Source organism: Ptychodera flava, chromosome 16 (genome assembly GCF_041260155.1).
Source record: "Ptychodera flava strain L36383 chromosome 16, AS_Pfla_20210202, whole genome shotgun sequence".
Taxonomy (NCBI): Eukaryota; Metazoa; Hemichordata; class Enteropneusta; family Ptychoderidae; genus Ptychodera; species Ptychodera flava.
Genome location: NC_091943.1, coordinates 22,681,822 through 22,795,819, shown reverse-complemented (window position 1 = coordinate 22,795,819; position 113,998 = coordinate 22,681,822). Strand labels below are relative to the sequence as shown.

Sequence of the window (113,998 nt, the reverse complement as noted above, 5' to 3'; positions counted from 1 at the left end):
GGCGTGTAGAACAACAAGCAGTTTTGGATTATTATTTGAAAGTTCGCCGTCACTTCTGAATCAACGACAATATTCACCTTGAACCGTGACATCATTTGCATAATGACGAGATCACCATTGACTGGTTAAAATCAAGTAATCGACAAGAGGGACTTACTTATCCAGTACAATCCTCATCAATAGGACGAAATTTTGGACTCCACGACGGTTGACCATACAATCATGAACCTCTAAGCTCAAAGTGTTGCCTTTTTTCTGGAATTTCTAGCGCCCTTTGTTACATATAGTTTTTGATTTAACTCACTTAGTGAGTTCAAGTTCTAACTGTGCTGTCTAAGAATGGAAAGACTAAAGATACAGGCGCCTTTTCTGCGATATTAACTGGTAGTTTGATGGCGTGAACTCTAGGATATTTATCTGAAACAGGTTCTACTCATAATTCAACTATATTTTTCATTCTTGCGAGGACGAAAATAGCAACATTTTGCAGGTTGAAGGTTGACAAAACACATAAACACTGTTTTAAGGTGTGAAAGTCGTAAGTATCAGTTTATTTCATGACGCTCCATGACGAATTAATACAGTACGTTATCAAAAGTGACATCCAAAAAAATATACAACATCTACCATCGCTCTAGATCTGCAAACATAGATCACGTGTCTCGTCAATGCTTTCGTTACGTTTCTTAGAATTTAGCCGGGATTTTCTCTCTTAATTGTCAGTTTCTGCTCAGCAGAATGATTTTAGGTGACAAGGCCAGTATGGATCGGGCACGGAGTCATCAAACCGGAAGCCGGAAGCCACTTCCGTTGTTCGTCATCCATAGTACCGTCATAGTTCACGTCACTGCGTATTCCGAGTTCAAGAGGATGTTTCTGAAAATGGAGACTTCTATCTCTAATTTTTGTGCATATTAAGGTGCCAAAACGCTACAGGGAGATGTGCAAACATATTACAATACAAGGAAAACCGAAAACAAATTTATTCATGGGAAAAATAAACATCGATTATTCAAGTCCTGTGGAAAAGGTGGCATTCTTCGGAAAAAAGCGCCTGGAACAAATCAAAACAATAGTATCAGATCGGTGAAGTGCTAAATTTACAACATTTGCCAGCATATACCTATCTCTACATGTAAAAAATCCTTGTACTCTTTGTGGTAGAATTCACGACAGCTATTGTTCAAAAATTGCGTCCGAAAACTGATACATGAACAAAAAAGGAGATTCACTAACCATGACGAAGTGCGAACACTCACCTCTAAATGTCTGACATGTCTTCTACTGGAGTGCACGATAGATAGCGAGCAATGCACTTGTCAGGAGGGTGCTGACGGCATAGATACCACTAGCGCCGGCTACGTTGAGAGAGTGAATAAGAAATATGAATGCATCACAATTGGACGTTCAGCAGCTTTGTCTATCATTGCAAAAAGTCTACTAAAACAAAGTGATAATTTTGAAAAAAAAGATTAAACATGCAACCGAAAAGTTGTAAGTTTAAAACAGTCAAATTTTAGCACGCGAAACATATTGCATATCGGGGTTCTGACCATGCCCATAAAGATATAGTGGTACAGCCTTTACAATATGCAGTCGGATAAGAAGCCAGTATAGAGATATTAGGTCAATATTTGCGTAAAAATGACTATCAATTGTCGTTTCATCAACACTTGTGTTAAGCCGTCACATAATCACACACACTAGAAAATGAACGTGGGGCATTTTGGGCTGTGTGGTCTCTCTATTGATAAAATACGCAAAATGAAAAAAAACCCAAAACAAATCAATGGATGATTGCGTCACTTACCCGTTGTGGCTGTATAGAGAAGAGAGAATGAAAAAGAAATACAATTTTACTTGACATGTTCACATGGTAAAATGATTTTCTCTTATACACGTCGCGAAGTTTTGAAACTCTAATGTTCACTGGCAGAAAAACGAAAATGACAAGGATACATATAATCAGTGGACTGAACTACAGTGTGGGCCCCCTGTCTTTCTTCTAACATTATGACTTCTTCACTTACAGAACCTACAACATCGAGATCTTGCCCGATATGACTATTAATGTGTGTGAAGCGCAGTCACATTATCAAGAGAAGTGAGTATCGTTTTTGAGACCGACTTGATCTTGATCTTTCTGCAAATAGCTCTCTCAATGATGAATCAATCGTTACTATCTATCATCCATCACGGAGCATTATAATAATTCGCCCTTCAGGATAAATACAAACAATTTCTAAAATATTTTCCAGCGCAAAAGTTGAAGAAACCAAGATGATAAATGTCAAGTGCCTTACCTTCCATGGTTGTAGCTGATGTAATTCGTATAGAAAAAGTAAAAAATAATGCATCGTTTAGATAAAAAGATGACTATTTAAAGAAAAATAATTGAAAGGTTTCCAAATTGACTAATGGTCACATCAATATAATTTAACAAACAAACAAACAAACAAACAAACAAACAAACAAACAAACAAACAAAATGTAAACACAGTGTTGGGGAAACATTGTCAAAGAATCGTGATTGTTAAGCAAGATATCTAAGAGAGATTTAACCTCTGATCAGACTTTACAACAGAATTGTGGCTTCGCTTTTCTACGAAACTTTGTAAATTTACCATTATCTAAAATATCGTTTGAAAGAGAATGCAACTTTGAAAATGACAATGTTTCCAAAACTCAAATTCTATAGTAATTCAATGTTTTAAAGATTAATATTCACATTTTGGAACTCAACGTCATGCATATACTTTGTTGTGGAGATTGTGAACAATCAATCAAACAAACAAACAAACAAACAAACAAACAAATAAATAAATAAATAAATAAATAAATAAATAAATAAATAAATACCAAGACTTACCGGGAGCTGCTGTTGTGTCTGAAATAAAATGGAAGTTAAACAGAATTCAACAATAGTTCTATATCAAAGAGCTCGTTTGTCAAAATTTTAAAAACATCTCTGTATGTGAAAGTTTTACGTGTGATTTCTGTTTCCATTTGTGTTTATCAAAGTGTTAGCTGTTCACTCTGTAAGGTACCGGGAAACAGTACCAGCAGAGGGACAGAAGTGATGGAATTAGATAAAAATATTTTGGCCATATAGCAATGAGAGTATTAATCTTACCTGGGTCAGCTGTCGTATTAGCTATGGAATAAAATAATATAGGAATACTATTAAATTGTTGTATTTATAGAACAAAACCATGGAAGTTCAAGACCATGGAAATTCGCAGTTCGCAGTTCAAATATTTGAAATAGATATGGCGTGATAACAACAGTCAGCATTACTCTCACATGGATGAGACTTTTGCGACTTTTTATGACGTCATTCTTGATACGGAAAGAAAATTTTTAGTTTGAAACTATAGGCGAATACTTCGTGGGAAAAACCGCAAGAGAATTATTAACTCTCAAATCTTACGAATGTGAAGTAAAATAAACTTGAATAATGTTTGATAGTTTTACGTTGATATGAAGACGATATGATGTGGTGATCGTTGACAGACAAAGAAAGACAAACAAAGATTCGACGGTAATGCTGAGTTTATGCTGAGACACTGGCCAAGTAAAAATCCTAATTTTGACATTATCATAGAGAAAATAAAAATCTTACCGTATGCGCAGGAAACGAAGAAGGCGACAATAGCCAGGAAAAAGACTTGTTTCATCATTTTTAGATCTGTAAAAGATAAAACAAAAAAGGAATCGTTTGTGACAGTGATTCCTTACAGTTTCGTGAAGGGCGATATCAAGATTTGAAAATCATACTATCTACCTAAATTGGGGAATAGCTACATGACTTTATTACATTATTCAATTTTAATACAATTCAGTCTTATAGTATTTCATCTATCAAAACCTTGGCCATTAGAATGGCGACCCAAACCACATATAGTCAACAACAACGACAACAACAACAACAAAACGACAAGAAACTATAGCGCAACACATTAAAATTGTTCATAAAAACGATTTAGAAACCGTACTGCGGTGGGAATAAAATGTAACGTGCCGGTTTGACATCTGAGTCGGAGACTTAAAACCCTAATAGGAAGACAGTGAAGTAAAGTCCAAAAAAGGCTTTCACATGGCACAATTGAGAGAAAACCTGTCGACGTTAAAATGTAAGAAATCTCTTTGTATTCCGCCAGTTAATTTGGAGCTTATTGAAGCGAATATATATTTATCAAGGAATTTCGCCTTTTAAACAGAGAAGTTTTGCATACAAATGGATCAAAAACTTGTAGCGAGTTAACAGAAAAGACTGTACATGCGATTGTTTTTCTAATAATGCCACATTAATCAATTTTCTTTAATAAGGAGTTAACAAGCGAATAAATGCAACACGATTAATTAATGTAATGTACAAATGTATACAGTGCAATCATTACCATGACAACTGTTTGCCTTCACTATCACTAAACCACTTGAGTGACCCCTATCAATCAGCTGTCCGGGGTAAAACGTCAAGGTCATAAGCCTCGAGTCAATGGTACTGTTTACTAAAACCTATTCAGCGATCTGAATCATAATGTCTACTTCATCAAAGGTTTGTAACAAGTTATCGCAAGAACTGTGTGTGACTAACATGCCATTTGTTGGGAACTGGTTGACACAGTTGCCATAGCAATAACCAAAACAATTAGGACTACAACAAATAACCCCGACCGTTTGCTTCTCTGCTTGCCCATTTAAAGAGTGCGCGCAGGTGGTTTTTAAAATGCTCCCTGAGGGCGATGCGTGGCGCCAATGTCCGAGTGCATCCTTATTATTAACCGTAATAATACATCATACATTCGTGACTGGGGCATCAAATGGACCGAGTATTTTGTCCAATGGCAACTTTTCTTCCGATTTATAGCGCAAGTGTTGAACGCTAGCTTGGACGCGCTGTTGTACATACCCCGTGGACTAAACGTACAGGGCGCGAGGCACACTCTGGTACTTGTCCAACGGGTCCCTTGAAACCGTTCGATCGTGAACGCCCGGATGTTAGGGATCGGGGTCGGCTGGAAACGATAAACGTTACTGAACGGGCTTTCCGTACGCTGCGTACGGCTGTTTAGCGCAAGCAAACTTGTGTCGTTCTCGATGGTAGTTGTATAGCAATCAACAATTTTCTTCTGCTGGGTAATTCAGCAACTCAAATAATTATTTACTTATAGCAAATAGACCATACAGGACGTAATCTTTGGCCAGCAAGCACAACAAAGCGCCAATTCAACAATTTCCTCCGGTTATACAAACTTTCACGGCATAGAGTAATCGGAAAAAAACCCCAAAAACGCTAGATTTCCTTAAATTTCTCTTCAGGCACTGATAACTTTAACACCCTTGATTTTACTTTAAAATCTTGCTACTGTTTCCAGAGATGATCACAGTAGCTACGCGTTCCAATAAACACACGCCGTAACTCGAATGAAAGGATAAACGCGTATATCAAATTCTCAGGCGCCAGGCTCTGCGCCAAGCGATGCGTAAAGACAGGTGCAATGTGACAACCTATTGGACCTGAACAGTTTGCTATTGAAATAGTGTGTCTCTCAACTTCTTTAGTCACATGACTTATCGCAACCACCCTAAAAAGAGTCATCGTTGGACATAAGAACGCACCCCACCCCCTACAAACGTCGTTGATTGTTCGCAATATCTGATTATACCATATAAGGTTTCATTGAGGGAGTACACATGTCAACTCACGACAGTGAGTGTTTGTCGTTTTGCCATGGACGTCCCTCTTGACATCGACAGCTCAGAACCCGATGAAGGCCGATTTGCTTCGTTTACTCACAAAGTTTGACAGTGTGTGACGTATGTCTCTCTTTTGTGAAGTTAGCGACACCGATTTTTATGGTTCGCTTGTCCGCAGACTGGTTGCGGGGTACGAATGGAATGTCAAGTTTTTGCAAATTCAAAACTTTCGCAACATAGCAAGGATGTTTATCATCAAGTTCAGACTAGAAAATGGCCGTCAATGGTTTGGAGGAAGGTAGGAGGCTTGTGTTTCGACCCAGCAAGACCACGAACGTCTAATGGGTAGAGTTTGAACCACTTCTAACTCATTATCAGCTGGCTACCTATAGTAAGTAGGTAGATATTGCTCTCATTTTCAAAAATCGTCCACAGACAGAGAGAACTTTGTGCGACATCAAAGGCGTATCGCGGTTGCCTGATAGAGGAAATTTTTCCCGGCGGCGTGTTTCCGGGTCCCTATGATCAAGATAGCCCTGTGAATGACTTATTAAGAAACACCTTCATCAAATTTTCATCTCCCTCTACTTTAAGCAGACTAAACATTGAACATCATGAACAGGTGAATCTCTTTAATGGCACCAGTTGATCAGACTAGCAAGATTAAGAGTGCACAAATCAGACAATTTCGGCCGAAATTTCAGGAACGACCCCGCCAACAGTTTCAAAAGGCTTGCTACCTGAAAGAGGGCCGCTCCCTTATGTACACTTCTGCTTTCTCCCTAGGTCGTCATAAATCTAACCTCAAAAAAGTGCACAACTTGACGTGTCCACTTCCCCGCCAAGATACGAGAAACTTCTTTTCAATCGTCATGGATATCATTTATACTTACATATGTCGACTGGCGGACACTGGCAGGTGAAAAAAAGCAGTCAGCTCAAAGTTGGAGTCTTGCAGTAAAATGTCGGGCTGGTAATGGGCGTTTTCGTCCACTCAGCCACGTTTTATACTCTCATTTTTTTGACAAATACTCTTCCAATCCCATTGGGTGACGGCCATGTCACGTGACGAGCAGGCAAGCCAGGTTCACACGACCTGATGTGGCAGGCAAAGAGAAGAACACACCTTTTTGGAACACAGTGTGTTCTCGGTGAAAACAGGGAACCGAAACATACGATTAACTGAAATGAATGTACATTTCTATGTATATTGAGTACATTACTCCTTTAGCTTTCAGAAGTTTCTCCAACGCTTTTCTTGAGGTCAATGTACAACGCATGTCGTTTCAAATGCGACAGTTTTGAACCGTTACTACGGGTAACATGATAAAAATGATTGCAACCCGAAACTCGAAGCCATCGCTCCTCCCTTTGCCCACTTAACATTTGTAACAAATACATGCATTGTTTTCTGTGTCATCTGATTCGGTCACAAGCCTTCGTTAGAATTTGTAGATTAACTTCAAGGAACGTACATGTAACTGTAGGCTGTAACTGTACGCTGTGACTGTTTTCACTGTTGTTTCTCGATCAACACAGCTGTGTGTGCACGATGCCTGACGTGTATGTCTTCATCTGAACTTCAGTCAGGACTGTCATTGCTAGCCAACAATGACATTGCTCATTGCTCGCTGTGCGTCGTAAGTGCAAGGTCGATGTCCTGTATTTGAACAAAAAGTTCAAGTTGGGAAGAAAAATCGACTTGCTTTACAGACAGTGATGCTAACATGATACCGAAAGTTACGACTGTTGTCCCTTTCAGCTTTGTTTGTGGAATGGGGAAGTTTAAAATTATGAAAAAAGGAATTTTCCATGTCAAGACTTCTTTCCAAACTGGAATTTAATAACGTTCAGATTTTTAAATATTATGTTGTATAAAATTATGACAACAAGGGATTTTCTATGTCAAGACTTCTTTCCAAACTGGAATTTAATAACGTTCAGATTTTTAAATATCATGTTGTATAAAATTATGACAACAAGGGATTTTCTATGTCAAGACTTCTTTCCAAACTGGATTTTAATAACGTTCAGATTTTTAATATTATGTTGTTTAAAATTATGACAACAAAGGATTTTCTATGTCAAGACTTCTTTCCAAGCTGGAATTTAATAACGTTCAGGTCTTAAATATTATGTTGTTTAAAATTATGAAAAAAGGGATTTTCCATGTCAAGACTTCTTTCAAAACTGGGGCGATCACACGTATTGTTTGACTTTTCATTTCCGCGTTCTTTTGTTACTGTCTTTCAGTTTGCTTTTCAAACTTTACAGTGAATTTTCAGTAATCTTTCTGTAATCTTGTTAAATTAACGTTTGGGTATTTTTCCATATATGAAGCACACTATCTTGTGACTTTCTTCTAATACTTCATTTTCTTCATCGTCGATGTCAGCTCCCTAGAAACAGAAAAAAAAGTTGACGCAAACGCTTTCAAGTGACGCGCGCGCTGACCAGAACATATCTTGTTTTTAAAGGTGGCATACATACGATAAATTTTGATATGAAGGTCAAAGCGTTCAAAGTTAATCACGGACCGGCATTCTTTGAATGACGACAGAGTTTTTTAAAGGCTTGTCCAGGCCTGTGCGTAAATAATGGTGTAGTGTACCCATGATCCGTGTTGTCTTCTGGAAAGCGGTAAATTGATATGCGTTCTTTGAAGTGCTATCGAACCGTGCGTAAATCAGGGCCAATGAAGCATGACGGCGCTAAACACCGTTGGTATGGTGACTCACTGATACAACGTCATCTCCCAAACACGAAAATTTTGGACAGCTTGTCTCGTCGTCCAAAGTGTCAATTTTCTGGTTGTACATGCGACTCGGATAGGTTCATAGAACTTTTACCTGCAAACAAAATTAATAATTCGAAATGAAATCACGATATTGTAAGATAACTCACAAAAAAACCGATAAAATTTCACATTATCATTGTGTAGTTTTCACAAATACAACACAATATAAGCTTCCCTATTTGGTGATATATCTTTCACCAACACCACGACGACTAATTTATGTTTTGTTCCAAATATGGATCCATCTGCTCAGAAAGAGCAAATTTAATAACGTTCAAGTTTAAATATTATGTTGTTTTCAAAGAATGGTTTCTCTCCAAGCCAGGGTCATGGAATCGCGGAAGATACGGGTTGTTAATGCCACGTCTTTCACGAACTCTGCAATTAAACTGTGGCCCTGCAAACTTTCCCCAGGTCTCGCAGAGTAAACTTAACATCCCCAGCAGACAAATAGTTTTATTTCCATTTGTAAGCCACGTGACTAAAAAATTAGGCAGGTTGCAGCAAAAGCATATGCTCAATTGTGCCTTTGCCCACAATACTCTCTCTGTCAATAGATCGAAGTAAAATATTAGAATATGCCACTTTTGCGTCAAATATTTGAAATGAACATGAAACCATATTGCTACAACGTCGGTTTGGTATGCTTATACGTCCATCATCGTATGCAAACTGCAAAGTAGTGTCAGAACGAGGCTTAGTTCTACCTTTTGAGGTATAGGGGCTTTCTCACTACAGGCTCGTCAGTGTTTAAGGACCAGCAGTTGTAACTTTTGATTTTTTTTTCGCAGGTTCTGTTTTAAATGTCGACAGCAAGTTCTTGTCCTACTTTCAAAGTGTCAGCTTGTTAACTTAAAGCCCCATTTAGCAGTTAGTATTCTTTTGTACTTTTTAATTACGATGGTTTTGAAATCAAAGGCACTTATGTAAAAACGCTCGTGTGAGAACAGAATCTTTGTCAAACGTTGCCATTTTGATAGTTTCATATATGATGACCACCGCGAACGAGAATGCGGACACTGGTAACAATCGACTGCATCCACCGCCAAGGCTTGAAATACTGACGTTTTCAAAGACAACATGACTTAATAAGGGGGATCAAGAACACCTCACAACGTTGAATGATATTTTTGTGGAGGCAAAATGCAAAGAGATACATCTAACAGTGCTTCAACACAGCGCGTAAATGTGTAAAGTGCACTGCTATATTTCACATTTTAATTCTACTCCGGACCAGAATTCAATAACAATAACAATGTAGTCCAAGGTGAGTTGACAAACTAAACACTGAGTAGGATAAGGAAGTGTACATGTCACACAAAACTCAAACAATAAAAAAACCCACCAAAAATGAAAGCTACTTGGTTTAGTTTAGCTACACACAGTTTAACCACAGTTCCAATGGTAATGGATAACTTCTGGTAATAACTTACTGGTATTACTTGATTTGATGGGTGGCGTTTTGCGCAACTTGCAAGTAGACTATTGTACTAAATCATGTGAAGTGTTTTGACAACGACGATATCGCCATGGGTAACTGCAGGATGTTCACTTGGGCTCACTTTGGGTTCCGGGTCTAAGCCCACTTCATGCAATTATTGATGTAATCTGTCTCGTTGAGATCAAGAGAAAGAGTAGCGGGTAGAGGCTGTCATAGAACCTTCTCGTTTGGGCGCCAAATCTGACCTATCTGTCGTCTGCGTGTTCAGACAACAGATTCCGCCCGACTCTTTTGGTCAGCAAGCTTTACTGAGACAGTCGTTTGCGACGGATAGCAAGGACCAGTCTCTTGCAAATGGGGTACAAATAATTAGAGCTATATTTGATGCGTTCTTCAACCGGTGTTTAATCTTCTGAGACATGTAATGATAAGAATATAAAAAATTCGTAAAAGGGACTTAAACTCTCTTCCCTTGAAGAGCTGCTTTATTGTTTGTAACAAATCCCCCGTTGTAGTTACATGTAAAAGCGGGTAAACACTCTCACCTGGCGCTTTTTTTTTCTGTTCACATCAAAAAGACTTTTAACCACATAAGCACAACTGAGAGTTTAGTTTATAAAGAAAGCGGAAACCATGAAGGGGTGTACTCATAATAGAATATCTCCCTTTCACGTCTTGCGACGTCAAAGTGGAAGCGGGCTTGTAGTTCCATTGGAGACATGCCAAACTTCAAAGTCGAATAAGTGTACAGTAAAGAATCATGGACAGTTGAGAATTTCCCCCTTGCGTTTTCAGCATCATTGAATAGCTTGTAAAAATCGATGGCTCAGAAATGTGAGAACAGTACGGAACAGACGTCATTGGTGTTTTACCATAGCACATGTATATGCACGTCAAGGTGACTTTCGGTAATGGATTCCATTGACGTATCTCATACACGACAGCAAAGCCCCCTAGATGCTTTGTTTTGTCAAAACAATCGGTAAGTACGGTTGCCAAGACACTTGGGGAGAGCGATTTTTTTACGGTGACCCGATCTCTCACCAGATATCAACTGAACGGTCGTCGTATCCATGTCAGGATGGTAATATTTCAGCCTGCTCGTATTCACAACTGAGGAACCTCAATGGAGTATAGAAACCGTTCAACCATCCAGCGCTTTACTCCCTGGTCGAAAATAAGCCTGGCAAATAAATGTGCGCGTCACGCAGCCAATGTCTGGTCATTTTTCAAGTGGCCCTCTAGCATCATCTCTACCACAAAAGACTATCGGTTTTATCACGCAACGTAATGGGAAAACCTGAACCCAAGTTCATCCTAGGCAACCGTTGCTATGTTTTTGAGTGCGACGGGGCAACGGACAGTACCTACCCAAGCTGAGAGGCACCTAGTTTAATACGTGTACGTATGCATCAAAAGCAATATCTTGATGCGGCTCACTGATTTAACAGGTTAGAACGCCTGAGAAAGAAAGTTCTGGTTTTACGAGAGAGACTGCCAATGTATCCTCACTGGTGCTCCGTGTCGACCTAAATGCATGTAAATAAATCGAACAGTTGAGGGAATAACGGGCGACCCAAACATGCATACCGGCTCCAGTGTCAAAATTACACTGAGGGACATGTCAGTTTCTTCGGTCCGGTGGTGGTGGTACCGCTGGTTCGGGGGGGGGGGGGGGGTGTAACCTTGTGTTTGATTTTAGTCGGGTTGTTACATTGCTTTGGAAATGCTACAAAGGGGTGTCGGTGTTTTTTTTTTGCTTGTCAAAATATCGGTCCGTAGTGTGTTCACATGCATCATACCAGCGATGAATTGCATCAGCCACCTTCTGATGTATGCAGACTAATAATCCGCCGAACCCTTGACTGTGGGCAGTGCTTCCTTTGTCAGAAATACCGACGGAGCCGCTTGTCCCCACAACCGACAATCGAAGGCGAAATATTCGTACTGCAGGCTACAACGACTGAAACTACTGTCGACACTCTATAAAACGGACCCCAAGTCCCTAAATAAAACCCAGCTTCAAGCCAGAACATTGTGACTCGACTCCTGCTCAGCGGGTGAATCAAAATGTTCCCGTGTGACTATACTTCATCAATTCGACAATGGTACCGTGGGCGGTTGAAAAGTTAAGTGAACTGAAAGTTTGTCAAATGATATATTGTCATGGCTTCGTTGAACTTGCATAGTTTGCAGGTTGAGTTTGTCAGAAAATGTCCAATCAAAGAGCCTTGCATTTCGCTGTAAAAGTTGACTTGTTAAAAATAACAAAAGTATTTGTGTATGTCTCAGTCAACAGATCATGCGAACACAGACAACAAACTGACACCATTGACAGCACTGTCACCTAGATACCGGCTGTTTGCAAATTGCCTCAAATACATTTAAAACTGCCTGTAACACGATTGGTAATTTGGAATAATAGGATCTTCATATTTTCAAATTGTTTCAAAAAAAGTTAGATGCCCGATCGATAGCTAAATGTTGCAATATTACGAATTACTCATAAAAACAAGAGTGTAACTTACAAAGAAAAGTAAATGACCTTACATTTGAAGATTATAGCGACATTACCTCACCATCCAATTATCCCAAATTAGTTCCAATCGTGTTCTGTGTAGACTCTATGAGTAAATATTAAATTTTCGATTAAAAGAGAAGACTGACACTAAAAACTTTATTCAATGCAAGAGCTTCAAAATGCGCCTCTACAAGCGATCGACAAGAAAAGTAATGTGAAAGTCCGCATATCTGTCATCGAGGCAACTGCCACCTTAAAGGTAGCGTGATGACCCGACAAGTCATCAAGCAAATGCCTGCATACTTTGTCGTGTATGTCACGCGTACTGAAAAAAACCTTCCTCGTAAACTGGTCACTCTCTGAGTAAAACGTAAGATGGGGTATCCTTGTCTTGGTATAGTTCTATCGGTTGACTTTGTTTGTAAAGTCAGAAAAACACGATGCGTTCTCCGCATCACGGTTGATAGATAATGGAGGATGGTTCAAGGTTGTACGCGCCATGAAATCGAAATACTTAAGGTAGAATGCACCTCGGGGACAAATATTTGGACTCTCAAACTTTTACAATTCTTTTCTGATATACCACTCGTTGGTGTTGAAATTAAAGCTCTAGGTTTTTTCGTAAGGACACTTAAAACCAATGCATCCTTTTCCGAATGACAGTGCAAAATTTGGTACTAGAGAATTACCCAAGATTTACTGACATTTGAAATTCAAGGTACCGTCATCTCTGTATTAATTCTATGGGGAAATATAAAATTGTCGATTTTCAAAAAAGTATGCCGTTGAAAACTCTACTTGCTACACATGAGCTGTAAGATGAATCCACGCATGGTATAGACCAGAAAAGTAGTGTAAAAATTTGAAAGTCCGCATATCTGCCTCCGAAGCGATTTCTACCTTAAAGGTGGCGTGGTTGCTAGATGACTCATCACACATACACCCACCTACATACTTTGTCGTTTCTTTCACGCACACAAAGCGTACTTCCTCGTAAACTGGTCGCTCTCTCAGTAGAGCGTGAGACGAGATGCCCTTGTCCCGGTGAAGGTTGCGCCGTCTGAAAAGTCAAAACAACACCATGCGTTCTCCGCATAGAAAATCGAGAACGGTTTAAAGTAGTGTGTTATGTCCTTGACCTAACATGTCCCAGTTCTAAAAGTTCAATAAGATAGGCGTCATATCCTGTGATAATTCTGTGGGAATAAATAAGACGGTGAAAATTTTCTGTACTCCATACGCTTAAAAACGAGCCGTCGCAAGTGGTAGACCAAACAAAGTGGTGTAAAACTTTGAATGTCCGAAATTCTGCTCCGGAGGCGCTGCACTGTTTGAGCACTACCCCAGGGGGTGGCACAATTTCCATGATTTGAGTAATTATCAAATTTTGTCTTCTACTACTGCACATTCGTAGTGGATAAGTCGCTGTAACCAACATTACACACGGTAACTTATTTTCAGAACATTTTTCTATTTTTACATAAACATCTATTCATGAATATACTGAAAATGAACTAAAAAGACGGGAAAAAATAATAAGACAGATCTAGACTGCGTGGCCGCAACTGATAGTTGCCTGTATGCAGCTGTGCACGCAGGCGGACTCACTTTTAAAGACAGTTTTCTACTAGAACTCGACACAAATTCCTAAATTAACGAGAGAGGGGTGGATAGGTATAAAAGTGTTTTACGTCCATTGACGCATTCTCTTCAATCAAACACGCAAAAGTCTTTGAAATTCGGAAACGATTTTTGATTACGAGATCAATACTTTGAGTCTCTATGATTTTACATGTGCTGATTTGACATGGGACAACTGTTAGTGATTGCCTGAGGCACACGTCGAGCGATCAACAACACCCTCGTGCAACTGTAGAACGCAGAAACTATCTGCGCAACAACAACATTTTTAGATAGCCTCTGGGTATATTCACATCTATGAGTCATGAGTTTACAATTTGACTTGGTGTTTTAGGTGCTCAACATAAAGAAGAACACCATTGCATGAAACACACGTTGTGTTGTGTGGTAACTGGCAAAAAACAAATCTCTTTTTGACATTCAATTGCAATCGCTGCCAATAATTTCGTCCAAAAGGAGGCTTCAAAAGCTAAGGCCAAAAAAGTGAATTGTGCTGCTCCGATAACATGGTTTTCAAAAAATTTTATTTTAAATATGCACTTTCAGGGGTTCATGGCAATACACTGACCACAACATTTTCAGAAAGACGTATCATATATACAAAAAAAAACAAAAAAACAAAAAAAACAAAAACAAAACTACATCTCCTTGTTCGAGGAAAAACAAAATGCCAAGTAACGAACGCGTGATTTTACGTGTTTTCCCTTTTTTACATCCGTGTTTACGTAGCTCTAAAAAGTTGAGGGTCGGTAGGTAAAAAATCTATTATAGGGTAGGTCGGGTTATCGGAACAGCACAACTTTTTTTTGTTCGGCCTGAGGGGAAGTTTCTGCGAAGACGCTGGTCCACAATGGCACTTATAGTTGTCAACACGAGACCAGATTGACGTCACCTCATAATGCTGCCTTTCCACCTTCCGCAACGTGTGGATCACGTCTCGCTTCACTAATTTTCAACGTCCATCACGATAAATCAATGTCAAGGTCAACGGTTGCTACTTCGCTGTGCATGTCATCTCCGTTGGGACACCCCTCTACTGAATAGGGGAAAAACGTGAAAATAGAGAAGTTGCTCAAAACCGAATAATGCCATTGAAAATTGCCGATTGTTGATTTCAATGGGTTACTGTCGTTTTGCGGAAGCTGTTCTTTATTTTATTAACTAGCTTTCATGACGGCCTTAAGTGACCCTTTTCAACATACCTGACGACTTTGTTCAGGTGAAACACCAGAAAGCTCTTCAGTCTGGTACCATATCGGATTCACTAGCCTCGACTAAATCTCTTCTTTGGAAAGGTTTGAATACATTTATTAAACGAACCGCTGACAACACTGGATAACAGACAGGTCCCAATACTCCTCCGATCGGCGGCTGGAGTGCGCCCTCTAGGAACAGTGGTAGAGGGAATATAACATGATCACCGTCAAACGTGGAAGACGAGTAGCTCAGTGACACAACTTGCATGTCCGACAAAAACAAACAAAAAACAAACAAAAAACAAAACAAAAATATCATGTTCTGGTAGCCTAGGGAGTTCCTTTGCCAAATTGCCGTAGATCAAGGAAATGTATTATTACATTTCGTTTGTTTTCCGGCGAGATTTTCCTCCTGGCCTAGGTTTTCCTCGACTAACTTTGCACTCAGTACCATCGTTCTCAGCTTTACTATACTGAAACAGTAAATATGGTGAAGCATTCTCCCTTCACAGACTATATATACCATGAATACATGAAAATCAATTTGATTTTTCAGGATGAAGTAATCTCAGCTCATCAATATTACACTGTGATAATTTGTGTGGCCATGATTTTGAATCTTTTCTGTCGTTTATTTTCTTCATTATTTACAAATGTAGTATTACTCACATCTTGGATGTTATGTTTTTATTACTCATCTAACAGGCAAACCCAATTGCAGGATGAGGTACCAATAACCCAGTACCCACTGGAGCAATGAGGATTGAAGTGCCTTACTCAAAGGGTACAACACCGTGCTGGAGTCTCGAAGTCACCGCCCTTTGACAGTGACTCAAATACTCTGGACCTAAAGGGTCTCGAACTCGCCATCTGTAGTGAGTACGGTACCCCACAGAGAAACATGGACAGAGTCGCAACGCTTGCATGCCGCTTCAAAGGTGTTAAACTTTTTGGAGGCTTTGTTTGTGGTTGATAATTACACGAGATTATGCGACAAATACGACGAGATGGCATCGTACTGCCACTCGCGTAGCAACCATAGTTACTTTGTGAGCTCTCAGGCCAGAAACACTGCTTCACGCCAATCAAAACATAACACGCCAGCAGTTTCATAAACATGTCCTTCCTTGACGCACGTGTAAAAGACGGTATGACTGACCGTAAACCATTGAGTAAAACCAGACAGTATCGATAAAAGACTTTCAAATTTGGTTCAAACACACTCATTATATATTCATAAAAATATGAGAGGAATTTTTAAAACGGTAAAACTCACTTTCCTGAAGCTCAAAACACTCCCGTTTTCGCCAGCACGTCAATTCCGCTCAGCACCACACGACAACAACAACACAAACTTTGCCGAACATACTTTCGCTTAACAATTGGCGAAAATCCGAAAATTACCGAAGGATGTATGGTCGGCACTCTTCGGAAAAGAGAGGCGAGAGCAACCTGAGGCGAGGCGAACATGGATGGGTTACGTAACCGCTTCACGCCTTAAACAATACCCGTTGCGACTCATTCTATGTTTCTCTGTGGGTACCCTAACACTGTCTCACAGTGTCTCCTTATGTTATATGTTTTTGCAATTATGTTTACTTATTAGCGATTAAAATGTGTTACATTTTCCGTTATAAATACATTTTGAACAAAATAGCATGAATCATAATCATAGATAAAAATCATAAGTTAACATAAGGCCAAAGTAAGTAATTACCTTGTTTTGCGTCAGCGCTCGCGCAGCCTTTTAAAGATTTTCGGGGAAAACAAAAACATTTTTGCAGAATTTCCAACGTGATCTGCTGCACAACCAGGAAATTATTTTGAAAAGATTTCTTTACCACAGTTGTATTACAACCATTGAACTTTGCGGTGGCGTAATACAGTAGCCTCCAGTAGCACATCGTTACTCGAATGTGCATGCATGGTTGTGAGAAAACAGACAAAGGCAAACTGTTTTTGTGTCAGTTTTTATGTGTGTGTTTTTTTCTAACTGTATTACCTTAACCTTTAGGAATGTTGAGTTGACGCAAAACAAAGAATTTAATTACTTTGGCCTAATAAGGTAACACCAATCTACCGCGTGAACGACGTGGATTTCAATCGTAAATTCTGGTTTAGACCGGCATGACATGATTCTCATGTTCGACATTCAGCATGCAACAAGTCAGGGAGCGTCCACTGTAATCTTTCATCCTCACAAACAGCAGAATAATAAGTCTAACTCCAGAATGTGCATAAGTTATAATGTTTCATGACACAGATCCATCTTTTTTATGAGAAGCCGGATTGGCAGATAAAAAATTTAATCGATGACTTGAATTATGAATTTGAAGTACTAACAACTCGCTACTTGTTGAAAAGGCAGCGTCCATGCATGGAAGGAGAGTATACGGAGGAATCAGTTCTTATTAAAGTACAATATTATAAAATTAAATTAAATAAAATCAAATCAACTACACATCTTAACATTAAATTCGAAAGCATTTGTATATTATCAAACGATATAAAGACTGAATACATTCATTAATTTACATTATATTGTTTAAAGTAAACATAACATGATAAGGAAATACAAACAGTAAATATTGCATAACTAGTACTTTTAATCACAAGAAATTCACTTTTCTACACTTTTGTTCATTAAAGATCTGTGGCTGTCAATTTGAAATATCATTGCGAATCATTATGTATACCAAATTTCATTTAATGAAACCAGTGTACAGAAGACACCACAGCGGCAACTTCACATAGAAAACACACCCGGGAAAATGACCACAGGAAGTCTTAGAGTGTTCTTCATTGTTAACGAGAACAATTACCGCCATCACAGACAGAGCAGGCGATGTAACTCATTTGCCCCAGATCAGACTACTATGTAACCAGAATCCCCGGGGCGGTTTACGAAGAGGCGCTCATCTCCGACCCGTTATGATGGCGGTCAGTGTCTATTTGCGGCAAACAGTGAATGAGTTCAAGGGACAGAGTCGGTCATTTTTCACGAATTTTGTTTGATACAAGATACTACTTATATTGTTTGACATGTCGAAAGATACTGAATGAATGGGTGACCATGCATATATTTGACCCCGGTTTTAGACACGATACATGAAACCATTGTGAAAATGAATTAATGGTCATGACCATTAATTCATTTTCGCCATGGTTTCATTTAATTTGTCTGAAACCGGGGTCGAATATATGCATGGTCACCCATTCATTCAGTATCTTTCAACATGTCAAACAATATAAGTAGTATCTCGTATCAAACAAAATTCATGAAAAATGGTCGACTTTGTCCCTTTAAGGGGATAAGTGATTTTCCGCTATCACTTCCATTTATTGCTTTTTTTTTTACAATTATTTTGCAATTTTGTGAAACTTGTTGAACTTAAGAATGCCTTACTTTAGAGCCATGAATTCGTATTCTCGCGTGAACTGTTATATTTAGGGATTACTTTCTACCAAAGAGTGTAGGACTAAAGCGAAATGGTGTGATTTGGTCAGAAAAGCACGTTTGGTCAGATACACACGTGACTGATGATAGCAGGTCTCTCCAAGCTGCATGCTGATACTGATGACAAAGGTTTAGGTGTCTCGGCAGAGGCACTATTAACCTGCTCACCCAAAATTCTTTATAAATAAGTCCACATTCACCACTGATAACAATAAGTTTGTGGCAAACCATGGTAACGTTCTTTAAAAAATTGGCGCCTATCTGACATAGCGGGCTTGTACCCTCAGAGTGGCAGTTCTCAATCCCCTTGGTTCTAGCATTAATGGTGGTTGGCATTGACTGTTTATGTAGTTTTCGTCCTTTGTCTCCTTTGAAAGTTGTGCGCATATTGTCATCTTTTTTAGAGGTAAAAACCAGCTCCTTTTAACCCTTTCACCCATCAGTTACATATGACGATAACGGCGTATTTCTTTTACTAATGCCTGTAGAGGGCGCACTCGTCTTCGGCCAAGATCCGAGAAATGTTTGAAACTGGTAGAGGGTCTGTAGGGTGAGTTCAGTTTTTAGGTGTCATTATTTCTTATTTATTACGTAGCTGTGTGTCCATCAAACCAGTGCACAATTTTACTGTGGTTTGAATTACATAACATAGAAAGTATGGTAAGTTTACATAACATAGATAAAATGGTAAGTTTATTCATTCTGATTTAATCAAGTTTTTTAGATGTGAATAAAATTTTGCATTAAGTTTCGTTCAGATATTTTATGTTGTTTCGATTATAATCCAACGCGTTTCACACGTTTTCTTTAAGATTTTTTACCTTCATGAGTTGCCATTTCAAAATGAATCAAGTTTTCAGTCTGATAATTTTCAGTTGTACTATGATGTTCGTTTTAATATCAGAATAAAACACAATGTCATTTCACCGCTACTCTTCATTTAATTTTTAATGGCAAAATAGAATATGGTTTCCATTGAGCGTTTAATTTGATTTTTGCTTTCAGGATATGTATAATGTAAGTATAGTAATACTTGCAATTTCAGCATTAACTTGATGTATAAATATCACATAAATTGACTAATTTAGTAGGTTGTATACTCTGTTCCCTAAAGTCTTAAAGTCGCATTAAAATGGCCGAGAGAAAAGTAAGGAATGCTTGATCCAAATGGTTTGAAACTAAATAATCACTTTCCTCCATGAATGCTGGCTTAGATGTCTTACCAACTGTATCGCCCAATCCTTGCATTCTTACATGGGGTAGATGCAGTGGCAGACGGATCATACTATACGCACCACACTGTATCTCCTCTTCGCGTAAATGATTCCATTCCTCACAAAATCTATTTCTGTTTCCGTAAAGCTTGTGTGAAAATTTATTAAAAATACAACGACTGTAAACACATAGCATTATAATTATGATTCGAATTGAACATAAATGACATATTTGGTCTGTAAATTGGAATTCTATGGTCGCAGCTTTCCATTACATTAATTATCAATTTATTGCATGCTGATCACTTATGGGCGTATGTTTGTAGATGGTCATGTTTACGAAAAAAAATCGTGGTGAATCATGGGAATTGTTCCGTCTCAGGCTAGATTGAAGGTAACATCAAGGTTAACCCGGAAAATAAAACCCTTTATATAGAAATCTGTGTTTCAATAAAATCAGGGGTATAATATCCCACATAGTGGATATGCGGTTTTCCTTTTGAAAGGATTGGACAAGGATAAATAAGAAATATTTGTATTCCGGGAAATTCGACGATATTGGTACTTTCTAAATTAAAACTCGTGAGAAGAATAAAAAGAAAAGTTATTTTTCTAGTCGACCTACCCTCATTTAGAGGAGTATTTCAGGAAAAAGTTATTGTGTTTTGAAATTACAAATACAATTTGATAATTTGTGTAATGTTATGCAGTTGCACATGAATTGAAATGTTCGAGTGTAGTGAGCGACGTCAACGATGGGCTTCATAACTGATTTGAAAAAAGGCGGCAACACTTTCCGATTAAGTTAAATATGACAAAGTTTAGGACCATTGAAACACAATAAATTGGATTTTAGCTTCTAAATCGTTGCATATAGCTGCCAAAATACTAAGTTGACATCACAAAGTTTCGTCTTGTGGGAGCTGATTGGGCTCTCGCAAACATCATCATATTTTGACGCTCGCTTTTTAAGTGGGTGTCCAACAGTCGCCTCATCATTTTCTCGTGTATTTGGTCGTAGTTGATAGCTGTCTGTGGTCGACGCTTCGCAGTTCTCTTTGCTTTGGAGACGTCCGGGCAGGAGGTACTCCGTTGCCGCTGCATGTGTCCGCCAGCGTGGCCCTTGAATCCGTTTAAAGACCGGGAGAGGTGGGACGGCGATGGGGCTGACGGAACCGGTGACGTGACCCGGTCTCGGCGTTCAAACTTACTGTAGACGTCCGCTGACTTGCCACTCGAAGAAACGCCGGACTTTGGTCTGTACGGTGATTCTCGTGTCGTCGTCGGCTTCAAGCCGTCCTCAGACTTCTTGAACGAGGGCATAGCGGTCTTGGGACGGCACTTTTTCGCAGGTTGAAGTTCCACAATTGTTTGTAAGTTCGGTTTGTAGTCACCCAATTTGACCACTGATGCTGAATGTGGGCGTTTCTCCTCAGGTTTATATTCAAAGTGGGTAGCTTTGGGCGGCGCGGTCTTTTTCTGAAAGATTTTTACTTTCTCGTGCGACTGCGTTGCACATGTTGAGAAGGGAGTCGTCGGCGAACCGTTCACTTGTACATCATTGGCAATTCCATTTTGATGGACAGAGCGCCTGCTCTCCACACCAGAACTCTCGTTCCGTTTTCGTGATATTTCTTGACTCACGGCGCCATTTGCACCGGCCTGTTGCGAATTATCGTTGTCATTTGGCAAAGAAAATGATTTCGTCCGAGTTTCTGCGAGAGAATCAACTCCTCCGCTAACCACCACCACGCGGACCGGCTGAGCTCGAGGAGATGTTGGTGTATCAATCCCTTCGATCATACCGTTTTGCAGACTCTGCTCTTCTTCCAGGTCACTTTCATTAAGGCCTGCTGTTTTTACCTGCGGTGGCGGAACTCTGTTCGCCATACCATCAACGTTTTGAAAAATATCGTCAATCCACGCTACATTCGGCTTAGGCGTGGGAGTGACTGTTGCAGGCCGAGGGGCTGCTATGACGGTATCGTCGTCACTCAACGATGGGGGCGCCGTTCGCGGTCGATTCATCCTCAAGTCCCTGATAGCTTGGCGTTGTTCCTCTTGTTTAACTTTCTCGCTGAGCCCCGCACGAAGTCTGGCAAACGATGGATCGTGATCGCCTCCCTCGCCCCTCTGCATTGATATCTCGCACTGTTTTTTAAACAAGAGAATGAGTTTGTCCAGATACCTCGTTTCCTCTTGCACCAGTTCCCTCGTTCGGATCACCCTGCCGCGTTCGATGCTAGTGAGTTCTCGCTTGAGCGCGTCGCCATGGCGCTTATTCCAGCGATACTGGAGTTGCTCGTTGCGCACATGTTGTCGGCGGTAGTACGCTTCGACGTCCTTTCGCACGATGTTGGTACCACCCGACATTTTTTTATTCTAGTGCGGCCATGAAGGGAGGGAAAGCTATACCAGGCAACAGAGACGATGAGGTTGGGACGGTTAACCGGTTGCACTCGCGTCGTTAACCCGCAGGACTCATATCGTCTTATCTCTCTCTCATCTGATGGTTGGCAAAAGTGGATGTTGAACTTTGAAGAATGATTCGAGAGATTCTGAAATAGACAAAGAGAAAAATAAAAAAATAAGAGATTGTGTGTTCATAAACGTACAAATATAGAGAGAACAGCTACTCGAAAGACATTCGGTGACAATCGTTCACTCTTACCCAAACTTGATGCTGACCTATATTTTGACATCGGCATTCAAATACGTTCGTTAGGATCTGTCTTCGCAGAAGGGGAGATATTTGCCGCTCTGCACACTTCAAAATCGCAACCAGCCCAACTACTGTGCAAAACAAAAACGTCTGCGCAAGCGTCAATAATTGTTCATATTCCCTTCAGGAAATGACGTGCCCCAAGTGTAGACCATATTGTTTTTAGGTTTCTTTTTTATCAGAATTGCGAGCATTCATGTGTGAAGCAGCAGTTGTTTCAATTAAGCAGGGAACACCTACATAGCAGTGTTTCCTGAGAATGACGTGGTGGGATTTTTCACTGCTTGGTACCGCAATTGCTTCGACTTTTGATGTAGGGACATCCTTTCAATCCCGCCCTTCCCAAGAAGACAGAAATCCCCTCCTGTACTCTTACCGAAATCAACCGTCAAATTCTTCGACAAAGCCAAATCAACTGAGTTGATGTATTTTATCGACATGCAGGCAGTGTTATAATCACTTATCAACTCAAGTCGGAAAATTCATCACGGAAAACAAAGAGCAAAGACAGTAACTGTTATTCAAAGCCACGAACGGTAGTCATTTTTCATAGTTTTGCCGCCAAAATACTCATGAACGTCTGATTTATATCGTCTGTCTTTGATATCACAATAATAACCAGATTAATTGATTCTTAATGGACCTCAATCAGGCAACGATACACGATTTATTTGGCATTTGCGGATATTTTTTTTGTAAAATATGTCTTTGCCGTCAAAGCTATTATGAAATTACTCCGACCAGGTATATGTATTTGAATTACGGCTTCCTATACGTTTAAAATTTTAATGATGTACATTTGTATCCTGGTACCTCTAACCTTTGGTTATCGAAGCGTTTTGTGAAAGTCTATATCGATTTGGTTTACCCATGATTTAGTGCAGAGAAATTACTTCAGGTTTGCTTTTCAAGTATATGGGAAAACAACGTGAAATATAAACTTATCTTCGTCACAATCGTTGAGAATTATTTCTCCAGATAAGAGACATGAGAAATGAATGTGACGGTATGACGGTCACTAGGCTCTATCGTCCCGGGATAAGTGTTCACTGAATTTTAGGACTGGAGCCCTCCGATTATTGACGACTTTACGACGGTTAACCCTTTCACCATAATGGTTTCTCCCAAGCTCATAGTTATCAATGGTGAGCATGTTCCTGTTTACAAGGAATTGGGGGTGAACAGGTTATTGCAAACGGTTGCTTTCTTTAGGAAAGAGGTAACCCCAGCAAGCAATCGAAGTAGAAAATAGTATCAGCCTGTCTATCAATCGATCTGTACATCCAATCATTAGCTCGTACTCTTCCCGACTTTATCCGTATTTGCATTAACATGAAGTTATCTGCCATGGCGACATTCAATCAGAAAGTATGAAGTTCCTAATGTTGTATACGCTGTACGTTCGTGAAACCATCAACCCTTCTGTCTGTGCGTCGTGCGCGCGCTCAGGAGAACGACCTTCTAAATGCCCGATGAACGAACTGAGAATTAGCATGCGACTCCATAAATTCTTCATTAAATACTTAGCCGTCGAGTAGTACCGCACTGCACCGTAATGAAACATAATTTTCGTAAAGTTAAACGACTCTTCTACATGACATGTTTGAAGGACTAAAACGTACAGCGATAAGATCGACCAATTCTCTGAGGGCCACTGAAAACGGGTTGCGTTGAAATCCCAAAATTATTAGGTGTAGAATACTGAACTTGAGTAGACAAAACGCCCTCATTGACATGCAGTGTTATGCATTGGCAGCTGATTTATGGGGACAAGACTTTGTCTCCTCTTAAGTGAACAAATAATGCCGATAGATATCTCAACATAAAGCAAACACTTGGCCGCGAGGCATCAAAGAAATAACAAAGTGCAACTCCATATTTTCTGTTTGTGATGAAAATTTATCCTATACACATAATTCTTTCCATAAATAATTCAAAATGTCAGACAGCTTGTAAAAACACAATTAGTAATTTAATTAGTTTGTCTTGCACAGCTCGCCTTTTTTGAAAGCTGTTGCTGTATGATTATTAATATTTTATGATCGCGCCGGAAAGCGTATCATCTGTCAGCTGCATGGTTTACGCATGCGCGGGAAACCGTGACATTTGAGAGGATATGAATGTCTTTTTATGTTTAAAACAAAAGAACCTTAGTTGACAATGTGGCAACCTATGATAAATTTTCAGAATTTTCGGTCTCAAGATAAGTACACCCCCTTTTCTTCGCCATTAAATGCAAAGCAATACAACCTCGCCAACACAACGCATTATGAATAATGTGTAATTTTATTCATTATTTAAGCAATAATGTCGCCGATCTCGACACATAATGGACAATAGCGCAAATTTGACATAATGTACGAGGCGTAGTACGTCATTGATTGCAAAATTTGTTTGAGTCCATTACGGGCCGGGAGAGGGTAGATTATAGCTCTTATTTTATATATTCAGCAATTAGTGAGATCTAGAAAACATCTGGAGCCACAGTAGTACAATGCTTGATAATCGGACATATTATCAGTAATAATCCGTAGGGATGACGTCACAAACTTCACTGGCTTCAGCTGTAATGTAATGTTAAATAAATTCTAGTCTGGACAAGCATTATATACTGTTCATCAGTAACAATGGAATTTCACACGCTCAAGTTAAATTGGAAAGTTGTGCAAAAAGAATTTGACACGATTTTAAAAGTTCATAAACATAACAAAAACATTAAAAGCATTTTTGATTTTATAACAAAAGCTCAGACCTTAAAGACCGACACTGTGCCGGCTTCAATTTCACTATATAACGATTAACGTTTAAAGGTCTGTTGAAACGGAGATGATCCTTCAAAACTATGTCTGGGCAGCAGTCATTGCATTCGCCTGAGTGGAAAACTATCACACTGATGTCAAAGGACAGATTATCATCATGGAAGACGTTTTACGATCTGTCTCATAAACGTCTCGGTAGGCATAACTTGTTATTAGGAGTAAAGAGTCAAGCGTGTAAACGAGTAGACACTTGTGTTGTCGAGTAGCTATGGTAACTAAGGCTGTCCCAAGTCTTTTCCGAGATTTTATTTAATTGAAGAAACATCTTATGGTAGTTCGCGCCTGGAAATTGAAAGACTCATACAATGCCATTTCGAAATCACGAATAACAATCATTTGGTACCAGAGAAACAAACAACCCAATATTTACCGGCACTTAAAATTCAAAATGGCCGCCATCCCTTGGTTACTTACTCAACGGGGAAAAAAGAATTTCTGATTTTTATAAAAATAAGCCATTGAAAGTTTCATTTACTACGCATGAGCTTCAAAATGAGTCTCCAGAAGTGGTAGACCAAAACAGAATTGTGAAAATTGAGAATCTGAATATCTATCCCCGAGGCGCCTTCAGTCTGAATAAGTATTCCAAAATGCTGTTTTATTTAAGAGTCCCCAAACACGCTAACTGTCCTCGTAGCAAACACAGTGAGAGAGATTATATTCAAAATGATATGTAGGGTTTACCCAAATGAAGTAAACGCCCAGGACAGTTGTAAATATCCGCAATTTTTTGCAAATTTTAAATTTTTGCTGTCATACAAGATTCTTGATATTTAAATATCAGTTCGGGATTTGTCTTCATAAACTATTCCGAGTAAGATCGCCATTGTCCATTAAACGTCAAGATTTCTGCGAGGCTTTCAACGCTGCACGCAATCAATGTCGATCATTTTTAGAATGATGATTGCTATATCCAAGCAATTGTTCCGTTCTCTGAAACCGCTTTGATGGAAAGAACTCTATGCAATATTATTGACTCCACCAACGCATGAAAACCCCGCTCTAGATTTTCCATATATTCAAAAACAGCGGTTATCAATCAATCTATTCCATGTAGGAAATGAGAAAATAGCGATTGGAGCGCGGAGGAAAATGATGAACGGTCGTTCAGAAATCAGGGAATTCGCCCGATGGCGTTTGGAAATAAAAACTCCGGTAATCATGTACGCGTACATGCCGTATGACGTACATGCCGTGGGAATGGGCCGTTCACTTCACATAAGGTAAGCTTTAATAGGGCAACCACGAACACCCAGGGATGCGTTTTAGAATAAGCTCGATGAACGGTTGTCATGGTTACTGGTGACAGTAATCGAGAGTCGATGAAAAATGCAAAGGGACGCTCTGCCGATTATCAGATATATGCAAGATGAATTCGTATAGCTGTGTCACGGTGGAGTGAAAAATTAAAATAAAACAGGGGTCGTGAAATGTTCGAAGTTTCGGGTTTGTTCGTGTTTGTTCGTATTTTTATCATGAATACGGTGAAGAAAGGGTTTAGGGGAAAATGCTCATTCTTTACATGAAAACAAACAAACATACTGTGCGTTTTGTTTTTTTTATTTTTGTAAGCTATTTTTGGATCGGGTCTGTCTTCCTTCACAGCCAAACATCTTACATTAAATTCTGCAAAGTAGAGTTTTTATTGTCTGAAACATCTTTGTGTACACGAAGGTACCGAATTTATTTGCCAAGCTATCATCACGATTGGAACTAATTTGGGATAATTGGATGGTGATGTCATGTCGATTTAATCTACAAACGTAATCTTATCTAATTTTCTTTTTAAGTTACACACTTGCATTTATGATTAATTTGTAATATTGCAACATTCAACTACAGGGCATCTAACCCGTTTGAGAAATTTGAAAAATGAGAAGATCCAATTATCCCAAATTAGTTCCAATCGTGTTTATCATAAACATCAAAATTAAAAATATTTTAATTCAATTGTCTCTGACCTGTCGAACACAAAAACACGTTGATGTGAATTGTTGTAACCATACTGGACTTCAAAAAGCACTTGTACGGTGAACTTGAAATTCCAATATAAATTATCACTTGCATTTTTATATGTATATTTCATTCTCATCGAAACGGCCTGATGTGCTCTCTCTCTCTCTCTCTCTCTCTCTCTCTCTCTCTCTCTCTCTCTCTCTCTCCCCCCCGACAAATTTAGCGTGGCATACAATTATGATGATTAAGTATTGTTGATCGAATGTGATATTTTGCAGCGACAGTGGGTGATATGAAATTAATCAAAATGAGACTAACTACTAAAAATGCACTGTAACTGACACGCGACCTCTTCAATACGCGATAGCGGTAATTATCTTTTGATATTTTAGCTTTGAAGTACATCGTCACAATGCAATTTGAAAGTTGATTGGTGTGAGTGTAATCCATGGTGTACAAAACATAAATTATGATTTCTTTGCTGTTTAACCTCATTTGTGAAAGGGGAAAATTTAATTTTATGGACAAAACAAAACAAAACAAAATGATAAAGGGTACACTGTGTTTGGTTCTTATCATTTTGAATTATTCGTGGACCGGACTTGTCATACTCTATCGTCGAACCACTGAGATTCTGTTGAGCATAAGTCTTGTCAAACACGTCTTGATTTACACAAAGACACTTAATATAAAATATTTCTTTGCTAAGCCCACATTCAACACATAAAGAACAAGTATATTTCGATTAGATCAACTTCTTAATTCTTTGAGTGATATAGAGAGCACTTGTGTGGTGAACTTGACATTCCTATGTACTTCATGTACATTTCAGAGTCATCCAAATGGCTTTATGTGCTCTCAATCTATACAAAAACAGAGAGAGTGACACGCAGTATGGGATGATGGATCAAATGTAATATTTTGCAGTGATAATATCAATATATAATTCATAGAAATTAAATCATGTAATTAAAATTAACGGAAATTAAACTGACTCAAGTTAAAAAAAAAAAAAACAAAAACAGAAAAAGCCAACGCATAACCCCTTCAATATGTGATTGTTGTAATTATCCGTTAGTGTTTGGCTTGCACGAACAGTGTCACGATATAATTTAAAATTCGGTTTGTGTGTTTTATGATCCAGTGTAAACAATATATCATGTTTGCACCGTTTAGTTTGCGATGTATGTAACGATCATGCACTCGAATTGTCATGTTTGCTCCGTCAGAATATTGCAGGCTTATCTACGGAAAGCGATGTATCGACACGCTCCTGTGATGACATCTTCATCTCAAGATGAACCCGTCATGTCATTTTATGTAAAAGATTGTATCACTTACACGTAACGTCTGAGCACATCCTAACAGCCATCTCGACCGCTCGCCATACCGTCGTTGTCGAGGCGCAGCCAGTTAATACCTCCTGTAAATAAAACCGGAGCTAACACACGCCTGTTGGTAAGCATGGCTTTTCGGTATTACAGTAATAGTCTGTGCTGCGTCGGCGCCGTCAAAAGTACGCCGGTCTCTGCTAACGGAGGGTGTGTGCGTGTCCTCAATAACCTCGACGTTGTGTGCATACAGATGTACAGCAGTGTTGACAATACGCTGAAACGCGTCTGTGGAATAGCAATTGGCGGGAACGCTCTACCGTGAATTGCTACAGTCTCAGATCATTGATGACTTTCCAAATCGCCTTCTCTAATTTAACAGCGATCGTTCATTTTCATTCGGAAAAGCTCTCCTCCGCTCTTCACTGAAAACAGACCCTCTGAAAACTAAAGCGTGTAAACATCTATCTTATAACTGGCGCGGCATTCGTCGATATGCGCTCGAACTTAAGGTCAGCCGTTACCAAGGAGATATAGCTACAGTTGGCAACAGTCGAAACGATACGTTTTCCGAGACGGACATGCTCCGTTTATGCCAATCAATGCGTCATGGATGGGATTCCTTTAGGCGTCGACTTACTTAAACACTCACAAAAAATACCATCAATGATTCTTTGTAGAGTAAACTGCACGTGTTTCAGGCAGCTTTCAAACGCTGAGGATGCAATTACAAAGGAAACGGTCTCAAGTTTATCAGAAAAAGGATCGTTTCTGAAATCGCGCTTTACATTGGATTGACGACGCCACGCGAATCGTTCGAATTCATGACGTTCACCGACAAACAAGGTTATTGCTGCTGTTGTTTTGATTGCTAATGTTGTTGGAGAAATCTCGCTAAAGTCAAAGCGTGAAGGTGAGTTCTTTATCTTCCTTCTCAGCCATACCGTGTAGAGAAAATCTAAGATTACAGGAACCATGAATGCTTTACACGAAGACTCGCATCGGCAGTAACACGAACACAATGACAGTACACCTTTATAAAGTTTTGCAAAAGTGTTTTTACACATACGATTGAACTCATTCAAAGCTTTGTAAAAATCGATTGCTCTTACAGATAATCGAATTAAATTGATCTGTAAGAATCATCATTGTGTCAGCATGATAAGAAAACTCCTGTGTATGGTCATGATAAATGTCATCGTTTGAACGAGTACTGACCTTGGATGCGTTTTCGAACTCTCAAAAGCTAGAAACTGTTACTTTTGTCTAGAGTAAGGCAAAAATCCTCAACATATTTCAATGGAGTTTTCACTGGAGACAGTGGCCATAATCACAAATAATAAATCTGATCGACATGAAAGTTGCATCTCAATACAAAAATTTTCACCCCCCACGGTGACCCTAGCATTTCATTCTTGACAGTTAAAGTTCCATTAGCTGTATCTTCTGGCGATTTTTCCGTTAGTTTTGATTGAAATGAGCACTGGCTCATGTTGAATAGCCTGTCAAATAACAGAGAATCGCATATTATTTGGAAATCTTACGTGCCCTACAACTGAATAACATGTGATTTTACAACGAAAATTTCAATTTTTGTCCGGACAGAAATACAAACTCTGTTGACACGCGGATTGCAACGTAGGCATTCTTTTGCACCTGCGCGAGCCATTTACAGCAATTTCAAAATAAATATTCATTACTTGTGCCCGGTACTTACGTCGTAGTCCATTGTCCGAGCACGTTGCGTAGCCAGATGTCTGGCAATCCACGACGCAATGTTGTTTTGATCCCGCAATAAACGTGAACTTGTACATCTCGCGTGATCGCGGCGTCACCATATCTGCGTTCTCCCCAGCACGCTGAGCATGCCAGACGTCAACAAACGAGCTCGGAAGGGCAACACGTTTGAACAAAAATTAGCAGTTTTATGTGGCTATAACATCACTTCGTAAAACAAAATTTTGCAACAAATATGAGCCTCCAATATGGAATTTCTCGAGGTAAAAAATGGTCAAAAGTTACAAATAATGGCCCTTTAACGCGAGAAATTCACAGTTTTCTCGGGCAGAGGTTTAGCAAACGTGCGAAGATTTGAAAGTAAAATTCATTAGGGTTTTTAATTAGTCGTCCTTCATAAAAAATTGGGTCAAAGGTTATCTGTCAGCTATTGACCATCACAGTTACATGCATCGGGATTGAACCAAGTAAACAAGAGGACCACGACAAGGAGAACAACAACGACTGCTTATGGTCACAGGTGTCAAACAGATTCATTCAATGTGGCTGGGTACATTTAGAAGCAGGTTCTAAAATGTGCGATGAGGAAGTTACGATGCTAAGAGTGCGAACGACACTGTCTCTCCTTTGATGTGTAACAACGAACTAACTTTATTGCGTGAAAAGAGGCGCGAAAGTCACCTCAACTTGTCAATCAACTATGACCTGAACAACTTGCAACATTTTATGGAATAGATTGCTCCACTTTTTCCGGTGTCACACAAAAAGAAACGGCCCTTAAAAGGGTTATGGAGTATAATTTTCTAGATCTTGCTATATTCTTGAAGAACACTGATTTGTGCTGACCCTCCAGTAGCCTTCCCACTGTTAAACAGTTTGCTTATTGTACAACTTGGATACTTTGTGTCCTCTTGAAAGTGTTCAGTTTTGTACTTTGTCCAATTTTGGAATGTACCATACCACACTCTCTGCTAGTGTGAGTTGAGTATAATAAAGATTGATTGATTGAACATTTTGTCTCAACTTAGTCTGAGGCATTTTTGAGTCCCGACATTGTATCCTTGCATTGTATACATTGTATACCGGTACAGTGCCCATGATTTGCAGTAGGTCGTTAAATCGACTTCATCCATAGTTCACGTTTTACCAACTTATTCTTACGGTTTATCTTACACTGAATTTCAGGGCGTTTGAGCGCTACCGACGTCCTTCAGTGAAACGATGTGTTATTGAAATGAGTAAACTTAGAGAATTAGTCATTGTAGGACCGGCTTACAGGTGTTGACACTTCATAAGTTTTTGTAGCGGAGAATTGGGAAGTTCGATATTAACGAGCCGACCATCGAAGGCATGCGCATATCGCGCATCGTTGTTTCAGCGGATATCTCGGCAAACAACCTTGCAGTGCACTGTCATGATGTTCATTATATCATATTATCCCATGAAAACCTGTGGACTTTCGCTGTATGTATGTGTGTGCGGTCTACCGTCACTGCCGTTCGCAAGCCAACAAAGGTTGACAGGTTGCCTGGCAACGAAAGTACCATAATGCAACGAGCTCTTTCCACACTCATTGAGGGACGGACTGCGTACCGTTGGATCTTCGGAGGGACGGTTATGCGATTTTTTTCGCGGCCCGATTTCTTTTATCATTTTTAACCACCCTTCCAATTAAGATCTCAGGGTCGACCCCTAAACTGAAATAATAACATAAGTTAGTCTTTGCCTGTGAATTTACTCGATTAAGTTACAATTACGTCATTAAACACATGGCGAAATTCCTTCATGCTGATGAAATACGTAAAATTTTCACGGTCAATTTAATTTTCATAATTTTCTCCGCCAATTTACGTGAATGATCATTTCCACTTCACGTTCCAATTACTGAGACGTTTTACAAATGCAGTAAATGTTGCCGCTGGCACGATGGAAACATAATCGGTATTAAAACACTGTTCATGTCATTTTAGAGTTGACACAAGTAGCGCTGAGCTCCAAACGCCAATTATCAAATGCGCCGCGGTCGCTTCTTCTTTCCGCTGACAGAGAAAAGACTATATCAAATTTGTCACGGTCAAAAAATCTCTCAAAATTCGCAAAAAAATCATAAGACATGAAAACCAACGCAAACCCGACACCCAATAACTGAAACGAGACAAAACACGGAGAGCAGGACTTTCCAAATGAAATAATTTCCAAAGTAACTTACATTCACCCTCACCCTTTCAGAACTGCGTTGTATCCTCTTTGATGAAGAACGCGCCTCGGGGCCCAGGAACAGATGTACGCACTCTTATATTTGCCGGCAAACTGCGTGTAGGGGCTCATTTTGAAGCTCTCGCAGTAAATACAGCACCCCCGCTTTGTTTTTGTTTGTTTTTTTTTTTAAATCGAGAATTTAATTCCCCCTAATAGGCCGGGGTTGGCACAGGGATGGTGCCATTTTGATTTTTAAATATCGGTAACAAATCTCAAGAATTACTGTACCGACCCCCGATGTTTGTTTCTTAATTTTGAAAAAGAATGACTGAAAGGTTACTTGAGGAAGTTTTGAGCAAGAGTTAACATATAAGTCATGTAAGTCTTTTAGTTTCGAGGCGCATACTACCTCACGCTCACTAGTGTTGTTCGGCACCAGACTATCTCGATAAAAACAAATTGAACTGCGCGGCAATACTGCATAGGCAAACGTTTTGTTAGCGTACAGATATTATCTGCGCATGCTCGATGAAGTACGTGTTCGAAAAGTACATTACCCGAGACAGAGTACACTGTAACACATTACAATATTTTATACCTTAACAAAAACTCATTAATTATTTTACCTTAACGAAAACTATGTCGTTAAAAGTAAATTATTGGATACCTCATCCACACACGGTGACTGAAGTTAGCATTGCTTTCAAGAGAGAATGGTACAGTAGAAAGATACATGTACCGTATCAAAATTAAATATATTTCTATTTATCAGATCTTGCTCGTTGTATGTGTTCAGCAGCGCAGGAAGAAAATACGCGGTAGTGAACAAAGCTGTTCTTTCAATAAGGTATATCACGAGTCGTAAGCGATTTCTCGGCGGGCGAGCGATGTGTCTCACGTCGGCTGCAAGAAATATCGTGGAATTATTTTGATCATCAGCGGAAAGCGAAATTTTATTCTGTAGCCCAGCTGGCAACTTAAAAATTTCTCACCAAGTTGGCGACGAGTACAATTCAGTTGTTTTCATCCCTTTTGTGACACGTAGGGTAAGACCATGTCGCGGAGAGAGGGCCAGCAATGGGTTTTCGAAGGGTACGTAGGAGAAGCTCAACTGTAGGAGTTGGTCAGAACACCGCCAAATTTTGAATTCCTTAACCCTCTGAGTGCCATATTTATCCCTCCAAAATTTTAGTGCAACATTTTGTACATTTTTGTCTATTTTTCTGTAATTTTTATAATGGATTTGAACTGAATTGACATGATATCCTATTAGCTTCAGTTTTTTATCATAATTTCTTAGAAACTGTGAAAGAAATTGTTTGAGTTTCATTTTACAAAGGTGACAAAAATTGACGTTGGCGCGCAAAGGGCTAGATATTTCTGAGAATATTGTATTCACAAGATACTTGTTACAAATCTGCTTGTTGGCAGTCTCTGGTTTTGATTTCAAGGTAACGCAAACTTAGCCGGCAACGACATGGCAGTGAACGTATCTCTGAAGGTAGAACGCGCCTTGGGGACATATATACATATATATTGCAAAAATTTGGTGACCTACCACCCGTGTGCGCTCATTTTGAAACTCTCGGAGTAAGTAAACTTTATACCGTCTTAGTTTTGAAAATCGGCAATTTAATTTTTTCTCTTCGAGTTCACATAGGAACGGCGGCCATTATGAATTTCAAATGTTAGTAAAACTAAGATAATTTGTTTTCATAGTACCCATATTTGCGCGGTGTATCAAGCTTTTCATTATCAATTTTGAAAAAAGAATGGTTGAACTTTTCCTTGAGGAACGATTGAACACAACTTTATTTTTTTTTGAATTCGAGGCGCATACTACCCTAACTTGATGGAGGATGCTCAAAGCCTATCTCTTGTATTATAATTTACCGCATTAGCTCTACAGCAGCAACAAGAAGAAATGTCGAGACAGAATAACACATTTTGCTAAAGCAGCGACCATTACAAAATTTTTGTAAGAAAATAGGAATTACGAAATTCACAAGCAATAAATTATAGAGAAAAGATTGTCCCTGAGCATCATGACTAATATATAAGCAAACACCTACAGTAGATTCCAGACATATCGTTGTAAGCGTCAAAGGTCAAGACGGTGATTAAGATTTGAAATCGTGTTGTAAACACCGCAAGCGCTTGTCTTGCATGAGAAGTTATGTTCACCGCTATCAAAAAACAAATATTGGAGTTCAAACGCAATTACATTGACCGTCACAGTCGTAAACCTCTTCGATACGAATCCGTTAGAGTTTGCTGATAGCCAGGGAGTGTTTATCATACGTTTTGAACACTGATAGTTTTTGCTGGAACAAGGGACGTTCGAAATCGCTCAGAGTCAAACGTCAGACCTTGTCGATTTACCCCTTATCAAGGGTAATGGAACTTGGGGGTCTGATGTCATTTTTCTTGGTCTTGTCAGCGTGGAAACTTGAGTTGGCAACGCCGACGCTGACGCTTGACAACAATGTGTACAGTGGTTTGGTGGTAGCGGTACATGAAGACGTCACTGAAGACGATCAGGTCATACCGCGCTTAAAGGTCAGTATATTAATGACTAGAAAACCAAGTCGAAATGGTTACATTTCCTAGCAAGCAGCCTTGGTGGGGGGGGGGGGGGGGGTACAGTGCTGTCAGAGCTGTACTGTCCACAGTTGTAGCATATTCGCACATGGAGATACTTCTATACTTGGACAGGTAACAGTTAGCTAATTGAATGGTAAGGCGATCTGGAGAGCGTTACGTTGTCAACCACGCAGCAAGAAATTGGCAAACTATCACAGATAAGACCATACAATTTCGCATATTTTAACTATGAGATTGAATTCTGAGAAGAAGAGAAAATCGACGCTTGGGCTTTTCTAGATTATTTCTAAAACAAGGTATAAAACTATTCTACACACAGTGGGGTGGGGGGGGGGAACCCAGCCAATTTTCGGAGATTGAGTTTCATGTCACAAATGTGGTATCGTATTTTGAACGAAATCAAAATTTTCAAGGCAAAATCAAAGCTTTCATAACTGCCCTTTCGCTACGCTTTGAATAATCACTTCACCTCTCCCCAACATAAAATACTCCCTAATGCTCTCCCTACCACACTAATTCCCACTGTTATCTCTTTGTTACTTGTTTTCACCATCGCCATCTTCAAACGTCATCAAATCCCTGCTCGCTGATTGGGCCCCGGGTTTTTAGAGTTGTTCACCGAGTAGGGGTAAATTTCCTGCCCGTTGACACTGAAGAAATTTCCTGCCTGCCAAGAAATCACGTGTAAACAGCCTTTTGCTCAAACAGCTTTGTATGTCCTCCGTCAATTTCCTCCGTCTATCACGATTTGGGGCGGAGAAGGGGTATATTTTCTGCCAACCAACCAGTGCTTCATACAACTTGCTAAGAATCAAGTTATCAATATGGAGTATTCAGTGTGGTTTTACAGTAAAACATATGGCAAGCTTGAATGACAAGACTATATTTCGAAATTTTCTCAAAAAAAAAAAAAGAACAACTTGACGTAACTTTCACGAACGTTTTCCGGCAAACATGAAGGAACTGTACTGCGCAGATACGGAGCGCAGTACATGAACTTGAAGTCGCTCTTGCAATTTCCTGTTTGTGCTACGATCGAGGTAAAATGTTACGTTATCACTGACTCCATTGAACATAATTTACTCTGATTTGTTCTAGGATGCCCTTACTAAATCGTCCGAGTTTCTTTACAAAGCGACTCGTCAGCGGGCGCACTTCGGCGAAATCGTAATCGTTGTACCGGAATCATGGACATCCAGAGCCGAGTACCAGATACAAACACCATTGAATTATGACGATGCCCACATTATCATTGAGGGTCCGAATCCAGAGTATTCAAACAGACCGTATGTTAATCATGACGGCCAATGCGGCCAGCAAGGCAACTTCATCCATATAACGCCCGCATATCTGTTGGATGATACCTACCAGGACCTTTACGGCGACAGAGGTATAGAGGGCGCTTTCTAAACGAGTTATTTTGCTCAGTTTATTTTCGCTTTCACTTTTTTAATCGTCGTAATAACTTGTATAAACTTTGTAGAGTATTGCGGTATTACGGGGAAAGTGTTGACGGAAAAAAGCTTCACTTCACGATTTAACTCGATTATATCAATTTCCGTTGTAAAAGTATGGACAATCAGTAAGTCATAACATTGAAAAAGGAAATTGTTTAAGCTTTGGGAACGAAATTATCAATGCATTACATTGTACATTTAATTGAATTATCTGTTTCGTATTAGATTATCAAAAGCGTATTACATATGTTTGACTATCTACCGTTATCGACAAGTGTGTTTACTTTTCTGATTCAACTCAAACAAAACCAAAATTGCACGTTGGCGAGATATATTGGTTCAATTATAATATTGCACTGAACTGAATTTCTGTGGCGAAAACGCTGCTCTTTCAGGCTGGAGTTTATTTTGTCGTCTGCAGAGTGGCGCAAAACTCCATAAATTCTGCCGTATTCAAAAAACAAATTAAATTTCGTAAATGCGGGGTTTTCAATAACATATGACACGTGCGCAGGAGTCGTCGTTTTTATTTTAAACGTACAGCCCGGCGAGGAAGAAACGTATGATTTTAAATCTTCTACGAGACTATGATACAAAAAAGAAACAAAACTTACGAACGAAAGAGTAAAAAACAAACAAGCAAACAAGAAAACTCAATGAAAACAGACTTTATTTCGTTTCGTTTATCTGACGTCTAGGAAGATACCTCACCACGCAATGGGCAACTTACCGATGGGGCGTTTTTGAAGAATATCCCACAGCAGGCGTGGTTGACTTTTATTTGTCAAACGTGACGGGAAAGGTTGAAGCTACGAGGTGTAGTTTGTCGATCACCGGCACTACGTTGTACATAGACGACAGCGTGTTCCCGCCAATATTTCGCCCGTGTCTGATCGACCCAAACACTGCCCTCTACGAAGAGGGATGTGTGTTTCTCATCGATGCTTACCAATACGCAACGGCGTCCTTGATGTACATTCAAGACTTGGAAGGGGTGAGTAAGGAGTGGTGTTTTTTTCAGCGAATTACTTATAATCAAAAGATAACATAAATCAAAATATTAATCATAAATCCAACAGTAAGGAATTAAATCCTTTACAGTAAAATCTATCATTTATCCCCGTAGGTCGACTATTTTTGCGACAGTGATGCGTCCAGTCCACACACTCTACACAATAGCGAAGCTCCTAACAGACACAATACGTTATGCAATGGGCGCAGTGTGTGGGATGTCATGGAAGATACAATCGATTTCGTCGGCGGGAGAAACCCTTCTCGCACAGCGCCATCAACGTTACCCGAATTCAAAGTCATAAGAAATAATAGCGACGTAAATGTTGTACTCGTGTTGGATATTTCAGCCAGCACATTGGCAAGTACTTTTCTGTACTTTTGATACAACATATATTATAATCCTATTCAAACTTGAGGTATTTTATACTCTTCCCATAAAGAGTCACAAAATTAACGTTTAAGACGTCATTTTGCAAATATAAATTTGTATTTTCAAAATACTATTCGAAGAAAATTTCTTTCCATAGCATTTAGAGAACAGGATAGACTGTTTTTGAAATCATTTGTTCATTTAATTATAAAGAAAAAGAAAATGGCGTAAGCATTTTGCACTTTTATAATCTTGTTCTAAGTCGAGAGTTTTCTTACACACAAAAATGTTTTAAGGTCATTAATTTGACCACAGTCCTAATTTTGTGGAGGGTTTGTGATTTGACCTACAGGCAGTTTGAAAGTCGTGATTGCTGAACACAGATTCTCAGACAACATGAAATGTTGTACAAATCCTCAACTTATTATAATCAGTAGAACACATAATCATGTACGTATATTGTCAATGTATTGCAGCCTGGAGAGACATCCATGATAGCGAGACAAGTTGCCGCGTACTACATCACCGAGTTTCTCCCAAACGGAACACAGGCCGGAGTGGTGGCATTTTCCGACCTGGCCACTGAAGCAGCGCCTCTAACGACGATCACAGGGAATGAAACACGGGAGCTCCTTTTGGCGAGTCTGCCTGACCAAGTCTATGGCGCAACTAGCATCGGTAGTGGGGTAATGAAAGGAGTACAGGTGACGGTTCATTGTACACTCAGTCTTTCTTAATTTTACCGGAAGCATAGTTTATACTTGATCATGATGAGCAGATAAAACACTTGCTTTCCATCTTGAGCGATTGGTAACTAGACCCTGCAAATTACCAAAAGATGCGACACGACTTCCTTTTGTACCTCGCGAGACACTTTTTTCGTAACGGTGAAGACGATCATAATTTTTGTTTACGCTCCCTCCGACAAACTAGGACGGAGAAGAAAAATTATTGCTCGCCTGATTTTCTTCATAAGCTTAAAACAATATAGCCCGCGAGCATTTTTTAAATTTTGCAATAAATGTTTTCAAGTTTGTCTATTGTATTATCAAATCATCATATACAAGTAACATTTGATGCCTACGCAGTGCCAGCATACATGGTCGAATACAAGACAAACTTAAAACATTTTCACTAAGCATACTCTCCAAATGAGAAGCAGCAATACCCAGGAATGAGATAGAATGAGCCTTGGGACGGATATTCGGATTCTATTTTTTCCAATATTCTTTTCTGGTCTACCGCTTGCGGGGGCTCATTTTAAAGCTCTTAAAGAGAGAAAAAATGTCACCGTCTGAGCATTTTGGAAATCAACAATTTCATTTTCCCTGCAGAGTTAACACACCATGGCGGCCATTTTTAATATCAAATATCAGTAAAGGCTAGATAATTTGTTTCTCTGGTACCAAACTTTGTACGGTTAGCCCCGATCTTTATTCTTGATTTTGTAAGAGAATGGTTGAAATTTTCATTGAAGGAAGTTTGAGCAAAAGTTTAGGCCTTTCACTTTCGAGGCGCATACTACCTTCACGTACTAATATAGGCTCATGATAACTTGAACACGGACTTCACCAAAATGAAACATTTGTGACAATTTTTGTGTGTGCAGATGCTGATGAATTCCTCAGTATCGCAACTGTACAAGGAGAACTCTAGCGGAAGACTAGTCGTCATATCCAACGGTGAAGAAAACCAAGCGCCATACATATCTGACGTCATCGATGACGTCATCAACAATTCTGTGGTGGTCGACATGGTGAAGATACCCGGCGGTCATGATCAAGCACTGGAAGATTTAGTGCAGATATCAGGTGATCAAAATTGGCATCGTAAACGTTTTATCAATTTTATAACGTAAAATGAAAATGTATTTTCAAACTGTTTACTTTATAACCGTGTAGATATTTAAACTTTTGATCGATTCAAATTGTCAGGTGGCAACGTCTTGTCTTATTCTTCCCTCGGAATGTCAACGTTGGAACATATTGCTGATCCATACAAAGCGAACTTGGCTTACAAGGTAAGCGCCGTCACGTGAATACGCCACATAAATTGCCATAAACTTCCATCTCAAGTTCACTAGGTCTAAAATCGATAAAGGTCATTTTATGTATTTAAGATGTCTCAATATATATTTCATGGTGTAATGTGGACTATGTACACGTATATCTACCACTCTTAATCTTAAAGATAAGTTTTTAAAAGCTATCACTAACATATCTTCCTATTATTACAGAGTAGCACAGTCGCCAATTTTACACTGAGTGAAAATAGTACATATTCAGGCGCCCTCACTAGTCATGACAGAATATCGATCTTCGAAGTCAGATGGTCAAAATGCTGTAGACCAGTTTTAGTGCAACTTACCACACCTTCCGGACAGAAAATTACGTCATCCGCTAACAGTTACCATAGCAGCTACTCTGATCGCATTGTCGTCATAGATACGCAAAGTATAGACGAGGTAACATACCTATTCGTGCATTTATTTTTTTAGCCAACAGATGGGTTTCATGATTTTTTACCCCTGGTCATAGGGTACTTTACCTGTCTATATACGTTTGTATAACCCATCCATTAACACTAACTACATCCCTACCCCCAACTGTTGGAAGGGAGATTTCCGGGTGGTAACTGTCAAGGGGTAACTTTCTGATACTACAGGAGGCATAGATGTAATTGTGCACTAAGTTGTTTCACGTTTACGATTAACAAACCAACAAAACATTCAAGTATTTCCCTCATTTAAAACTTTCTCTTTCCAAACAGGAATGACACTACTCTAACTCGCCAGTTTCTACGCATGCTCCGTCTGTGACTACACAAACCTGATTTAAACCTCTCTCTCACCAGACAGGAACGTGGCATTACTCTGTCCACAATTCTCTCGACCAGGAACAAGAGATAAACATGTTGATAAAATCGGGACAGAACCCACAAATATCAAAGTTGGTGGAGTCAAATGCAGATCTTCGGGGCCTTCAGAGTGATGTCACCACACCTGGTCGGATAGTTGATCTCACAGTGGCAAATGTGAGCAATGCCAATGATGACGTAATCGTTACATTGACGTGGTCCGCCACAGGGGATGACATACATAATGGAACAGGTAAAAGTTATTATTTTCATTTCTCAAACGTGGGATCTAACTTTTCTGACTGCTTTCAGTGAAGGTGCCAGAGTTAAGAGAGGTAGCATTAAACAGATATTGGGAGATTACATTTGCATATTCATAGTTTGCCGTGACGAAGGGTAGTGTTAATTTCATGTCCTCTTTCTTCGCGTATTTGCAATATCAGATACATACGACACACGCCAGCCTTGCTTTACAGCTTCCGTCAGTATTTAACTTCAGCTATCTTTCTCGTTCAGTAAAATGTACCATTGAAACCCATATCCTTGTCCAGGCATGATGACTTCGCATACCACATTCCTTCCAATAGCACCCTTGACCCTTTTCACACACACAGTTCAAAGACAGAACAACAACTGAAGAAAATTTACCAGAAAAACCTTTTCCAAGAAATCACTTGTTTAATGGTCAGACAAAAATGAAGTTATCCGGATCATATAAACCTTTTATGTTATCTTCTTTAGCAAAAGAATATGATCTCCGCATCAGCTCGAATTATTCAGAATTATTCTTCAATTTTTCGTCCGGAAAGCGAATCAACGACTCATCACTGCTAGAGGGGACATTACTATCACCCAAACCAAGTGGAACAGAGGAAACCGTGAAATTTCAAGTTCAAGACCATGATTTAATCCATTTAGGTCTCTTTTATGTCGCGCTCGTCGCAGTGGATTACGCTGGTAATCTAGGGGAAAGGTCAAATATTGTCGTCGTTGAAGTTGCAGGTAAATTTATGTATGTCTGTATGTCTGAATATATATATATATATATATATATATATATATATATATATATATATATATATATATATATATATTATATATATATCTTTTTCTCCCTGAATTGTCTCTTTAAATACTCACAGATATTGCCTTCTGGAGGCCACATTGACACCGATCGCTAAAGAAATATTTTAAATCACTGCTCAAAGATACATTAAGGAGTTACATATACAGCTTGTTACAAACGTGTTTGTGTTTTCAGTACATCATACCGTAATTTAGATTAATCAAGACAATTTTGCCATATTACAATTTATCACACACAAATTTAATCTAATTTCACATTGTAAGCATGTTTGTTGGTTTTGAGTATATAAAATGACAGCCTACAACGCTTTCATTTACGGTACCCGTACATTGAGAGACTGTAAATATAAGGAATTCATTTTTCAGCCAGTACGACAGTGGAAATCTCCACTCTACCGAAAACTTCTACGTATAGCACAACACAACACACTACTACATTGTACCCAGGATCCTCGGACGGCACTACTGCAGCGGATGCGAGCTCTTTCTCAATATCCTCGATGTCATTGACGAGTGGTACTTTAAAAACGACCCCAAGCACGACAGGTATAATTATTTATAGTAATAACTATAGGGAGGAAGCCAAGAGCTGTGGTCATTTTGATCTATTACCTTTATCTTCTTGCAATCTGTATATTTACCGTTGATTTCACATAGCTTAATAACAAGGACCGGAGAGGGTGATATGATCTTCACACTGTATACAAAAACATCTGAGGCTTTTTACCATGGATATAATACCTGGGGTTATGCTTTTTCTCAAATCAGAGGTGAATTCACTTCTCATAAAAGGCAGAACTTAATTTGACGTTCCCCAATTCTTGTAAGCCCCAGCACAACATTATGACGGAATGAACCTCCATTCTCCCATTGGATGGGAATGCCAACGTGAAAATTAATCTTTGTTTTGCTATCTGATCCAATGAGGCCGAATGCAATGTAAACTATATCGACATTCCAGTTATATGTGTTATTTATTTCACGCGTTCTAATAACTCTGCCATTTTTTCATTGTGATGAAAATAGTAAATGGCGACTGCATCTTTTTATTATTTTTATGATAAGAAAATACGACATTAGCGACAACCACTCGCGCGAGAACTGTCACAGAACGCACAATCTTATGATATTAGTCCCAACGTATGCAGAAGTAAGCACAGCAGTTGAGCCCACCTCTTCATCGAAAACGTTGGCAGACATAACTACAAACTCTTTCTCAATATTTCCTACAGCAATCACTGATGGAACAACGTCAGCTGAGACATTAACAGGTAATAAACCGATTACATTTACCATAAACACTTCAAATGTCATGGATTAGTCTCACTCGCGCCACAATTATCTCATAAAGTTCACAAAGTCTGCCATAATATTGATTTCCCTCAAGTTTTTCAATACACTTCCAAACTCAAATACATGTATAGGTTTAGCGGTGGTAATAAATCGCTGACGAGCGGGCGCCATTTGACCTCGCGGGATGACCTCATTTCAGCATGGCAACTACATAGGAGTCTTTGACCTTACCGCTGATGACGTCATTAGTTCAGCCGTATTTTCACAACGAGGGGTAACTATCAGGCAGACTATTGACGGCCTACGATCACTAAAACTCGACTTTGACTTTGAACTTCTCGCTCCTTGTGGAACAAGAGTCTGTACCGGTCCCTCCGTAAAACCGTGACTCAACATAGACTTCATTCCTTAACGATAACACCGAAACGACATCTTGTCTCAACTTGCGAGAATGTACCGAGAACTAATTGCAATATTTGCTTGACGTTTTACATTGTCCCCCCCCCCCCCCCGAAGCAACATGAGTAGTCTGTCCGGTGTAACGAAGATAACTCACTCATCCAAGACTTTCTCCATATCTTCCGTAAGAAACATCAATGCGACTTTGACAATTAAAATACTTTACTTTAAGTAAATGTCATTTTATACATAAACGTTAAAAAACAAAAACGAATGTTTGTGTAAATTAGGGGCGTTGACAATCAGCATACGTAAAAATTATCAAAAGTTACATAGTTTGCGTCTCGGAAAGGCAAGATTTAAAATATTGCTCAAACTTTCATTATTAAAGTTACCTTCAGTTTGACGTCAAAAGACATGTACGTCAAAAGATCAAGAACAATTATTATTATACATAGACAGTAAATACTGGGAGCTCACTGCGTACTATGGTCAAATTTACGAGTCAAAGAAATTTGAAGAAAAAATCAACGAAAGTTAGAACTGTTATCTCTCGATATGATACTCTGCAGGTAACATACCCTGTGTATGGACGCGAAAAAGAGATCTCTTTTTATGTCCGTGCTTGCACATAACTGATAAAACACGATGGCTTACCGAAACGAACTGCGAAAATAAAGTGGGTATCCGCATTCAGTTCATTTAAGACAAGACCACCCTATTCAGGTCAGTTTAACTAATCGGAAAACAGGTAGATGAATAGGAATGATATATATAAAATGGTCGCCATGCCTACAAATTTTATTTGAGACTAGACTGCGCATTTACAATGCACGCAATCGGAATACAAGTTCAATAGACTGACTGCAAGTTGAAGTTTCTCCATTGTATTTTAGCGAGGTGAACGTCCGAGTTGAAGCTTTATTTGCTGAAAATTTGATAGATCTGACTGCGCGACAATGGGGAACATGTTTAAAAACGCAGTCCACCAACCACTCTTGACACAGAGCAGTGCATTAGTGATTCTTATCAGATAATATACCCACTCACATGTCACGCCTCTCTTATTTATTAGGCACAACAAACTGTCGTCATAGAATCAGTATCCAGGACAACGACATTCGGGCCTGCGCATTTTTCGCCATGAATTGCGAATAGCTATGGGCGAATTCGTCGTGGTCATTCGGGACCAACGCTAAACCAATCTCATTACTGTTTTTGTTCCGTTCATGGTCAATGTTTAGTTAACAAGGACAGTTAAATCGCAAGCACACGTCTAGGCACGAAAAGCGTGTTATCGAAAACATTGTTAACACCCATATAGGTCGATACCTGGGGACATGTCGATGACCCCGTCGGCAATATATGACAAAATCCCAATGTTTCAGTTCAGTTATACATGTATGATAATTATGAGGTAGATTAAGCAAAGGAAACTGAAGAACGTGCAGCTATTTTTCCACACAAAAGAGTGTTCCGAAACTTACACATCATAAAGTTCGACAACGAAAATCGATGCAGTTGCGCTGGTTTAATCCTCTGGGGCAGAGGATCAGTCGTAACCGACAGATAAATTGATCCAAAGTACAACGGATTAGACAATGGTTTCCCGTCATCAGAATGTGCAGAAATCCTTTTTTCACTTGTTGTCAATTCAAAAACAATCACATGACAAGAAAAGAGAGAACCAAAGATTGTCTAATACAACTTTTGTGGCTAAAACAATCTATAAGTGAACAGACGACACGCAAATTTCAAAATGACAATCTACAAACTGGAGTTAGCAGATTGCGCGCGTATGAGGTCTACAAAACGTAGACACTGAGACTTGAAAACGGCACCAGCTCCAGATTTGTGAGTATAGTTGAACGATATGATGCACACCGTCTTGTCGTACTACGTATCTCAAATACTGCGTGCTCTCCTGGCCCTTTGAACGCCAAAATCAGTTTTTGTCTTCCTTATAAATATACCTATGGCAATTTTGGTCAGATTTTTGCCAAAATTTTGATAAAAAACTGTGGTTAATGAAATGTTGCGTTCATTTGGTCCAAAATTATCAAAAAAAAAAATTACAAAAAAGTTCATAAAATTGGTTGTTGCATTAAAATTTTGTTAGGAAAAATACAACGCTCGCAGGTTTAATTTCCTGCGAGAAGATCCAAAGCTTTCAAAAATACACTTTCAGTGTTGCCATTCTGTTTATAAATTTCACCCCATTGTTCTGCTCTCAACATCATGTCGCAATGACCGATGGCCAACTTATCAACACATCGTGTACGTGTATAATGCCTCATGTTATTGTTGATAACTGAATATTTGTCAGGGTCTGGACTGAAATTCATTTGTCAACAATAACAATTCATGATGTACACAATGAGTTGTGTTGGTAAGGCTTGTATTTACAAATACTTAAGGGAGAATATGAAGACAATGTGATTTTTGAGCGAAAACAATAGTTTAATAACATTGTATTACAAGTTATCGGCCTTAGGTAGTTGTTTCATTCACACGTAAAGCGAAAAACTAAAGTTTTATATCGAAACGTAAAACGCACTTAGCGCGGCCAACTGCTCATATATCACCTATTCGGATCTTGGTGACCGGCGATTAACGAGGAATGCATGAGCTGCTGTTAGAAAATGTGTAAATCATGTATTAACTCTACCAACAGTCGACCGATATATAATGCGTGTTTGCGATTTGATGTGTGAACTCTTATTGTAATCACAAACACGACAACAACGACAACAAACGTGGTAGTTTTACGAGTTCCTTTGGTTTTATGTCTTCGTGAATTTGTCTTAAGTATTAGTTAGGGACTGTCGCATTCTTATTATACATTAACTCTTGTAAACACTATATCATTGTAATATTGTATGCGAAATCTGTTTTACATCTATTCATATGTTAGTCGTCTATGTGATTGCCGCTCAACACATGTGAAGGAGAATTCTCACGAGGTTACTAATACGTAGACAAGTTACGCGGTAGTGGCGCTGTCTACGGCCTACCTTTGTCTCTATCTCCCTACCATTGTGACTGGTACACCAGAGATTATTCTTACAACACTTATTGTAAAAAATGTTTTAAGCGTAATCTATATTTATAAGTTTTTAGGTTCTTTTCTGCTTTCTTATTTAAACCAAGAACTAAATCACATGAAAGCAAACCAAACAAAAAGACACAAAAAAACCAACAACAAACGAAAGAAAAAACAAAACCGGCACCAAAGCAAACAATCAACTTGACGAATGATCTGTCGAAACATAATTGCATTGAATTTTTTCAATGCTTCTTTATTTTATTTTTGTAGTTTCTCTCATTTTTATGTTCCATTTGAACAGTGGTTTCAGTCTGTTTACCAAATCTCCCATGTTCCTCATTATCGCTGCAAAATCAATCGCCACTAGTGACAGACCGTAGCATGGTATCTTTCGATAAGATAGAAGACACCACACACAATTAATCCACTCCTCAGCGCTAACGATAATCTCCTTCCGGCTTTTGTTAGAAGCGCCCCCGTTCATATACCGTCAAGAGCTCGGTCAACATTTCTTCGCCACGTTCATTTTGATCAAACATTTTGTCGTTGTTTCCAATCAAGGTTAACGACCTTTAATTCGCTTGAGAATCGAAAACGGTGCTTAGTCGCGCAGAAAATCTTTCCGAGGAATTTAGACGGTTTCTGTACGACACGAATTACTTCCTCTTATCGATCCACGTCACTGATCTACAGATCCGTCTCGTATATACGAAGACGACATAATTCGATTGTGTTCATGGAACGGCGACAGCTATATTTTGACTCAAATTTTTACAAATCTTTTTTGCTCTACCAATTTTTGGGGCTCATTTTAAAGCCCATAGAGTGACAAAAATTTTCACCAGCTTGTTTTTGTTAAAATTGAAATTTTATATTCTCCCATAGACTTTACACGAGGATAATTGCCTTTTTAAATTTCAAGAGTCGATAAATGTATTGAACACGATTGGAACTAATTTGGGATAATTGGATGGTGCAGTGATGTCGATATAATCTGCAAATGTAACCTCATATGCTTTCCTTTTTAAGTTACACACTTGTTTTTATGAGTAATTTGTAATATCGCAACATTCAGCTATAGAACACCTAAACCTATAGAGCTATAGAACACCTAACACCTAACACTGTTGAGAAACAGTGTTAGGTGTTCAGTTGGTTCGCTGTTGGTGATATAACACTAAAGATCCAAGTATCCAAAATTAGTTCCAATCGTGTTATTGGGTAATTTTTTTCTCTAGCACCAAATGTTGCTCTGCGACACCTGATATTTTAATTCTTGAATTCGGAAGGGAATAGTTTAACATTTTTCTGAATCAAAGTATACAAAGTCACATGTAACACTGACTTGGCATAAGAGTTCTTTCTGCTTGGCAATGCATCACGGGAATTTTGACCCGTAAAGAGAACGAGCAAAGTTGGTCGCAGGATGAAACTTGATGAGACTCTGTCGCTGATTGGTTACTATTGGTAATCCTCGCAATCAACGACATCAGTTGGTGATAATAAACGGACATTGAGATACCCAGAGGGCATAATTAGTGTCATGTGATACATTTGATGGGTTTTGCTGTAAAGTCCCTTCCACGGCCCTAGTTTTCCCCACCGAATCACACGATGCTCTAAAAAATATGCTCAAATTAAAACATTTCCTATCATGGGCGTGATCGACCTCTATCGATTGTAGTACAAAATTTCAACTCCTCTATCAGTATATTTCTCTACAACTTCTGAACTTAGATACTTGAAACCGCGATACCACGGCATTCATCTAGACAGAGACGTCGACGCCCGCCTGAGTGACGGTGTCAGCCAGAAAGAACGGCCGCGACACCGTAGTAGTCAGGCCATAGAGATGATTTTACCGGGCTAACTACTTAATCTATTGTGGCTATCATAATTCAATATTTCATTTGATGTATCTTAATTCGACAACTCTTTGGATCATTTTATATTTGTTTTCCAGCTTTACTGATCTTTAGTTTCTATCCTGTGGATGTCTTGAAACGAGAATACGTCTAATGCCAGTGTTTATTTAATTCCTGCATGGATTTTAGTGTTCTCCGCGTTTAAACAAGGCGATCGTCTATTTCACTCACGGGCAGAAAATTTAATGTGAATCACAAACGCCTTAAAAGTTTGTTCACAATGGCGAGGAACACACAACCCCCTCGCTACCTCGTGCTTGTCACATAAATAACTATATAGCATCATTGTACAACTGCCAAACAATTTCATTCAAAAATGACTGGTACGTGCCTACAAGTCACGCCCAACACATACTTCAATTGTCAAAAGGGCACAAACGAGCCCAAAATACTGACAAAAGCGATGAATTTCAGGAAAAAAAACTTGTGGACAACCGACTTCCAGCAACGCATAGCACGCATAAGTGTTCGGATAGTCGCACATTTTAAAGTCGCTGGAACTGCGGTTCAAGTAATCTTGCTGTAGCTCAACTCCCTTCACGCAGCTAACGATTTATCTTCCTTTATTATATATCAACTGGAACGGTGACAACAGGAGCAGAAACCGACTTACCTGGCGACAATGAAGAACAAGCTAGCTCTCTTTCTTCAGGTAAGCTATGCAAAGTTTCGCTGATACCGCAACCGGGAGGATTTCCAGGGCCCTTCACACGAGAACACAGACCATGTCTTCTGATGCCTGCTGAAACCACAGTCCCTCCACAAAAACCAGACGCGAGACAACAGTTCTCAGTACGGTGTATCGATCTATTTGCGCTCTAGAGTTCATTTAAGGCGACCAAGTTGACTCACAGATAATAATTTCGCTGTCAAAGTTTAACCCCGCAGCGTTCAGTTTATTTATTCAAGATAAGGGACTTGATATCGAGTCCATAAATTCTGACGCAGCACGCCATGCCAGCCAACCCCTCTATATTCAAATATCATCGGTTGGATGGTGTGGCCTCTGTAGTCCGATCGTAACCGAACAACCTCCTCTAACTTTTCTAAAAATAATGGGTTCATTTGGACCGGCAGAGCGCAGTGACATTTGTCGATTCATGTGAGCCAAAATATGAGTTTCAATGATTAAAGTATTAAATTCGTGCATTGAAAAACTTTTAAGTTATTTGACTGCCCGTAACGAGGGTATAATGTACACAGGGCAACGGAAATCCATGGTACTATGTTTAGTCATTGTGTATATGAAGACTTGACATTTCATTTATCACTTTACTATTACCATTGATGGCGGTGTAACGACGCTGGCATGCCTTCTTGAGTAAACAGGTCTTGATTTTTCCCCACAATGAAGTAAACAGTAGTATTTTAGATCTAACCAGAGGATACAACTCAAGTGCGATTTAATCGACCGGTTGCCAAAAATGTCTTTCCTGTGCGAGAACATTCGTGAGCGGTTTTTTCTTTCCCACTCAGAACAAAGAAAGTATACCTGTGTGAACGACAACAGGAGAGTATTGTTCGACCTTGGGTGGTGCTGGAACAATACCTTTGATATAACATTAAAAAATCGAAAAACAAACAAACAAACAAACAAACAAAACAATACAACGAAACCAACATACGAAACCAACAGACTATTCTGTCGGAATGTTGTGTTTTCCAAAATCAATGCCAGGCTGTCGCCAATACACCGTGGCTATCACTCATCCTATGACCACCAAAAAGGCATGCATGATCAAGTGCTATATACTCACCGTAGAGGGGGGGTTTTCTCACTGTGCAAAGTGCACCGTGACGCTTGACGTCGGCGCCAATGTTGAAAGAGCCCCGATGAAAATTACCGTAAAGCAAGTCGGCCTCTCAATAAAAGTGTATAAATAAGTAAAAAATTCACGAACTCTGGAGAGTCGCGAGGGCAGACTCCTCTCATTATCACAAACTACCTACAAACAAATCACAAACAAAAATGCATGAGTCACCGTGCGAAGTTTTTCACTAGTCTAGAAAAACAAATTTACAAATATTTCCAGATATTTGATATTCAAAGTGGCCGCCTTTCCTGTGCGAAGTCTATGGGGGAAAATTTAATTTTCGATTTTCCAAAAACAACTATAATGTTCAAAATGTTTCTCTTTCCGAGAACTTTAAAATGAGCCGAAACAAGCGGTAGCTCAGAAAATTATTGAAACAAATTGAGAGTACGAATATCTATCCATGAGGCGAGTTCTGCCTTATTTAGATGCGGTGTGGATTTGATTTGCACATTGATAACGGCTTCTTTGATGGCCCATGATTTACGTGGTGCAATATTATAAAGTTATTCACAAAATACCGGGATTTATGTCCGAGTACATCGTGCAGCGGAGGTATTGTCCGAGACGCGTAGCGTCGAGGACAATACCTTAGCGTACGATGTACGAGGACATAAATCCCGGTATTTTGTGAATAACCTTATTATTATACACCTTTTTAGTCCAACTTTACTTGAAAAAAGTCGAAATTTAGGCGTTTTTGGATGCTTCTGCACTGAGCGATCGCGAGCAGACTTGGAACGCGTTCAGCGCGTCCGCTAAGCGCACAGAATGAAATTTCAACCCGCGCTGCGCAGTGCGCGTGGTAGAAATTTTACGTCAGCAGCATAATTTCACTCAAATTCACCGGTTTTGGACTGACCATGATTTGCTTTGTGAAGTACTGAATGTTAAGAAGTATTTATTGTTGTAAAAATGTAAAATATTCTCTTCTTTTTCCTCGCGTTGACGTAAAGGTGTTTTGAGGTCAAAGGTCAAATAGCGTCCAATAACACCTAAAGTTATTGTACTCCGCGTCCTCTGATACCGAAACTTACTGTACGACGAAACTCCATAGGTTACAGACGTAGGTGTGCAATATTGGTGGTTATGCACACTTTGTTTGGAAGACTTTTCAGAGGTTAGTCTTTGTAAAAGACTATCCAATCTTTATACTCTTCTCACAAACCACACTTCAAACTCGGCACTATGTTGTGATCTATGCTCAAAATCCATCTTCAAGAACTTATTTCAGCATCTCAATAAATTATTGAAAAAAGTTCCTTTTTAATTTTGAAATCGGTGGTAAGAAACTGTCATAAAAAACAGGCAACAAAAATGAAAAAAGGAAGGAATATGACCGTGTAGAAAAGAGTCATTTAAAAAATGAAAGCAACCGAATGAACTCATATTCTTCTTTGCAGTAATCGTGATTGCCATCGCCGTCTTGTTATCAACTGCCGTTGTTGGCGCTGTGATTGGACTCTCGATATACCTGTTAGTTCGGCACAAGTCAAAGTAAGTAGATAAAGGTAGTGCTGCGATTTCAGGATACATTATTATTCGTGCCAGTTCTGTAAACTTTCGTTAAAATAGAGTGACATCGAGTAACTATTTTTATCCATTGCTACTATGTAGGCTTTGTATTTCAGTTTTCAAGTTCATCATATCACTGATGAGACGGTGGTGGCGCGCTTTCTATTGGTAAACAGGATTCGATATTTTGTATTTTAGTGAAATAATCATTAGTTTATTTCGGTAAAACGCAGCAATAATTGAAATCGCTAATCGAATTCACTTACGGTACTCTCGTACTTTTTAATTGTTATTCATGTGCAGGCCAAATGAAGTCTTTCCGAAAAGCGAAAAATCCAGTACCTGGATTGATGACAATAATGACACCATGCGGACAGTGGAAGACATCGGACATATATAACAATGGGACATGAGGGACTTTATCGGAAAATTAGACAACCAAAGTGTCGAAATACGCCATCAAAACTATAATCTTTGCTGTCACTCTTCTATTGTTGATTTTATGACTTATTTGCATATATCCTTATATGGTGAAAGAGGCGTGTCATCCATACCTTATATTAGAACGTCATTACTTGAGCGCAACATATTTTGGTTGCGCACGTTCTTTGCGTCGACGCCGAGTGAAAAGTCAGTGATTAACTTCAGTAAATACGGGTAAAAGAGGTCCTTTGACTGTATATTTAATAAATGTGGATTTGAAAGCTTTCATTAAAGTAAGAAAGACACATATTTTATCTTAAACGACGTATGGTTCTTCTCACTCGGACTTGGATGTGGATGCTCCTTCAGTTACACTGTCCATAATTTCGTGACGCCCGTAAAAGTTGTTGTTGGTTAGAACATTGCTTTTAGCTGATGCGATACAATTTCACAGATGATTCACAGAGCCTTGAACGCACATTGAATTTGGGCGCATCTTTTAAAGAAGATTATGCTGTTACGTTGACCAGGAGCGCGATGATTTACCCTTCAAAGGAGCCATCCATTAATCATCTACGGATAGAACGTCCGACGCAGTAGAGCAACACAGTTTTGGTGGCGCACATTTTTTTTAATTGGACCACCGAGTGAAAAATTAGTGATTCCAGAAATACAGGTAACAGACCACTGAGTATAAAAAGGTCAATGATACATGGATGAACGAATGGTTGACAGAGCAGTGGGAAGTTTCTGTGGCCTGGCACCGAACAGTATACAGTAAATCTGCATATTTTAGCATGGTGAAAATGTATGATCTCAGCCGATAGCGTTCTTAACAATGGCATTGTCCTGTGCATTGATACAAGAATCGAGGTAACTGTATCGACAAGACAAAATAACGGATAATTGACGCTGGGTCACACTGCGCTCCGCGATGCTTGGGTTTTTCTTCTCTAAACGGATTCAGTTGGGTTAAATTTTTCTTTCTTTCTGCTCTGCAGTGCATAGAAGAGTCACTGAACGCCCGTGGATAACACTTAACACAGGTGTTTGAAGGCGTGCCTGATACATTATATGTATATATTGGTCACGGCTGTGATCCGTACACGTTCAGTGACTTTCCATGTACCGCAGAACCGAAAGAAATCTTAACCCTGCTAAACCTGTGTCGTGATTTTTCAAGCATTGCAAATCAGAAAGGAAGCGTAACATTGATCAAGTATCAATCAGATTTTATTAATAATATTCATATTTCATAACTATTTATATATTTTGCGTTGGTGATAAATGACTCCTTCCGGTGCAAATGTATCATAGATGTGCATTTGATTTGCATATCAATAAATATTTGTTGCCTTTGGACGTCGACTTAGACTGAAAGATCAGTCGCTCGAGGGCGCTCTGTACGCTCCCTGCTCTTACGAGATGAGGAGGGTTGGGAGCGTCCTCGAGCGACGGATCTTTCAGTCTAACGTCGACCATGCTTCCATCAAATACACTCATGTACATCATATTTAAACCGAGTCTGCTGTATAACTGATACTACGTCCTACTTTTTGAAGAAAAAAAGAAATTTGTGAAATGGACCAAAATCCGTTGGTTTGAATCTTCTTTTACATCGTCTCTCAAGAAACTGCAGACAGACTTCATTTCATTAATGTTTATTAAAATCAAAGACTTTGTTTTTGGCCAAAAGAATTAGGAATTAGTTACGGAAAAAATTACTCTTCACACTTTGACTGCCCACAAAAGGTATGTCAGTCGCTTGACTTCACCAGCTTGAATGTCACGCATGCGCATCGTCCTCCTGACAAGAGCAATACGGGAAATTACAACATGGCTGCAACCACGGCCTGAACAGCACAGACCTGAAGAGAGAAAACTGATCGATCACAGGCTCTACAGTATTCTCGTGTCTATCTCGTGCCTCTCTAGCCTTCTCTACCAGTGCTTTTGTTTCTTCGGTGAATTGTAGAGGGCGATGTTCACCAGGGTCGTTGGTGAGATCAAATACCAAAGGTGGGTCGTGGTGGTTGACGAAGCTACCACTACATTGACATAACAATGTGTGGAAACAGCCCTGCGTTCCTGGTGTCCATTTCGGCGTAGTAAATATGATCTTGTATACAATACCGTCTACACAACAGACAGAAATACAACACTTTGTCACGGTCTGCACAACAGACAGCGCCATTTCATTAGTGTTATTGAAGTGCGTTCAGCAGCACGCCCTCACTCTTTGTTATTAGTTTATACTTTCGTCTTTTGCGCATGCTCGGTCCTCTCTCCCCGCTGGACCGCCATTGCTGTATGTACGTTTATATATCGATCGACGCAGTGTATCGATTAAACTGGTTATTGTTCTCAACTTCAAGTGTCTGGTTGTGATTCCGACTACTATTGGTAACTGGGCTTGTATCCCTACTGGCGTGGTGGCAGCGATTTCGAATCTACACGCCTCCTAAAGACAAAATAGTCGTCGCTGGACCATATAACCTGGCCAACTAGTCGTCGGACACACACACATAGTGTACAACCGGTCAGTATACATTAACTGGATAGCACAGAAGTTGTAGTCGTTACCAGAGTACATCATGGCATCATTCCAGCGGGCACCCAAGCAATGGTGTCTCAGTAAATCAGAGACTATTAATTCCTTCGAGAATTGGCGCCAAAACCTCAGATATACGTTATCACTTGATGCTAATTTTGCACCATTCCTCGCTGAGGGCGCACAATGGAGAAAGAAAACGAAGTCCAGTCCACTGAGAGGGTTTACAGACGACGGTGGACACATCAGAGAAAACAAACGCCTTACAGCCCAGCAGAAGGTAAATGCTTTAGAGCTTATGTTGGGCCAAATAGCCAACTACTGCCCTGTTATAGCCCGCAGTACCATTGTCAAGAACTCAACATCCATAGACAGCATTTGGCAGGTCATTCGCTTACATTATGGCTTCCAGTCTACTGGTGCTCACTTCATTGATTTTTGTCAAATCCACCTTGAGCCCGATGAGCGTCCTGAAGACCTTTACCAACGCCTCACTGCGTTCATTGAAGACAACCTACTTCATCGCGATAGTGGTATAACTCACCATGGCGATGCCATTACAGAGGATGAAGAACTTTCTCCGTCGTTGGAAAATTTTGTGGTTCTAACCTGGTTGCAGCTTATACACAAGGATCTCCCAAGACTTGTTAAACAACGGTATGGCACAGAATTACGCACCCGTACCTTAGCTTCCATTAAGCCGGAAATTTCACAGGCGTTATCTTCTCTCCTGGATGAGATACACACTGCAGAAGATGCCACTGTCATGCGCACTGCTGCATCCAGTTACAACACCACCCGTCATAAAGGCAACTTTCCCACTCGCTCTACTGGTCCTCCCAATGCCAGACAGAGAAGCCGTAGAACAAATCGCTCCTGTCCCCTGTGTAAGCAAGCTAGCAGACCAGCTCAGCATTTTCTTAGTGAGTGTGAGTTCTTACCAGACCAAGATCGCAGGTTCATGACTAAGGCAAGACAGGTAGCCAATATATTCGACATTAACAGTGATGAAGATGATTGTCTTTCAAGTGATGAAGCCTCACTACAAGACACGAGCATTACCAACACTGCCCTCCGAATACAGGTCCGCCAGTCACCCTACCTAGACACTTTCTATGGTTACCAAACCGCCCGCGTGATCATTGACAGTGGTGCCACTGGTAACATGATGCGCCTATCTTCAGCCAGACAACTGAATGTGCCGATAAAAGCCAGCTCCCAATCCGCGCATCAGGCTGATGGTTCCTCTCCCTTGAAAGTTGTAGGTGAAACTAGATTCACATTGACACGCGACAGCATCAGCTTCGTATTTGAAGGCCTAGTTGTGGAAAATCTGGATGTCGACATACTAGCAGGGACTCCCTTCATGGAACTAAATGACATCAGTGTTCGTCCAGCCAAGCGCCAAATCATGATTGGTGACGGTATGACATACACGTATGGGTCAACACCTGCAACCAATCACAGCGTCCGCAGGGCCCATGTACTCAGGGCCCCTGCCGTATCATCAACCATTTGGCCAGGTGACTTCATCGAGGTAGAATTACCACCTGATCTCCAGGCTGCTGACACAACCTATGCAGTTGAACCCAGATTAGACACATGTCCTGACAAAATGTCCACGCCTAACAACACATGGCCTGCACCGGACCTGTTGTCAAGTGTAGCTGGAAAACTACGTGTTCCCAACTTATCTGACAGTCCACAAACACTTAAGCGCAACGAACACTTTTGTCAGATACGTGCCACCTTCACCCCAGTCACAGATCACAGCAGTTCCGATATGAAGACACACCCCACCAGGTCTCCAACCACTGTAGGCAACTACTCAGACCATATTAAGCTCGACCCTGACAATCTCCTATCACAAGAACACCGTACAGCTTTCCGCTCCATACACCAAGAGTTTGATGAAGTTTTCAACCCAACCGTCAAAGGCTACAATGGTGCGTCAGGTCCATTTGAAGCAGTTGTCAATATGGGCCCTGTCCAACCACCACAGCGCAAGGGGCGCCTCCCCTTCTATCCACATGACAAGCTGTTGGAACTACAAACCAAATTTGACGAACTTGAAGAAATGGGAGTTTTTGCCCGACCAGAAGATGTGAAGGTTAGCGTCGAATATATAAATACTTCGTTCCTGGTCAAGAAAGCAAACGGTGGCTCTAGGCTAGTCACCGCCTTTGCAGACGTGGGTCGCTATAGCAAACCCCAGCCTTCTGTCTTACCAGATGTGGATGGTACTCTCCGCTACATTGCACAGTGGAAATACATAATCACCACAGACCTCACCAAGGCCTTCTACCAGATACCGCTTTCGAGAGAGTCACTTAAATATTGTGGTGTAGCTACTCCATTTCGCGGCATACGCGTCTACACACGATGTGCTATGGGCATGCCCGGCTCTGAAACTGCACTAGAAGAGCTCATGTGTCGCGTCCTCGGTGACCTACTTGCAGAAGGTGTCGCCGCAAAGCTAGCTGACGACTTATACTGTGGTGGCAATTCTATACAGGAGCTCATGGACAACTGGAAACGCCTGCTACAAGCGTTACATGCCAATGCCTTATGCCTTTCCGCCACCAAAACGGTTATCTGCCCAGCTACTACCATGATCCTGGGATGGATTTGGCACCAAGGATCAATCAGTGCAAGCAAACACCGTATTGCACCCCTTTCTTCATGCTCTGCACCAGTGAATGTACGTGGACTCCGCTCTTTCTTAGGTGCATACAAGGTCTTAGCGAGAGTAATTCCTAACTGTGCAGTTCTCCTTACAGCGTTGGAAGCTGCTGCTGCTGGGAAGCAGTCTAGCGACCGAATTGAGTGGACTGACAGCCTCCGCGAAGCTTTCCGCACTGCCCAGTCTGCGCTTTCCACAAACCGATCCATCACCTTGCCACGCCCATCCGACCAGCTTTGGATCATCACAGATGGCGCCGTGAAGGACTGCGGAATTGGTGCTACATTATATGTCTCCCGAGGCGACAAGCTCCACGTCGCTGGATTCTTCAGTGCAAAACTTCGTAGTCGCCAGGTTACTTGGCTCCCCTGCGAGGTTGAGGCTCTATCTATTGCAGTCGCCACCAAGCATTTCACTCCTTATATAATACAGTCTCACCACAAGCCGTGCATACTCACAGACAGCAAGCCATGCGTACAAGCATATGAAAAGTTGTGTCGCGGTGAATTCTCGGCCAGCCCACGTGTAACAACCTTTCTCTCTACTGTGAGCCGTTACCAGGCCTCTGTGAGACATCTTGCTGGCAGTGAAAACATCCCTTCGGACTTCGCCAGCCGTAATGCCCCAGACTGCGACTCTCCCACTTGCCAAATCTGCACATTCGTCGCACGTACCGAAGAATCGGTTGTACGATCTCTCTCTGTCCAGGACATCGTCTCTGGTAACGTAAAGCTACCATTTACCAACAGGGCAACCTGGCTCAGCATACAAGCCGACTGTCCAGACTTGCGTCGTACTCACGCCCACCTTACTCAGGGAACCCGTCCGTCAAAGAAGCTCACCAACATCAAGGACGTTAAACGCTACCTGAACAATGTTACTATCTCCAGGGATGGATTACTAGTTGTCTCTCGCACTGACCCATTTGTCCCTCCAAGTGACCGTATTGTTGTGCCCCGACAAGTTTTGGATGGCCTTCTGACTGCCATTCACATCCGCTTAGGTCACCCGTCATGCCATCAGCTGAAGCGTGTGATACATCGCTACTTCTTCGCCCTGGACTTGGACAAATCCATTGAGCATGTCTCCTCTGCATGCCACCACTGTGCCTCGCTCACCAAGGTTCCGCATACCATAATCACTCAATCAACTACAGATCCGCCAGAAGTCATCGGCATATCCTTCGCTGCTGATATAATCAAGCGTGAACGCCAGTTAGTCCTAGTACTCCGCGAATGCGTCACATCATTCACGTCAGCATGTCTCATTGAAAATGAGCGCCATGAGACCCTACGCACGGCCCTCGTGAGACTCTGCATCGAACTCCGACCTTTAGACGGCCCTCATGCTGTTATCCGTACTGACCCAGCCCCAGGTTTTGCTGTCCTTGTGAACGACGACCTCCTTCGTCAGCACAGATTGAGCATAGAGATTGGTCGCACTAAGAATCGCAACAAAAACCCTGTAGCGGACAGAGCAATCCAAGAAATTGAGGATGAGCTTCTACGCCAGGACCCTCTATGTTCTACCATTACGCCACTCTCCCTGGCCATAGCCCTCTCACACGTCAACTCCCGCATCAGATCTAGAGGTTTGTCCGCTCGTGAAATGTGGACTCAAAGAGATCAGTTCCCCATGATCAGTTACCGATTAGCGATCACCAGCTGATTCTTAAACAACATGCTCTCCGAAAGGCCAACCACCGCTCCAGTGAGACCTCCAAAGCTCCAAGTGGACGCATACAACTAGCCCCTACACTGGAAGTTGGGAATCTAGTATACCTACACTCCGACCGCAACAAATCGCATTCTCGAGATCGCTACTTGGTCATCCAGAGTGACCCGCCATGGTGTTGTATCCGCAAATTCCGCGGCAACCAACTCCGTAAGACATCGTATCGCGTTAAGCATTCAGAATGCTACCTAGTGCCATTCTCAGCGACCGATCACTCCATGTCAACGAAAAGTGCAATGGACAAATGCTCTTCTGATGAAGATACACCATGTCCGCCACCAGCCACAGTGCCTGAACCCCCCAGCATTCCTTTGGAAATTGCATTGCCACGTAATGCTGATCACGTAGAAAGTGCTACACCTGATGTCTGTGATAGAACCACTACACATACAGAATCTGACACTGGTACCTTTAACATAGACCCAACAGTGTCCAGTGCCATGGAAACCACTGACAGTACAGCCGCTGTTGAAGCTAGTCAACCAGATCAACCACTCATCACTGAGGGTACAAGGAAATCCAACCGCACTCGCCGTCGTCCCACTCGCTTTAGTGACTATGAACTTGACTTTTAGAGTTAGAATTTTGTGCTGATCTGTAATGTTTCCAGTGCCCCCATTTACTTTTATTGACGTTCATGCTCTCAGTGTATTGAAACTTTTGACCCTTATATGACTCATTTCACGTGCATGTTTACATGTTTCTATGCACTTTATGCTTAATTTCTAGTTTCACGCTCTTTAGACCTCCTCTATGGGGACAGAAACTGACAGACAAAAGGACAAGAGAGAAGGTGGCTACGCCATTTCATTAGTGTTATTGAAGTGCGTTCAGCAGCACGCCCTCACTCTTTGTTATTAGTTTATACTTTCGTCTTTTGCGCATGCTCGGTTCTCTCTCCCCGCTGGACCGCCTTTGCTGTATGTACGTTTATATATCGATCGACGCAGTGTATCGATTAAACTGGTTATTGTTCTCAACTTCAAGTGTCTGGTTGTGATTCCGACTACTATTGGTAACTGGGCTTGTATCCCTACTGGCGCAGAAAAATAACAACGCAATTGCGTCGTCCTGATTGGACGAGAACACATTGTGACTACCATACAATTGTGATACCTGTCAAGTCCCCCTACCACTGTGTATTAGTATACGAGTGGGGCAAAGAATTTCAAGGGCGTTTGCCTATCAAGGAAAATTCGGAGCTACAAGCGAATATCATTAAAAGGAGGCGTAAACCCTGTTACTAGTAAAGTTGTGTTTTTAAAACTGCAATAAGAGAACTACCATGGACTTGAAGAACAATTTTCATTGTCAATGTTGTGTCAGATCATCGACATAAAGACATGCGAAAAAGCATTTCTTCGTCGAGTTGTTAAAGGGAGGGGGTTGTAGGAACTGCGCGTGTGCAACTCTTGTTAACAAACAATGTATTTCACGCATGATATCTAGATACATCACGTCAACAGAGCTGTAGCATTAAATTGTACGATATTCATTGTAACAAACATGTTTTAACTTTCATCCATGATCAATCGCTAAGGTACCCCTAGAAACAGTGTATAATGGGTCGCATATATCCCTGGCAACCTGTGGGCGGAGTTCCGACCACCCATCACTTTAAGAGAAGTGGGTTTGTCTTGTTCGTCATGATGAACTTGTAAATCTATTTTTCATGGTAGCTTGCAAGTTTTAGGAGTTGATGCAACTTTTCAGAGCATTCATTAAAATAATCAAGCCAATTTTATCAGACATTGTCCTAGATACAAATGCTATATGTTGAGTGCTGTATGTCGAGCTCAGGCTTTATTGGCAAGTTTCTGCTAATGGACCAGGAGCGCACTTTACACAACAACAAACGGATGACTGATGTTTTGCATTTGTCTTTTTATTTCTCAAATCTCATGTGTAATTTTGTTTAAGTGGTGGCTGCAATGATAAAAACAAGTGGCAGCCCTATTGCAGACATGACTTTAATACTATTGTATTATCGTAAATAATTATTTACCTTTATCAGGACGAAAGGTGACGCCATGAATCCAAGGTCCACAGTAAATGAAGAGGAAGTCATGCACCACCATATCCTTCCCGAACAACAGCCCTATCATTTCGCGCCCATCGATGATTCTATCGTCTGGTACTTTGGCGCCGGCAATCTTTGCAATGGTGGGCAGAATATCCATCGTGCTCGTTGGTACCGATATCACCGTATTGCTTGGGATTGATGGCGGATATCTAGCGACGGTTGGAACTCGGACACCGCCTTTCCACACTTGAGATTTGCCTCCTGCCAGTAACACGACACAGAAAAAGTGAAGGACAATTACGGTGTGATAATCATCGGAATTCACGTTAACACCATGGAAGAGATATTCCTATAGGGTTCTTAAATGAGTTAAAGCAAGCGAAATAGATACTATTGACTGAGACATGTGAGAAGCTGTATCTTTGGCAATGGCATCTTCTCTAGCAATAGTTGACACGAACTCGCGACAGTCAACATTTTCAACGAATCAAGATCTCGAGTACGTCTCAGCGATCCAGACCAGAAAGCCCTTGCAAACCATCTACAGAGTGGAAACAAGTTCGGCATACCTTTATATATTCCGTTCCAGCCACCCTCCCGTTCTCCTTCCCGCCCTTTCTCTACAGAAACTTCTTCGATGTGTCCACCATGATCAGACGTAAAGTATACAAAGGTGTTATCCTTTAAGCCATTTTGATCCAATGCATCCAAAATTTTACCCACACTCCAATCCATTTCTTCCACGTTGTCCCCGTACTGGCCGTGTCTGCTGACGCCGGCAAACTGCTTGCTTGTGAAGAGAGCCGTGTGAACCTTCACGTAGGCCATCATGAGGAGGAATGGTTTGTCTTTGTTCTCTCGGATGAAGGAGGTGGCTTGGTTGGTAAAGCGCACCGTCATGTTTTCCAGACGTATCGGCTGTTCAACGACCTCGTGGTTTTTCATGAGGATGCAAAGAAATCGCTGGCTAGATTCAGGGTACTTGAGCAGGAGATAAGAGAAAAGGGTGACTGATACAAACATGATCAGAGAACCGCAAAATCCCACAATGTTGAACCATTTAGAGACGAATACGAATGAATACAGCACGACCGTTAACGTGGCCAAGTAGTATATTGCGTTGCTCATTCTCATCATGTGCATTACGCTACTGCGTCCATTGGGAGGGTCGGCACATTCGTTCATGTTGGTTAAAGGCATGCCATAGTAATAGTCGAAGCCCTGGTTATTCGGAAGATAGGCGTAGTCTTGATAACTGCTGTGTATCCCAAGGTGCCACTTACCTGCATTGCGGATATAGGGAGTGTAAAGCTTTTTCAAAACAGTTAAAGTCGAAAATTTGGTGAAACTACATATTTTGAGTTCCAGTGTAATCTGCTAAAAATTCAAAGGGTGTTGATGCTTGTAAAACGGATAGGAATGAAAAGCAAAGAAGGTGTATTTACAACGAGAATAAGAAAGACGTCTGAAAAAGAATAAAATGAAAGGAGCGCAAGGAGAGATTTCAGTTTGCGGACTCACATGCACTCGAGAAGTTGAAATCACGAACTTGAACTAAGTCTAACTCTATGGATTAATTTTTTTAAAGAAAACTAGGGAGCCTGTAAATGGGACTTGTTCCTGTTGGTTTTCGTTGAAATTCATAAATGCATAAAATAAATAAATAAATAAATAAATAAATAAATAAATAAATAAATAAATAAATAAATCCTTTCTAAATACGAAAGAAACAATCGCAATATCGTTTTCAAAAACAATGACGAAAATCGTTTTCGGTGAGGGGGTTTTTACCTAGGTAGGCAGTTTCGTATCCGACTTCCTTCAAGACCTCGGCGAAAGTTACTTCGTATGGCGGCATACCACCAGTACAGGCGTTACAACCAAACATTGTGGTGACGATCTTCGATGCAAGACCTGAATGAAATATTGACTCAAATATTTTTTAACATTACCTTATCGAATCAAAATCATAACAGAAAGTACATCATTTCAAATGTACAAAGATTATAGGGCCATAATTTTACTCCTACGTACAACTCTTGGTATCATTTGCTTTTTTCTCTCTAAGTGACTTTTGTTTAGTTCGTGTGTTTTCCGTAAGAAACACAGTAGAAACACAGTAAAACACAAACAAGACTTGTATGTCGTGCCACACACATACACCAACACATACATACCATACATACATACATACATACATACATGTACGTACAAATTTTATGTGTAATCAGAATATTTGCAACACTTGTCAAAACTATATAAACCCCTTGTATTGGAGATAACGGGGTCACATATCAGCTGCATGTAAATACATAGAGTCTTCTCTAACCACATACCTGCCCTAATTGGATATCTGCCAGTGAGAAAAGCTGCTCGGCTAGGGGTACAAGTAGGTGCGGGTACCATGTTGTGGGTCAGCTTCACTCCTTCCGATGCTATTCGGTCGATGTTCGGAGTTCTGATTGTGTCGTTGCCAAAGCAACCCACATCGCCCATACCGAGATCATCGACCAAGAATATCAGGAAGTTTGGTTTTTTAGTTGTACTGACTTCATCATTCGCCCGTACTAATACTGTGAGTAAGAAGAGGGCGGTAGTACGGCCAGCAAGTTTCATGGTCTGTGAAGAGAAGTAGCAATCGCCCTGGTCACGGTGAAATGTCTCAGCGTTTACATGTGTTTTGACATTAACATTTTATTTGTACACGAAGAAAATTGTAATACATGAAAACAAGAACATGAGAAACCAAACTTATATGGCTTATTTGCATAATAATGTAATATTACGGTTCTCAATTATCAGTTATTTTGGTAGTATTTTTATATATTCAAAACATCGTGCCGCTAGTTTGTCTCTCTCTGAAACAATTTCGTATTTAAGATGGTAGTTTTATTTGACTTGTAGCAAATACTTTTATAACTGATGCCTAATTTTCTCGAATTGCCGAGAATATCACACAAAATTCCAAAACATTGTGAGCATGGGGGCACATAGTGATTAAAAATACTGATCATATCCACCAAAAGGCAAGCGAAGCTTATCAGATGTCCCTGTATGGGATTTTTCATTTAACTTTGCCAGATATGATTTTAATGTTACTCTAGAAGTAAATATTACCATAAGAATACTTCTCTCATGCCTTACAGTCAACGTGTGTCATTCAAACTTAACAATCCGATAGAGAAAACATTTTATGATACTGGTCGGTGAACTTTGCTCCAATATTTCCCACGGAATTACCTGTGGTACACACAGCTAGACGATTTCAGCGTTACGATTATGCAAGTATGGTTGTGTTAATAAGAGAAGAAAAAGCAAGTATTTGAAAGTAAAAGACGAATTTTCAAATATCACGGTCAATTTTATATCATGAGTTTTACTACTTTGACGGCAGTTGCATCTAATCCATAGTAAAATACCACGCCGCGCCGTCTTTAAAACTGTAAGACTTTGGGTTGTCTTTCAGTCATCTCAACCCTTGCTCTTATTTTAATGAGAGCACTGTAAACGGTTGTCACATTAATAACGTCAAATTTCCCCCATTGTCTTGGATACTGAACGTCTTAGAATCGTACACTATAGTACTGAGTAAGATCAGGAAGAAGCTTGCAAACTTACCTTAACATGCATGCATACAGACATATTGTAACTATTAGAATTAGTTTGGTCATGTGACAATTTTATACCTTTAGCAATTATTTATGTATAGGTTATCGCACGAGTAACGGTGCGTTTACGGTTGTTATCACAACACTTTTGGTCATCAGTTTGTACAAGTCACGAGGCCTGCGGCCGAGTGACTTTTACAAACTGATGACCAAAAGTGTTGTGATAACAACCGTAAACCCACCGTTACGAGTTGTGATAACCGACTTATACCACGACAAACACACAAATTTGGCCAGAATTGCGATGGTTGCCTTTGCCATCATTTCGAATGTCACTTGAATGACGACCGTTCATTTACATGTGAATTAGAACCAAGTACTAAAAAGAGCATCTGTGAGGAAGGAAACTGTTTTCTGATTAGCTCTTTTACACTGGCCCCCTTCTTTTTTTCCTAATCGTCCCTTGCAAGCGCAGGTGGTGCCGAATGGGCTATTATTTTCTGATTGGCTTATTTTAGTTTCATATGCCAAGAGATTCATGTGATTGGCTGAAATCAATTAATTGTTCATGAAGTTCTTACCACGTGCACTGCCCTAGCCAAAGTTCTTAGTTTCTACTTGGCTCCTGGAGTGTAGAGGTGGATGCTGCTCAATATTCCGATATTTCCCACTATGAAAGCGATATTGAACGTTTTGTGTCACCATATGATACAGCAGATACCAAAGAGGAAATAGCGGAGGAGGAAGCATTCACCCTGACCAAAACACAAGAGCAATCACATTTTGCAGTTTTAGTCGGCGCGGAAAATGTCGCTAAAATTCAACGTTTACGTGTGCCACAGAACACGAGGAGAACGATTAATTGGGGTGTTAGTTACAGTCTGCGATACCTGCGGATGAGGAATGAACGTATCAGTAAATCAGGCTGTGGAAGTAGTGAAGTGTTTACATTTGTGCCTGCATTATCGTATGATATCGAAGCGAGGGAACTCAATTCTGGCTTTGTCGTTTCGTGGTTGAAGTTCGTCGAGCGGATGGGACAGAATATCCATCGCAAAGTTTGAGAGCTTTGTGTCGTAGCATTCTGCGGTATTTGAGTGTAGAATGTCGTCGGGGAGACATGAATTTTATGAACACCAATACGCACTTTTTTCAGGATTTCCACCATACAATTGACCGAATTCTGAAAAACATTGATAGACGTGCTATCGGGGTCGACAAAAACAAGCACCGCCGTACACATGAGATGGAGAATGTAAGTTGTGGGAGAAAGTTTTCTCAGTCAATTCTGCCAAGTTGCGCTGTGTATTTCTATGTGTCATATGAATCTGCAGGTTGTATTCTGATTCGCATTGAACATGGTCCAAAATAAAGATGCATATCCATTTTTAGACAGTGTTTGTCAGTTACATGCCTTTCAAAAATTACATGGCTTTTTGTGTTCATTGTATATTGCTCGAAAAAGATGAATATCCATTTTTAGACAGTGTCTGTCAATTATATGCCTTTCAAAAATTATGTGGCTTTTTGTGTTCATTGTATATGCGTATGAATGGTTGGAATTCTGAATTTCCAGGTGGTTTCTACTTGTATGCAGATTTTGTTATCAGCCACCCTTTCTTTCATATGTTGATAAGTTATCACCACTCTTTTTTTGATATGTTAATTATGTCTATTCATAAAAGTGTGGTGATATCTTATCAACAAATGAAAAAGTGTGGCCGATAATATAATCTGCATAAATACAATAGAAAACGTGTGAGTTTATGAGAATAAATGCACTGCTAGAACAATAGGTCACATGACCTAAGTGGTATAAATTTTGTTATTAACATACAATGGGCCAGCATCCCCTGTTATAAATGTTTCAACGAATTATCCATAATGGAAGCCTCCTTAACATTTGTCAATAATGAAATCCGTCGCTAGTCATTTGCATATCATTGAACGAGTGCTTGATATAGGATGGCTGTCCCGCACTTGCTGTACAATTTGACCCACAACACAAGTGTCACGCAGGCGACAGGGAATAGCATACTTCAACGTAAAGTTAAATGTAGTGTGGGCTGATGTGCAGCGTCTCGGAAGCTGTTATCTAATTGGGTGGCTGAATCTTACCGTTATAATTGAAAATACAAATAGACTCCCAAAGTTGCTGTGAATAGTGACAATCGACCAATCAGATATAACCTTCCGAGCACGCTGCATATCAGGAGCGTAGCGTTGATGGATCTCGTTGTGCAGCTACGTGGATTTGTACTGATCGTAGTCGGGTAAAGGGCACGCAAGACACCCTGTGATTTATATGCGTCTGCTGAACCTTTATTCTGTGCTCCATGATGTAAATCTTGTCTTGATTGTGACAAGGTCCATTCAGGTAACGCCATAAACATTTACTTATGACGTTTTTTAAATTCTCTATGCATCAATGCTAGTTGTAGATCTCATAACAGGTCAAGTCTGTAGGTGAGGGTATACCAAATTTCATCGCTCCTTGTACTTAACTGGACTTGAGTTTGATTAGAACATCTATATTTGTATTACTAGAGAGAGAGAGAGTATCACAATCATGGGACAGAACTGCAGCTGTTTTCAGTGTGGCTTGTTTCAAATACTGTTATTAAAAAGACGACCGACCTGTTGACAACGCTTGGGTATTTATCAAAGTGCTAACTGAATGTTAATTTATCTTTTTTTTCATCTAAAATGTAGAATTTTGACTAACAATCGACATAATTAGCCCTTTAAGACAAATATAACAACGTAAATTTCATGAAAATGGGGCCAGTTCTTCACAAAACGGTGGCTTATTTTCTTTAGTGTTGGACAGTGGAGAACAACCAGGATCGCGGGCACGCTCAAACTCTAGGATTAAAAGTTTCTGTCTGATAAAAGTGGCGTTAATTCATACTCTTTGTCATGGCTTTTATTCATTTTACAGAAAGCGATGGGAACGTTCAAGGAAACAAAACTTTTCAAGCCAAGTGAAAAATTTTGTACTTGGGGTGGATGTTACCAACAAATCGCATGACAGTCAATACATTTTAGCGGCTAATCAAGGAACATGTAATTATATACATTGAGTGTTACATTGCACACTAAGGAGGAAAACCAACTCTCGTTCGGCATGAGGGGTTTTTCACAGTATTATCTTCATGAACTCCGTACAGCATTTGCTACATGAATTTGGAAAGCGGCTGTTCGTCAGTGCGATATGATAGAAAAACCAACGACTCACGTGAGATGAAACAGATTTTTTAAAAGCAGCATTTATTGTTCCTTTAAACGTCACATGTCAGTATTGTCCTCCTTACAAGAGCAATATGGAAAATTACAGCATGGCTGCAACCATGGCCGAAACAGCACTGATCTGTAAAGAGAAAATTGATCGGTGACTGGTTCTACGGCCTTCTCGTGTCTATCTCGCGCCGCCTTGGCCTTCTGTATCAGTGCCTTTGTTTCTCCTGTGAGTTTTAGCGGATGATGTTCACCGGGATCGTTGGTGAGATCAAAGACCAAAGGTGGGTCGTGCTGGTCAACAAAGCGTCCTTTACATTGGCACAACCACGTGTGGAAACAGGCCTGCGTTCCTTGTGTCCATTTTGGCGTTGTGAATATTACTTTGTACACGATGCCTTCTACTCAATAGAGAAACAAAACAATAGTAATAACAAAAAGATCACATCTCATCATTTTTCCCAATATTTTAGGGAGACCCCCGACTGGGGGGGGGGGGGGGTAACGGACTACGAAATAATATTCTCTTCGGCGTCTCAAATCACGTTTTTCTGTATGTGGTTTAGTTGTTTTTTGTCATTCAAAAGGTAGGTAGCCTTGATTTGCGTCGAAGTACACTTGTCAAAACATTTCATTTCTAAACTACATTAGAAAACATCCGATGGATTGTCTATATTGTCTGCAATGTAAAATAGGCGAACAAAAGTAAATAAAAACTTTTGCTTTTAAGGTAGTATGCACCTCGAAAGTGAAAGACTTAAACTTTTGCTCTAACTTTCCTCAAGGAATCTTTCAATCATTCTCTTTCAAAATCAAGAATAAAAACAGGGGGTCACCATGCAAATTTTGGTACTAGAGAAACAAATTACCCAAGATTTACCGATATTAGAAATTCAAAATGGCCGCCATCCCTGTGTTAACTCTATGGAGAAAAATAAAAAATTCGAATTTCGAAAAACTAAGCCGGTGAAAAGTTTTCTTTCACCAAGAGCTTTAAAATGAACACCCACATGTGGTATATCAGAAGAGAATTGTAAAAGTTTGAGAGTCCGAATGTCTGTCCCCGAGGTGCGCTCTACCTTAAACGTGATGTGTATGTTCGCCATTATCCAAAATTATTCTCTTGCATCACAGCCTTACCTACCATCCTTACTGAATGAAATGAAATGATATGATGTATGTTTTGATTAAGTCATTTACCTTCATCAGGACGAAAGGTGACGCCATGAATCCAAGGTCCACAGTAAATGAAGAAGAAGTCGTGCACCGCTATTTTATCCTTCCCAAACAACATCCCTGTCATTTCGCGCCCATCGATGATTCTGTCGTCTGGTACTTTGGCGCCGGCAATCTTTGCAATGGTGGGCAGAATATCCATCGTGCTCGTTGGTACCGATATCACCGTATTGCTTGGGATTGATGGCGGATATCTAGCGACGGTTGGAACTCGGACACCGCCTTCCCATACTTGAGATTTGCCTCCTGCCAGTAACACGACACAGAAAAGTGAAAAAAACTCTATGGTGTGATGATCATTGCAGTTCATGCTACACTGTTATAACGTGGAAGAAAGATTCCTTCAGAATTCCTAAATGGGTTACAACGAGCGAAATAGATACTATTGACTAAGAAACGCGTGAGAAGCTGTATCTTGGGCGATGACAAGCTTGTCTAGCAAGAATAATGACAATGCAGTTGATATGAGCTGAATATTTTGAACGAATAAAAGTCTCGAGTAAATCTCAGTAAGCCAGACCAGAAATCCCTTTCCAACAATACACGGACTCTGAGTAACAATAAATTCGGTGAAAAATACCTTTGTATATTCCGTTCCAGCCACCCTCCCTTTCTCCTTCCCGCCCTTTCTCTACAGCAACTTCTTCGATATGTCCACCATGATCAGACGTAAAGTATACAAAGGTGTTATCCTTTAAGCCATTTTGATCCAATGCATCCAAAATTTTACCCACACTCCAATCCATTTCTTCCACGTTGTCCCCGTACTGGCCGTGTCTGCTGACGCCGGCAAACTGCTTGCTTGTGAAGAGAGCCGTGTGAACCTTCACGTAGGCCATCATGAGGAGAAATGGTTTCTCTTTGTTCTCTCGTATGAAGGAGGTGGCTTGGTTGGTGAAGCGCACCGTCATGTTTTCCAGACGTATCGGTTGTTCAACGACCTCGTGGTTTTTCATGAGGATGCAAAGAAAACGCTGGCTAGATTCAGGGTACTTGAGCAGGAGATAAGAGAAAAGGGTGACTGATACAAACATGATCAGAGAACCGCGAAATCCCACAATGTTGAACCATTTGGAGACGAATACGAATGAATACAGCACGACCGTTAACGTGGCCCAGTAGTAGATCAGCTTGCTGATTCTCATCAATTGCATTACGCTACTGCGTCCATTCGGAGGGTCGGCACATTCATTGATTTTCGTAAATGGCATGCCATAGTAATAGTCGAAGCCCTGGTTATTCGGAAGATAGGCGTAGTCTTGGTAACTGCTGTGTATCCCAAGGTGCCACTTACCTGCATTGGTAATATGGGGATTGTAAAGCTTTTTGAAAACAGTTAAGTCGAAAATTTGGTGTAACTACATATTTTTTAGAACTTAATGTAATCAGCTCCAAGATCAAGTATGTTTATCTTGAAATACGGATAGGAATAAAAAAGCATAGAAGGTGTATTGCAGAACGAGAATAAGAGTGAGGTCCGGAAAAGAATAAAATGTAATTAAGACCAATGGGAGATTTCAGTTTGCGGGCCATATCTTACTTGCCCGTGTTCTAACTTCCGGTCAGAATTCGTAGAAGAATTCGAATGTCTCTGTAGGTAGACTTTGTTCAAGTTGGTAAACAAAAACGAAGTCTATTATCTGTCTCTTCTATTTTCTGCCGGAGCTGTATGGCATTGGTGTATGACATTGGTGACCGCCAACCAATCGCCGTCCATCATCAGATAGTAGCAAATCAACGTAACTGACGCGCTTTAATTTACCTCGAACAGTCTCATTGCTCCTCTAATATAGGACAAAACCTCGAATCTCGAGCTTTTGAACGATCGCAAGCACATGAGAAATTACTAAAATCGCGGACTTGAACCCCATGGATTAAGTTGGTGACAAAACCTACTTTTCTTAATTCGAAAGAAAACAATTATAAAATCGTCTACAAAGACAATAACGTTTTCGGACAGAGACTTTTTACCTAGATAGGCAGTTTCGTAGCCTGCTTCCTTCAAGACTTCGGCAAAAGTTATTTCGTATGGCGGCATTCCACCAGTACAGGCGTTGCAACCAAACATTGTGTTGACGGTCTTCGATGCAAGACCTAAATGAATGATATATTCGTTGACTCAAATATTTTTGAACATTACCTCATCAAATCAAAATCATCACAGAAAGTACATACCCATACATACAAATGCATACATACATACATACATACATACATACATACATACATACATACATACATACATACATACATACATACATACATACATACATACATACATACATACATACATACATACATACATACATACATACATACATACATACATACATACATACATACACACACATAGATACATAGATACATAGATACATAGATACATAGATACATAGATACATAGATACATACATACATACATACATACATACATACATACTTTATGTTTCAGAGGAAATTTGCAACAGGTATCAAAATTATACAAACTACTTGATATGGAGATCACGGTGTCATATATCAGCTGCATGTAAGGAGTTTCCTCTAACCACATACCTGCCCTGATTGGATATCTGCCAGTGAGTAAAGCTGCTCGGCTAGGGGTACAAGTAGGTGCGGGGACCATGTTGTGGGTCAGCTTCACTCCTTCCGATGCTAGTCGGTCGATGTTCGGGGTTCGGATTGTGTCATTACCAAAGCAACCCACATCGCCCATTCCGAGATCATCGACCAAGAATATGAGAAAGTTTGGTTTCTTAGTTGTACTGACGTCGTCCTTCGCCAGTACTAAGACGGTGAGTAAGAAGAGGGCGGTAGTACAGCTAGCTAGTTTCATGGTCTGTGAAGAGATGTAGCAATTTCTCAGCATTTACATGTAGCTTGACATTAACATCACTGAAGACTTGAACCGTAGAATGATGAACAACTAAAAGATGACAAAGAATAAGACTGATAAGATTATATGGATAATGGTGTAACATTACGTTGTCAATTATCAGTATTTTTGGTAGTACTTGTATTCTTATCTATTCACATCAACGTGCCGCTAGCTTGTCTCCCTCTAAAGCAATTTCGTATTTAAGACTTGTAGCAAATACTTGGCAACTGATGGTAAATTTTTCGAATTGTTGCTGAGAATATCACACAAAATTTCAAAAAATGGAGAGTACGGGGGCATATAGTGATTACAGATACTGATCGTATCCACCAAACAGTAAATGAAGCTTATCAGATGTCCCTGTATGGGACTTTTTTCATTTATCTTTGCCAGATATGAGTTGAAGGTTACTCTGAAAGTAATTGTTACCATAAGAATACCTTTCTCATGCCTTACAGTCAACGCGTGTCTTTCAAACTTAACAATCCGATAGAGAAAAAAAATATGATTCTGGTCGGTGAACTTTGCTCCCATATTTCCCATGGAATTACTTGTGGTACACACAGCTAAACGATTACAGCGTTACGTTTATTCAAATGTGGGTCTCATGTAAACGAGAGAAGAAAAACCAAATATTTGAATGTATAAAAGACGAATTGAAATTTCAAATATCACGTCAATTTTAAATTATGAGTTTTACTACATTGACAGTAGCTGCTGCTAATCCATAATATTAAGCTACCATGGTGTGAAAACTGTAAGACCTTTGGTTGTCTTTCGGTCATCGCAACCATTGCTCTTACTTTATGAGAGGACAGTAAACGATTGTCACATCAATGAAGTCAAATTTCCTAGTTGTCATAGATATTGAACGTCTCAGAATCGTAAACAATAGTGCTGAGTAATATAAAGAAGAGGCTTGCAAACTTACCTTAATATGCATGCATGCAGACATATTGTAACTAGTGGAAATAATTTGGTCATGTGACAATTTTATACCTGTAGCAATTATTTATATTTTGTTATTAGCATACAATGGACCAACATCCCCTTTTTATGTTTCAACAAATTATCCATAATGGAAGCGTCTTTAACATTTGTCAATTATGAAGTCCGTCGCTAATCATTTGCATATTATTGAAGGAGTGTTTGTTATTGAATGCCTGTCCCACACTTGCTGTACAATTTGACCCACGAGTGTCACACAGGTTTCATGGAATAGCATACTTCAACGTGAAGTTAAATGTAGCGTTGAAGAATCATGCAGTGCAGCTACGTGGATTTGCACTGGTCCTAGTTGGGTAAAGGGCACGAAAGACACCGTGTGATTAATGTGCGTCTGTTCAGCCCCCATTCTCTGCTCTATGCTGTAAATCTTGTCTTGATTGTGACAAGGTCCATTCAGGTAATGCCATAAATGTTTATTTATGACGTTTGTTAAATTCTCTATACATCAATGATAGTTGTAGATCTCATAACAGGTCAAGTCTGTAGGTGAGGGTATACCATATTTCATCGCTGTTTGTACTGGACACGTGTTTGATTAGAACAGTTCTATATTTGTCGAAAATTGTCATAGGGAAACACCAAATTTATATCGCTACAGGGAGAGAATCGTATTCATGGGACAGATCTGATCAACGGTTTTTTGTGTGGCATTTTGCAAACTCTATATAACTATAAAGAAGACGACACTGTGGATATTTATCATAGTATTGACTGAGGTCGTTCTTTTAGTGCGAATTTTATTGTAACGATCACTATTATCGGACGACGAACAGCCAAAATGCCTGAAGATACTCACACGGAGAGGCCTTTCATAGCTAAAATGGGCCAACTTACAAAATTTTACAAAATCACGTATCTCCTTTCCGCTATTTTGCATGATCGTCACATATCGCAAATCGGGTGAAGTGCGATAAACTACTTGGTGGACAACAACTGTCCCGAAGTTATAGATCTCTTCAGCTAATCATGTGAATGATGGATAGATTGGGATTTATATAACTGTCACTTAAAAGTGCCTCCAAACGTCTAGCACAAGGTGATATTCAAAGCCCTGTCAACATCTTGCTTTGCAAACGAACTCAAAAATAGAGCTTAAAGGGCCAGTAATGCTAACTGTAGATGATTTTTTTCATTATTTGTATTTTACATGTCAATTGCAAGTTCTAACTTTGCTCCCAAAAGAATGTTGAACACCCACTATTCAGCTTCTCAACTTAGCGTCTATATGTGTAAAATACATTGCTATGTTTACATTTGAATTATAGTCCAGACCAGAATTCACTTTTAAACAATAACAATACATTTTACACAAGTACTGGCTGAGTTGACAAGTTGAATACTGTGTATCTCGACATGCTTTGGGAAGAAAAACAAGACATTACAGTGGACATAAAAAAACAAAAATAGTGAAAAAAATCATGAGGGATTCTTGACTGTATTATCTTCATGAACTACATATAGCATTGGCTATAAATTAGGAAAGTGGCTTTTCGTCAGTCCGATATGATAAAAAACCAACGACTCACTTGAAGATAGAACAGATTTTTCAAAAGTAACATTTATTGTCCCTGTAAACGTCACATGTCAGTATTGTCCTCCTGACAAGAGCAATATGGAAAATTACAGCATGGCTGCAACCATGGCCGAAACAGCACTGATCTGTAAAGAGAAAATTGATCGGTCACTGGTTCTACGGTCTTCTCGTGTCTATCTCGCGCCGCCTTGGCCTTCTGTATCAGTGCCTTTGTTTCTCCTGTGAGTTTTAGCGGATGATGTTCACCGGGATCGTTGGTGAGATCAAAGACCAAAGGTGGGTCGTGCTGGTCAACAAAGCGTCCTTTACATTGGCACAACCACGTGTGGAAACAGGCCTGCGTTCCTTGTGTCCATTTTGGCGTTGTGAATATTACTTTGTACACGATGCCTTCTACTCAATAGAGAAACAAAAAAATAATAATAACAAAAAGATCACATCTCATCATTTTTCCTAATATTTTAGGGAGACCCCGACTGGGGGGGGGGTAACGGACTACGAAATAATATTCTCTTCGGCGTCTCAAATCACGTTTTTCTGTTTGTGGTTTACTTTGTTTTTGTTATTCCAAAGGTTTACGCGGAAATACACTTGTCAGCCCATTTCATTTCTAAACGACATTAAAAACATCCGATGGATTGTTTGTCTGGTCTGCACTGTCAGATGGGCAATCAAAAGCATATAAAACGTTCCTTTTTGAACGTGATGTGTATGTTCGCCATTATCCAACATTATTCTCTTGGATCACAGCCTTATTACCATCCTTACTGAATGAAATTATGTAGGCCTAATGTATGTTTTGATTAAGTTATTTACCTTCATCAGGACGAAAGGTGACGCCATGAATCCAAGGTCCACAGTAAATGAAGAAAAAGTCATGCACCGCTATTTTGTCCTTCCCGAATAACAGTCCTGTCATTTCGCGCCCATCGATGATTCTGTCGTCTGGTACTTTGGCGCCGGCAATCTTTGCAATGGTCGGCAGAATATCCATCGTGCTCGTTGGTACCGATATTACCGTATTGCTTGGGATTGATGGCGGGTATCTAGCGACGGTTGGAACTCGGACACCGCCTTCCCACACTTGAGATTTGCCTCCTGCCAGTAACAGGACACAGAGAAAGTAAAGAAACTATATGGTGAGATAATAACTGGATTCCATGCTGCACTGTAATAACGTGGAAGATAGATTCCTTTAAGATTCCTAAAAGAGTTAAAACAAGCGAAATAGATACCAATGACTAGGGAAAGTGTGAGAACGAATCAGGATCTCGAATACATCTCAGCGAGCTAGACCAGAAATCCCTTACTAACAGTATACACTCCTAGTAACAATAAATTCGGTGAAAAATACCTTTATATATTCCATTCCAGCCACCTTCCCTTTCTCCTTCCCGCCCTTTCTCTACAGCAACTTCTTCGTTATGTCCACCATGATCAGATGTAAAGTATACAAAGGTGTTATCCTTTAAGCCATTTTGATCCAATGCATCCAAAATTTTACCCACACTCCAATCCATTTCTTCCACGTTGTCCCCGTACTGGCCGTGTCTGCTGACGCCGGCAAACTGCTTGCTTGTGAAGAGAGCCGTGTGAACCTTTACGTAGGCCATCATGAGGAGGAAGGGTTTGTCTTTCTTCTCTCGTATGAAGGAGGTGGCTTGGTTGGTAAAGCGAACTGTCATGTTTTCCAGACGTATCGGTTGTTCAACGACCTCGTGGTTTTTCATCAGGATGCAAAGAAAACGCTGACCGGTTTCAGGGTATTGTAACAAGAGGTAAGAGCCAAGGGTCGCCAACGCAAGCATGATAGTGAAACCCCTGAACCCTACGATGCCAAACCATTTGGAGACGAAACCGAAGGAATAAAGTATGGCCGTTATCGTGGCCCAGTAATAGACAGAATTGCCGGCCCTCATGAGGCTCCTTACACTACTGCGTCCATTGGGAGGATCAGCACATTCATTGATGTTGGTAAATGGCATGCCATAGTAATAGTCGAAACCCTGGTTGTTTGGAAGATAGGCGTAGTCTTCATAACTGCTGTGTATCCCAAGATGCCATTTACCTGGATGATGCCAAAAATCAAGCGAACTAATTCCAAATATGATGAAAATACACGCGATCACTCTATTCTCAGAACTCAAGTCTTTCATTTTTACGTCACAGAATATAAATTCTTTTTAAATGGATATCTGAATATAACGTCAGTGAGATTTTACTTTCTCTTTGGAAAACCTATTTTATTTTTTGAAAAAATACTATGGTTATGCAAGGCTAAAAATGATGTTATGAGTGCCATTTGATATTTCACATTTGGGCATTGTGCGCCAATTGTTTTTTTGAGGCAGTATGCGTCTCTAAAAAGAAAGGCTTAAACTTTTGCCCAAGTTTTTTCCTCATTGAAACTTTCAGCCATTCTCTTTCAAAATAATGAATAAGATAAGGGGTCACCGTTCAGAGTTTGGTACGAGAGAAACACATTACCTAATATTTACCGATATTCGAAATCCAAAATGGCCGACATCCCTATTTTAGGAAAAAATAAATGTCCGATTTTCAAAAAAAGTAAGATGGTGGAAATTGTTCTTACTTCAAGAGCTTCTTGAAGTGAGCCTCCACAGGCGGTAGACCAGAAAAGTATCGAAAATCCGGATATCTGTCCCCAAATAGGGCGGTTAAAGCTACGAACACGCTCATTTACTTTGAAAAGTTGTCATACCTAGGTAGGCAGTTTTGTATCCGACTTCTTTCAAGACTTCGGCGAACGTGATTTCGTATGGCGGCATTCCACCGGTACAGGCGTTACAACCAAACATTGTGTTTACGGTCTTCGCCGCAAGGCCTTGATAATGAAAATTGGTCCAAAGTGTTGGTCAAAAGATAGTTTGAAAATCTGTCATTGTCATATTAGCAATATGGTCACATCAATGTCAGCGCTTGAAAGTACGCAAACACACACAGATATAGTCTTATGTTCAGAGAGTTCTCGATAAAATTAGTCTTTGGCTTCAGCCTACATGTGCTCAAAGTCTCATTTGCATATTGTAACCTATGATCGTACTACACTTTTCACAAACAATCTCATTATTTGTAAGTTTCTTTAGTTGTTCATGTCATATGTGAGCTTTCGTAGGTATATGTCCCGTACAGTCGAATATCGCCTATTTTACCTTGCCCACTATATTGCCAAACCTACCCAGCTGCATATATACAACCACACATCGGACCTTAGCAGGGCTTTAAGGTTAAGCAAGAAGTCATGAGTGTTTTTAGAATAGTTTGTGAATAAAAACAGAGATAACAGAGATAAAGATGTAAGATATGGGCTGAACGCATAACTGTTTTGCCTTGCGCCATACCTGCCCTGATTGGATATCTGCCAGTGAGAAAAGCTGCTCGGCTAGGGGTACAAGTAGGTGCGGGTACCATGTTGTGGGTCAGCTTTACTCCTTCTGAAGCTATTCGGTCGATGTTCGGAGTTCTGATTGTATCATTACCAAAGCAACCCACATCGCCCATTCCAAGGTCATCGACCAAGAATATGAGAAAGTTTGGCTTCTTGGCTGTACTGACATCATCGTTTGCCGTCACTGAAACTGTGAATAGCAGAAGGACGCCCGCAGCACCCAAAAGTTTCATAATCTGTGGAAAGAAATTTCAATCTCCCTGGTAAATATCTCTACATCTTCATAATATAGATATAGGTCTCTTCTCGGACGTCTTACCTTAAACGACGGATGCACCTAAGTTTAAGTTATCGCTCTGCATGTCTCTAAAACGGAAACTGTCAGTCCAAGGGATTGGCCACGGCCCCGTACCACGCGACCTGGTATGACACGTTGTTTCTCAGGTGATGCCGCGTGATATTTCAACGTGACGATGTACCCAGGTGGCAATAAAAGTACCGACAATGAATATAAGTTTGCAGAATCAACAAATTACGTTACGTCAGCCATTCGTTGTATCACGTGATGGTGTGTCATTAGAATAAAATGTGTATTATCTTTAGAGTAAAGGGAGATTACGTAAGAAAGTAAATTTAAATTGCAATAGAAATGAAATTCACTCAGAAGAGAGCTTAAATTATAACTCGGGCCACAGTGGATAGAGGGACTGTGCTCGGGCTGAGTTCCCGTGCTGTAAATGAATAAATCAATCTCAATTCTAACTGCGTGTTCAACTTCAATTACACAAGTATTACGGTCCCGTGGTACCTCCGATATCTGATAATGACCGAAATACTTATGACTACTGTTCGCAACAGACAGGCTGAAGTTACTTCCCAGTAAAACCCAGAGTGAATGTACGTTGAGAAAGTTGCGACAATACTTGCTTCCCATTGTGCCATATCAAAGAATATCAAATGAACTCTCGCTGTGGTTTCTTTTCATAGCGAGACACTTAAATATTTTGAATTCACTGATGGTCAACACCAGCGGGAGTTCTGGCACGTAGTAGCACTCTGTTTACATAGAAAAGCGTCGAATTTCCTTTTCAGGAGAACAATATATATTACAATGTCGACGTGTGCCACTTCTGACAATTTGAACCTGATGTTTCTCTCGGACTGGCGCTCCTTTGAACAAAATGAATACTTTGAACTCTGTTGGCAAATGATGCTTATGCCATAAGTTTTTCTGTGTCCTTTGTCGTCTCTTTGAAAGGTCAATACAATCAAAAAAGGCCAAATCAAGAAAGTAGTACTTTAGTTTCTGCCAGGTACTTATAAACATATCTTAAACATATTTGCCTGTCAGAGATAAAGCAATGTATACGCATCAGTCAAAATGATATTGATGATAAATAAGAACAACATAGTCTGGTGGCAAAAGACAGCTTCCAATGTATTGCAAGAATTAGTTTGACGGTGAAAATTGTAATGTTAATAATTAACTGACTGAGACAGTGAAGTGATATAGTTCACAAGTACGGATACCCTGATAAGGTAACAAAAGGTTGTCACTCTTGACCATGGCTATGCTGTTCACGTGATTGAGATGTTTTGGTTGTTTACAAAAATGAGGAATGTTTATTAGAAAGCAAATACCAGGAGCCCTTGTGTATTTGCATGTTGATCACTGTCTACCAACAAAGTTCGTGCTAAGGTTTCCCTCACACTTACTTAAACTGCAGTTGACGATTAATTTTAGTGGCTTGTTCAGGAATCATTCTAAGCGTAAAGTTTTACAGGGCTGTACTCTGTTTAGATATTCGTTCTCCACTGCCATAATATTTGTATTGTCCCTTGCAGTAGGTGAGCCAAAGAAAATACACACTCCGCTGAGTCATGTAAGGTCGGCGAACTTTGGTCCGAACTAGTACAAAGTGCGTGTCCTTATGGCTCAGGTTCCATTCGTACAATGCTTGTCTTATTGGAACCTTGCAAACATCGCCGTGGATAAACTTTCAAACTGGCACTCATTCCAGTGTGATGTTTGTGACCACAGGCACAGTTGATCGACAAAATAAAATTAAGCTGCCACCACGTCAGTGCATGTGAATAAACAAGGACGTTTTGGTCGTCTTGGGATGAGGTCAATTTGCCGTAATTTGGACAGGGGATTGTATACAACTGTTAATCTCATATATTTATCATGAAATTTTCCCGCTGCTGTGATTTCTGTGATTTCCTACAGCATTATTTAGAACAATTCACTGCATACAATGCTTCAAAGTGCTGCAAGGTTACAGAAAAGACCAAACTTACCATAATTGGAGTGCATGCAGTCAAGTCCCGACTCTTAGAAGTAGTTTCAAGTGGTCACGTGGTATGACTTGTAAGGAATACTAATGGCCCCGTAGCGTAACCTTATCATTATAGGTGAGGGCGCATTCTCTAGTCGGACAAAATAGTTGTAGCTTTGTTGTTTTCTGTTTTGAATCTTGGTTGAGGAATAATGCAAGTTTTTTTTTGCATGTCGGCGGGATATCAGGTAGCATCAGTAGAACAATGTTTTTCAAGACCTTTACCATTTGAATAACGAGAAGGTGGTTGAAAAACGTATAAAAAATTAAGACTCACTTCATTTACTTATTACTTAACTCTAAACACCTAAGAGGGGTGCTTTTGTAGGCTAATCATGGAATTTACCATCTATAAAATTATTAACGTAATATTTTAAATTCAAGTAAAAATTAAAAGCCATTTCACTTCTCAACTTCAAGAACTGTAGTCTCTGTACTAACCTTTGAAAGAGACGACGAAGAACAAAGAAAACTTACGGCGTAAGCATCATGCCAATAAAGCTCAAATAGTCATTTTGTTTAAAGAGGCTCCAGAGAAATTGTCAGAGGTGGCATATGTCGACAATGTCATCCTTCAAATTGCAGTATTGTTCTTTTGAAAAGGAAATTCAACGCCTTTCTATGTAAACAGGGTGCTACTACGTGCCAGAACTCCCGCTGGTGTTGACCATCAGTGAATTCAAAATATTTAAGTGTCTCGCTATGAAAAGAAACCACAGCGGGAGTTCATTTGATATTCTTTGATATGGCACGATGGGAAGCAAGTATTGTCGCAACTTTCTCAACTTACCTTCACTCGGGGTTTTACTGGGGAGTAACTTCAACCTATCTGTTACGAACAGTAGTCATATGTTTTTCGATCCTTACCAGATATCGAAGGTACCATAGGCACTAAACTGTGTATAGCACAATTTATTTATGCAGTACATGATTTTGAAATTGTGTTTTTTAATACCAGAAAAAATAGTCAGGGGAACAAAAGGCAGCAGGACAAACACTGCAATGGACGTAGGTGTTAAGGTCTCCCGATCTAATACGTTAACTGCAACTGCTATTGAAATTTGATATAGAGCAATATCTCTAGATCTGCTATAGGCACTCATAACCTGACAATGTTACGTGTCATGACGTTAAAAAAGTAAATCTCTCTCTCTCTCTCTCTCTCTCTCTCTCTCTCTCGATATGGCATACCTTTAAAGTATAGGATCGCAGTACTTGGGCTACAACTGTATTAATTCATACCCTTTCAGCCTTAAGATGAAATCATTTCATTATCCTTTCCTCAAGCTGATAGACGTGAGAATCAGCTTCCTTCGGTATATGTCTTAATAAGAAAGATGATAATTGGTTTCCTTTGCTGATGTCAAAAGTTTCCAACTACTTCACGATAATCCCTTTAAAACCACTTACATTTAGTTTTACTTCATCACATATGAATAATCAGTATTGATGGTTGTGAATATTACATTCATTGCTTGATATTGAACAGCCGAAAAAATGCGAAAGAAAGGGTAATGTATTTTTCCAATAATAAAGATTCGAACATTTTATTACCAAATGAATCTTAAAATGAGACAATATTGTCTCTGCGACTCAAAACCGTGTAAATTATGAGTTCGTTGTCGCATAGCTTTACCATGTGTTCTGGCCATTTCATGAGGCCAGACGTCATAGAATATTCCGTGTGCACGCTAAGAAACGCTTGTACAAACTAAGACAAGCTTAATATCTTCCAGGAAAATCGATTTACATTTGTCTCTAAAATCAATACACTCCAATTCGTAAAACTGCTTGAAAAAAGATTCCTGTCATACTACTTTACCTGTATGCTCGGCACTGTACGTTGTCATATGTATCAATTTGACCTTGATGAAAACAAGAAAGGTCAAACTTCGTTATTTAAAGGAGGAGATGGGCACATGATAGAGAGCCCCTGTCTCGTCTATGGATGTAAGTTTCGAGGTATTGAGTAAAATATACACACACACAAACAAAGCAAAGGGAATATAAATCTAATGAAGCATCACAGGCTGCTCTGCATCCGTGATATTTAGCATTTCTTCTGCCTCCATCGTGTATCAGGAGGCAAAAACGTCGAAAAAACTCTACATTATCAAGCTGACTTAACTTAATCTTGCTCTGAAGTAGATGGATGCACATTGTATTCAATCAATGCGTAATGTTCAATAAAATTGAGCAAATTAAAAGGATATGAACATCGACCAGATATTTTCTGTTCACACGTTAATTTTTCGACAAGATATTTCACTAGTTTGCCCTATTTTCCATGATTCAATTAGCTGTAATTTTTATGTACTTTCTCGCATTATTGTCTCATTTGTAAAATTTAATTTTTTGAAGGTATTGTAAAAATATCAGTCATTATCCCCTAAAATGTACAGCGTTAGTATCGTCCTCCTGACAAGAGCAGTATGGGAAAATACAACATGGTTGCAACCATGGCCGAAAAACCAAAGATCTGTAGTAAGTAAACTGATCAGTCACGGGTTCTACGGTCTTCTCGTGTCTATCTCGTGCATCCCTGGCCATATCTATCAGTGCTTTTGTGTCTTTCGTGAGCCGTAGAGGGCGATGTTCACCGGGGTCGTTGGTGAGATCAAATACCAATGGTGGGTTGTGATGGTCGACGAAGTGTCCACTACTTGGCATAACCATGTGTGGAAACAGGCCTCCGTTCCCGGTGTCCATTTTGGCGTTGTGAATATAATCTTGTACACAATGTTCTCTACACAACAAACAAACAAACAAACAAACAAACAAAGGTTGAACTTACCCTTCCACTGTAAGCAGTATTTCGTCAGAATCTCGACAAAAAGATATGGCAATGAATGTACTTTTTGAATTGATGAGGAAATTAGGCTTGCGTTTGATCATGATCATGAAACGTTTTCACGGAATAAGAATACTTCATCATGACCTACTAGTCCTTGAATGAAATCATTGTCATTTAGTGAATTGAAAAACACTTTCTTGTTCGTTGTTTAAAGTTCGCTTTTTACTTTGACATACAATTTCTTATTTTACCTTTGAACTTTCAAAGAATCCTTTTTGAACTTTACAAATAAATACTTGGGTGGAATTCCAATATCATATTTGGTTTTCACGTCTGTTCTTTCAAACATAACATTCTCATCACGTGCATTTATATCAGTTGTCAAACATTTATAAAAGCACAGATTTAGCTGGTTTTGTGTTGTAAAAAAATTATTCATAGTTTCCACATACACTACAATGTATATGTATAGTGGATCAACATTTCGATGAAATTCCAAAATCAAATTTCTTGCGCAAATATGGACTTGTAATAACCCTAGTCTAATCAAGTACACTGATATCAATAATCGAGCGTCTATAAATAAACATTTAGCGAGCTTTTTATTGGGAAAACATTATTCATAGTTTCCTCATAGTCTGCAATGTAAAGTGAATAACCATTTCGGTTAAATTCAAAAATCATTTTTATTCCGCTATAACTCCATGCCAACCTTCGTAAAATTTGACCCCAAAATCATTGATTGTAAAATTTGACCCCCCTGACCCTCCTGATTTCCACCGAACCCCGCCCTTCCAGTAAAAAAAAACGAGTGCTCGCTTACTAGTACAGACTTATTGCAATACGAGGTTTTATTCATTAATTACCTTTATCAGGACGAAAGGTGACGCCATGAATCCAAGGTCCACAGTAAATGAAGAAGAAGTCATGCACAGCCATTTTATCCTTCCCGAACAACAGCTCTGTCATTTCGCGCCCATCGATGATTCTGTCGTCTGGTACTTTGGCGCCAGCAATTTTTGCAATGGTCGGCAGAATATCCATCGTGCTCGTTGGAACCGATATCACCGTATTGCTTGGGATTGATGGCGGGTATCTAGCAACGGTTGGAACTCGGACACCGCCTTCCCACACTTGAGATTTGCCTCCTGCAAAATGACAAGGCCAGAGGAATATTATGATTGAGAGATTGCTTTACCTTGATAGATCACTTGGGTGCAAATTAATTACACAGAGGTGCAATAAAAACACCAATGATCGCAACAGTGAGAAAATAGTCGGTACAAAATACCTTTATATATTCCGTTCCAGCCACCTTCCCTTTCTCCTTCCCGCCCTTTTTCTATAGCAACTTCTTCGATATGTCCACCATGATCAGACGTAAAGTATACAAAGGTGTTATCCTTTAAGCCATTTTGATCCAATACATCCAAAATTTTACCCACACTCCAATCCATTTCTTCCACGTTGTTCCCGTACTGGCCGTGTCTGCTGACGCCGGCAAACTGCTTGCTTGTGAAGAGAGCCGTGTGAACCTTCAAGTAGGCCATCATAAGGAGAAATGGTTTCTCTTTGTTCTCTCGGATGAAGGAGGTGGCCTGGTTGGTGAAGCGCACCGTCATGTTTTCCAGACGTATCGGTTGTTCAACGACCTCGTGGTTTTTCATGAGGATGCAGAGAAAACGCTGCCCGAATTCGGTATAATTGAATAGAAGGTAAGAGAAAAGGGTTGCCAACAGAAACATGATTATGAAACCTCTAAATTTGACGATGCCAAACCATTTCGAGACGAAGGCAAAGGAATACAGCACGGCTGTTATCGTAGCCCAGTAATAAATAAGTTTTCCGGTGCGAAAGAGATGCAATACACTACTTCGTCCGTTCGGAGGATCGGCACATTCGTTGACGTTGGTTAAAGGCATGCCATAGAAGTAGTCGAAACCTTGGTTATTTGGAAGATAGGCGTAGTCTTGGTAACTGCTGTGTATCCCAAGATGCCATTTACCTGTTGGAGTATTAGAATACAGTCAAAGTTGAAAAGATAGCGCGATTTCTTGAGTTGTAAGAAGTCACGTGAAGTCATTCGATCTATTTATTTTTGATTGAAAACATGACGAATAATTTTACTGGTCGCCTGTTCTACAGGTGACATCGAACAGGTGTTGTTTCAAGGATGACTAGGGTGTGAAACATTTGTTTAAATAACCAGTCATGTATAAATAAAGGTGAACAACAATATGAATAATCAAGTCATCGACGGTTAAAGGAAACTTTACCCAAATAAGCAGTTGTGTATCCAACAGTCTTCAAGATTTCGGCGAACGTGATTTCGTAAGGTGGCATACCGCCGATACAGGCATTGCTGCCAAACATTGTGCCAACAGTCTTCGAAGCAAGACCTGTAGATTAACAAATAATCGAAGAATAGATTCTCACATTCAACACACTGATATCATCGCTGCAACAATACGAAGCTTAATTCATTAAGGGGAACTCTTGGTAAAATTTTTCCTCTCTGTATCTGTCTACCCGACAGTGTCTATCTCTCTCTGACCAGTTCTGTATCTTCACACAGGATACCACATATGCACACTATGATTATATAACCTTGTATACCAGATATATACCAACCAAATATAGATACCTACATACATACCTACATACATACCTAAATACATACCTAAAGATACATAGATACACAGATACATAGATACATAGATACATACATACATACATACATACATACATACATACATACATACATACATAGCATGTCAACTCGAAAGAATTAATGCATTTTTCTATAAAACAGGCTGAAGAATGCAAATATCATAACGTGGCGGTTAATAAGTGGGACAAGGAATATCAGCTTACTATAGACGGTTTCATCCAAGCTCCTTACCTGCTCTAATTGGATATCTGCCAGTGAGAAAAGCTGCTCGGCTAGGGGTACAAGTAGGTGCCGGGACCATGTTGTGGGTCAGCTTCACTCCTTCCGATGCTAGTCGGTCGATGTTCGGAGTTCGGATTGTGTCGTTGCCAAAGCAACCCACACCGCCCATTCCGAGATCATTGACCAAGAATATCAGGAAGTTTAGCTTCTTGCTTGTACTGACGTCATTGTTTGCTGACACGACCGAAATTGCTAATAGCAGCACGACGGTAGCAGCGGCCACGCGTTTCATTATCTGTGAACAAAAAATACATTTTGTAGCTGTAACAATACACATTTAGAAGACAGGACAAAGCATTGCTTTGAATTTCTCTTCATAATAATGCAGTTTTTATATTCTGAGATGATGCGTTCAGATATTCATACTGTCGTTGGAATCTTTGATATTCGCATTCATCTGTATTGGAATATTATAACAATTGGATGAAGTAATAAAATGGGTTTCAATCTTTCAAAGACCACGAAGTTGCATTTTTGAGATGTTTTTGACAACAGCAAGAATGACATGGAACTTTTTAAACGACAGATACATCGGCAACGGAAATTGTTTTTGTGTCTCTTGAAGCAACCAGCATTTAGGCAACTTGTTCAGAAGTTGTCATATGCATAAAATCATCAGTCTTGTCTAACTGAGGAAGAATGCGCTTCGGGGACATATTTTCGGACTCTCAAATTTTACCAATACTTTCGTTGTCCACCCCTTGTCGAGGCACATTTTCACTTGCTGCAGTTTTAGCCCTCTTTTGAGGTCGTTTGTAATTTTTTAGTCTTCTATGCTCCAGGTGCATGCTACCTCAAAGAGGCTAGTATACTGAATTCTATACACATTCTACTTACTGTAATGTGAACATCAAGCTTTCAATCTTATCGTTGTGATAAGTAATTATCAGTCTTGGATTGTTGAACTATGGCACCATTTATCAGTACAGAGGACAACGCACTCAGCCTGATGACCGTTTTCTGAAGGAATGGGTTACTAGCGGCCGTTGATACTGCGCTGCCCAGATATGAGTTCATGTTTCATAAGGAGTTATACACATTCTTTTCCACAAAATGGAAAAAAATATCCGACGTCATCAAACACAACCTAACCTAAGTGGCCGTTAAGACTGCTTAATTTCTGTAGTCATGGAGAAGATCACTGTATACAGAAACCTTAATGAGCTAAGGGCATAATGTGTCGAAGATTACAATAACTGCCACTGAAGCTTCGTTTAAAGCTTGAGTATTGAGATATTCATTTTACGATGACTATATAACAACACTGCATGAGTACGAGTCAGTATTCATTTTGACAGGAATATTTTTTATCTCATGGCTATTCCGATAGACAACACAAAACAATATGTAATATGACATGTTTTCCAACTTTCGAAGCACCCACATTTCCCATATGAACATCTTACATAATTACGTGTAGCACCTACATCATCTTCCCAAATCTTCTTCCCAAAATAAATTCAAAATATTTGAAACATTTGTAATCCAACAAGGTCAAGCTGCTGCTTTAAGAGTAATACCGATAACTTGCGTTGTCGTCGGACTTACTCAAACAAACAATACCCTCTCTTTGTTGACAACTTTGGAAATAAATGTATCACAAAAAAACCCGGCACCTCCATTTTCTTAGCACAGCCGCGATTGCATATTACCTCTGTGCATTACATATTACATATATATTAAGATGAAAACGGAATTCATTACCTTTGCGCAGCTACAATAAGGCGATTGAGGAGAAAACGAGCAAGCCAACAGCAAAGAGCAAAAGGAAACTTACCATTTTGTACGCTTTCCATGTAAAATATGATGGTAACACGTGGTTTGGTCACATGACGCTAAAAGCTTGACATCTTAATTATTCAACGTGCTGGGGTAGAGGGGCGGGAGCATGAATCTGTTTACGTATCGAGAAGCTCAAGCGCTAGCGTTATTTCAACAGTTTGAAATTGACAAATTGGGCTGTAAGATAACTCACGTGATTCCGTCTTTAACATTGTTACCTTCAAAGTTGGCCAGTTCATTGAGAATATTTGCTTTGGCTAAATATTTTTCCACATTACCGGGCTGTTTTATCAAATACATTCCTATCGCTGAAAAAGGGGATGTGAGCGTTCTTATCTTTACAAGAAGACCTGAGTTTTATCTTATTTTATGGCTCGGATGTTAAAACTAAAGGCATACTAACCCACCCCCTCATCCCTGACGTAGATTTGCCGTGGTATCAGCAAACGTGTCTTTTATATTAAGGCTGATAATATGGTACCTTTTTTGTTAAAACAAAAGAAAAAGACTTTCGGGAATGGACAAGTGTGTCGATATACATTGCTGGGATATTTGCATGTTATAATTAATTTCCAAGGCCGGTTGATTTGCTGATTTCGTAGGAGGAACTCCACAATTGACAGGGTAGAAATTTACAATTTCAGAAGTGGTAGACCTCTTGTTCATCCTATCATGAAGAAGAGTTATATAAAACAAAACACTTCTACATCTACTGTTAGGGACAAATGTGGTTATATAGCGTACTTTTATTGCAGGTACGATTATACATTTTTGTATGACGTGTAATATTTTTCTGCCAAGAAATACTGGCTTCGTTAACCTAGTTATGATAGGTGAATTGTCAGTATAGTATTTCTATCTTATCTCAGTAAAGAGTAATTGTTACTCATGGTACATTGGACTGTAGCACTATCTATTGGCACGATCACACGAGGGCAAATCGCTTAGCCCGCATGGATATCTTTTAAAGGCTTCTCGATGACCCTTAATGTCAAAGACCTTATACGGGTTCATGAGTTCGTGGGAAGAAATGACTCCCGAATCCCGGATAACCGCGAGAACTTTCGAACATCACATATGTATCATTGCTACATTGCCTTTTGCATGAAAAAGGTCATATAAAAACCCTTTGATCAGAACAAATTTCGCTACAGCGTGGTGCAGCGTAGTGCTTAAATGTGACTGCATCAATTGAAAAGGAAGCATTGGGTATTTATTTAGTTCATGCGCCTCGGAAGTGATATACTTTATGGTCGTGTGAAGATAAGAATGGACAGTGAAATTGATCCAAATGTTATCACACTTGTGTAATTGGTTTGTAAAGTTGTTCCAAAACTTGCTGCAGTATCAGTACTTGTAATTAACTTGAGGCAAAGAACAGACGGATGATAGTGTTGTTTCACAGCAGGCTTCAGCTGTAATTGCTGAAGTAAAGCAATAAAACCTGTCGGCCGGTAGGAACTGATTAGTGTCTATGTGTGGGATAAATGTTTCCTACAAGTGTACACACACTTGTATTTCAGTAGTGGCCATGGCCGAGTATATGTTCAAAGTCGAGTTCTCGTACTATTCCCAAACACGGATAGTGCCCGTCTTCATTTCTGAGGATGACTTACACAGCATGTCTTACGCTGATGACTTGCCAATGCCGGTCACCACTGATATCTGTCGAAATGACTTTCCATCCACGTACATTTCGAGAACTTTCTCACGTACTGCTTCTGGCGTATGTACACCTCTTTTCCCGTGGATCATGATTTCTTTTGCACAAAGAACTTCGTACAGTGCGAAGACAACAAGAGTCTAATGACAACTAAACACTGACTTGGCTGTGACACTCAGGGTGGCGGTAAGGAATGTAATATGATTCTGCATATGTGAAGTGCACCGCAAAGTGTACTCCCATGGTGTGTGTTTATTAGGGGTCCATAAAAGCTCTTTGATTTTCACCGCAATTACAACAAGTCCGTGTAACTTCTAAGGCCAGTTTTGAAACAACTTCACAAACCAATTACACAAGTGTGATAACATTTAGATCAATTTCACTGTCCATTCTTATCTTCACACAACAGTAATGTTTGCTCTGACTTTCCTCAAAGAAACAATCAGGGGTCACCGTGCAAATTTTGGTGCTAGAGAAACAAATTACCTAATATTTACCAATATTGGATAGGTGTTATAAATGTTATGATGGTGACGTCACGTCAGCAGCTGCAGTTGATTGGTAAGGTGAAGCTAATGACGTATGAGTGAATGCACGATATTTGTTGGCCTACTTAAATAATATTCTACTTTTAAGTGAGCCTGCTGCAAATATGTGTATTCGGAAACTTTCATTTCACTTTCAAAGTGGCTTTGACAGGATATGTACCTTTATGCTTTACACATTACACACATCAAGAAGACAACGGGAGAGAGGAAAGCTAGAAAAAAGAGAAACTTTTCCTTTTAAGTACCACAGTTCAGCAAGTGGCGACTCTAACACGTAGACTGATGATATGGGAAAAGACCTAGACTGTTCAGTTGTCACATGCGCTGGGGACGTAAATCTTTTTACCTCTCGAACAGTTCTGGTCTTGATCATAATGAGCATTACGGTCTTATATCAACTATTTCAAATTGACAAACGGGCTCCAAGGTAACTTACGTGATTCCGTCTTTAACATCCGATTCGTTACTGGGAAAGATTGGTGGATCGTTAGGATCATTTGCTGTTAATTGTTTTTGTAAATGCCTGGCTGCTTTATCAAATTGTGAAATAAGAATGATGCCCTTAATCTCATTAGTGTGTCGTCGATTGCTGTAATTCTATAATTTTACAGGTCGGTGGATTTGCGCATGGGAACTTAAGAATTCATAGGGTAGAAATCTACAATGTCAGAAGTATTCGTCATATCACAAAGGAGGGTCATTCTGAAGCGTAGCATCTCCACGTCTACTGTTTATGAAGAGGAACAGACGGTTAAGCACGGTAGTTTTACTGCAATAGAATGGTATGTTTTGCTCGCGTGTTGTATGTTTTTCCTGTCAATAAGTATTGGCTTCTAAAGTTTGTGAATTGTCAGTATCGTGCTTTCAATCAAATCTAAGTAAAGAGTAACTGTTTAATCATGGAACTTTGGACTGTGGCACTATCTATTGGTACGGTCAGACAGAGGCAAATCATTATGCCGCTTGGTTACGGTTGTTTTTGGAAGGAATGGGGTTAGTGATGATCCTCAATATTACACAACTTAATGTAAGTTCACTTAGTTGGTGGGGAACCGTTAATCCTTTCAGATATCAAACGCACAGTAACCGTACAGGATAATATCATCGCTATAGATGTCTTCCATCATGAAGGAAATTTAGCAAATTGTCGATGTGATTCGGACTCCCAACGTACGGTACCCAGTCACCTTGCAAATACCTCACAGTCAAAACCGCTCGGCTTAAGCCCCACCCTTAAAAGCGTGATTCGATTACCGAGCTAAGATGTTACAATTTTTCTGACTTCGACCCCTTCACGCACTGAAGAGTTCACGAAGCACCCACACACACTCGCTATCTCTCATCGCTCACGACCTTATCAGCGTAATGGATACACTACTTGACTTCATGAAAGACAGCCTCGAGAACAATTCTGTCCAGCAGCAGAGCTATCAACCCAGGGTAGAAAATTTTATTTGTAGGGTAAATCATTGGAGCGAAAACAAATTTTCATTTTGGTTATTAAACGGATATAGCACGGAAACAATCAAGTAAATAAGACTTGCGTATGCAAAATTTTATTTGTGGTTTCGAGCCTCTCACTCGCTTACCTTTCACAATTTTAAGTGAATGCAAAACAAGGAATTAACTTAATCAGACCTAACGAACCCTCGCTATCTTCATCGTCCCCATATCATACGTGTACTTGGCAAGATATACTTGGATATAGAAAACAACTAAACACTACTAAGCAAGCAAAGAGAATCCAAAATTGTCGTCGACCTTTTAAAGAATCGTGTGACCAATTCACGTCAATTAAGTGAACCGTCTTGAACACCAACTCTGTCGTAGTACGGCACATTTCTGCTTGTCATGGATTGCGCAGTAAGTAGTCATCTTAATCAGTCTGCTCTCGACCATGACCAGTCAGGTTAAATATTCAGACGGGCTCAAGAACTTTTACGAATATACCTATCTAGACAAAGGGCGTGGAGACCTCATATCATTATTGCTAAATCTTTGATTAAACACTCGCTGACGACTAATGAAATTCATTCATTTATTATGGACTAAAACATACTCTGTTCACAGTGATTGACCTCAATATATTTCAATAGCTTGACTCTTTTTCAGCTTGAGTGTAACGCATGTGCATCGTCCTCCTGACAAGAGCAGTACGGGAAATTACAACATGGTTGCAACCACGGCCTAAATAGCACAGCTCTGAAAAGAGAAAATTGGTCAGTCACTGGCACAACGGTCTTCTCGTGTTCATCTCGGGCTGCTCTGGCCTTCTCTATCAGTGCCTTTGTTTCTTCGGTTAGTTGTAATGGGCGATGTTCACCAGGATCGTTTGTGAGATCAAACACTAAGGGTGGGTCGTGATGGTCGACGAAGTGTCCACTACATTGGCACAACCATGTGTGGAAACAGGCCTGCGTTCCTTGCGTCCATTTTGGCGTTGTGAATATTACTTTGTATACAATGCCTCCTACTCAATAGAAAAACAAAAGCAAAAATAATTACTAATAAGATCACACACATATTAATATAAATATAGATAAATAAATAAAGATCTATACATATATACTTATATCATATAAATCATTATCATTTGGATAACAGATAAATCGACCGATAGATAGATCGATAGATCTGAGATAGATTGTTCTGTCAGGTCATCTACATAAAGACGTACAGCACAATAAATCCATTTTGTTGAGAGAATTTAGTTTGTTATTGTCATGGTGAACACTCAATAAGTTCACTTAAAAGGCCAGCTTAATTTTTGGGATTGCTCCAAGTAGACTTAGCACAGAGATATACTAAAATCAAGGGCAACTACTGTCGGTTTGATGTATCACCTTTGCCTTTCGCATTTTCTAATTCTTTACATACATGATTGAAGTGGAATACATGATTTAAGTGGAATGTGCAAAATGAAGGCAAATAACAGCCTTTCTATAGCCATTATTTATTATTTTTAACATTCATTTACCTTTATCAGGACGAAAGGTGACGCCATGAATCCAGGGTCCACAGTAAATGAAGAAGTGGTCATGTACCGCCATTTTATCCTTCCCAAACAACAGCTCTGTCATTTCGCGCCCATCGATGATTCTGTCGTCTGGTTCTTTGGCGCCAGCAATCTTTGCAATGGTCGGCAGAATATCCATCGTGCTCGTTGGTACCGATATGACCGTATTGCTTGGGATTGATGGCGGGTATCTAGCGACGGTTGGAACTCGGACACCGCCTTCCCACACTTGAGATTTGCCTCCTGTAAATGTTATGATTACAGTAATATTAGTGAAATAATGCTATATCGTGATTGATTGTTATCATTGGGGAAATAAATTAGTCAGATTGAGTCAATAACCCTTCGGAATCTCGGCTAAGAAGCAGAGAAGAGAAAAGCTTATGAAACATACCTTTATATATTCCATTCCAGCCACCCTCCCTTTCTCCTTCCCGCCCTTTCTCCACAGCAACTTCTTCGATGTGTCCACCATGATCAGAGGTAAAGTATACAAAGGTGTTATCCTTTAAGCCATTTTGATCCAATGCATCCAAAATTTTACCCACACTCCAATCCATTTCTTCCACGTTGTCCCCGTACTGGCCGTGTCTGCTGACGCCGGCAAACTGCTTGCTTGTGAAGAGAGCCGTGTGAACCTTCACGTAGGCCATCATGAGGAGAAATGGTTTCTCTTTGTTCTCTCGGATGAAGGAGGTGGCTTGGTTGGTGAAGCGGACCGTCATGTTTTCCAGACGTATCGGTTGTTCAACGACCTCGTGGTTTTTCATGAGAATGCAGAGAAAACGGTTGCCACTTTCAGGGTACATGTACAGAAGATAAGAGAGAAGAGTCGCCATGAGAAGACTGATTACAAAGCCCCTGGAACTTACGATACCAAACCACTTGGAGACATAGCAGAAGGAGTACAGTACGGCTGTTATGGAGGCCAAGTAGTATAAACCACCGCCAGCCCTCATGAGGCTCCTTACACTATTACGGCCGTTCGGAGGGTCGGCACATTCATTTATGTTCGTAAAGGGCATGCCATAGTAATAGTCGAAACCCTGGTTGTTAGGCAGATAGGCGTAATCTTCATAACTGCTGTGTATCCCAAGATGCCATTTACCTACACAGTGACAAGGAGAGTAAAAGCACAGGGATGGCAATAAAAGGAAAAGAAAGACTGTACAGTAATTGTGCGTTGCTCTCTAGTCAGAGAATTACATAGTTGCTGGCATATGGACATCGTTTACATGGCTTGAAAGCAATGTTTAAATGAATGGAAAAATGTTAAGGAAACGTAGTTTCCCAATTTACCGAGTTCTAATCTCCGCAAAGGTTCGTACAAGAACTGCTTTCAGCGACGGAGCACGTTGCAAAACTTCCTTTAGATAATGATTAAGCAGCAACGGGCATTAACAACAAAGACCACTGACAAAAGTTATTCAAGACAAACTCAAGATTACCTAGGTAGCCAGTTTTGTATCCGACTTCCTTCAAGACTTCGGCAAAAGTTATTTCGTACGGCGGCATACCACCGATACAGGCGTTACAACCAAACATGGTGCCTGAGAGCTTCGACGCAAGACCTGAATCAACAAATTTTATGAAAATATTTCACTATCCAGATACTATCCAAGTATCTGGATCCAACTTGAGATTTACAGACGAGGTAACTCCACTTCTTTAGATGAACATATTCAGGTTGAGTTGTCTAAGAGTTGTAATACATACATATATACATATATATATATATATGAAATACAGTGGTGAATGAAAAGTGACCCATGCGGGACTCGAACCCACACCCCCCGTATACATTACGGATGCTCTACCAACTGAGCTAATGGATTAGTCGGTACAATGTGGGCGTTCCTGACTCTTAGATAGGGCTTTTCATTCCGTTGTGCGTGGATAGTGAGTAATATATATATATATATATATATATATATATATATATATATATATATATATATATATATATATATATATATTACAGCCTATTTCATCGTATTTGTCTGACTTGACTCACTTATCTACCTATCTACTTACAGGCACGCCATACCTGCCTCAGTGTCAAGGAACTCGCATATACTGACGGAATAGTGGTATGATTCTGTACAACAAACGTCGGTTGACCAAGAAAACAATTTAATAATCGGACAACATTTTAATAATCGGAAATTAAGACAGACTCAAACTGTCGATGAGCGGCAAGACTAGAGTATCATAATGTGTATTCATTGGAAGATATGGTTATAACAGTGACTATGTCAAATTTCAGAAATCAATTAATTGAGCACGGTAATTGTAAAACTAAGGTTTCAATATCAAAGGAGGGACTTCGTATCAAAGCTTCAGCTAGCAACAACGTCGATGGCAAACACATCTTTAGGATTATAAAAATGTAAGTTTAGCTAATCTTCATATCAGAAGAAATGTACTTTTGCCGACTTGGAATATACTCAGGGGCCAAGGGATAGGGACAGGGACAAATTGTCGAGTTATTTAGCGAGTCAAATTTCCATCACGTCGTGTGCCAAACATGATTATAAGACTAACTGCATTTGAAATTGTGTCCTGGAGTGCTCTGTAATATCGAACTAATCAGTATGACACGGGGAGCAATATCTTCAGCACAACATTTAATCAAATTCACTGCATTGAGCTTTCATGCGCGATTTCACCACAATAATTCCTGAAATATGCAAAATAGCTCATAATCAGTATTCGAGACCCTTTCCACCACCAAGCTAAATATAACCAACATACATTTGAATTCAACTCTAATTCAGTAAAGCTAGTTTTGATATATAATATCCACAAATTTCAAAAACTCGTTTATATTTTTTAGATACAGAGCCAAAACAACAAATTGTGCAGATTTGTCTTAACTCTGCAATCAGCAGGCTTCAAAAATAATTAAACCTAGATCATTCCATGTACGCTCACGGTATCAAATGATATTAACTTTAACCTAACATTTTGTGAGTTATGATCAATCAAATAAACCACAAACAAACAAACAAGCCAAATTAAACACAATAAAAAGGACACTCATGCACACAAATACCAAAACAATCATTAAATAGGTTAATCATGTCAACTGCGCCTACACGTGGCCAAAAATGACGTCCATATGATTGTTTTTGCAACAATAAAGAGACGAATGGGGATGGGATCAGATAAGATTTGCTATATTGCAGAAATTTAGCATATGTCTTCATACCTGCCCTGATTGGATATCTGCCAGTGAGAAAAGCTGCTCGGCTAGGGGTACAAGTAGGTGCGGGGACCATGTTGTGAGTCAGCTTCACTCCTTCCGATGCTATTCGGTCAATGTTCGGGGTTCGGATTGTGTCGTTACCAAAGCAACCCACATCGCCCATTCCGAGATCATCGACCAAGAATATCAGAAAGTTTGGCTTCTTGCTTGTATTGACGTCATCGCTTGCAAATACCGAAGCTGCTAGTAGCAGCAGAATCACAGAAGAACCGAGTTTCATAGTCTGCGAAGAGAATTAGAATTGAAATGTATCATGCTTAATAAAGATACGTATCATCGCCATTGTTCTCGTCTTGCAAAATAACCTAAAATAGCTTCGAACAGCATTTTAATCAGCAAAAATATCAGGGAACGTCCTGCCCACGCATACAAATACCCACATAATTTTAGTCTCAACTTATAAATATTAATGACCACTTGGTTTGGGTTAGAGTATTAAGGTAGTACGAGCCTCGAAAGTGAAAGGCTTAGACTTTTGCTTAACCTTACTCAATAATACTTTCGACCATAGTACTAAATCATGAATAAAAATCAGAGGTCACTGCGCAAGCATTGAGTACTAGAGAAAAAAATTACCATTATTTACTGATTTTTGAAATCCAAAATGGCCGCCATCCCTGTGTTAACTCTGTGGGAAAAATATAATTTTCGATTTCCGAAAGTTAAGATAGTCAAACCTTCACAATTACCCCAGGAGTGGTCGACTAAAAAAATGGTAACAATCTGAGAGTCCGAATGTGCGTCGCAGTGCGACTCCCTCTTACAACTTGAAAGTCATTATCAAGCAAACATTAATAAACTGACGAACTTCTTAGGTTATCTATTGCTTTGCAGTACCATGGCCGTAGGCAGCGTGAAGCGAACAAACGTACTATTACAGCGCAGTGCCTTTGCTAATTCTAGAGCCGTTGACGCTTGATGTGATGCGTTTCTCTCATAAAACAAATACCATGCATTTCGTAGGGTACTTTCCTTACTGCAGCTGAATTATCAATATCATGAGTGTTGTCAGCCGTTGCTTTCAGAGTGATTCCAGGGTAGTTAAAAATCCGGAAAGAGGTGTATACGTATGCTCTGGTGCAATAATGTCACCAAGTTGCGACACGACCGTTTCCGTTTTTCTCGCTCTGCCTTACATAACATTCCGGATTTTTAACTACCCTGGAGTTATTCTGAAAGCAATGCCTGAATTTGTCGGGTAAAACCAACGTTCTGATTGTATGTTCTAATGGAAAAATGTTTCCGAAGCTACTGGAGCTGAGGGTTTGCACTGATAGTGGCGGAATTATCGCGAACAGGTATCTTTCCACGACAAAAAAGTGATGACAAGAGGAAACTGTACGGTGGCGCTCATCATGTAAACTGAAACAGAATACTCAAGTAAGATTGAAACTTATTGCAAGCCGGACAGCGAGTGTTGAGCGTTTCATTTACAACATAGAGTTCGGGACCGAACAGACATTACTTATATATATATATATATATATATATATATATATATATATATATATATATATATATATATATATATATATAATATATAATATATAATATATATATATATATATATATATATATACGGTAACCTTAAAGTCAACATTTAACTAATGTGTGTATATATATATATATATATATATATATATATATATATATATATATATATATATATATATATATATATATAACTTTTAGAAACAAATAAACTGAAGGCCGTCATTTGGACTTTGTTGGCCACAATCTTGTCTTCTTATCGATAAGTAAATACGCTGATCCTTCCCCAAATGCATGCGCAAAATTTGATGACCCTTTAAAATTGTGACCGGCCCCAAACACCACCCCTTGTAATTTTCCCTTATACGTATCAAAGTACTGTGTGTGTAAGTTGTCTTCAATAGCACTTTTTACTGCCCTGGTACAGTCATCGAGGCAACAAGTTTACTGTAGGATAGACAAAACATGCCGCCATCCAGGTCGGCGAACTTTTTGAAATTTTTGAAGCAGGGCAAAGTACACCATATGTATTCCCGTAAGCATGTCGATATTCAGAGGATTGTAACAACAGCCAAATTAATGCAGAAGGTAAATTTCGAATCCAAATGAAAGTTTGGGTATTCCTTTCAAGTTGCGGGACTGTGATTACGGTTGCAGGTAATGGAGACTTTCGTAAGACAGCCACCTTTACTGTGGTTGTCTCGAGTTTAACTGTGACTCGAGTACCTGCAATGTTTTCAACAAAGATCCAGCTCAACAATTCGACAATTTCGTCTCCAATTTTCTCCGCGCTTTTGAGCGCTTTTGTGCAATATCCATCAAATTTACCGAAAGGCACGCAGAAAAGGAGCAAACTTACCATAGTTAGCATACTCACAGCCACAACGAGACCCTCATCAGAATTATGATCACGTTTATGACTGACACTGGCGACGCGTGGTAGCACTTTGACCGGAGACCTGCGAGCCGGCTGACCAAAATGCAATTCGGAATAATAGGGAGGGTTTGTATTGGGGTCAGGGTTGTTTTGTCAAGTAGTAGGCAAAAGGAGTCTACTTTTTCCTGATCAACATTGTTTCCCAACTTGGACAATGTTCAACTCCATACAGCACAGCACAGATGTATCTAATGGGGAGACGAGTTTGAAATTGAAAGCACAGTGAATTTGATGATTGCATATTTATGAATCATAGAAGTAGAAACTAGACGAGTACTTCTGGCTCAGCAAGACCTGTAAAAAATTTTCATAGGCCACCATGATAGCGTTGAGCTGAATTTTCCGACACTATAATGTTCAGTGTCACAAACCCCGTTGACAGGTGTTAGACTTCCATAGGCTTGAATAAGTATTGATCCAATTTTGAATGGTAACACTGGCCATGACCAGTGCATAGATAAAATATAACATCAGTGGAAAAGAGATTTTTTCAAAGATCTTGCTTTTGTTCCAGATCTCGTATACACGGTATACTGTGTCTCGAAAGGTTCACAAAGTTCTCCATCACTTGTGCTGTTGTCAATTTCATTGGTTACAACATCCTCCTCCTCTTCCTCGGCAAAAACCTCTGTGTCTGATATGTCACTGCCACAGCACTATAATGCTACTTGAAGGATAATTTATTTTATAGTATACATACATATTTTATATTTATCTTATGAGTTTTGATACAAAACACGTATATTTGTGTATTTCTTCCTTATTGCTAATTGACATAAAAACAAAGTCATTAACAAACTTTTCATTCATTGTCCAGCCTTTGTATTCATTTATCCTGATAAGTTTTGTACATCTCCTTCCAACACGATCGGAACTAATTTGGGATAATTTGATTTTCATATTTTTCAAATTTCTCAAAAGTGTTCGGTGCCATTTGGCTGAATGGTGCAATATTACAATTTACTCATAAAAACAAGTGTGTAATGTAAAAAGAAAAGCAGATGAGATTACATTTCCAGATTAAACAGACATTACCTTACCATCCAATAATCCCAAATTAGTTATAATCGTGTTTTCCGTAAAACGGGTAAGATATCAACAGCAGTGCTATGAAACAGTACAAGGGGAACCTTTCAATGTAAGCCAGATATCGGTTTATATCTTGCACCTAATGATTGCCCTACCTAAGTCAAAGGCTGATAGGAATTGTTCATTGCCCTCAGCGAGCTCAGTTTACAAGAAGACGAGCCTGTATAGAGTTGCCGAGGCAAGATGTTCATGTGACAGATAATACATACACTTTTATTCAGATTTACAGTGAAATGGTTTCAGAGAATGAAATCATGCAGAGAATAGTTTTTTTTTATTTCCCAGAATATTTTTGAACACTGAAACTGCTTTCTGAGGGGATGGATACTTATGAAAATCAAATACGCCGTCTGTGCTGTTTGAAAAATACGTGACCCCCTCCCTTTGCAGTCTTCTGTGACCCAGACTTTACGAGATTTGTCATATATTCTTACTGTATTGTTAAGTTTTTGTAATTATTTTCCCTGTATTTTGAGGGCTCTGGCGTAAACTACAATTTACCTCGTAACTCGGACTACCCTCTGAAAATAAAGTATAATAATAATAATAATAATAATAATATAATAATAATAATAATAATAATAATATAAAGCGCCTTATCAAATAGTGGAGCGCAGGTTGCCTTTGTCCATATTCCATTGTTCAGGAATCGAAGATACGGACCTGGATAAAATTCAAGAGAGATTATTAATTGACCTGGTCCGAGAACCAAAAAGGGAATACACAACTCGATATCTCACTGGATTATCGGTATTTACATAATGTTTCACTTCCTTGCGACGCACTTTCACGTATTTTAGTACGCCTAGATTGCTCTTTGACACGTCTTCGACGTATAGCAAATACGCAGTGTCGCTATCAGGTTCATGCAAAGTAATCGGAGGTTGGTCAAAACGAAGCTTATTAAGCGCACCGTGTTCCTATCCACTATTGAGGGAGCGTTCAGTTTTTACGGCCGGGGGGGGGGCGGCAAAATCTTGTCGACGGTGTTCAAAAAAATATAGACCCCCCCTGCATTTTTCGTGAAAAAAAGACGACCCCCCCTTTGTCAGACGAAAAAATTTGATGACCCCGCCCCGCTGAAAAATAATCAAAACCCATATGTCAAATTTACCCGCATGGTTTGGATTTGAACTACTGTACGCGGCGCACTTTATTCGTGTAGCAGAGATGCCAGTGCACAAACTTCTCAGCCACATCCATTGAAACGTCTGTTAATTAATACGACTGTAAGGCAATTTTTAACTTCACTTCCATAGACAACTTATGTCCATGGAAATTGTGTAAAGTAAACTTTATTGGAGTGAATTGCCAAAGGCAGTCCTCCGGTTAAGAGGGTCATGGGCCATTACGTAAAGTCAACTTTATTCTAGTGGGCCACCAAAGGTGGCCCGCCGGTAAAGAGGGTCGATCATGGCTATTGCATAAAGTAAACTTTACTGGACAGGGCTGCTGAAGGCGTGCGGCCATTAAGATTGCCATGGGGTATTACATTAAGTCAATTTATTGTAGTGGGCCGCCGCAGGCGGCCCGCCGGTAAAGAGGGTCGATCATGGCCATCGCATGAAGTAAACCTAATTGGAGTGGGCCGCCAAAGGCGTCTGCCCGTTAAGAGGGTCATGGGTAATACATAATGTATATTTATTGTAGTGGGCCGCCGAAGGCGGCCCGCCAGTAAAGAGGGTCGATCATGGCCATTGCATAAAGTGAAGTTTATTGTTGGTATTATGTTATTGAAAATGTGGTGACCCCCCCTTTCCAACCAGTGAAAAAGCGAAGACCCCCCCCTTGCGGATTCCAAAATTATGATGACCCCCCCCCTGGATTTTGCCGCCCCCCCGGCCGTAAAAACTGAACGGTCCCTAATGAGGGCAAATTTTTCCCATTCAAGAATACCATTGTGCGAAGAGGAAATCAGGGGGAACAGTATATCGATTTGCTCAGTAGATATTGCCTCTATGCCTGTCTCTTGTGTGTTTCAATACCAATCATATGCTAGAGTTTCTTCATCAAGAACCTGACGGAAACCGACGAATTCTTTGTCGGCAAGAAAGTTTATCCGGGTTTGTCTTTTGAAACAAACAATGAGAGTAAAGTTTTTGGTGGGAACGGGTGCCCATGGACTTTCCACATGAAACGAACTTACTCATGCAATAATGCGAATCGTCCGTTGCCATCGTTTCTATACTATGAGTTCTCAGAAGTCCGTAGGGCCCACATATCACGATGTTGAATATTCCTGGGGATGGAATTTTTGCAACTCCCTGTACGCAGAAGTCCGACACTGGGTCAGCAAACCGCCCTCTCGGAATATCCTTTAATGAAATAAAACAAATATTCAATATACATTCTCACTTGCATGTTCAATGACAAGGTACGTATAAAAAGGTGGAAATGGCGGAAATTACTAATTAATGACTCACCGAAGGGATGTTGGTCACTGCTACATCAATAGTTTCGAAGCCAAGCTCGTTCAGATATGCTGCTTGTGAGGCTTCAAGTAACTCTTCATCAGAGATATCAGAAAATTCTGGATACACTTCCTGTGCCATGCTGCCACTATGACACGTTGATCAAAAAGATAATTGTGCCTTATGGCCGTGATTATACCTGTCCACATGCCAGTGTACACGTGTTAAATATGCACAGCCGATAAAATCGGAAGAAACATTGCGCATGAGCTCATTACTAAGCAATAATTGGTTGAGTTCGGTAATGTATACATCCCAGGTGCAAAACGTTGGATAATCAATACTTCTGCAAGTAGGATCATACCATTTTGAAAGTTAGGCCGATATCAACCTCTTCGGGTCTGAATTTCGAACACTGTATTGTCGTTTAAGGGATGTTTAGGTGTAGAGGAGCTTGTACCACTCACTCGTTGTGTATGTCAAATATCGAATGAAGCTTGGCGATGTCATATCATGGACATCGCTAAGGTAGTCATACGATATATATATATACATAACGATAACAGTAGGGTCATCTTCAACCAATGCTTAGTGGTGGTACTAGGTATCCAGTGAATAGAACATATCATCATTCGAAGCATTAGACGGCCGAAAAATTATTATCTACTCAAAGGAAAAATCTCCTAAGTGCAATTTGCTGCTGTACGCTGTTTGCATCCCGTATTCAATTTGACATAGAATGGTTTAGATGTGTTAACTTGTTTGAGTTCAAGGCAGCTGATAACTTTGCCACGCTTGCTGCATGCAATCCTTCGATTTGGTCTTCATTTCTGCAATGCACTAAGTGTTAGTAAGTGAGGCTATCCACAATTGCCCTTAATTTGTGCACTCAGACATTGTTTGCTAAAGGCTCATTCAATTTAATCAATTTCCAAACATTTATCTTATTTATATGGTGAGGCAGGCCCATTTATTATTTTGAAATCGTAATTGTAAGTTCATTGGCCGCAAGCCAAATATACGATGTCGCCTGCATGTGTTATTGAGCATGCGCCAAACAACATTGGGTAAACGAAAAAGAAACGACGAGCACTGTGTCTTTATTACACGCGCCTTCACTATCATTTAAAGGCATGCGTTGACACCAGAATGTCTCATCAGAATTTACAATTTCAATAGAAAACAAAAGGCTATCACATCTCCATAATCCTCTTACAGACTAGAACAAAGGCGATCCCACGGATCGCGAGCAGTGCCTTTGTGAACAAAAGAGTGCCCGTGCTTAGACTTGGGTCAAGTCTGTGATTTATGAATGTTTGAGTGGGGTATAAAACGCGATGATTTGTGTTCTGTTTTAGTGTGAAACGCGTGAGTGGGGTGAACGTTATACAGGGGAGTTTCTCCCGGAATCACAGACTTGACTTTCTTGCACGATCTGCGTTGCTATAAATTATTCATGAGATGACGCTAACATTTTCGGCAGAAACTAAATCAGGTCTGCGCAGACTCAAAGGTAACGCGTTCAATCGCTGGGAAACCTGGCCTGGGCTGCCAAATACTGTTTGAAAAATACATGACCCCTTTGCAGTCTTCTGTGGACCCCCTGGTTTGCCGGCCCAACCCCGACCTTAATAACCTGTTAACTGAACGCTCCCTCAGTGCACAGGTCATTGGCCTTTTATGAACGTTTCTCTGAGGTCAGACACACCTCAATAGCCCCTTCAGACCGCGAGAACACGCTTTTACTCAAACCATTAGTCTCCAGCTTATTTTTCGCCAATAAATTTTCCTAATTCTGAAAATGAGTTACTGATCTAACTACGCCTCCGTGACTCAGTGCGGTTACTGTAAGCAAAGCTCTATCTGCTGTAAGTCTCGAAGTGTTTTCCGGCCGGGTCATTTTGATCTCTTTAATGCACTTTTTCTGCTCCAGAAATGAGGTCGAATAGCCTAGTGTTCGGCCACAGTCGTTTGGAGAGCTATTCAGCGCTGGGATTATTCGCCCCATAGACGAGAAATACCCCAAGTCTGGAAACAGAATGGCTATAAAAACCACGCCATGTCACATTCCGTGTCCGATTTCACTGTGAAAATTAGCAAGTTCATCTATCATGCAACCGTCGATCGTTCCCTACCATTCTAAAAATTCATACCTGATACTTTATCTGATTCAAAAACGCTCGTTTCGTGTGATTTTCGGCCGAATGCGACGGACACCTCGCCAAAACCTGGGGTGAGCAACATTCCGGTCACCTCACAGTGGACGTTGGGCACCTCCACTTTACTGACGTTAGCGCCGCGTACCTATGAGGGGTGACTTGAAGGTTGTTCATGCATTATGTTTTGGCGACGTGTCTTCTAAATTCGGCCGAAAATCACACGAAAATTCATACCTGATACTTCATCTGCTTACAAAATGCTCATTTCCTGTGATTTTCAGCCGAGTTCGAGAGACACCTGGCCAAAACATAAGCGTTAGCAACATTCCAGTCATCCCTCATGGGTAGGCGGCGCCAACGTCAGTAAAGTGGAGGTACCCAAGAGGTGACCGGAATGTTGCTCACCCCAGGTTCTGGCGAGGTGTCCGTCGCATTCGGCCGAAAATCACACGAAACGAGCGTTTTTGAATCAGATAAAGTATCAGGTATGAATTTTTAGAATGGTAGGGAACGATCGCCGGTTGCATGATAGATGAACTTGCTAATTTTCACAGTGAAATCGGACACGGAATGTGACATGGCGTGGTTTTTATAGCCATTCTGTTCCAGACTTGGGGTATTTCTCGCTTCTGTACTCTCGTCTATGGGGCGAATAGTCCCAGCGCTGAATAGCTCTCCAAACGACTAGTGTTCGGCTTGTCTATAGAGCATACTGTGCGTCAGGTCAAGCGTTATCGTTTACAACTGAACTTTTGTCCCGACTAGAGTTCATTCCCCTACAATGACGTTGCATATTGTGAACAATATATTTTCTCTGTGTAGCTAATTCTCTGTCTTTCAATGTATTTCTGGCAGAAAAAATGAAAATGCATTTGGATAACAACAAGTTATGGATACAATACCAAACGTCAGTGTTTTGTCCCTTTTATTCACACTGACTGAAATCGCTGTCTCAGAAACCTGACCGATCGCTCTATCAATGTCAACAGCAGATGTGTCAATCTAATAAGAGTTCAATGTTTAAACGCCGAAGCAGTAGTCCTTACACCATCCTCTCAGAATATCGAGAAAATGTTCTTTTCTGGTCATCATACGGGCTCTGGAAGATCATAAATACAAGTATTTCACGCCCAGTGGCCTTTACTATATACATTCAATACGCACTTTAGGAGAATGGCCTTGAAGTACATCGGTTTTTTTTCCTATTCATAGCAGGTTTGAGGTTTGCTTTCTTCACACTGATGAGCGATTGTTCAGATAACTTGTCATGTTCCAACACGTACAGCGAACATCCTGCACATGGGTTTTGTGCGAAGTAAGCATGCTTGTTTCAGAAAGGGTGTTCTGTTCAGTGTCTGCTCATTACAAGGCATGCAGAGGTTTGGCGAAATAGAAGGAAATGCATGCTGGGATCACACAGTCCCATCCCCACACTCGGACACTAACACGTGTTGTTTCGTCATCAGATAGAGCAACTTTATCACAACATCTCATTCTCCAATTTCACAATTTGGCGTCACAACTTATTTTGAAGGAAGAATACGCCTCTGAAGCTAAGATTCGTAAAGTGTGTGGCTGTGTTTACCGTCTTGATTTCGCGAAAACTGAACATCCAAATACAAATAAATTTCAGGCAATTAGTTTCTCTCATTCAAACTTTGTAATGTCACTCTTGACTACTACAGAAGTATGATCAAAAGTGTTAAACTTCAAGCTGAGTTTAAAGCTAGGTACATTTATTGGCCGTAAAATCAGCTTCTGTTAAAAGTGACCCTCCCCAAAGATAGGTTTATAAAAAGTTACCATCCTCTTTTGACAGTTTCCTAAAAAGCGACCATACTCAAAATCATCATGGCCCACCCCCTGTAATTACTGAAGGCTCCCTTAAAGCGATGTTTACTAAGCTGTGGTTATTGCCCGATGTTTGCCACTGTGCACAGGTCGGTGTGTGGTGCAAAGACTTGCCAACTCTGGCACTGCGTATATTTAGCAGAAGGGCAAATGCAATTTAGAGGATTTGAATATTATATTCGACAACATTTTGTATAGCATAAAATGCCAAAACGATGCCAATATCTTTCTTTAGAGACCATTCAGTCTCCCTATTACTGTCTATGGTAGAACTTAAAACCGCTACGCTAACTAGGAACCTGGGAAACCACATTACGAATGCACAATTATCGATATCGACTGAACGGACTAGTTAGCCAACGGTTGACAGTCATATATATGGAACATGTGATCAGTGGCAAGCAAAGAGCAAATGCTCACCACAATAACTTTCGAAACTTACCATTGAGAGCTTCCCCATTAGTCATCCTGATCAAGAGGGAAACACAAATAACTTGTTATGTTGTGTATCAGTAGTCTGGCGTATGATGTCAAAGGACAGCGGTGAAATTTATGCTTCGGTTTTTCGCTGTAGAGTCATGCCACTCGTAGCAAGTTCATCTCAACCGTTTGACGAAGGATTATCTCTGGTATGGCTGGGTCAACGAACTATGCATTGTGTAGCCTCAGCCAACACTCAGTCATTATTCTTTCATGTTGGTAGCGTTTATTTTAGAACAACTACCAGAGTCATTGGCAATCTCAGCAGGAGTTATTACGCAACGGAGCTAACGAGCTAGCAGGAGAGAGAGAGAGAGAGAGAGAGAGAGAGAGAGAGAGAGAGAGAGAGAGAGGAGAGAGAGAGAGAGGGGGGGGAGGTAGGGAGCCTAAAGGTTGGGAGGGGAGGGAGGGAGGGAGGGTGTGTTTGTGATACCAAACAAAACAAAGTACTGCTTTAGTACGAAGAACAAAATTTGTTCTTTGTTTTGAAGCTTCAGTAATAGTGATAATGGATAGTGAACGTCATTATTTACGGCCTGGGGGGTCGGAGGAATCAGAGCGGGGTCACTCAAAAATTGAAAGCTGGAAGAGGGGTTGCTCAAAATGTGGAGATAAAGAAGGGGGTACTCAATTTTTTATGCAAACTGAATTGAAACACTTCTTAGATTGCACCATTTCACACATCACTTTCTCAAAATTATCGATGCGAGACCTCGCTCTCGTGCTCTCCCCTTGGGGTGTTCTAACACTTTAGTAAAAATGCCAATTGAAAACACCTCTCAACCCCCTCTGACAGTTTCCTTTTCAGCCTCCTGCGTGGTCTTCCCCCTCTACTTTCAAATTCTGCCTTCAGATCTTAGTGAAAACCTTGTCATGATACCCATCCAAAGTAAACAATGTTATATGATCGGATACTGGTTATAGCGTGAGCTTTTATATCCACATTTTGTTGCGATTTTGAAATTCATTTTGTTGGTTCCACCTTTTTCAACTGTCATAGGATAACCAATGATAATCTAGCAGGATATAACAGGATTTGAAAGGTCTTTACTATTGCTGTATTTTGTAAATTATACAAATACATGTATTGATATTTAACTTTTCAAAGTGGTGGAGGGGTCAGTCAAAATTTCTGTGTTAGAGACGGAGTTACTGAAATTCATCATGGTTGGCAAGGGGTTACTCGAAATTTCAGTTTCCGATGAAATTCCTCTTACCCCCAGGTCGTAAATAATGACGGCTGCCTGATGTCGGTTTAATCAGCACATGAAAGCTCATCCACTTTTCTCTTTAAGCAATACACATGTTTTTGTGAATAATTTGTTGGAGCATTCAGCTATAGGGCACTCAACACTTTTGAGAAATATGAAAAATATAAAGATTCGATTGTTAAATATATTGAAGTATCAACCATGTCCTTTTTTATAATCTTCTACGGGACATCAGAATACTGTACATTTTAGTGTGCAAGAGTTGTATACTTTTGAGGCGAAAGAAGACTTTGCTGGACTATACTAACCGGCAGCTCCCTTAACAACTATCATGCATTACAGTTTTCTAAACAACAATGGTTAGAAAGTGTAGAAAATGATGGTTGGTATATATTAACATTTTGAAAATTTGTGTAAAAAATAATTTTAGAGTGTGCAATCAAAGTGCTTAATTTTTTGAAAGTATTTCAATTTTCGTACCATTTAATTGCATAAAAGATAGACTATGGTTGGTTTATAAATTATGAATGATGAAATACAGGTTATAGAATTTTTATAACGGGAAAACCATGATAAATATTTTCTTTAAATCCAATCTTAGAGAACATGAGAACCATTTTATCAACCAAATGACCTAAAAATACGTAGTAAAAATATCAATGCTTATGTGCAGAAAATACTCCTGGTGACCCATGTCTTGTTTTAGCTCAATTTTCTTCGCACTATATTTATCTTTGAATGACCAAAATAAATGCGACAATTGCTAGGATAAAAAGTTTTTTGGCTTATTCATCCTAACGACATGAAACTGTTTGATTAATGAGAAATCATGATATTTCGTAAATAACAAAAGTGCAAGAAGATATCGTAGTGGCAGTTGCGTTTTTCATAATCTCACCTATGCTTTTGTTATAACATTGTATCGACTACACATGTCGCGTTTTCTGTAGACGACATAAAATGCCGACTGTAGATGAAAATCAGGTCCGTCATCGATAAAAAAGTGAATTCTTGTTAGGTCATGAAGTTATCAGTGACAATCAAAATGGATACAACAATGTATACAAAATGCATACAACAATTTCTAAGGGAAATTTAAAAGGTGCACCACTTACCCTTCCTTACTTTCAGCTTATTCTCGCGCGTGATACATAATAATAGCAAGCAAGGAAAGCGACATGGAAGGGATTATTGTCTATTAAAAACGCATTGAAAGTAGCATTATTAATTTCATAACAAACGCCTTATATTACTGAAAATTGAAATCAAGTGGTCCAATACAAAGTGCCCAGTACAAAAGTAGGGCGGAATATATTGCTGGGGAAATGGTACGTGATCTATTTTAAAGTATTTAAAATGACATGAATGAGTAACAGCATAACGCGCTGCCAGAAAAAAAGTATTTCTACCCGACTAAAGTTTCGGTCGGGACTGTAAATTGTAGGCCTAAACAATTCAATTTAACGAGAGCCGAAGCCCAATGCGGACCATGAAATGCGCGCAGCTGTTAATCATAGGCTAGGTATGCTAAACGAGTATCGCATTTCACCAGAATTCTTCATCGGGGATGATACGTAGCCTCATGCTTTCAGTCATTCATTTTGATTTGAAATAAACTGTAATGTAAATTTTGTCGTTTTAAGGTAGCACTCACCAAGAAAATGAAAGAAACTTTTGCTCAAACTTCCCTCAAACAAGTTTTCAACCATTCTCTTTCAAAATCAATAATAAAATTTGGGGCTGGTCACCGTGCAAATTTTGGTACTCGATAATCAATTTACCCAACATTTACATATATTTGAAATTCAAAATGGCTGCCATCCTTGTGATATCTCTGTGGGCGAAAAGAAAATTTCCGATTTTATTTCGAGCCCTGTAATGTAAATATGACATTCACCTGGTTCAACAGTCATTACCAGGTCCGTGGGACATTTGAGATTTACAAATTTAAGTAGGACCATCCTGAACCACTGATAGTTAGTGGTGGTACCAGGTGTCCGGAATGGGTAAGCGTACCCTTCCACCATGCTACACCCGTCAGGATTGGTCCCAAAATTGTCTAAATATTGTATGAAGTGATACAGTATATGAATTACTGTAATAAGTCAAAGCCGGGAATGCTGTCGCTAATCATTTGAGTGACCGAGGTGTCATATTTAGCTACAATGTCATCATATCGACCATAGAAGCTCTTGAAAGTCCTGACGAGTCTTTTGGATGTGTATCCCTGTCTCACCAGTTTTGATACCAAAAAGCTGTGTCTCATTTGAAAATCAGCGTAGGAATCACAAGCCCTACAATATCTGAGAAGTTGAGACACGTACACACCATAAGCAGGTGCAGATGGAATATTACTTGATAAGTGGGGATTATTTATGGTTTCAAAATCGAAATCATCCCTTTTGTCATACAGCTTAGTGTGTAGCCCATTAGTACACACTTGTAGTAACAGATCAAGATATGATGCTGAGTTCTTACCCTCAGTTGTTTCTTTGATTTCCAACTCATCAGGATAAATATGATGTAAGTAATTTGGTATGTCTGGATTGTCTAGACTAATCAGATCATCAATATATCTGTGCGTGTTGTTAAAACGCCTTGCAAGTTTTTTAGACCCTGGTTTGTAAAGAGATTGTAGGAAGTCTGCTTCATATGAATACAGAAATAAGTCAGTAAGAAGTGGTGCACAATTGTACCCATTGGTATGCCGATAGATTGTTGAAACGTCATACCGCCCAACTTAACAAATATGTTGTCGATTAAGAAATTAAGCATGTTAATAATTTCTTCATCCGTGTATTTGTGTGGGCATCCATGTTGTAGCTAAAATAACCTGACCTATGTTTGATGGTAATGTATTGGTACCTTCTCCTGCCATTTTTATGCAGGAAAGCTTGTTTAACAAGAGATGACAACCTTGTTTTAAGTTAATCGTGGGGAGTTGTGGTGTATAATGTGGACTTTTAAATCAAGCAACAATTCCTTTGAATGTTTTAGTATCCACATTTGATTCAACCCACTCGTTTCATACACTTTGTCACAATATCGAAAAAGACCATTTTGATGGTTGTTATAATTATAGTTAATAATTGTGACAGATGTTTAGCAGTGCAATTGCTTGATCCTGCAATAAAGCGTTGTTTGTAAGGGTTCTTGTGCAGTTTAGGTATCCAATACAACATAGATTTTTGTTACTGAATAAATCTTCATATTTTTTTACAGCTTGTCACGGAATCACGAAATAAGCCAACTTGCAGTATGTACATCGTTTGTGAGTGGGTTTGATGTCCCCGAACAAACATTAGACGTGATGAATCTTCTGCATGCTCTGGTAAGAAGCTAGGCTGTGGTTGCTTCTGTAAGATTAGAGGTTGAGACCTAGAAATTGTAGTGAGCGCATTGCAATGGATGCTTATTCCTTTTTAAAAATATAAAGATTGTTTAACATATTTGATCGAGAGATTGAAAAAGACAGTCGGTAATTATGGATATGACGCACCTTAATTTTTCTTCCGGAATTATTGATTATCAAACTAGGGGAAGGCAGAATGCCTTTGCCTTTCTTCTTATTATTCTTGAATCAAAATTACGGAACTGGATAAAATTCACGAGAGATAAATAATTGACCAGGTCGAGAGAGGGAATGACGATAACAATAGGCTTATCTTGGACCACTGGTTAGTGGTGGTACAAGATATCCAGTGAACAATTGATCACTCGAAGCATTAGACGGACGAAATAATTATTATCTACTCAAAGAAAAAGTCTCCCAGTACGATTTGCTGCTGTTTGCATCACGTATTCAATTTGACAAAGAATGGATTAGATGTGTTACACTTGTGTGAGTTCAAGGCATCTGGTAAGTTTTCCGCGCTTACTGCATATAATCCTGCTGTTTGGTCTAAATTTCTGTAATTCACTAAGTGACCTTGGCACAATTAGTGAGGCTACCCACAATTCCCCTTGATTTGTGCACTCAGACATTGTTTTCTAAAGGCTTATTCAATTTAATCAATTTCCAAATAATTTGAAACTTAGAATTTAATTTAAAGATTATTTGTTAGAAATATGCTCCAAATTTATTGATTATCTTCAAAATTCAAGAGTGAATTGAATAAGAAGTCGAAGGTTGCAGGTGCTAAAATTGTACACTTGTCAAGGTAAAGTAAGCTGCAACTGAGATGGTCCCATCATACCACCTGTCAGACATGCAAATTTCCTTTGTCATGAACAGTAAAAAAAAATAATACCTTTTCTTTTGCAATCATAGATGAAACATTTACTTGTTTCCTTAGTTTCCCTGAAAATATTGTGTATGGCTGTCAAAAATATGTTGAAAAAATTACAAATTTGCTATCTCCCGGAAACGGATTTAATGTTGTTCTCATTTTTATTCAGTTGGAAATGAGAAAATTATTACTATTAAAAAATGTTGTCAGAATTTTGAAATATGGACTAAGCTATTCTGTGCACATATCAAATTTGCTTCAGTTCAATAAATGATCTCCATTTGTAATGATCATGGAGAATTGTGGGTAGCCTCACTTACTGTGCGTGCGTAATTGACAGTCGTTAATATCGGAGCGGGCTTATCGTGTCATTTTTGATGAGCGTTGTTGTGTGACATGGTAGAAGCACTCGGTTTTGAATGTCAGTCCTTCATTTTCCTTCTTGCAAGATTTACCAAATTCAGGGGATAACTATTCGATTGGGGGAGTATGGAGAAAATGTGAGACAGGCATTTTTTTGTAACTGTAACAGCATTTTTTAATTGTCAGTCCTGCATCAGAGCTGTCTGTTTGTTGTCAAAAACAGAACTTTCATTTGTACTTCATTAAATTTGTCGTATTTTCAATGTCGGGAAACTCTTGTTTGTTTGTCTGTTTTTCTAAATGGAAATACAGATAATAATATATTGCCGTTAAACTAGTTTATTGAATGTCACATTTTTGTAATTCTCACTCTTTACAGAACAAGTCAAGTGCTCCCCTTTATTTTAGATATCGATTGTGTAAATGCCAATCGCTAATATAACCAGAACTATGTTTTCCAGGGTCTGTCGCGCTGCGAAAAAATCGTGTACAATGAATGTAAATTTGCCTTTTTTGACATACTCATAAATATTGAAAATATTAGCGCCACTCTAGGCGAACTCGGAGCGCTTCAAGGGAATATGAGAGAATCAGATTTCCAGTGTGCTGATTTCAGCTCATTTTGCGACAATCTTTTCTTTACTTCTGTCTGCTGATTTTTTCCCTTTCAAGACTTTACAGGACCAAATTACCTCCAAAAAATCCTCCATCCTCCTAGAAGTCAAAAGATTCTGCCCTCACAAGTTCGTTTGAGATACAGTTGTTAACAACATGCGCTTTTAGCCGTCTAAAGTTATTACAAATGCCAGTCACACACTGACAACGGTTAAGCCATAAACGTTATTGTCGTTTCCAACACTGATACTGTAAAGCTCTATTGATCATGGTAAAACGTAAATGCTTGTCCCGGTCTTGCCCCCTGAGCACTGCATAGTATGCTCGTATGACATTTTAAAGAAAATGTGACCTCTTCGTTCGCTAGTGAA

General features: G+C 39.8%; 6 protein-coding genes and 1 pseudogene across 23 annotated transcripts; 1 reads left to right on the top strand and 6 right to left on the bottom strand.

Annotated features, from left to right (window-relative positions):
- Positions 1-520: 520 nt before the first annotated feature.
- On the bottom strand, positions 521-49,545 carry LOC139114334 (uncharacterized). Of its 9 annotated transcripts, none has more exons than XR_011547848.1 (10): positions 22,639-22,783; positions 13,407-22,525; positions 7,176-8,549; positions 6,594-6,796; positions 3,623-3,688; positions 3,134-3,154; positions 2,870-2,887; positions 1,811-2,318; positions 1,260-1,358; positions 521-1,054 (listed from the first exon to the last, which is right to left on the bottom strand). XR_011547848.1 is itself a non-coding variant. In XM_070675992.1 (2 exons), the coding sequence occupies exon 2, from the start codon at positions 22,338-22,340 to the stop codon at positions 20,856-20,858; it is 1,485 nt and encodes a 494-aa protein (XP_070532093.1). In that variant the 5' UTR covers positions 22,341-22,525; positions 22,639-22,783; the 3' UTR covers positions 12,051-20,855. The 9 variants fall into 9 exon arrangements, 1 of the variants encoding a protein (XP_070532093.1); XR_011547847.1 differs by having other exon boundaries at positions 6,594-8,099; positions 8,439-8,549; XR_011547849.1 differs by lacking the exon at positions 22,639-22,783 and adding an exon at positions 49,395-49,545 and having other exon boundaries at positions 6,594-8,549.
- On the top strand, positions 34,532-53,555 carry LOC139114329 (calcium-activated chloride channel regulator 1-like). Of its 5 annotated transcripts, XM_070675979.1 has the most exons (15): positions 34,621-35,290; positions 36,434-36,725; positions 37,491-37,786; positions 37,919-38,164; positions 38,653-38,880; positions 39,786-39,987; positions 40,111-40,196; positions 40,413-40,640; positions 41,030-41,285; positions 41,774-42,034; positions 42,485-42,664; positions 43,351-43,389; positions 49,377-49,433; positions 51,999-52,092; positions 52,414-53,012. In XM_070675979.1, exons 1-15 carry the CDS (start codon positions 35,129-35,131, stop codon positions 52,508-52,510), a joined length of 2,724 nt encoding a protein of 907 aa, XP_070532080.1. In that variant the 5' UTR covers positions 34,621-35,128; the 3' UTR covers positions 52,511-53,012. The 5 variants fall into 5 exon arrangements, with proteins under 5 accessions (XP_070532084.1, XP_070532083.1, XP_070532082.1 ...); XM_070675983.1 differs by lacking the exon at positions 40,413-40,640 and having other exon boundaries at positions 34,532-35,290; positions 52,414-53,555; XM_070675981.1 differs by lacking the exon at positions 49,377-49,433 and having other exon boundaries at positions 34,620-35,290; positions 52,414-53,553.
- Positions 53,556-53,813: 258 nt separating this feature from the next.
- Positions 53,814-65,260, bottom strand: LOC139114333 (steryl-sulfatase-like). Its single transcript, XM_070675991.1, has 5 exons — positions 63,861-65,260; positions 63,316-63,438; positions 62,094-62,807; positions 61,507-61,785; positions 53,814-54,669 (listed from the first exon to the last, which is right to left on the bottom strand). The coding sequence occupies exons 1-5, from the start codon at positions 64,138-64,140 to the stop codon at positions 54,320-54,322; spliced, it is 1,746 nt and encodes a 581-aa protein (XP_070532092.1). The 5' UTR covers positions 64,141-65,260; the 3' UTR covers positions 53,814-54,319.
- A 75-nt stretch (positions 65,261-65,335) lies between these two features.
- LOC139114330 (steryl-sulfatase-like) lies at positions 65,336-74,666 on the bottom strand. 3 transcript variants are annotated; one of them, XM_070675985.1, is made up of 6 exons: positions 73,409-74,666; positions 72,156-72,438; positions 71,577-71,699; positions 70,186-70,899; positions 69,570-69,851; positions 65,336-68,770 (listed from the first exon to the last, which is right to left on the bottom strand). In XM_070675985.1, the coding sequence occupies exons 1-6, from the start codon at positions 73,430-73,432 to the stop codon at positions 68,421-68,423; spliced, it is 1,776 nt and encodes a 591-aa protein (XP_070532086.1). In that variant the 5' UTR covers positions 73,433-74,666; the 3' UTR covers positions 65,336-68,420. The 3 variants fall into 3 exon arrangements, with proteins under 3 accessions (XP_070532086.1, XP_070532087.1, XP_070532085.1); XM_070675986.1 differs by lacking the exon at positions 73,409-74,666 and adding an exon at positions 72,918-73,400; XM_070675984.1 differs by lacking the exon at positions 73,409-74,666 and having other exon boundaries at positions 72,156-72,910.
- Positions 74,667-75,024: 358 nt separating this feature from the next.
- Positions 75,025-80,793, bottom strand: LOC139114332 (arylsulfatase D-like). 3 transcript variants are annotated; one of them, XM_070675987.1, is made up of 6 exons: positions 80,730-80,793; positions 78,382-78,664; positions 77,742-77,864; positions 76,374-77,087; positions 75,836-76,117; positions 75,025-75,412 (listed from the first exon to the last, which is right to left on the bottom strand). In XM_070675987.1, exons 1-6 carry the CDS (start codon positions 80,730-80,732, stop codon positions 75,063-75,065), a joined length of 1,755 nt encoding a protein of 584 aa, XP_070532088.1. In that variant the 5' UTR covers positions 80,733-80,793; the 3' UTR covers positions 75,025-75,062. The 3 variants fall into 3 exon arrangements, with proteins under 3 accessions (XP_070532088.1, XP_070532089.1, XP_070532090.1); XM_070675988.1 differs by lacking the exon at positions 80,730-80,793 and adding an exon at positions 78,748-79,441; XM_070675989.1 differs by lacking the exons at positions 78,382-78,664; positions 80,730-80,793 and adding an exon at positions 78,748-79,433.
- A 1,472-nt stretch (positions 80,794-82,265) lies between these two features.
- LOC139114327 (steryl-sulfatase-like) lies at positions 82,266-87,996 on the bottom strand (annotated as a pseudogene).
- A 4,045-nt stretch (positions 87,997-92,041) lies between these two features.
- On the bottom strand, positions 92,042-107,329 carry LOC139114328 (steryl-sulfatase-like). Of its 2 annotated transcripts, none has more exons than XM_070675977.1 (6): positions 107,172-107,329; positions 96,735-97,014; positions 94,972-95,094; positions 93,918-94,631; positions 93,485-93,766; positions 92,042-92,977 (listed from the first exon to the last, which is right to left on the bottom strand). In XM_070675977.1, the coding sequence occupies exons 1-6, from the start codon at positions 107,187-107,189 to the stop codon at positions 92,616-92,618; spliced, it is 1,779 nt and encodes a 592-aa protein (XP_070532078.1). In that variant the 5' UTR covers positions 107,190-107,329; the 3' UTR covers positions 92,042-92,615. The 2 variants fall into 2 exon arrangements, with proteins under 2 accessions (XP_070532078.1, XP_070532079.1); XM_070675978.1 differs by lacking the exon at positions 107,172-107,329 and adding an exon at positions 99,142-99,256.
- Positions 107,330-113,998: the final 6,669 nt, after the last annotated feature.

Excerpts from the sequence above, each read along its gene's own strand:
- LOC139114334 (XM_070675992.1), bottom strand. The coding sequence starts at position 22,340 with ATGTCGGGTGGTACCAACATCGTGCGAAAGGACGTCGAAGCGTACTAC.
- LOC139114329 (XM_070675979.1), top strand. The coding sequence starts at position 35,129 with ATGGAACTTGGGGGTCTGATGTCATTTTTCTTGGTCTTGTCAGCGTGG. Across the intron at positions 37,787-37,918 it reads ACATTCAAGACTTGGAAGGG|GTCGACTATTTTTGCGACAG; the intron begins GTGAGTAAGGAG and ends TTATCCCCGTAG. Across the intron at positions 38,165-38,652 it reads ATATTTCAGCCAGCACATTG|CCTGGAGAGACATCCATGAT; the intron begins GCAAGTACTTTT and ends AATGTATTGCAG.
- LOC139114333 (XM_070675991.1), bottom strand. The coding sequence starts at position 64,140 with ATGAAACTTGCTGGCCGTACTACCGCCCTCTTCTTACTCACAGTATTA. Across the intron at positions 63,439-63,860 it reads CAGATATCCAATTAGGGCAG|GTCTTGCATCGAAGATCGTC; the intron begins GTATGTGGTTAG and ends TATTTCATTCAG. Across the intron at positions 54,670-61,506 it reads CACCTTTCGTCCTGATAAAG|ACGGTATTGTATACAAGATC; the intron begins GTAAATAATTAT and ends TCTGTTGTGTAG.
- LOC139114330 (XM_070675984.1), bottom strand. The coding sequence starts at position 72,468 with ATGCTGAGAAATTGCTACATCTCTTCACAGACCATGAAACTAGCTAGC. Across the intron at positions 69,852-70,185 it reads CTGGAACGGAATATACAAAG|GAGGCAAATCTCAAGTATGG; the intron begins GTATTTTTCACC and ends TGTTACTGGCAG. Across the intron at positions 68,771-69,569 it reads CACCTTTCGTCCTGATGAAG|AAGGCATCGTGTACAAAGTA; the intron begins GTAAATGACTTA and ends TCTATTGAGTAG.
- LOC139114332 (XM_070675987.1), bottom strand. Across the intron at positions 77,865-78,381 it reads CAGATATCCAATCAGGGCAG|GCCTTGCGGCGAAGACCGTA; the intron begins GTATGGCGCAAG and ends TTCATTATCAAG. Across the intron at positions 75,413-75,835 it reads CACCTTTCGTCCTGATGAAG|AAGGCATCGTGTACAAAGTA; the intron begins GTAAATAACTTA and ends TCTATTGAGTAG.
- LOC139114328 (XM_070675977.1), bottom strand. Across the intron at positions 95,095-96,734 it reads CAGATATCCAATCAGGGCAG|GTCTTGCGTCGAAGCTCTCA; the intron begins GTATGAAGACAT and ends TTGTTGATTCAG. Across the intron at positions 93,767-93,917 it reads CTGGAATGGAATATATAAAG|GAGGCAAATCTCAAGTGTGG; the intron begins GTATGTTTCATA and ends TAACATTTACAG.